This window comes from Indicator indicator, chromosome 4 (assembly GCF_027791375.1).
Source record: "Indicator indicator isolate 239-I01 chromosome 4, UM_Iind_1.1, whole genome shotgun sequence".
Lineage (NCBI taxonomy): Eukaryota > Metazoa > Chordata > Aves > Piciformes > Indicatoridae > Indicator > Indicator indicator.
Window position 1 is genome coordinate 33,491,218 of NC_072013.1, and position 130,412 is coordinate 33,621,629.

Below are 130,412 nucleotides of genomic sequence, written 5' to 3' on the forward strand. Positions count from 1 at the left end.
TTTTAATTGCTGTAAGGTCTGTGTGTTTCTCCTGACTTAAAGTTGCACTAGTATTTGCTAATTCTCGCCTGAATTAGGCAGGTTATAGCTCTGTAATAATAGGAATTGCTTTATTTAGGGGGATGACTCATGAACAAACTTGTCATGCTAAAGTATCTACATCTTATCTATGCTTATCACACTCCACAGCTTTTTCCCACACTGGTATGTATGAAGTGGACAAAACTCACCTTAAGATTGATTTGGACATGTAATGGCATGTGGAATGGTAATTCTTGAAATTCTGATTAAATGCATTAGGACAGCTTTGGACAAACAGAGTTTATTCCCCATTCATGGTTTGGATTGGAAGGGACCTTAAAGATCATCTAGTTCCAACCCTTCTGCCATAGGCAAGGATACTTTTCGTTAGATCAGGTTGCTCAAGGCTCCATCCAACCTGGCCTTGAACAATTTGAGGCTTGGAGCCTCTACAGCTTCTGTGGGCAACCTGTTCCAGTGCCTCACCACCCTCATGGAGAAGAATTTCTTTCTGTTGTCTCATCTAAATTGAGCTTCTTCCAGTTTGAAGCCATAACCTCTTGTCCTGTCACTCCAAGCCTTTGTACAAAGTCCCTTTCCAGCTCTCCTGTAGCCCCTTTCAAATACTGGAAAGCTGCTCTTCCCAGAGCCTTCTCTTTTCCAGGCTGAACAACCCTAACTCTCTCAGCCTGTCATCATAACAGAGGTACTCCAGGCCTCTGATCATTTTCATGGCCCTCCTCTGGGCTCTAACAGACCAGTCTTAAGTTCTGGGAAGAGTACAGCATATTGTATATTTTTTTAAAATATTGAAAAAAAATTACAAGAGTCATGGCTCACTGAATGGCTGCTCCTGGGCAAATGAGCTTCTTTAGGATACTTCACAGTGTCCAGTCACCACTGCCCCATCTTGAAGCGGTTCAGGCTGTCTGGAGAACAGAGGAATGGCCCATCCTGAAGAGCAAGGGCATGGGGATAAAGTGTTAGGTGAGGGGCTCACTCAACCTGGGACATCTGCTTCCATAGAATCACAGGATAGTTTGGGTTGGAAGGGACCTTTAAAGGTCATCTAGTACAACCACTGCAGGCAGCAGGGACATCAGCAACTAGAGCAGGTTGCTCAGAGTCCCTAACAACCTGACCTGGAATGGTTCCAGGGATGGGGCATCTACCACCTCTGGGCAACCTGCGACAGTGTTTTACCACTGTCAGTGCAAAAAATGTCTTCCTGCTATCTAGTCTAAATCTCACCTCTTTTAGTTTAACCTCATGACCCCTTGTCCTGTCACAACAGGCCCTGCTCAAAAGTCTGTTCCCAGCTTTGTTAGATGCCCCTTTAAGTACTGGAAGACCACCAGAAGTTCTACCCAGAGCCTCCTCTGGCATCCTGGCTGTTCGAATTCCAGACTTGTGGATTTCAACAGAGTTATGCTGAACTTGCACACAGGATTACCTTCTTTTTGCTTATGGTTTGAGCTTGATGAACAAGTGTCTTCTCACAGAAATAAATATTTTGTTGGAAACCTATAATGCCACTATGAGATGGTTACAAGGTTAAGAACATCGAGCAAAAGGAGCTGTCACTGCCTCTGCAAGCGCCTGGGAAATCTGTTATAACAAGAGATCACACTCTTGCTGGCAGAAAGGCACTCTTCCCCTGATTTAATTTATCCATTCCTCTTGTTGACAATTCTTAGAGGGGGGGATAGGGGCTGAGACTTGACTACACCACCATCGGAATAAAAACGAGTGAAAGTTTGGCTTCAGTGGTGGTTCCGGGAGTTCAGGGAACTGACAGCGTTCTCAGGGGTAGGAAGGAAAACAGCTACCTCGGAACTCGGCGTCGTAGCGTGATTCCAAATTCCAGCTAATTAAGTAACCTCGGCCGTGCCGGGTGCTGGGCCGCAACTTTCCCTGAGGGTCCGGCAGCAGCAGCTCTTCCCTGAAGGGTGCGAAGAGACAGCTTTCCTTGAGGGCCGGACAACAGCAGCTCTCCCCTGAGGGTGGGGCAGTGGCAGCTTTCCCTGAGGGGTGGGCAGCGGCAGATCTCCCCTGAGGATCGGGCAGTGTTAGCTTTCCCTGAAGGGGATAGCGGCAGCACCTTCACCTGCCCGTCGGGGCAGCCGCTGGACGCTGCGTAGGCTCTTCCCGCCGTGAGAGCCCGGCAGCGGCGCAGCCGATAGGGGGCGCCACAATAATGGGCGGAGGAGGGCAGAATGGTGGCAGCCGCGCATGCGCGCCGAGGGGCGGCGGCAGCAGTAGCGGGGCCGCAGCGAGCGGGGCCGAGGGTGCCTCACCCCGCCGCCCCGTCAGCGCACGGCGAGCGGCCCGGAGCCCGGCCCCTCCCGCGCCGGATGTGATGGCCGCCCGGGCGGGGGGGTGAGGACAGAGCTAGCGGTGGCCGAGAGCCGTAACGAGGCCCGGCCCGGCCCTGACGAACGCCGGTGGCGGCTTCTCCTTTTCCCTCAGCGCCCACCCCTGTCCCTTCTTCTCCCCCCTCCTATGCCCCGGGCGCCGTAGCTACCGGGGAGCGGCGAGGCGGGCGGCCCCGATGCGGAGGAGCCGCCGGCAGGCGCCATGCAGCCGCCGCCGCAGCCGTACGAGTTCTTCGGCGAGGAGAACGGCCCGAAATGGCGGGGGCTCTTCGTGCCCGCCCTGCGCAAGGTCAGTCCGGCCGCGGTGGCAGCAGTGGTAGCGGCCCGGGGTACGGGGAACGGGCGGCACCTGCGCCTCAAACCCGCCTTGCGGCCCCTGGGACGCTCCCTTCTCCGCCTGCCCCTCTGCCTGAGCTGCCCGGGCCGCTGCAGGTGCCTGTCCCGCTGCAGGGGCAGCGGCCGGGCTTCGCCTTCTGCTGTCTCGCACCGCTGCGAACCCAGTAGGGTCGGATGGTGCCCGTTCCCTTGACAGTCTTACATGACTGAGCCCGGGTCCACCCTTTCGCTTTCGCGGTGCCCCTGGCTCTGCCCGATTCCTTCGGGACTTCTCCCGTCCTGTCCCTTCACCCCCCCCGGCAGCTCCGTCCGGCAGTTGCAGAGGTTGGAAGGGGCCTCAGGAGGTCCTCTTGCCAACCCCCTGCTCAGGGAGGGTCACCCGCAGCAGGCTGCCCGGGCCCAGGTCCAAACGATGCCCGTGTGCCTTGCCTTGCTTTGCCTTCGGTGCTTCTTTGTGTGAAGATGCTGCCAGGTGACGGTGTGTGCCTGGCAGGCTCTCTTCCTCCTGTCAGAGGCTGCCTCTCCTTCACCCCTTCACCAGCACTTGCTCAAAGTCCCTAATCGGGCTGCTGGGTTTGAGCCTGCTTGGTAAGTGTTTCACTTCCGAGATGGGCAGTGGAAGGACAGCCTTCCATCCCTTCCCCCAGACAGCTCCTTCAGGCCCCTTCCCAATTCAGACTCCCTTGCTGGCCACACCGTTGAGGTCCTTCTGATACGCTGCCCAGTGTAACACTAAGTTGTCTGTGCCACAGGGTAAAGTCAGCCTGTGTTCTCTTAAGAAACAATTGCATGCTGCATGGAGATGAACTATGTGGAAAACTCATTACCCTGCCATGGAGAGGAATGTTATGATGTGTTTTGTATAGCATGATAGCCCCGAGCCTGTCACTCTTAGGTGGGACAACCCAAAAGCAGGAGTGGGCTAAATTGAGGTTCATAGGGCATGAAGGAGGGAGTGATGCTGTTCTGCTATATGTCATTTGCCTGTTACTGTTGCAAAGGCTGAGGACCATTAGATAGTTCTTAATATAATGGCCTGCTGATCTGGATCTCTCTCTGGTGCTGGGTAGCACTGTGATCCAAGTAATGTAGACACTCAGTGGTGTTTTGTCTTTTTTCCCAAGAATAAAATTAGTTATGGTATGCAGTAATGATTCTCTCTCGCCTTCATTTGTTTTGGGTCTGCATGTCACTTGTATTAAAAGCCACTGAAGGCAGCTAAGTAGTCTTGTGGCTGGCATAAAACCCACTAATCGCCTTTCTGCAGAATCCTGGATTTTCTGCTATTTATTCGTGAATCTCCTCCTTCTTCACTGCTGTTCAGCGTGTCTGGGGAGGCCTTAAGAATGCCATGTTGCTCTTTTCCTGATCCCTGGAGGGTGACATAAAACCACACCTTGACACCAAACAGCATCCACCTAAATGTGAGCTAGGGCTATATGAGTTTGATCAAAAGGATTTCTTTAAAACTTTAAAGAAAAAAAACTTTAAAACATTCTAAAATACAAATAGAGTATTCAGACGTTGGAATAGGTTGCCCAGGGAGGTGGTGGAGTCACCATCCCTGGAGACGTTCAAGAAACGTGTGGACATGGCACTTAGGGACATGGTTTAATGGTCTTAGACTGGCAGTTGGGCTCAAGTATCTTAGAGGTCTTTCCAACCAAAACAATTCCATGATTCTATCATTCTGAAAGTTGGCAGATTAATGCTGCTCTTACCAATTCTTGCTGTCTCTCTACTTTCAGTACTGATGAAACATAACAGAGCAGGAACTCAGACAACCAGAGGAAATAAAGTCTTGATACCAGTGTCTGCTTGCAGAAGAAAAATCATAGTTGCTTATAGACAGTTTGTTTTTTTTTCTTTCCTGGAAAAGTTCCTTGTCTGCAGTACCCACCCTTTAGCATGAAGCAATCACAGTGTAATGTGCATTTCTTTTATGAACACACATTATCAGTGAGTCAAACTGAAATTGTATCATTGTTCAAGTTGTTGCAGTCAGGGAGATGCTGTCAGTTTTAATAGATTCTTTAAATGATCTAATGTTCAGATACGAATGCTGGAGATGCTTAAGCCAGAACCTTTCAGAGGATTTATGGGTTGTTTTGTTTACATCTTGCATTTCACTTTGATAAAGAGATGAGAGCATTTCCGTTCTTCATTGGAGAGCTCAAAAGTGTGGCACTGAATCCAAAGTGTCCACCAAAGCATAAGATTTTGTGTGGTTTCAGGAATTATTAAATGTACGCCACAGTTTTATGATAATTCCCCCAGTATTAGCACTGGTGATGCCACACCTCTAATACAGGGTTCAGTTTTGGGCCCTTCACTCCAAGAAGGACATTGAGGTGCTGGAGCATGTCCAGAGAAAGGCAATAAAGCTGGTGAAGGGTCTGGAGAACAGGTCTGATAAGGAGCAGCTAAGGGAACTGGTGTTGTTGATCCTGGAGAAAAGGCGGCTGACGGAAGGCCTTATGGCGCTCTACAACTCCCTGAAAGGAGGTTGGATCCAGCTGGGGATTGCTCTTTTCTCCCAGGTAATAAGTGACAGGACAGGAGGAGGATGGCCTCAAGTTGCAGCAGGAGAGGTTTAAGTTGGATATTAGCAAATGTTTCTTCCCCGAAAGAGTTGTCAAGCCCTGGAACAGAATTCCCAGGGAGGTGGTTGAATCCTCATCCACAGAGGTGTTTAAAAGACATAGAGATGCGGTGCTGAGGGACATGTTAGCACCAGCCTTGGTAGAGTTAGATAGTGTTTGGACTCAATGTTCTTAAAGGTCTTCTCCAACCAAAACAATTCTATGATTTTTATGATTCTGAAGGGGCTTAAAAGTTCATTTGTCAGTCAGTTTAGATAAGACCTTTCCAAGCAGGCTGCTTTTGTGATGCAAACTTTGAAGAGCTTGAGAGGTTGGGGTTTTTTTGTTAAATGCCTGGAACAGAGTTGTTTTGGTGTTTTGTTTTGGTTTTTTTTTTTTTACTTTGGGTTTTCCTCACAGTAGCCTGTGCTCCAAGTACAGACATAGGATTCTATTTCCTGCTCTTGAAAGCTTTTCCCTTCAGTAGAGGCTTCATAAAGAAGCAGCAGAAAATGGGGAAAGGTTTTGCCTTTCTTTGTGTGTGTTAAGGTGTGAGAACTCTTCATTCTAAAGTGTAGAAAGATGTGCAGCAGGATAACATGCCAATACAGTTCACTGACAACAGATAGGATTTCCTTGCTGCTTGAATTTGAAGTCCATGACATGCTTTGAAGAGCTCCACTCTCCTTAATTATGCATTCAGCAAGTTAAGGTCACTTTTTATCAAATCACTTTTAAACCCTTGCATTTAAGTGAATTCTCTGCAGTTGACATTTACCATATCATGAGTAGAGAGAAAAAAAAGGTAAAATACATCAGTTCTTGCTTTGATATGTGGGAAAGAGAGGAGGATCTCTCTTTTGACCAGTGTTCTGTATGCATTTAAGTGGTCATACATCTTTAAGATGAGTAGAGTGCTAAATTTTACCTACTAATGTGAGGAAAGTCTTAGAAAAGTCTTAGTCTTAGGAAAAAAACTTTATGTCAAGGCCTTAAACTAGATTTTTAAGCAAATTTTTTATATGTATGTGTGTGTGTATATATATCTCAGCATATTCTTAGCACTGACACCTTGGAATTTACTAAGTTGAAGATTTTGAAGTAGTTTCATGTCTTGCCCCTTTTCCAGCTGGGAGATTGACAAGCACATCCTTACTCTAAAGCATTTTACCTACTTCTGTTGCTGTTCTGGGAAGCTAAGTAGGAAGTGAGTGTAATGAAACCTGTATAAAAATCCTGTCAGAAGAAAGGAATTGGAAGAAAACCACATTTTTATCTGGTTATTTAGGTTATATTGATCATCTTGCTGGGCCCAAGGATTGGCAGTGAATGGAGTTAAATCCTGTTGGTGGCCAGTCACCAGTGGTGTTCCCTCTGGGGCTCAGTACTGGGGCCAGTTCTCTTTAATATCTTTATCAATGATCTGAACAAGGTTTGAGGCACCCTCAGTGAGTTTGCAGGTGACATTAAGCTGGGAGGGAGTGTTGACCTGCTTGAGGGCAGGGAGGCTCTACAAAGGGACCTGGACAGGCTGGATCAATGGGCTGAGGCCAGTGGGATGAGGTTCAACAAGACCCAGTGTTGGGTCCTGCACTTGGGTCACAGCAATCCCATGAATATTCCAGGCTTTGGGCAGAGTGGCTGGAAACTGCCCGGTGGAAAAGGACCTGGGGTTGTTGGTTGACACCTGGCTGAAGATGAGCCGGTGTGTGCCCAGATGGCCAAGAATGCCAACAGCATCCTGGCCTGGATCAGGAATAGTATGGCCAGCAGGACCAGGGCAGTGATTGCCCCCTGTACTGGGCACTGGTGAGGCCACACCGTGAATACTGTGCTCAGTTTTGGGCCCGTTACTACAAGACTTGGAAGTCCTGGAGCTTGTCCAGAGAAGTGCAGCAAAGCTGGTGAAGGGTCTGGAGAACAGGTCTGGTGAGGACTGGCTGAGGGAACTGGGGTTGTTCAGCCTAGAGAAAAGGAGGCTCAAAGGAGGCCTTCTGGCTGTCTCAACTCCCTGAAAGGAGGATGCAGCAAGGTGGGGGTTGGTCCCTTCTCCCAAATAACAAGCAATAGGACAAGAAGAAAGGGCCTCAAGTTGCACCAGGGAAGGTTTAGGTTAGACATGAGAAGAAACTTCTTCACTGAAGGGGTTTTCAAACCCTGGAACAGGCTGCCTAGGTTGAATCCCCATCCCTGGAGGTATTTAAAAGAGGCAGAGATGTGCTGAGGGATGTGGTTTAGCACCAGCCTTAGTAGACTTAGATAATGGTTGGACTCTTAAAGGTTTTTATCAACAAAAGCAATTCTGTGATGTTATAGTTAGTTGAACTGCTGTTGGTAGCAAATAAATCACTTCAGGTAGTTCTGTGGTCTAAGCTTTATGAACACTTTTAATCTGGAAGCTGACTTCATTTCTTAAAGGGACTGATTTTACTTCTTAAAGGATCACAATGTCTCTTTGAATAATTCTCAAAGCCCACCAACAGCTGTTGCAGCAGAAATTAGAGAGCTTTCAAACCCCTGCTGGTGGGGTTTCTTGGGTTTGAATCCTTGGGATGTTGATACTGGCAGCATCCTTGAAGCTTGTGTTCAATGGGGCAGGACTACTGTGGAGGGGCTTTTCTGCTTCCCTCTCTCCAAAGCTGGCAAGATCTTTCTCTGATGAAACCAAGACCCTCTGGAGGGGGTGGGGGTGGGATTTTATCTCCTGAGTTTGCTCTCTCCGCCTTTTCATGTCTCTAAGTGCTTGTTGTTTGGGTTTGTTTTGATTTGTTGTTTTAGCTTTTCCTGGCCTGATGGCTTTTGTGGGGAAAGATGGTAGATTATGAAACTTGTTTCTAAAACTGGCATTTGAATTTTGTAACTGGGTTTCCTAGCCCAGATCCTGTGCCAAAGCTTGTTCTTGTTGACTGTCAACTTTCTTCCAGATGAAACTTTGCAGAACCAAATTGATTTTTACAGGTTGATAGCAATGCTTTGATGTCATATCTGTTGATCTTAGAGAGGAGCCTAGAAAAAACATGTATGAATCTTGCTGGTAGCACCCGAGTGTGTATCTCCCACCAGGAGTTAAAGGAAGTCCCAGTTTTAACGTACTGGAAATTCATTGTATAAGAACCTTTTAATATTTGTCATTAAAAACATCATTAATATCAAACATCTTCCAGTGGTACCTGGAATGAACCTTTATCCCAGGTTTTCAAAATCAAATGGGTGATTCCATGGAACTAGTTTGATGTTGGACATACATGGATGTGCTCCAAAATAGTAATCATAGAACCATAGAATGGTTTGGGTCAGAAGGGACCTTAAAGATCCTTTAGTTCCAACCCCCCTGCCATGGGTAGGGACTCTTCCTACTAGTCCAGGTTGCTGAAGGCCCCATCCAACCTGGCCTTGAACAATTCCAGGTGCGGAGCCTCCACAACTTCTCTGGGCAACCTGTTCCGGTGCCTCCTCAGCCTCATGGGGAAGAATTTGTTCCTAATGTCTGATCTAAATCCATCTCCTTCCAGTTTCAAGCCATTGCCCTTCATCCTGTTACTCCATGCCTTTGTAAAAAGTCCCTCTCCAGCTCTCCTGTAGCCACCTTCAAATACTGAAAAAACACAAGGTCCCCTTGGAGCTTTCTCCAGGCTGAACAACCCAAACTCTCTTATCCTAGCCTCAGAGCAGCGATGCTCCAGCCCTCTGGTCATCTTCATGGCCCTCCTCTGGCCCTGCTCTGACGGTTCCATGACTTTCTTATGTTGGGGACTCTAGAGCTTGACCCAGTGCTGCAGGTGGCGTCTCACCAGAGGGGAGCAAAGAGGCAGAATCCCCTCCCTTGACCTGCTGCCCACACAGGCCATATTATTGTGTGTTCCTAGTGTGCATTATCACTCGTGCATGCTCCCACAGATCCTCTGGCAAATTAAACACATAATTCTGTAAACAAGAGCTGTGTATTTGTTTCCTTTCTCCTCTGATTTCTCTAAATCAAATTCACAAGTATCTCAGAGGTGTTATTGGTTCAATTTTCTCTGTTACCTACTAGACCATCCAACAATGAATCCTCACATTTCTGCAGGCACTCACTGCTTGTCGGTGTAAGCAGGGCTCTGTACACTATTTGCATTCTCCAAAACAATTCCACTATTGCTCTGGACCACACATCAGATTTCTAGAGCATGACTAAAGGGTTTATTCTTAGCAAATGTTGCAGACAGAAATATAAAAGACCATTTTTGAGGATGTTTCTGAAGTTTACAGTCATTCAGTGCTTCTCTATATTCTCAACCATGGGAGTTAATGTATAATGGCCCAGTTCTTATACCATTTTCTTCACTTGTCTGCCTCATTTTGTTCCCTGCTCTGTCAGGGCTGGTAACCAACATGTTTTCTGTTGAAGAATCAGACCCCCTTGGGTTAGAATTATTTAATGTGTTATGGAGTCATTAGAATGGATTATAATTTAATGCGTTCTAAATTCATTAGCATGAATTATTATTTAATGCATTCTAATTTCAACTGTAGAGCTGCTTGTTGTGATGTTTTAAAACAAGTTATATTTAGTTTGGAAATCTGTGAGGTCATTTGGCTTTTAATAAATACAATTATTTGAATTCTGAACCTAGACCTTTGCAGGTCTCCAGTTACTGCAGACATGAATGCCTCAGACCGGGAGAAGGGCAAATAAGGGAAGTGCTGGTGAGACTTCATTGCCTGTCGAATTACTTAGACTCATACAAGCTTGGAGCAGGATTAAGTGCACCCTCAGCAAGTTTGCAGATGACACTAAGATGAATGGTGTGGTTGGCACATTGAGGGATGAGATTGCACCTGGATGGACCTGGACAAAGTGGACAAGTGGGCTCATGTGACCCTCATGAGGTTCAACAAGGCCAAGTACAAGGTTCTGCACCTGGGTTGGGGCAAGCCCTGTTATCGGTACAGGCTGGAAATGATGGGATGGAGAGCAGCCCTGTGGAGAAGGACTTGGTAGTTTTGGTGGATGAAAAGCTGGAGATGAGCTGGCACTGTCTGCCTACAGCCCAGACCCAGCTGTGTCCTGGGCTGATCCATGGGCAGCAGGTGGAGGGAGGGGATTCTGCCCCTCTGCTTTGCTCTGCTCAAACCCCACCTGCAGTGCTGGGGCCAGCCCTGAAGTTCTCAGCACAGCAGAGGCGTGGACCTGTTGAAGTAGGGCCAGAGAAGGCCACAACAATGATGGGAGGGCTGGAAACCCTCTGCTGTGAGGCCAGACTGAGAGAGTTGGGGCTGTTCAGCCTGGAGAAGAGAAGGCTCCAGGGAGACCTGTTGGTGACCTTTCAGTACTTAGAGGGGCTGATCAGAAAGCTGGACACAGACTTTTGAGCAGGGCCTATTGTGACAGGACAAGGGGTGATGGTTTAAACTGAAAGAGGGAGATTCAGGCTGGAGAGAAGGAAGGCATTTTTTACCCTGAGCATGGTGAGACCCTGTCACAGGTTTCCCAGGGAGGTGATAGATGCCCCATCCCTGGAACCATTCCAGGTCAGGTTTGATGGGGCTCTGCTTAGTTGGAGATGTCCCTGCTGCCTGCAGGGGGTTGGACTAGATGAACTTTAAAGGTTTCTTGCAACCCAAAGCATTCCATGACTTTATCAAGCACGGATGCAGTTGTTGCCTCTTAACAGCATGTTCACAATGGAAAGGTGGCTATAGCTGTAGAAAGGAACATCAAGTCCCTGTGATGGGTACTCTACCAAGTCTTCTGTAAACAATAGGCCAATTCCTACAGACCTTTTTTTATTCCCAGTAGCAGTTTGGTTTAGTCCCTGACAAGTAAGGAGACTGGCTTTTTTTGTCTTGCATAAATATTCACTATCATCAATAAAATTTAGAACCAAATGGGACTGGTCCTTTTACTTAAATCCTATTTTTGTAATGTGTTTTTTATGTCACTGTTTTATTACACAGCTTAAATAGTCTCACTGGAGTCTGCAGCTGGTAATGGTAACAGGAGAATTTTGTTTGCCACTGGCATGAAATGAAGGTAGTTTTCAGATCCCATGTGTTTAAAAGTAGTAGGAATGGTGTAATTTCATTTGGCAGCAGTAGCAAAAGAAACACTTCCTACTTGGGTTGTTAAAATGGAACATGGAAATGAGCCTTTGCGTCGGCTTGAGGACTTGCCAGGCTAACTAGTGACATGAAGAAAATCCAAACTGAAGGGTTGACTGCCACCATTCCCTCAATTTTGTGCTTCTACTCCTTCATGCGTGGTCATCTGGCCTCTCTGTGTGCCATCTAAGTGAGGCACTGGGAGAAGCTGGGCAATGTTTGTGCTTCTCTCATCATCTCATCCCATGGAATCATAGAACGATGTTGGCTGGAAAAGACCTCTAAGATCACCAACTCCAACCATTGACCTAAGACCACTGTGGCCATTAAAGCATGTCCCAAAGTGCCATGTGCACACATTTCATGAACACATCCAGGGATGGTGACTTCACCACCTCCCTGGGCAGCCTGTTCCAATCCCTGACCACTCTTTCAGCAAAGAAATTTTTCCTAATATCCAACCTGAACCTCCTCTGGCCCAATTTCAGACCATTTCCTCTTGTTCTGTCACCTGATACTAGGTAGAAGATACCAACCCCCACCTCACTACAACCTCCTTTCAGGGAGTTGCAAAGGGCAATGAGGTCTCCCCTCAGCCTCCTCTTCTCCAGGCTAAGTGGAGATGTTGTGAAAAACAAAATATGAAACATAGACGAGAGTAGATATAGCAGAAGTGAGCCATGGTAGGGAAGTGGCCAGTAGGAGAAACCAGCAGTGGGCAGGTCTTCTGGGAAATGCATCTGTGTGGAAATTAGCAGAAGCCTGAAACTGGGTCTGTTGTGCTCATCGTGATCCACCAGTTCCTTCTGTGAGCCAGCAATGGGCCCTCATGGCCAACAAGGCCAGTGGGATCCTGTGCTGCATTAAGGGTTCTCCTGCCCCTCTACCGTAGTGAGGCTACACCTGGACTATTGTGTCCAGTTTTGGGCTCTCCAGTTCAAAAGAGTTAGGAAACTCCTGGAGACAGTCCAGTGGAGGCTATGAAGATGCTGAGGGGCCAGGAGCATCTCTGTGACGAGGAGAGGTTGAGAAACCTGGGGCTGTTTAGCCTGGAGAAGAACATCCTGAAAGGGGATCTTCTCAATGCTCAGCAAGAGCTGAAGGGTGGGGGGCAAGTGGATGTGGCAGACTCTTTTCTGTGGTGCCCTGCAACAGGACACGGGCAGTGGGCACAAACTGAAGCCCATGAGGTTCCAAGTGAATGTGAGGAAAAACTTTGCCATGAGGATGCTGGAGCCCTGGAGCAGGCTGCCCAGAGAGGTTATGGAGCTGTCTTCTTTGGAGAGATTCCAAACCCACTTGGACATTGTGCTGCTGAGCAAGCTGCTGTGGGTGACCCAGAAGTCCCTTTCAACCCCCACCAGTCTGTGATTCCAACACCTGCTGTCAAGATGTATTACATCCTGCAGCTTATTGCAGAAAAAGATGGGGAAGATGGTGATCTGCATGTGATTTGAAGTTTATCAATCAGCCATGCATCATCACTTTCTTCCTTCTGTCTAGTTTAAATATCCTAGTTTTAGTTTAAACCCATCACCCCTTGTCCTGTTACCACAGGCACCATGAGATGCTTTTCACAGCTCAATTGCTGTGTTAAAAGAGATTTTGCTAACAGTGCATCAAATGTTTAGAACTGCAATGAAAAAGCTAAGATTGCTGCACATAGCTGAATTACTGAGTTCTGGTTTGCTTAAGAGACCACTTCCTCCTGTTCCTCTATGGGCATTTATTTAATTTAAGGAAGATGGGCCATCTAGAAATTGCAGTACTGGAAATCAAGTTAGAAATCAGTGTCGTTATTTTTGAAGTTGACAGAGCATTTTTAATTGGGAGATCTCTTCAAGTGTTTAAATCTTCGTGGTTCTTTCTGATGAATTATGCTGTAATTATGTTTGAAATTTTGGACTATCAGTGCTGTCACTGAGTAAGAGCATCACTACATCTGGTTCTCTTCTTTGTCTGGAGCATCATCCACATGAGGGATGAAAAATGCCTTTGGAACAGATGTTTTATGTTTCTGATGGGCAGTGTTAACTTTAGGGAAGAAAAGAAGGAATAAAACTCCAACCTAAACCCAGATATTTTCACCGGGAGTACTGAGTCCAGTACTGGTGCCCCCAGCACAAGAGGCACATGGAACTGTTGGAGTGAGTCCAGAGGAGGCCGTGAAGATGATCAGAGGGCTGGAGCACCTTCCCTATGGGGACAGGCTGCGAGAGTTGGGGCTATTCAGCTTGGAGAAGAGAAGGCTCCACGGAGACCTTATAGCAACTTTCCAGTACCTGAAGGGGGCTACAAGAAAGCTGGGGAGGGACTTTCCACAAGGACTTGTAGCAACAAGATGAGAGGGAATGGATTGAAGCTAAAGGAGTGGAGATTTAGACTGGATGTTAGGAAGAAATTCTTTACAGTGAGGATGGTGAGATGCTGGAACAGGTTGCCCAGAAAGGTTGAAGATGCCCCCTCCCTGGAGGTGTTCAAGGCCAGGTTGCATGAGGCCTTGAACAGTCTGGTTTAATTGAAGGTGTCCTTGCCCATGGCAGAAGGTTGGAACTAGATGATCTTGAAGGTCCCTTCCAACCCTAACCATTCTATGATTTGTCGGATACATTTTTGGCTTCTCCTTGGCTTTCAGCATCCTGGTACAGGACAAGCCTGCTTTTGTTGTCAGTGATAATTTCATCACCTTGAACACCCAATATGGAAATACTGACAAGTGTTGGCAAGATCTTAACCAACCTGTGATAGTAAATATTTAACTTTTATCTTCTGATTATTTTTCTCCCTCCCAAATTTATGCACTTCGTTCCTCCAGTAAACAAACAGCCTTGCAAAGTTTTACTTGTCCACCAATCTAGTATAACTGTGTGAAGTAACAAGTGAAATAGAAATAATTTCTAAGTTGAAATCAATCTCTGGGAAAAGGGGAATGAGAAGTTTCTGTTACTTCCAAAATACGTGGAAAGATCCTTTTAGGCACTCCAAACAAACTACTGCTTTGTCTCTTTGGTACAAGCTAGAAAAGTTAGCTGCACTTTTGACTCCAGTATGTTTTTTTCCTCAGCTTTTTGTTGTGTCAGATAGAATCACAGAATCAGTCAGGGTTGGAAGGGACCACAAGGATCATCCAGTTCCAACCCCCCTGCCATGGGCAGGGACACCTCACACTACGTCAGGCTGGCCAGAGCCTCATCCAGCCTGGCCTTAAACACCTCCAGGGATGGGGCCTCAACCACCTCCCTGGACAACCCATTCCAGGCTCTCACCACTCTCATGGGGAAGAACTTCTTCCTCACCTCCAGCCTAAATCTCCCCACTTCCAGCTATATTCCATTCCCCCTAGTCCTGTCACTACCTGATATCCTAAAAAGTCCCTCCCCAGCTTTCTTGTAGCCCCCTTCAGATACTGGAAGGCCACAAGAAGGTCACCTCAGAGCCTTCTCTTCTCCAGACTGAACAGCCCCAACTCTTTCAATCTGTCAACCCTTTGAACATTGCTTTTAAACTCAGGACTTCTGAAGTTCCCCAAGTCTAGGCAATATCAATATTGAGACTTCATGACAGATCTCCTGTGGTTCAAAATCAAGCTTGCCATGTATTAGCTCTGAAAAATAAGGTCATAGAATCATGCAATGATAAAAAGACCTCTAAGATCATCAAGTCCAATCATTGACCTAACACTGCTAAGTCCACCACTAAATTATGTCCCTCGGTACCACAACTACACATCTTTTAAAGCCCTACAGAGATGAGGGCTCCACCACTTCTCTGGACAGCCTGTTTCAGGGCTTGACAACCCTTTCATTGAGGAAATTGTTTCTTGTGTCTGACTTAAACCTCCCCTGGTGCAACTTGAGGATGTTTCCTCTTGTCATAGAATCATAGAATGGCTTAAGTTGGAAGGGACCTCAGAGATCATCTACTACAACCCTCCTGCCATGGGCAGGGATGCCTCTCAGGTAGACTTGGTTGCCCAAGGCCTCATCTGACCTGGCCTTAAACACCTCCAGGGAGGGGGCAGCCACAACCACTCTGGGCAACATATTCCAGAGTCTCACCACCTCATACTGAAGAACTTTGGTCCTATCGCTTGCTCCTTGGGAGAAGAGATGGACCCCCACCTGGCTTCAGCCTCCTTTCAGGGAGTGGTAGAGAGTGAGAAGGTCTCCCCTTAGCCTCCTCTTGGCCAGGCTGAACAACCCCAGTTCCCTCAACTGCTCCTCAGCAGACCTGTTCTCCAGACCCTTCAGCGTCTTAATTCCCCATCTCTAGACACACTCCAGCACCTCGGTGTCCTTGTAGTGATAGGCCCAAACCTGAACCCAGTATCTGAGTGGTGGCCTCACCAGTGCCAACTACAGAAGAGCAATCATCAGTTTTTTTCTAGTCCTAACACTTGATGTCCCTGAAATGTTTTCATTCTAATCTTTTCTTAACAGACTTTTTCCCAGGAGCCTGTAAGGACTATTAACATCTCACTGAGAAGGAATTTTGAGTTTGACTCTGTCTTTGCAGCTGCTTGTTTTCTCTAGATGCTTTTGTGGCACAGTGCAGGACCTGCCTCTCAGAACGGACCAAGGGGAACATCTCAAGTTTATCTTGAAGGGGGTTTTCAGTTTTGAGCTTGTACAGATGCAGGGCTCTCAGAGAGCTATAGCAAGGAGGGGCCTCTCTGAAGCCACCCCTGGGTTATCATCAAATACCCATGTGCTGTAAGAGTGGAAAAGTAGGGAGAGGTAAAAATGAGGAGCAAAGGAAGAAGTTCAAGAGGTCCCATCTAAAATAAAAGCTTGTTCAGAAAGGCTTTCAGGCCATGTTTAAATGCTACGCTTATGGGATGCAGACCTCTGATTTCATTTCTACTCCTTGTAATGGCTCACGAAGGAATAATCCTCAGAGTCCTGCTACTTTTAATCTCCCTCTTTAATGACTTCAAGCACTCCACTTGGGTGGTTTCAGAGATAGTACAGGTAAAAGAACCTGGTTTCTCTGTTATCTTCTGCTTGGAGTTCTTGCAGCAGAGCTCTCACCTCATGGCTTTTAGTATTTTAACCCTTAAAGGAAGCAGTTAAAGTCAGTTCAAAACTGAGCCCTATGTGAGCTCTGGTGATGACTCCATGCCAATGGAATCTGCTCAGATATTTCGGTCTGAACCTGAAATCACTGAATGTACCTTCCATAAGGGACATATCCTCAGTAATTCCTCCTGCCTTTTTTTTTTCCCATACACTGGGTGTTTTCTCAGTCTCTCTTTGCTTTTCCAGCCCTTTCAGTCAGGGTTTAGGGGAACAAAGAATAAACATTCTCCTTTATAGAGCAGCATCTGATTTTATCAGCTGGTGCACAGCTTTTAGAACTGTCTTCTTGTGTTGTTATGAAAAACAGTCTCTTGCTATGAAATTGTTTTTTCTCAGTAACAGCACTTATGTCAAAATAACTTCTCTTAAAGCCAGAGAGTGCACAGGCACCTCTGGGACCTCTCTGTGTGATGCTGCAAGCAGAATCATTTCAAATGTAAACTGATTCCCTAATCCTCAGGGAAGAGTTGTCTCAACCAAGAAATGTTGGGCTTTGTTGTTGGTTTTTCTCCTCTCAAAGCAAAATTGACTGCAGTGCTTCTGTTTGTGTTCATGGTATGAAGCTGAGATTCTCTGCCAGTGTTTGAAGAGGGCTGAGAGCTCCTCTGATTGTCCTCAATGCTATTAGAGATCTACATGCTTCTGAGAAAGCTGAGGAGAGCATGGCATGAGCTGTTTAGGCCTGAGAACAGAAGTTAACTACAAGTGAAGTCACTTTCTTTGTGGCAGTGATGTCTGTTTTTAAAATAGGCAGTCCTTATGAGAGGAGGAGAATGGCTGCGATCAGATAAGGTCTTAAGGGGAGCACAGCTTCCCATTCTCATCTTACCATGGAATCACAGACTGGTTTGGATTGGAAGGGACCTTTCAAGGTCATCTGGTACACCTCCTCTGCACTGAGCAGGGGCATCTGCAACTAGAGCAGGTTGCTTAGAATTCCAAACAACCTGACCTGGAATGGTTCCATAGGCGTCTACCACCTCTCTGGGCAACCTGAGCCAGGGTCTTACCACCTTCAGTGTCAAAAGACTCTTCCTTCTCTCTAGTCCGAATCTCCCTCTTTTAGTTTAAACCATTGTGCCTCATCCTGTCACAGCACAAAAGACTGTCCCCAGTTTTCTTATCAGCCCCTTCAAGCACTGAAAGGCCACCAGAAGGTCTCCCTTGAGCCTTCTCTTCTCCAGGGTGAACAACTCCAACTCTCAGCTTGGTCTCACAGCAGAGCGCTTCCAGCCGTCCCATCATTTTTGTGGTCCTGTTCTTTTCATTTCTGTGGAGCATCATTAAGGGTTCATTGTGGGGGAAACACAACTTCATCTCATTTCCTAGTTCCTCAGCCAGTGCTTTTGCTGTAGTAGTGCTTGTGCAAGAGATACGTGGCAGGACTCTAACTCGACACTTCCTGGTTTTCCATTGTTTTGTGAATTAAACTCTCATGTTCAGGAAGAACACGAAGTCCACTGACTATTGTTGAAAACCTGCAGTCTGAAGTAAGTGTTTTCAAGGAGTGGGTCAGGTTTTTGTGTGAGGTGGGTTTTGTTTCCTTCAGCAGTACATGGTCTACACACGTCAGCTGTGCAACAGTGAGATGAGGCACAGAGATGCTCACATTGGAGGTGCAGAAAACTAAGTTGTGCTTACAGGTCTGTACAAAGTTTATACCCAAACTCAACAGCTGGGTTAGAAGCAGGTTGTGTATTGCTTCTTCCTTAGTGCACAGCAGCTTTCCTAATGGGTTCTTCACCTGTGCTTTGTGAGGAAGGATGCCAGTGTAGAATTAAGCACTAGAAATGTACTCATTAGGAGTACATGAGTCCTTCCCATGTGGAAGTGTAGGGGCAAAGCACAGTCCTGTTCCCCCAACTCTTTCAGGCCATAGCGTGACAGGAGATGGGGCAGCCATTCCTTGTCATGTCTCTTGTTGCTGGGCAGCTCTGCTCACTTTCCTCTGTGGCCAGCAGGGAAGGAAAACAGCCAGCCACTTAATGTCCTTCTTGGACTTGGTTTTACACAACTTTGAAGAGCCTTCAGGGCTACAAATGCACTGCCTCCAAGACACTGCTATGAAATTATTAGTTAATCTGCAGGGAGTCCTCAGAGGGAGTCCTACCAGTGCTTGTGGCCTCCCCCATTATGTTCAGAGGGAGAAGCTCCTGTGTTTCAGAACTGGCCCAGAGGTGTTAGTGCCTTCCCCTGAAAACCTGCTGATCTGTTTGTCTCGTGCTTGATACCACGTACACAATGCTGATGTAAGTATGGAAGGTTACTTTTTTGAAGTGATTAACATAGAATTTGTGTGGGGAGAGTAGGGAATTTCCCTGGATTGTATTGCTTGGGAATCTTTTTGGCTATAGTTTAAGATTTAGTTCATACTTTCCTGACTGAGAGGCTGCCAGGGAAAATGAGTATATAATAGACTAGCTTTTGAGTGCCTTTTTTCGTTTCTAAGGTGGGGTTGTAGTTTGGGTTTGGAGGAGTTTTAGTAGGAAAATAGCCATGTTGGACCAAGGCAAGTTAGTTGTGGCCCTTTAGCTTGTGTGGGCACATGCTGAATTTGCCTGTTCCACATTGTCTACACTAGCTTAGCCTTGGAAAATCTTAATCACAAAAGCTGTGATTAATCTCTGTGAAGTGAGATAAAAGGCATTATCCTGCCTTGCATTAGAGGGAGGTGGAAATCAAGCTTTACTCACAGCACATTTCCTGGTTTTGACACTCCTGACATGCTTTCCCTTAGGTCTATCTCTATTCTGTTTCACATCTCTCCTATACCTCAGACAATGTTTCATGTTGGGCCCAAGAAGAACATTTTGGTGCTGGAGTGTGTCCAGAGAAGGGCAACAAAGCTGGTGAAGTGTCTGGAGAACAGATCTTGAAGGAAGCAGCTGATGGAACTGGCACTGTTTAGTCTGGAGAAGAAGAGGCTGAGGGGAGACCTTCTGCCTTTCTACAGCTGTCTGGAGTGAGGTGGAGGGTTGGTCTCTTCTCCCTAGTATCAGATGATAGAACAAAAAGAAATTGCCTGAAATTGTGCCAGGGGATGTTTAGGTCGGATATTGGGAACCATTTCTTTGCTGAAGGAGTGGTCAGGGATTGGAACAGGCTGCCCAGGGAGGTGGTGAAGTCACCATCCCTGGAGGTGTTCAAGAAACTTGGGAACATAGTTTGATGGCCATTAGTGGTCTTAGGTTGACAGTTGGACTTGATCTTGGAGATCTTTTCCAACCAAAACAATTCTATGATTCTGTGTTCTAGTTAATTTCCTGGTTCTGGAGCATCTCAGAGAGTTGTTTCTGCCCTTCTCTGGTGTCATGCTTGTGTGATTCTTATTGTGACAGATTTTGACAACACATTAATACAATTAATGCCCTGCCAGACTGGTTAGTTCTCTTATCCTGGTGTCCTTGCTTATTAGGTCTTTTCCTTTGGTAAATCTATGCTGCTTCTCTGCCCACAGTCACCCAGTACTCATGAGTAGGGTTAGTAACATAACTGTTACTCATTCTGTGAATGAATAACCGCAGGGTTACCCAGAGTGGTTGTTTTCGCTGCATTGTTGGCAGAAATCTGCCTTGACTTGAAATCTCTTCCCCACCATAAAAGCTAAACACAGAGTTTTTAATTGAATAGAGATGCCAACTTTGCAGGAATAGGAATTGTCATCTTGGCTGCATAGGAAAACTTGTGGGAAATCACTGGAATTGTAACAATTTGCAGCACTGTGGTACAGAGAAGCTCTGCTTTTCTCCAATTCTTCCTTTTATACAGCCTTAAATGAGAAAAAAAATCCTAATTCTTCAAAATTTTTTGGACAGGTTCAACAACAGGTTCACCCAAACCTTTCAGCAAAAGAAGATTCCCTCTATTACATTGAAGAGTTGATACTTCAGCTGCTAAACAAACTATGCATTGCTCAGCCACGGACTGTCCAAGATGTAGAGGTAAGACTAAATGCTGGAAAACCAAGTTCTTGCTTCCAGAGTGGCTGAGGTAAACTAAGCTGGTGTGAGCAGTGGAGGTTGAAGTGAAAACAAGGTGAATCTGGAAAGCAGAGCTTGTTAATGCTCAAAGATTATAAAGTAAATGCAGAGTCCTGCATCTGGGAAGGAATAACACCCTGCACAATAGACTGTGGATTGTCCTGCTGGAAAGCAGTTCTATGGAAAAAGACTTTGGAGTCCTAGTGGACAGGAAGTTCTCCATAGGACAGCAATGTGCCCTTGTAGCCAAGAAGGCCAATGGTATCCTGGGGCACATCAAGAAAAATGTGTCCAGCAAATCTAGGGAGGTTCTCCTCTCCCTCTGCTCTGCCCTGGTGAGGCCACACCTGGAATACTGTTTCCAGTTTGGGCCTCACCAATTCAAGAGTGACAGGGTTCTGCTGGACACAGTCCAATGGAGAGCACTGAGGATGTTTGGGGGACTTGAACCTCTCTCCTGTGAGGAAAGACTGAGAGTCCTGGGGATGTTTAGTCTTGAGAAGAGAAGGCTGAGAGGGGTTCTTATCAGGGTCTATAAATATCTGAGGGGTGAGTGTCAAGGTGAAGGTGCCAGGTCTTTTTGTTGATGTCCTGTGATAGGACAAGGAACAACAGGTATAAGCTGGAACACAGGAGGTTCCACCTCAACATGAGGAGAAAGTGAGGGTACTGGAGCCCTGGTGCAGGCTGCCCAGAGAGGTTGTGGAGTCTCCTTGTCTGGAGACTTTCAAGACCCATCTGGATGTTGCTGTGTGGCCTTTCCTAGGTGATCCTGCTTTGGTAAGGGGGTGGACTTGATGATCTCTGAATTTCCCTTCCGACCCCTAATGTTCTGTGATTCAGATTTCACAACTCAAGTTTGATTGCAGACTAATTTTCCTAGACAGGGCTTCAGAATAGAAATAGAATCATAGCAGGAGATTTTTCTCTCGACATTGCTTTTATAAACGCAGAATAGTTTGAAGGATTTTCTGCTGCTCAAACACACTTAAACTTAAGGATGTTGCAAGTTTTCCTATTCTTTGACATAAATATGGGTGGGGGGGGAAGTAAATATTAGAATGAAAGGTTGCTGTTGTTAGGCCTGGATTGTGCAGCTGAGGCAATAGAGTTGTATGTTCCTGGAACTTTATTGAACTCACTGAGGCTCTTGTGTTATTGCAGCTGTCTGGTTTTGTGTCATCAGCTACAAAATGAGGGCTTTAATGGAGTGTGCTTGAGTATATAGTTCAGAGGGAGAGAGTGCTTTCATGTAGCTGTGACCCATTAGAGCTTTGTAGAGTATTAACTGGACATCAATTTATATGTCTAGGCTTTTCAGCCAAAACCAAAATGAAGTTCTCCTCTACCAGTCTGTAGCTAACATTCAAGGTTGTACCTCAAATCCTGCATTCATTTTTGGGCCCCTAGCTACAAGAAGGACGTTGAGGTGCTGGAGTGTGTCCAGAGAAGGGCAGCAGAGACTGTGAAGGGTTTAGACAGTAAGTCTTATGAGAAGCAGCGGAGGGAACTGGAGTTGTTCAGCATGGAGAAAAGGAGGCTGAGGGAACACCTTCTGGCTCTTTACAGCTGGCTGAAAGGAGCTTGGAGCCAGGTGCTAATTCTCCCAAGCAGCAACTGACAGTATGAGAACATACGGCCTCAAGTTGTGCCAGAGGAGGTTGAGGTTGGACGTTAGGAAAACCTCATTCGCTGAAAGGGTTGTCAAGGCCTGGAAGAGGCTGCCCAGGGAAGTGTTGGAGTCACCATCTCTGGAAGGATTTAAAAGCAGTGCAGATATGATGCTGAGGGACATGGCTTAGGGGCAGACTTGGTAGTTCTGGGTTAATGGCTGGACTAAGTGATCTTAAAGGTCTTTTCCACCCTAAACAATTCTGTGTGTCATGGAAATAAACAAAAAAAGAAATTACATATATTTACAAAATAATTGCCTGAGGGGTTTTAGATTCTTATTACATGCAGCAGTTGCCTTTTATTCAACATGAAGTTAATTCATTAGTTATTAATTTTGGTTTATGATTAATATATTTTGTAATACTGATGCATAAAGATTATGACTAAATAAAAGCAAAACTTAATAGTCCCTTGACAGCTCTTGGGATTATTACTACCTTGAGTCTGGATTTAAACTTTAGACATGGAGCTGAGAAAGTCTGTGTTCTTTCTCCAGTTCCCATCTGGAACAATCTGAGAAGAGTTTGATCCCTTCAGCACACAGGGCAGTTTAAGATGGCACTGATTTCTCCAGCTCCATCGTTTTCTGCTTCTGAGTCATGAGATGATAAAATTATCTAATGTATGTAGGAATTAATAATTTTCATTTGAGGAGGGCAGGTTTAGACTGGGTATTATGAAGAAATTCTTTACAGTGAGGGTGGTGAGACACTGAACAGTTTGACCAGGGAGGTCATGGATCTTCCCTCCCTGGAGATGCTCAAGGCCATGTTGGATGGGGCCTTGAGCAACCTGGTCTAGTGGAAGGTGTCCCTGCATATGGCAGTGGGGCTGGAAGTAGATGATCTTAAAGGTCCCTTCCAACCTAAACCATTCTATGAATCTATAAATCTATGAATTAATAATTTTCATTGGCTGTGTGTATGCTCCACAAATTACCATGTGCTACAGACAGCCTTCTGAGACAGCTGGCAACTCTTTGATTTCTTGGTTACAAAATATCACAGCAGACACTAAATCTTGTGTATTGTACTTTTAATATACTTGGCATTTTAAGGCTGTGAGTAATAAAACATTGTTGTGCTTGGCAATGTAAAACCCATTTAATTTAAAAACACAGAGTGGTAACAGGTTCCCCAAAATATTGTTCTTCTGTACGTCAATAAGTTCAGGTTCTTCCTGAACAGAGAAAGGAAAATTGAGTTTTGTGTTATGGGATGTTGTTGAGGTGTGTTGCCAGCAAGCATCCGAGATCCACAAGTGAAGGCTTTTGGCTCTGCTCCTCAGCTGTTTTTACTTGTTAAGAGAAAACATGAGCACTGTGATCTCTCAAGTTTATTATGCTGGTATTTACATAACAGCCTCGAGTTAGTGGAACTCTTTGTGCACATTATTACACTTCAGTATTTGCAAGATCAAGGTCTAAAATCTCACATGATAAAGGTTTTGTAAGTAAAAAAAAAGCCCTTCAAATTGCTCCCAAGAAAACATCGAGAATCAGTGAAGTCTGAACACAAAAGGCTGGCATTAGTCATGAGTTGAAGGACAGCTGAATGCCATGTTATGTCCACTTTATGGGCCATCTCCTGTTAGAATCTCAAGGAAAGTTCATTTCAGTTAATCAGCCCTCAGCTGTCAGCTGCTGTTCAGGAGGAAAGGTCACAAATTGCTTACCTGGCACTGACAGCTGACACAGAAAGCTGAGCCTGTAATGGCCACGTGCAAATACTTCAAAGCTGCCTCTAGGAAGACCTCAGGCCTCCTTTCACGTTTCAGAGTGTATCAAAAGGGACTTGTAGAAGTCCTCATTTTCTCAGCTCATCTGTAAAAATCTCTCCTGTAAAAGTTGCCACCCATGCAGGCTGCATTGTGGCCCAGGTTGTGGATAAGGGCATGGTAATGGGCTGTGGTATAGTAGGAGGTGATCACTACTCTCCCCCCACCTGCCCACCTTAAAAAACCTGTTTTGCCAAAGTCCCTTGAGCAGCCATCAGAGTTCAGTTTGGACTTGTTCTTTCAGCATTTAATTCCCCAGCTCACAGAGGCTGCAGCAGGAAGCCTGTTCAGCCTGGAGAGGAGAACGCTCCAGAGAGACCTTCTTGTGACCTCTCAGTACTTAAAGGGGCCAAGAAGAAAGCTGTGTACAGACTTTTTAAGCAAGGCCTGTTGTGACAGGACAAGGGGTGATGGGTTTAAACTAAAAGAGGGAGATCTACACTAGAGAAAAGGGAGAAATTAATGATCATCTAGTTCCAGCTCTCCTCCCATGGGCAGGGACAACTTCCACTAAACCAGGTTGCTCAAAGCCTCATCCAACCTGACCTTGAACACCTCTACAATCTCCCTGAGCAACGTGTTCCAGTGTCCCACCACCCACACTGTAAGGAATTTCTTTCCAGTATCCAGTCTAACTTTCCCCTCCTCCAGCTTCAATCCATTTCCATTGTCCTATCACTACAACCTCTTGTGAAAAGTCACTCCCCAGCTTTCTTGTAGCCCCCTTCAAGTGCTGGAAGGTCACTATAAGGTTTCCCCAGAGCCTTCTCTTCTCCAGGCTCAACAGCCCCAACTCACACAGCCTGTCCCTATAGGGGAGGTGCTTCAGCCCTCTGATCATCTTCGTGCCCTCCTCTGGACCTATTCCAACAGTTCCACATCCTGTTTGTGCTGGGGGCACCAGAGCTGGGGGCACCAGAGCTGGATGCAGTGTTCTGGGTAGGGTCTCATAAGAGCAGAGCACTTCCCCCATCCTGCTGGTAACACTTTTTTTAATGCAGCCCTGCACTTGTTTTTCATGTCTGCCGTAAACTTGATTTGAAGTCAGACAAGTTACACTTTTTTCTGAAACAGGAACAATGTCAACCTGGGTTTTTTTCATTTAGACTGTAAACTGTTCAGAACTTCCTGATGTTGTTTATGTTTTGGGCTCCTGGCCTCAGTGGAGGTTTCTTGCTGCTCCTGTGACGTAAGGATCATAGAGCAGGAGTTGTTTTAGGAGATTTGAAGGAGTTCTTCATGCTTAGGGGAGGGAGGTTGTTTGGGGTTACTGAAAAACAGTGAGGCTGAGTTGGATAAGGTGGAGAGAACAGTTAGGAGAATGTGTTGCAAACACTGAGGAGGAGGAGGATAATTATACTACAAGGGAAGTAATTTGCTGCTTGTTTTTTTAGAACTTCTTTTTGATTGCTGTGGTTAATGTCAGTGCACTCTCTCTGTTTGGACAGGAGCGCGTTCAAAAGACATTTCCTCATCCCATAGACAAGTGGGCGATTGCTGATGCACAGTCTGCTATAGAGAAAAGAAAAAGAAGAAACCCTCTCCTGCTTCCTGTGGACAAAATCCATCCTTTATTAAAGGTACTTAAACCAACAACCTGCTGATTCTACCTACCACACACCCCCAGCTGTATTATTTCTCTCCAGCATAATTGTAAACTATTTCTGTAATTTGTGTGAGGTCAGGGGAAGTTTCTCATCTTGACTGAAAGAATAAAAGGCTCACCGTAGAACAGGATGAATATACTGGCATAAATTTGCGGAATCCCAGACTGGTGGAAGCTGGAAGAGATCTCTGGAGATCAGTCCAGTCCAATCCCCTTGCTAAAGCAGAGGCACCCACAGCAGCTTGCCCAGGATTGCAATGTCCAAGTGGGTTTGGAATCTCTCCAAAGAGAAGACTCCACAACCCCTCTGGGCAGGCTGCTCCACGGCTCCAGCACACCAAACAATTTTCTCCTCGTGTTCAGAGGGAACCTCCAGTTTGTGCCCACTGCCCCTTGTTCTGTCACTGGGCACCAGTGAAAAGATTGTGGCCCCATCCTCTTCCCCAGCCTTTAGCTCTTGCTGATCATTGAGAAGATCTGCTTTCATGCTGCTCTTCTCCACGCTTAACAGCCCCAAGTCTCTTAGCCTTTCTTCTTCTCAGAGGTTCTCCACTCCCCTCAGCATCTTCGTAGCCTCTGTTGGATTCTCTACAGTAGTTCCCTGTCTCTCTTGAACTGGGAAACCCAGAATTTGACCCAGTCTTCTAGATGTGGCCTCACTAGGGCAGAGTAAAGGGGAAGAACCTCCCTTTACCTGCTGGCCACACTCTTCTGAATGCTCCCATTTCATCATGTTCTAGACAATAGTGTGTTAATTAATTTCTCTGTTTTGAAATAAGACTAGTTTGTTTTTAACATAAGTAAACCCCAAACACTTTACTTACTTCAGCAGCACAGTTTTGACACCTTTATTTGTTTCAAAATGCTGCAGAAGGCAAAAGAGAAGAAGAGGGAACAGGTAGATCCTGTTCCTTTGTATACTGTCAACTAAGATGTGTATCAGTGTCCTTTCAGTGCTGCTGAATGTCACTGGTGCCATGGTTTAAAAGGGATGTGACAAAAGACCAGATAGAGAGTTTATTGTTGAGGAGAGGGGACATCTCAGTTCTTAGGTGTCATGTTGCTAATAGCAGATGTGCAGCTCCTTACTTCTAGTCAGAATTTCTATCACACAGTAAGCATGGATTCATACTTTGGCCCTCTAGAGTTTTGGGGTGTTTAATGATCAAACAGTACTCTGAATTTTAGATCAGTGTTTAATCACCTTCAGATCAATGATTAATCAATAGGTTGAGGCTGATCCAAATGCTGCTCTTTTTGGGGTATTTCTTTTTTTATTTCAATTTTGCTTTTCGTTCAAAGCTTAAATACTTTTTTCCACTGGTGGCATTGTTGCACCAGAGTTTCCAGCTGCTTTAAGAAAACATTATTTTAGCATAAGCAGAAATTAAAGCATCTTTCAGGTGTACTTACTGTTGTGTACACTGTCTTGGTTTGTGATGGCTAATGAGAGGGGAAGAGATGTTAGGAAAGAAAACATCATTAAGTAAGATCTTCCTAGAAAACGTTGGCTTTGTTTTATGAAGCCTGGTATGGAAGTGTGTGGATATAGGCACGGAATCTGATTTTTAGAAGATACAGGACATTGAGGTGCTGGAGTGTGTCCAGAGAAGCACAGCAAAGCTGGTGAAGGGTCTGGAGAAAAGGTCTGGTGAGGAGCAGCTGAGGGAGCTGGGGTTGTTTAGTCTGGAGAAAATGAGGCTGAGGGGCTCTCTACAACTCCCTGAACGGAGGTTGGAGTGAGGTGGGGGTTGGTCTTTACTCTGTAGTATCAGGTGATAAAATGAGAGAGAGTGGCCTGAAATTGTGCTGGGGAAGGTTTAGGTTGGATATTAGGAAACGTTTCTTTCCTGAAAGAATGATCAAGCATTTGAAAAGGCTGCCCAGGGAGGTTGTAGAACACCTGGAGGTGTTCAAGAAACATGTTGATGTGGTTTAGTGGACGTGGCAGTGTTGGGTTGACGGTCGGACTTGATGACCTTGGAGGTCTTTTCCAACCCAAACAAGAGAGACTGTTAGGGGGCTGGAAGGGACCTCTGCAGATCATCCAGTCCAGTGCTCCTACTAAAGCAGGGTCACCCACAGCAGGTTGCCCAGGATCACAATGTCCAGGTAGGTTTGGAATCTCTTCAGAGAAGGAGACTCCACAAATTCTCTGAGTGGCCTGCTCCAGGGCTCCATAAAATAAAGAGTCTATAACACAGTTTGTAGTTTCATGAAAGAAACCTTCTTCCATCAAGAACAACTCTGAATGAAGCATGTGTTTTTGTGAGGAGTCCAGATTAGAGTTAGAGTCCTGCAATAAGCATAGATCAAGACTGTAATTTAAGTAGAAGGATCATAGAATGTTTTGAAGTGACCTCAAAAATCGTCTAGTTCAATCCCACTGCCAATGGGCAGGGACACCTTCTACTAGACCAGGTTGCTCAAAGCACCATCCAACCTGACCTTAAATATTTCTAGGGAGAGGACATCCACAACTTCTCTGGGCAGCCTGTACCAGTGTCTCACTACCCTTACAGTGAAGAATTTCTTCCTTATAGCGAAGTCCCTTCCTTGAAGCAGTCCTATTTTCAGGTTTGTCATTTTTAGAGGAAGGATCACTGAAAGTTGTCACCTGTCAGTGTGACACATGTATCTGTCAAATGGTGAAACTGCACAAGGAAGTATTTACAAACATTCCCTTTTAGGAGGCTGATCAAAGTTCCTTTTGTTGTCCTTTGCCCCAGCCATTACATCACTGTAACTTATCAACACAAACAAGATGGATTTCATGAGAGAGTTCAATGTGTGAATTGTCATTCTGAGTGGATTTCTGGATTAAATAACACTACTTTTTGTTGTCTTTTCAATTTGCAGGAGGTCCTGGGTTACAAGGTAGATTACCATGTCTCTCTGTATATTGTGGCTGTCTTGGAATACATCTCAGCTGATATTTTAAAGCTGGCTGGAAACTATGTCTTCAATATACGACACTTTGAGATCTCTCAGCAGGACATTAAAGTGTCCATGTGTGCTGATAAGGTGAGGAGTTGGTGTTAAAGCAGCTGATACCAGGGGTGGTTTTGGTTTTGTTTCTTTTTTAAGAAGACACATCCGAAGCAGAATAGGAGGGAGAGACTCAACCATGAGTTGTGGGCATCTTATCCCTGATAATGTTGAAGACCAGGTTGGATGAGGCTTTGAGCAACCTGATCTAGTGGAAAATGTCCCTGACCATAGCAGAGGTGTTGGAACTAGATGATTTTTAAGGTCCATTCCAACTCAAACCACTCTGTGATTCTATGATTAATCATAGAAGAGCCATTGAAGGTTGGACTTGATGATCTTGGAGGTCTTTTCCAACCAAAATAGTTCTATGATTCTATGGTTCTGTGAAGTGCAGAAGCTTCTCCTTATACAGAACTACCACAGTAAAGACTTAAGCCTGTGAAGTTTTGGAATAGGAGCAATTCCTACAAAATAGGAGGACATAAAATTATATTGCCCTTTATTTCACGTGGAATTAGACAGATTGCATTAGGTTGGAAAGGACCCTCAAAGGTCATGTTGCCCAAACCCCCTGCAGTGACAAGTCCAATTAGATGCCCAGGGCCACATCAAGTCTGATCTTGAATGTCTCCAGGGCTTCAACTATGTCTCTGGGCAACCTGTGTTACTGTCCTCCTGATGTCACTTTGTCATGACAGCTTTTTCCTTCTTTATAATCCAGAACAAGACTTACAGTTTTCATCCTCAGAGAACTGAGAAAGATTTTTATTGCATTTTATCTCTATCAGGAGGCTTTTGTCAAAAGCTTATTCAAGATGCCTTGTTTTGAAAGTTGGTTCTGGGTGAATTGTAGTTTGTTTTCTAGGTCATACTAACTTATAAAGGGGGAAAATGGCTTTGGCAATGAAACCAGCCTTCTGCTGCCAAAGTTTAAATATTACTCCCTTGTGCAAGTGATCACAGAAAGTACTGTATTAAAAACTCAAAGGATTTTTCTGAACACACTGAAATAGCTGAGCTTGAGCCAAGTGTGCAGATCAGGCTTGCGTGTAATGCTTTAAATTTTCTTTGCTAGGTTTTGATGGATATGTTTGATCAGGATGACATTGGTTTGGTTTCTCTCTGTGAAGATGAGCCCTCTTCTTCTGGGGAACTCAACTACTATGACCTAGTGAGAAATGAAATTGCAGAAGAAAGGCAATACCTGCGGGAGCTGAATCTGATCATCAAAGTATTTCGGGAAGCGTTCCTATCAAACAGAAAATTGTTCACACCTAATGTAAGTCCTTTAATAGGTTATTGATGTGTAACGCCAGTTGGTTCCATTAGCAGCCATAACATAGCAGTTGGACATTAACTCTGCTGGAGGTAAAATTAAATTTGATTTATGAGGGTTGGCTGCATGCGAAATAATAAAATGGAGGAATTGCCATTATCAGGCTGAAGAGTGCTGCTCTCAGAGTGAAGCTTAATGGACATGATTCCCTGTCTGGTGCCAGCAATAGCTGGAGTCCTTGGGTCATGTAGCTAACAGTTCCACTTCTGCTTAACACAAAAATTAGCAGTTACTTTCCTGCATGGACAGTGAATGTGGGTGAACACTTGAACTGACGTTTGAAGGGTACCCCAGGGCTTCCTGATCTGCAGGAATTAAAAGTAAAATAGCCCTGGACTCTGGATTCTCTCTGACTGTGAAGGGAATCTTCACTGGAAAAGGGCATATTTAGACTGGATATTAGGAAGAAATGCTTTACAGTGAGGGTGGTGAGACACTGGAACAGGTTGCCCAGGGAGGTAGTGAGTGCTCCCTCCCTGGAGGTGTTCAAGGCCAGGCTGGATAAGGCCTTGAGAAACCTGATGTAGTGGAAGGTGTCCCTGCCCATGGCAGGGGAGTTGGAACCAGATGATCTTGAAGGTCCCTTTCAACAGAAACCATTTCATGATTCTGTGATCTCAGTTTGATACATGATTGAAATACTCGATTGAGTGTCTGTGTGTGGCACATTCTGTTTGCAGCAGGCAGGAGTCTAAAAAGGAAGCACATCTCTTGTAAGAGAAGAAGTAATAATGAGAGATTAGTGAATGTTTCCTGTGGGAGGAAGGAGAAAGGGGACCAGGCCAGCAGAACCTGAACTGGGATTTTTAGGTGATGCCAGCAAGTTAAAAAGAGAGTCAGCAGGAGACATTCCCATTACAGCTGGGTGTGGAGGTTCCTTAGTAGCTGATGGGATATCAGAGAATTGTGCAAATGTGAGGAAAGAATTCAGACGAAGATGATGGGAGGAGAAGGGAGCAATATTCTGGAGATGAGAAATGTTCTTCTGTTACAGGGGAATGAGAAATTTCAAGGTGGCTTGTTCCCACAAAGACGTTGCCATAGTCTTGGTGGTGGCAGGAGGTCAGGGAAGTTCTACAGTGTTAGGTTGGGGGTGGGCAGAGAAGGCTTCTGATGAGTGTGTTTTGTAGGGGTCAGAAGAAGAATATAGGTCACTGGAAGGGACTTCCGATTAGGGTGTGTTTGTGGTGTGGGGATTTGAAACATCTAAAAGTAGGATACGGAAAAGGAAGCTGCTGATTCCTTCTCTGTGCCCAGGTAGTGTTCTGCTAAAGCAGCCAAGCAGCTGCTTTAGTTTTACCTGTGGTTTAAAGGGTCTGACCTTGGAGCCGCTTTAAATTGCCTCCTTCCTATGGTGTTCTGAAAGACAAGAATCAGGGATGGGGAAAAGGAACTGCTGTGAAGTGGGTCTGAAAAGGCCAGGCATTCGTGTCCAGGGCACCCACAGCCTGTACTGGAACTGCTGTTCTCCAGCCTGGGAAGGATGGTGTGTTTTCTTTTGCTGGGATGAGAGTTGTGCAAGGTTGGATGTGCCCAGGCAAGCCTGCAAGGCTGGCAAGACCACGTAATTTAACTTGCTTCCTAGCTTTTTGTTGGCTCCTCTCCATTTACCTCTTGGATCAGACTTCAGGAATAATGCTCCAATATTTACATAAGCCAAATAAATCATTCTGAGCACTACTGAGATAACGTTTTATGTTTGCAGGATATCGATGTGATATTTAGCAACATTTCAGATATCCATGAGCTGACAGTGAAGCTTTTAGGATTGATTGAGGATACTGTTGAGATGACTGATGAAAGTAGTCCTCATCCTCTTGCTGGCAGCTGCTTTGAGGATCTTGCAGAGGTATGGTATTTTGTTGTTTGGGTTTTTGCTTTTTTTTTTTTAAACCATTGATTGTTTTATTTTCTTAGTAAACCGTTGGTCATGATTCTGATATCCCATAAATTTGCAACTGTGAGTTAAGCTCTGAATGGAGATCTTCCCTACCCATGCTTCAGTAGGTAAGCTCTAAAGTGTTTTTTTTACTTGTCACAGAAATAATAACAAGCAGGTAAGCACAAAACTTAAGATCTTATTTCAATGTGGAAATGAATTGCTATATTCCTGTAGGGAAGTGGATTTGAACAGTAACTACCTGGGATTGCTCACTGGTGCTTCCATTTTTATAGGCACTGGTGTCAAGCCCAGGGCTACTCAGAAATCATAGCAGCTGGGTATACATCTGCAGAATAAGGGTCTTGCATGACTCTGGACAGTGAGCTGACTCAAGATGTGTTCTTAATTCAGCCATTGTTAGACATTTGGAATGGGAATGTCTCTGCAAAGAAAGACTCTGGGAAGGAATGAGGTGTCAAAACAAACAGTGCATTTGAGCAGAAGCTTAGTGTTCAGCGAATGAGGAGGGGCCTGGAGCATCTCTGTGAGGAGGAAAGACTCAGCCACCTAGGGCTGTTTAGACTGGAGAAAAGCAGCCTGAGAGGGGATCTGATCAGTGCTCAGCAGGAGCTAAAGGCTGGTGGGGAAAAGGATGGGGCCACACTCTTCTCAGTGGTGCCCACTGACAGGACAAGGGGCAACAAGTACAAACTAGAACCCAGGAGGTCCCATCTGAACAGGAAGAGAAACTTGTTTGGTGTGAGGGTGCTGGAGCCCTGGAGCAGGCTGCCCAAAGAGGTTGTGGAGTCACTTTCTCTGGAGAGATTCCAAACCTGCCTCAACATTGTGATCTAGGCAACCTGCTGTGGGCTGGTGACCCTGCTTTAGCAGGGGTGTTGGACTGGATGATCTGCAGAGGTCCCTTACAACCCTCACCATTAGAATACAAAACAACTGGACATTGGAAGAAACTTCACTGAAAAGGTTCTCAAACACTGGAAGAGGCTCGAATCCCCATCCCTTGAAGTGTTTAAAAGACACAGAGATGTGGTGCTGAGGGACCCGGTTTAGTACCAGCCTTGGCAGAGTTAGATAATGGTTGAACTTGATGATCTTAAAGGTCTTTTCCAATCCAGACAATTCTCTGACTCTGGAATTCATCAGAGAGGCACATGGCAAAAAGGTGAGGTCTGAAAGGCAGGGGGACAGTTCAGCTTAGAAATACAGCACACCTTTTTAACTATCTGGGGATCTAACACTTGGATGAAATTGCCAAGGTAGATGTGGAGGTTTGGGCATAGTTGAATGGAATCTACTCTTTTTTTGAGATATATTGAGCTTGCTTTTTTGAACCAAAATATCAGGGTAATCATGTAAAGCACATCACCTGTATTACAGAGGAACTCAAATAAGGTGTTCTGGCCTGAGGGAGAGAGAATATCTCAATGAACCACACAGTTAATGTGAAATTTGTGGGGTTTATCTGAAAATTATGATGCTTATAATGAAAATGACAACCAATAATGTTTCCATTTCACTTTTATGTGTGTTTTAAAATCTGAGGATGGAACGAACACACCCCAGTACTATTTGGGAAGTGAGTACATTTGCGTGGGTGTGAAGAGAATGCGTCCTGCAGCTCATGTGCCACTCACAAATATGCCATAAAAGCTTTCCTGGTCTTACTTCAATAATTCACTCATGTGACTTATGAGTAGGAAAGTCCAGTTGCCTAGGTCATAGTTCTTAAGTTGTTAATGCATAGTTACCTGTATAAGAGAAGCATTTGAACAATTACAGAAGCATAGAATGCATTAGGTTGGAAGAGATCTTTAAAGGTCATCTAGTTCAATGCAGTCAGCAGGGACATCTGCAACCAGAGCAGGTTGCTTAGAGCCCCAAATAACCTGACCTGGAATGGTTCTTCTACCATCACTCTGAGCCATTTGTGCCAATGTTTCACCAACCACATTATAAAAAAAATTCTTCCTTATCTGGTCTGAATCTTACCTCTTGAAAATCATCACCTCTTGTCATGTCATTACAGACCCTGCTGAAAAGAAACAATGAAATAAAGTAGCTATTATAGTAAGATTGAAAAAGGACTTAAATTTGAAGTAATAGAGCACTACCTGGGAAAGCATACCTTAGTTTATAGCAAAAGCTCCCCTTGAGCATCCTGTTCTTTAAGGGAAGCAAATCCTTTACCATGAGTAAAAATCTCACCTGATTTTCATGAACTGGAAAACTTAAATAGGAAATGGAAAGCAGCTGCTTCTTCAAACCTTTTTATGCAGGTAGTAAGTTTGAATTGAATACTTCAGTTAATGTAGAGCATGAGCTACTTAATAAGTAGGCAGCTCGTTTGATCATCTGGCATGCTGAGATCTTCTTTCTGTATTTGCAGAAGGGATCATTAAAGAGAGATAGGAAAGGGAAGTGTTTATTTGCTCTGCCTATCTTACTGCTGGGCTTGTTCACTTAGTGTTTCCATTATGAAGGTCCTTCAACTTGTTTGGAAGGCTAATTAAAACCAAACAACCTTTGCAAGCTGGAATTCCCTCCTTTGGCTGTTTTTCTGCATCAGTTCTCTGCAAGGTTTAAACATAAATATCGGAGTGGCCTTCAGATAAGAAAGTACGGAGAAAATGAAATCTTTTTTTCCTGGTGTGGAAGAAAAACAGACTTGATGCCTGACTTGAGTGGGAGATGGAGATTTGTTTATAAGCTGGTAGAAAAGTATTTATTCAGGGTAACTTTTACAATTATATTGCTACGATGTGTTTAGTGGTTGCCTGAGATCATTTCTTTGGTGATGTTTAGCTAGTGGTGGGAGAGTCTCTGAAGGAGTGGATGTGCTGCTGAGGTGCATGGTTTAATGCTCACCTGGTGGTGCTGGGTTAATAGTTCACAGAATCACAGTTGTGGGGTTGAAAGGGACCCACCCCAAAGATTCAATCTTTGTAGGTAATAATGAAGTTTAAATGAGATGGGCCCAGCACCCAGCCGAACTCGATGATCTTAAAGGTCTTTTCTAACCAGACTGATTTCATGAACCAAGGGCAGAGTGTCTCTGTGCCTGCAGCTGTGCAGCTAGCAAAGCAAGGTTATCAATAGATTGTAAATTTGTTCTGCTGATATTCATGTTTCCAAAGGAGAACTTTTTGGGATCCACAATGCAAAGACAGATGGAAAACAACACACTACAGATACTTTTCCACACTGCAAGTGTAAAACCTCCTCTTTTTTATTGATCTCTTGGGGAAGACATCTAATGCAGTTTTGGGTTGGTTTGATTTTTTTTTTTTTCAGTCTTGTGTTCAAAACCAAAACCTTGAAACACTTGATGAAATCCTGAGCTTATGTGCAGTGTTACTGTCCCCTGCCTTTAATTGGGATGTTGCAAAATGAGACCCCCACATTTCTTGCAGGTAGTGGGCAGGTCTGAAGTAAACCACCAAAAAAAACCCCAAAAACCTGAGGTTGGAAACTGAATTCAGATTATTCAGAGAATGTCTAATCATTTCTCCTCAGCTGCTGATGTGCCAAACCCTTCTCCCTTCCATTCCCCCTTCCCAGATACAATCTAATGTGAATGGACAGCGATGATTAGAACTTGATGAGGAGAGCTGAGTGTGATGATTACGATTTGCATGTGAAAAGAGAGTGCATTCTCTGCCTTTCCTCCCCACAAAGAGTTTGATTTTAGCTGCCCTGTGTGTAAGGTGGGAAATCACCTCCACTTTCTGCAAATGGAAGACTTAAGACATTACCTGAATGTAGAAAAGAGCGTTTGGTGGTGGTGTTTGGTACTCCCAAATGCTGCAGAGCCTGGGCTCTGGAGCACTGCTGCAGTTAGGTGAAATCTAGAGCTATGTGCTCATTCTGGGCATCCTGCCATCAGCACCGGATAACTCTCTGATTCATGAGTGATTCAGCCCAATGAATCTGCAGACTGGAGAAGCCTGGCAGACTTTGGAGCAGGTGAGCTATGAGCAGTCATAAATTATTCCTGCAGAGATTCATGTACAGTCAGGTTTCCATCCCACCCTGCTGGAGTCGATATTACAGAATCACAGCCAGATACTCCATTCAGAGTCATAATTTTTACATCTGAAACTCCTGGTTTCATCAGAGGACTTTCCTCTGAGATTCTTTCAGGTGAGATAATTTCTCAGCCTTCCAACACAGAATCATAGAAAGGCCTTTAAAGGTTGGAAAAGACCTCCAAGATCAAGTTCAGATGTTAATCCAACACTTCCATGTCGCCACTAAACCATGTCCTTTGGCACCACATCTACACGGGGTTGTTTTAATGCTTCCAGGGACAATGACTCCACCACTTCCCTGGGCAGCTTCTTCCAGGGCTTAACCACTCTTTCAGTGAAGAAGTTTTTTCTAATACCCAGCCTAAACCTCTGAAGCAATGAAAGATTCTTGTCCTATTGCTTGTTACTTGAGAGAAAAGCCTGACACCCACCTCTTTTCAGAGAGCAATGAAGTTTCCCTTCAGTCTCCTTTTCTCCAGGCTGAGCAGCTGTCAGCTGCTCCTCACAAGACCTGTTCTCCAGACCCTCCACCACCTTCGCTGCATTTTTCTGGACATGTTGCAATACATCAACATTTCGTAGTAAGGGACCCAAAACTGAACCAATATTTGAGGTGTGGCCTCACCTGTGCCCAATACAGGGGAACAATCCCTGCCGTGGTGCTGCTGGCCACCTTATTCCTAATCCAGGCCAGGATTCTGGTGGCCTTTTTGGCCACCTGGACACACACTATCTCATGTTCAATCTGCTGCTGACCAGCACCCTCAGGACCTTTTCTGCTGGACAATTTCAAGCCACTCTGCCCCAATCTCAGAGCATTCTTGGGGTTGTTGTGACCCAAGTGCAGGACCTGACACTTCACCTCTTTGAACCTTGTCCCATTGGCCTTGGCCAATCAATCCAGCCTGTCCACGTCCCTCTGTAGAGCTTCCCTACCCTCAGACAGATCAACACTTTCACCCAAATTGTTGCTGTCCACAAACTGACATCCCTGCATCCCCTCATCCAGATCATTGATAAAGGTATTAAGGAAAACAGGCCCCAACACTAAGCCCTGGGGAATCCCACTGGTGCCTGGTCACCAACTAGATGTAACTGCGTTCACCACCACTCTGTGGGCATGGCCATACACCCAGCAAACATGGCCAGAGAATTGTGCACAAGTCCAGTGCTTATGACTGGCCATGCGTAGCTGATGTGCCCTGAAATAGCAGTGATACAATGATGCCTCCTTGTGACAGGCTCCAAAGTTCATCTTTACCTGCACTTTCCCAAGGATCTTTCTTTAGTGACAGAGAAGGAAGTAAATTGACAGAGAAGGAAGTAAATTGACAGAGACAGAAGTAAATCACCATTTTATGTGAAATGTGGGTGGGCTGAAAGCAAGAACTTCACAGAAACACAGAATGGTGGAAGTTGGAAGGGACCTCTGGAGATCATGTTTGAAGCAGGGTCACTCACAGCAGGTCACTAAGGATCACAATGCCCAGGTGGGTTTGGAATCTCTCCAGATAAGGAGACTCCACAGCCTCTCTGGGCAGCCTGATCCAGGGCTCTGCCACCCTCTCAACAAAGCAGGTCCATCCTTATGTTTAGATGGAACCTCCTGGGTTCCAGTTTGTGCCTGTTGCCCCTTGTTCTATCACTGGGCACCACTGAAAAGAGTCTGTCCCCATCCTCTTTCCTCCCCACCCTTCAGCTCTTACTGAGTGTTGAGAAGATTGCCTCTCAAGTTTGTGTTACTGATAAGAATGGTGAGGTTGAGGAGTGCTGCCAAAATGTTGTGCACATTTAAAATTTGGAAGTGAAAAAAGGTTTGTGGTTTTCTGAATATTTGTTTTGCAAAATCAATATTTTCTTGCAAAGTTCCACTTGTGTATCAGTTTATTAAAGGAATTAATTGTACCACCTGGCATAGAAAGTGCTTACATCTTCCATCTATGAATAAAATTCTCTGTTTTTATTTAGGAGCAAGCCTTTGATCCATATGAAACCTTGTCCCAGGATATTCTCTCTCCACAATTTCATGAGCATTTTAATAACTTAATGGCAAAACCTGCTGTTGCTCTCCACTTCCAGGTGAGTGCAAGCAAGAAGTACTGAATTGCTTTAGCTCTCAGATTTCAAAGGTTTGAATTTTGTCAGTAATTTTTTACTTTCAATTGAGGAAGAAATAATCCAGATTATTACCTTCTTCAGTATAAGGTATTTCAACTCTGTCACTTCTTATAAAAACTGCACTTAGCTCTGAGTGTTTTTCATTTATTTTTTTCTCATACCAGACTCTTGCTTGAGAAAAGAGGGTGACTTCTGATCCCTGACACTTCTGTTTCTGTTTCGCCTTTTAATGCCAAACACAGGCACCCATACACAGTATTTTCATTTTCCTCCATCCCAGTCCTCCGCATCCATCACTGAAGCTGGGACTAGTAGTTCTTGAATAATTTCTTTAGGAGGACTCTCCAGCAAGATAATTTATGGTGGTTTTTAATTTTTATTACTTCCTTCTGCCAACGATCTGCTAAAACCTCCTGTTCAGAAGACTGAACTTGGGTTCAGAAATGCACTTAGAGAAGCTGCTGAGCAAGTGTTTGGTCAGTGGTGCTCACAGCTAAAGTCATTATAGAAACACTTGGTACAGTTCACTGGGGCCCACATCTCTGCAAGCTGAGATTTCTCTGAGCCATTCCTTCAGGTGAGTGTTCCTTCTTCAGCTCCAAGCACTCGGAAAGCTGCACCATCTCACTCATCTCACGCCTTTGCACTTGGGTGAATGAAGTGAGACATTTTACCTATCTCCCTAGCAAGTTTAAACCCCAAAGTCCTAGTCCAGACGTGGTATGTGGCCACGTCTCCAGCCTATTCAGGTCCCTCTGGATGACACCCCTTCCCTCCAGCGTGTTGTCCACACCACACAGCTTGGTGTCGTCAGCAGACATGCTGAGGGTGCCTCCATCCCACTGTCCATGTCACCAACAAAGATGTTAAACAGAACTGGTTCCAGTTACAAGGATGTTTACAAGATCTGCTTGCTTGATGCCAGAGCAATTATGTGTCTCTGAGTCTTAGGAAGAGAAACACCAATGTTTTTGCAAACTTTATTGTTGTCATTACTGCTGGATGTAAGCATGGAGTACTGTAGGTCAGAGGGCATACTCTAGATGTTTGTAGCACAACCATCCTGCTCAGAGCACTGCTAACTTCAGGGCCTTGTCCTGAGTATTTCAGTGTCAGTAATCCTCTTTGCTTTTCCTTTCCAGTCCACTGCTGAAGGGTTTAAAGAAGCTGTACGATATGTTCTGCCACGACTCATGCTTATCCCTGTCTATCACTGTTTGCACTACTTTGAGTTACTACAGGTAAATGAAGCCACACTCTTGTTTCCTCCTAAAAACGCTTATTATTGTGGAGAATCTGAGCTTTTGCATGGGTGATTAGATTTGACTTACTGTCCCCAGTTCAGGAGGCACAGGGTTGTACTAAAGTGTCCAATGGAGGCTACAAGGATGATGGAGGGATTAGAACATCTGATGAGGAAAGGCTAAGAGACCTGGGGCTGTTTAGTCTGCAGAATAGAAGATTGAGAGGGGATCTTACTAATATTTATAAATATCTGAAAGGTGGGTGTCAAGAAGAAGGGGCCAGTCTCTTTTAAATTGTGTCTTATGATAGGCAAGGGGCAGTGGATACAAACTGGAACACAGGAAGTTCCACCTCAACTGGGGAAAAACTTTTTACTGTAAGGGTGACAGAGGCCTGGAGGAGGCTTCCCAGAGAGGTTGTGTTGTCTCCGTCTCTGGAGACTTTCAAGATCCATCTGGATGTGTTCCTGTGTGACCTGCCTTACGTGATCCTGCCTTGGCAGGGGAGTTGGACCTGATGATCTTTATGATTCTTTGATTCTGAATATTGAAAGATAGGAAAACATTAATTTGACATCATTTAGTATATGTTTGAAAAGTAAAATAATTTAAAACCAAAATAATCTTCAAAAGTAATTGTTGCTCTGATATGAATATTTGTCTTATTAAACAGATCTTTATGAAACTTGATTTCTCATATAGGTATAAATTTAATGTGCAAATCAGTTTCTTCTTTCTTGAGGGATGAATTTTTTTGCCTGTTCAGAATAAGCTAAACTAGTTCAGTGTGGGGATTGAAGAACAGTTCAGATCAATAGCCTCGAGTCGCTCTCCAGTTGCAGCTCAGCTGATACTATTATGGGGACTGGGGAGACATGTCCCATCAGCAGAGTCAGAATAATCTATTCTTAACATTCCACCATTTGTCCTAAATGGAAAAGTTGCAGCAAAAACTACCATTTTTTCATACCGTAGCACGCCGCCTCCATTTTGAGAGGACATGGAATGAAGTACTATTATTTTATTATTTTCTATCTTCTAAGAAATGACATTGATGAAATGCTGGGGTTTAGGGAGTTCTGATTCAGATGATGTAAAGTTATTCCTGCAGGACAGATTTTACCATGCAAGTTGTTTAGGTTGGCATCTAGTCCATATTTGTGAGCAATTCTGCCTGTTGAGGCTTTCCTTAGTTTGGAACAGCCACTCTTCGTTTGACCACAGATCACTTGCACATATTTTATCCTGAAGTGTGCTAGCAAGGTGGTTCCCATCAGTAGATATTTCCCTTGAGTATAATAGCTAAAAGCCAAAAAGTAACTAAGCATTAGCAGATTTTTGCTTACAAGCAAATGTTTCTGCTGTGAATTATGAGACAAGAGGCCAGCAGTCAGCAGAAATTTAGCATTTGAGATCTGCAGTACTTATTATTGAAAAAGATAAAGTAGCTTTGCTGTAGAAAATAGAATTTCCTTTAAAATACTTAGAGTGTTTATTCAGTAGATGAGGTTCAACAAGGCCACATGCTTGGTCCTCCACTTGGATCACAACCACCCCTTGCAACACTCAAGTTTGGAGAAGAGTGGCTGGAAATTGCCTGGTAGAAAAGGAGATGGGAGTGTTGTTTGACAGCCAGCTGAACATGAACCAATGTGTGCCCAGGCGGCCAAGAAGGCCACCAGCATTCTGGCTTTGATCAGCAATAGTGTGGCCAGCAGGACCAGGGCAGGGATTGTCTCCCTGTACTCAGCACTAGTAAGATCAGACCTAGAGTACTGGGTTCAGTTTTGGGCCTGTCGTGCCAAGAAGGACATTGAGGTGCTGGAGCAGCACCAGAGAAGGGCAACAAATCTGATGAAGGGTGTGGAGAACAGGTCTGGTGAGGAGCAGCTGAGGGAACTGGGGGTGTTCAGCCTGGAAGCTGGAGGGGAAACCTTCTACCTGAAAGGAGTTTGTAGTAAGGTGGGGGTTGGTCTCTTCTCCTAGGTAACAAGTGATGGGTCAAGAGGAAATGGCCTCAAGTTGTACCAGGCAAGGTTTAGGTTGGACATTAGAAGAAACTTCTTCACTGAAAAGGTTCTCAAACACTGGAACAGACTTTTGAGGATGATGGTTGAATTCCCATCCCTGGAGCTCTTTTAAAGCAGAGATGTGGTGCTGAGGGACATGGTTTAGCACCAGCCTTGGTAGAGTTAGAAAATGGTTTGACTCAATGATTTTAAAGGTCTTTTCTAATGAAAACCCTTCTATGATGTGAAGAAAGCTTCTGTTTGCCCGTTCTGTTGGGAAAGTTTGTAGTGCTGAAAAGGGTAAGTGAATTATTAACTCACTGGGATATACTTCAACAAGTGCAGTATCCCATGGCTGTAGCTGACATTTTGAAATAGCAACAGAAATTACACTTCTAAGTTCTCAGTAAACCGTGATCTTAGCAGTGCTGTACAGCTGTGTTACATGATCTCAGGGAAGCTGTGGATGTCCCCTCCCTGGTGGACCTTGAGCAATCTGGTCTAGTGGAAGGTGTCCCTGACCATGGTGGGGAAGGTTGGAACTAGATGGTCTTGAAGGTCCCTTCCAACCCAAACCATTCTATGATCTTCCTTCATATTTCAAGGGATTTACTTGCATGAGGGAAAAAAGGAAACTTTGCAGCATAGAATTTACATGTATTACAATATAAAATGTTCTCCAAACAATCACAGGCAAAAAAATGGCAGTTGTTAAGACCAGGTGTGTAGTTAATATCTAACACATACATTCCTTTTATTCTTTTTACTTTTTTCTTTCAGTCTTGATTTCATTATATCTACAACGATTATTTTGCATGTCCTGACTTAGATAAGTAAATACAAGGATGATGTATTTTGATTCGTGAACCACACATCTGCAGTGTCTGGGCTACCAATATTGAATAATTTAGTTATACTTTAATAATGTATTATAATAATTTAATAATAAAGGTTTAAATCCAAGTGGTTTCAATACATTTTAAGTCTTAAGCACTTCTGTTGGTTGTCATGCTAGAAAAAAGTTAACAAAGCTTTTAAAAAACCAAAAGCAACCCAAATGGTCAGTGGATTTCTAGAAAATTAGATTTCTAGAAAAAGTGAATTTCTAGAAAATAGAATTTCTAGGAAAGGGTTGTTTCTGGTGATCTAGAAAGATCACTGCACTGTCTCTGCTGAGAAGACTGAGGGGGGATCTCATCCATGCTTACAAATACTTCAAGGGTGGGTGTCAGAAGGATGGGACCAGTCTTTTTTCAGGTGGTGCCCAGTGACAGGACAAAGGGTAACCGGCACAAACTTGAGGAGGAACTTCTGTAATTTAAGGCTGACAGAGCACTGGAACAGGCTGCCCAGAGAGGTGGTGGAGTCTCCATCTCTGGAGACATTCTAAACCTGCCTGGATGTGTTCCTGTGCGACCTTCTTTAGGTGAACCTGCCTTGGCAGGGGAATCGGACTCAAAGATCTTCAGAGGTCCTTCCAACCCCTGTCATTCTGTGAAGTTTTACATTATCATAGTTTTAATATTTGCCTTCATAAAGCTTATGTTTCTGTAAGGAGCTGTTCCAAAAGAAATTAAAATGATCAAAGAACTAAAAGATGACAGGAGAAGCATGGCACAGTTCTGCCAACCTTGCTTTGAAGTGAGCACTGACAGCTTTCTAGATACATCTCTTTCCCGAAATTAGTGTGACTTCCCTTCCCATAAGGGTCAGCTGTGTATGGTAATTCTCTGGAACTTGTCAAAATGTTCTTCTTTCACCTTTAAAAGACATAATTGGATGAGTGACCTGTATTATGCTGAAGGTCAGGCTAATTAATGACCCATTGTGTCTTACATCTGGGAAGTGGAGTGCATCAGTGTGATACTAAGGGGTGAAATCACATGCCACAGCTTTGGGAGAATCCAAACATTTTAAGTGATTTTACAAGCTGTGTAGCCTTTATCTGCCTTTTAGGGAAGCATTGACACAAATATTTTATTGATCAGAGTTTTCTGTGGCTTTAAAACTTAAGATTAAATGTTTTGCATGCAAGCTGGTTAGCTTTTTCTTCAGTGACAGGAAAGGGTGGTCACTATTGATGTTCTAAACCATGGCACAGAGAAGAAAGTTTGGTTTTGAGAGCCTGCCTGAAATATGTAATGCTGCAAAAATGTTCTGTCTCCAGGGGACTCTCTGTGCTCATAACTTGTGTTAATGTTGATAGGATCAGGTTATACAGGCACATTCTTAAACTTCTTCATAACAACCTTCCAGTGCTCTAAGGGGCCTACAAGAAAGCTGGGGAAGGACTTTTTACAAGGGCTTGTAGTGATAGGATGAGGGGCAGTGGATTGAAGGTTGATGAGGACAGATTGAGACTGGATATGAGGAAGAAATTCTTTACAGTGAGGGTGGTGAGACCTCCCTGGGAGGTGGTGGATGCTCCCTCCCTGGAGGTGTTCGAAGTCAAGTTGGATGAGGCCTTGAGCAACCTGGTCTAGGTAAAGGTGTCCCTTTCTACTTGCAGATGTCCCTGCTGACTTGCAGGAATTTTGGACTAGATGACCTTTAAAGGTCCCTTCCCACCCAAACCATTCTGTGTTTGTATGGCTAATATATTACAAACTCTTGGTATGGTTTCTCTGTCACCATTGTATTTGTCTCTAGGAATTGTGTTTGAAAAAGACCTAGCAAAAATTGCAGCATAAAAGCAACAGAGTATTCACATTTTCAAGGCTTCAGTAGGGACAGAAGATAAGATTGTTACTTCTGAAGAATTACCAAAAAGTTCTGGTGAATGGGGACATAAATGAAGTAATGAACAATTTACAGAAGCACAGGGGCTAATGTTTTGGCAAAATACCAAAAGTAAAGTGAATGAAATTGAAGTATGAAAAGCTTAAAAATTCTTTCAAGCTGGAGAACTTTTCTCCTTGATGTTGAAACCTGTTTGTGTTCTGGTGTCCCTGTCTTAAGAAGGACATTGAACTGTTTGAGCTAGTCCAGAAGAGGGCCACAAAGATGATCCAAGGGCTGAAGCACCTCTGCTATGAGGATAGGATGAAGGAACTGGGCTTGTTCAGCCTAGAGAAGAGAAGACTCTAAGGGGACCTTGTATCTGCTTTCAGGTGGCTGAAGGGATCCTACAGAAAAGCTGGAGAGGGACTTTTCATAAGGGTGTCTAGCAACAGGAATAGGGGGAATGGTTTTAAGCAGGGTTAGTCTGGATCTTAGGAAGAAGTTCTTCACTATGAGTGTGGTGAGACTCTGCCCAGAGAGTTGTGGATGCTCCCTCCCTGGAGGTGTTCGAGGCCTTGAGCAACCAAGTTCAACTGAGAGGCAAGTACAGGAGGACAATCACTTGTGTGGTCCTGCTGGTCACACTGCTGCTAAGCCAACCCAGGATTCTGTTGGCCTTCTTGGCCACCTGGGTGGGCACACACTGACCCATGTTCAGACAACTGTTGATCAACACCCTCAGGTCCTTTTCCACTGGGCAGTTTCCAGCCACTCTGCCCCAAGCCTGGAGCATTCTTGGGGTTGTTGTGACTCAAATGCAGGACCCAGCACGGGGCCTTGTTGAACCTCAGCCCACTGATCCACTGGCTCTTGGTAAAGAGATAAAGGATTATATGTCTGAACTCTCTCCTGCTCTCCCCTATTGAGTGTCTAATGACTTCTGCTGAACATCTGACATGGGTTTTAGTTACGTACCTAGCTAGTTTTGAGTGTGCTTCTAGTAATAACTCTCTCCTTGACTTGAAGTCACCAATTTCACCCAATACTATAGATAACTCTGTGTAAGGATGTTTTTTTTCAGCCTCCCTACTACCCTTCTATAAATTAACCTGAAAGAAAGCTGTTTGTTCCACCACAGCAATTGCAGGAGTGCAGTGAAGATGAGGAGGATCGGGAGTGTTTAAAACAAGCCATTACAGCTCTCCTGAACCTGCAGTGCAGCATGGAGCGCATTTACAGCAAGCATTCCCCACGACGGCGGCCTGGGTAAGAATCCACAAAGCTCTTCTGCTTTCCCAAAGCTGGCAGGAGATAAATGATGTGGAAGGAATTGTTTTGGGTTTTTTTTTTTTCCCTTGTTAGATAACTGTGTATTTTCCTTTTCAAAACATAGCAGTTTTCATTCTAAATGGAGTAGAAGCCCAAAACCTTCAGAGTCCACCTTTATGAATGATGTCAGTATCTTGTTCCTTCTTTAGCCAAGGCAGTGCATGGGACTTCTTTGGAACAGTAACCTTGATCAGGACTACCTCTATAGATGAGATAAAGCAGTGGATGTTGCCTACCTTGACCTCAGTAAGGCTTTTGATACTGTCTTCCACAACATCCTCAAAGGCAGTCTTGAAAAGTGTGGGTTAGATGAGTGGACAGTGAGGTGAGTTGAGAACTGGCTGAAGGACAAAGTTCAGCGGGTTGTGATCAGTGGGGCAGAGTCTACTTGGAAGCCTGTAGATAGTGGTGTTCCCCAGGGGTCAGTACTGGGTCCAGTCTTGTTCAACATCATCATCAGTGGTCTGGGTAGAAGGGATGGAATGAACCCTCAGGCAGTTTGCTGACAGTACAGAGCTGGGAGGAGTTGCTGACACCCCATCAGGCTGTATTGCCATTCAGTGAGACCTGGACAGGATAAAAAGTTGTGTGGAGGGGAACCTCATGAAGTTCAACAAAGGCAAGTGTAGGGTCCTGTACCTGGGGAGGAATAACCACCTGCAACAGTACAGGTGGGAGTTTGACCTGCTGGAAAGCAGTTCCATGGAGTGTTGGGAGTACAGGTAAACAAGTTCACCATAAGCCAGCAACATGCTTCTGTGGCCAAGAAGGTCAGCGGTCTCCTGGGGTACAATCAGAAGAGTGTGGCCAGCAGGTCAAGTGAGGTTCTCCTTCTCCTCTACTATGTCCTAGTGAGGTCACAACTGGAGTACTGGATCCAGTTCTGGGCTCCCAAGTTCAAGAGAGACAGGGAACTACTAGAGAGAGTGCGGTGGAAGCTACAAAGATGCTGAGGGACCTGGAGCATCTCTGTGAGGACGAAAGGCTGAGAGACCTGGGGATGTTTAGCCTGGAGGAGAGCAGCCTGAGAAGGGATCTGATCAATGCTCATCAAGAGCTGAAGGGTGTGGGGCAAGAGAATGGGGCCAGACTCTTTTCAGTGGTGCCTAGCAACAGGACAAGGGGCAATGGGAACAAACTGGAATCCAGGAGGTTCCATCTGAGCATGAGGAGAAACTTGTTTGGTGTGAGTGCTGAATCCCTGGAGCATTCTGCCCAGAGATGTTGTGGAGTCTCCTTCTCTCAAGAGATTCCAAACCCTTGTGGACATTGTGATCCAGAGGAGGGCCATGAAAATGATCAGGGGATTGGAACACCATTGTAATCCTGGGCAAGCTGCTGTGGGTGACCCTGTGGGAGGGGCTCAATTATCCCCAGAAGACCCTCCCAAACCCCACTGTGCTGGGATTCTGTGATATTTAGGGCAAAGAAATAATGATATGAACAATTAATTCAGCTAATTCCAATGTGGAATATGCCCATCATCATGACTCATTTTCTTGTATTCATTCAAGGGAGCCTGTCTGTCGCTTCTATAACCGACAAATAAGAAGCAAGCACCTGGCCATCAAGAAAATGAATGAAATCCAGAAAAATATTGATGGGTGGGAAGGCAAAGACATTGGGCAGTGCTGCAACGAGTTCATCATGGAAGGTGGCTTGACGAAAATAGGAGCCAAACATGAACGCCACATCTTTCTCTTTGATGGTTTAATGATCAGCTGCAAAACCAACCACGGACAGTCGCGGCTGCCTGGCTACAGCAACGCTGAGTACAGGCTGAAGGAAAAATTCATCATGAGGAAAATACAGATTATTGATAAAGATGACACAGCAGAGTATAAACATGCTTTTGAGCTGGTGTCTAAAGATGAAAACAGCATCCTGTTTGCTGCCAAGTCTGCTGAAGAGAAGAGCAATTGGATGGCAGCTCTGATTTCCCTCCAGTATCGCAGTACTCTGGATAGGATGCTGGATTCAGTCTTATTGCAAGAAGAAAATGAACAGCCCCTGAGGTTGCCCAGCCCAAATGTCTATCGTTTTGTAGTGGAGGACTCTGAAGATAACATTGTTTTTGAGGACAACCTGCAGAGCAGGAATGGCATTCCTATCATCAAAGGAGGAACAGTTGTGAAATTAATCGAGAGGTTGACATACCACATGTATGCAGGTATCCTCTACCTTCATTACAGAGATGTTTTTTCAGGTCATGCTTGGGTGACAGATGACTCCTTTTATCTTTTTGAGTTGGTTGTGTTTTTTTTTATAGAATCACAGAATTGTTTTAGTTGGAAGAGTCCTTTAAGATCATTGAGTCCAACCTTCAACCTAAGATCACCATGGCCATTTAAGAGTCCTTTAAGATCATTGAGTCCAACCTTCAACCTAAGATCACCATGGCCATTTAAGCATGTCCCAAAGTCCCATGTCCACACATTTCATGAACACCTCCAGGGATGGTGACTTCACCACCTCCCTGGGCAGCCTGTTCCAATCCCTGACCACTCTTTCAGCAAAGAAATTTTTCCTAATATCCAACCTGAACCTCCTCTGGCACAATTTTAGACCTTTTTCCCTTGTTCAATTGCCTCCCTAAGAGAGGAGTTGTAGAGAGGAGTGAGGTCTCCCCCTTGGGCTTTTTCTGCCCATATTTAAATGTAAAACAAGATTTGCAGAAGAAGAACCCTGAACAGTATGTGTTACCAAATCAGATGGCTTTGCTGGCAAAGTGGTAGGAAGATTTTGGATATGCAAGTCCTCCCCCTGAGAAAAAAAAGCATCAGGGGTGTAAAAGGAGGCACTGGTGTTTCCTGAGACATCATAGCTAAAGCAGTGCTGGTACAGGTTGTGTGACTGTGGAGGAAGAAAAATATTGGAGGTTTTATCAATTATACCACCTGGTCCAGTGGAAGGTGTCCCTGCCCATGACATTAGGCTTGGAACTAGATGATCTTAAATGTCCCTTCCAACCCAAAGTATTCTATAATTTAGCCTGCTGGTTTGTGAAGTCCCATGGTAGAAAAGGTTGCAAATCACAATCACCATTCTTCAGAGTTTCCTGTGGAATGCTATCATAAAACCACAGAAACTAAACCTTGAAGTAGTTACATGAAGTACTGATGTTGATGCAGATGTGAGATCTTGGGTCTGGGGTGAAAGGGGACACAGGGAAGCTGAGAAAAGGCTGCTGGTGGAACCATCGTGTGCAAGTTCTCCTTTGTGCTTTTTACAAAATTGCCTGACTTCTAAGTGGGTCTTTTTTAGAATCGGAGAGATTAGAAAAGACCTCCAAGATTGAGTCCAACCATTAAACCAGTACTGCCAAGTCCACCACTAAACCATGTCCCTCAGCACCACATCTACATGGTTTTTGAACACTTCTAGGGATAGTGACTCCTTCACTTCCCTGGGCAGCCTGTTACAGTGCTTAAGAAACAATTAATTGAAGAAGCTTTTCCTAAAGCCCAGCCTAAACCTTCCCTGGTACAGCCTGAGGCTGTTGGTATGCAAGTCATCCATAATTGTGGTGTCCATGAGTCCCAAGTCATCCATACCTGAAATGTGGTGGATTTCATTGGCTTGTAGACTTAGTTCTTCTCCTACATGAACTGGTGTGTCTGAGTTTGCTAGAATATCCAACTTCTATAGCACAAGAACTTGGCCACTTTAGTCTTGGGAGTCTTCAATGGAAGCATTGCCTCTTGGCTTTATGTATGATTTTTCTAAACAGTGTTTAGAGCCAAGACTACTAAAATCCTCTCTCTCAGCCCCAACAAGGGCACTTTCTTAGAATCACAGAATTGTTTCAGTTGGAAAACACCTCTAAGATCACAGAGTCCAACCATCCACCCAACAGCACCACGGCCATTAAACCATGTCCCAGCGTGCCATGTCCGCACGTTTCTTGAACACCTCTGGGGACGATGACTCTGCCACCTCCCTGGTCAACCTGTTCCAATGCCTGAATACTCTTTCTGTTTTTTGATGACCATCAGCATGTAGAGGGACTAATCAGTTTATTGTAGGTTGGAGTTAGCACATAGGCTCTGCATTCATACAGTCACATTAGAGAAGACCCCAGTCTATACCAGGATACCATCAGAGGTAGTAGATGAAGAGTTAATAAACTCCTGAATTTCAATCAGGAGCCACCATTAGTAGAATCATAAAATCATAGAATGCTAGGGGTTTGGAAGAGACCTCCAGAGATCATTGAGTTGAAGGCCCTGCAAAGCAGGATCACTAAAGACAGGTCACACAGGAATGTGTCCAGGCAGGTTTTGAAGATTTCTAGAGAAGGAGACTCCACAACCTTCTGGGAAGCTTGCTGCAGTAGAACATTGTTTGTATTTCGTGTTTTATTGGGAATGTCATTTGCAGAAATAAATGTCAAAAATAATACAAAGGAACCTGCACAGGTCAGAGAGCGGAGTGGCAGCCTTCATTTTAATGACAAAAAGACAGCACGGTGGGGGTTGGAAGGCACCTCTGAGAAGTTAAAAAATCAGCTAAATTAATTTCTTATATCATTATTTCTTTGTCCTAAATATCACCAAATCCCAGCACTGTAGGGGTTGGAAGGGACATCTGGAGATCACCTAGTCCTACCTCCATGCTAAAGCTGAGTCACCCACAGCAGCTTGCCCAGGATCACAATGTCTAACTGGGTTTGGAATCTCTGCAGAGCAGGAGACTCCACAACCTCTCTGGGCAGCCTCCTCCAGAGCTCCAGCACCCTCACATCAAAGAAGTTTTTCCTTATGAGGAAAATGCTTAATTTTATCCTTAAGAGGATTACAGATCTTGTCTGCAGAGCAGAGATACAACCTACCTGTTCAATGGTGAGAAGAAGATTGACTTTTAAAACATCACAAATAGTGCTGAAGAGTGAGTGCAGACGTGAGGTGAAAGCAGAACAGGCCAGCCCAGGACTGGGGTGCAAACTCAGCAGCATTACCACAGAATGAGAGCACCACTACTTTGAGCTTGCAAACACGTTCCTATATATGGATGCTTTAAAAATGTTGAGCAGTGTTCTGCAGGGAATTTAAACCTTCTTAAAAGCAGTGTTTGTCTTAATCTTTGGTGGGTTTATTAGAAGAGATTCGCTGCCTACATCTTGATGGCTGCTGATAGCATCTTATAGAAGATTCAAGACTACTTACAGAGCTGCAAGAAAAAAGAACCTCCCGTGTGACTGAATCTCCCAAACATCTTTGAGAGGGAGGTGGTGGAGTCACTGTCTCTGGAGGTGTTCAAGAAATGCTTGGACATGGCATTTCAGGACATGGTTTAATGGCCGTGGTGGTCATTGAAGGTTGGTCTTGATGATCTTGGAGGTCTTTTCCAGCTGAAGCGATTCTATGATTCTAACAACCCAAAATTCACAGTTCTGAGTGAGCACCCACACTTCTCTAGGTCTAGTGTTCTGGGATTTCAGGCTTAGTTTGCTCCCAGGCAGCTCTGGAAGCATTGTCTGGCATCCTGACACAGGAGCAGCTTCTGGCCACTGCTACTGTTGTGAGAGGGTAAGCTTCAGGGATCATAGAACCACAGACTGATTTGGGTAGGAAGGGACCTTTCAAGGTCTTCTATTCCAGTTCCCCCTGCAGTCAGCAGGGACATCTGCAGGTTGCTCAGAGCCCCAAACAAACTTACCTGGAAAGATTCCAGGGATGGGGCATCACTACCTCTCTGGGCAACCTTGGCCAGAGTCCTGCCACCCGCAGCATCAAAAATTTGATCCTTGTATCCAACGTGAGTCTACTCACTTCGAGGTGACTCATCACCCTTTGTCATGTTATAACAGTTCCCAGTTCATCTGCTTCTTTCCTACTGGCCCCCTTAAGACCACCAGAAGGTCTCCCTGGAGCCTTCTCTTCTCCAGGCTGAACAACCCTAGTTTTCTCAGCCTGGCCTCACAGCAGGGGGCTTCCAGCCCTCCCATCATTGCTGTGACCTCCTCTGGCCCCACTCCAACAGGTCCATGTCTCTGCTGTGCTGAAGACTCCAGAGCTGGCCCTAGCACTGCAGGTGGGGTCTTAGCAGAGCAGACCAGAGGGGCAGAATCCCCTCCCTGCACCTGCTGGCCACACTGCTGGGCATCAGCCCTGGACATGGCTAGCCCTGTGCTGTCAGCTCACGGTGCTGGCTCATGTCCAGCTTTTCACCCGTCAGCACCCCCAAGTTCTTCTCTTCAAGGCTAATTCTCAGTGTTAAGATTAGGACCAGCCTTGGTGGCTCACAACAAAGAGATTTGTTTATTGGGCTGCTTCTTCACACTCTTAAGAAACTCTGTACAAGAGGGTGGAATTAAAAGAGATTAAGGGAACAATATTTTTCCTTGAATACATCAGAGGAGGCCCAATGAAATGCTGGTAGCTTGCAGATAGGCACATCTCATGGTAGCACACCTACCACAGCAGTGAGAAACAGCAGGATGAAGGTGTGATGCCATGTGAAGATGCAACCTCTTGAAGTGCTGCATTTTGTGAGATCTCTCTGCTTGTCATGTTTCCCATCTGGCTGCTCAGCAGAGGGTAGTTGTGTGCTGCAGTGGTGTGGCTAGGGCAGGGGTGCAGTCTCCACTGCTCGAGACCTTTTAAGAAAGGTAAGACAAATGTCTTGTTGAGTTGGTAAAGGTTTTTTAGATGTCCAGAGAGTAAGGCTACTTGGTTCTACCATGTCTGCTTTGTCTTTATGAAAGCATGGAATAGTGGGGGTTCAGGGAGTGTGAACTATTCCTTGTGCCAAGAGTGAGAGAGTTTTTGAGAGAACATAGTATGTGTGGTGAATCATTTCACAGGGAAATTGCATCAAAGAACCAAAAATTTCACAAGCTGTATGATTTCTGGTATTTTTCAAAATACAGTGCTTGACTTAGTACCTTCGTGTATTTTCTGCACTCGAAGCTTTATCTGTGAGTATTTTATACCTGGCATTTTAAAAATCCACTCCATTCTATTATTCTGTCTTCACAGATCCTAATTTTGTACGTACTTTCCTTACCACCTACCGCTCCTTCTGCAAGCCCCAGGAACTTCTGAGTTTACTGATTGAAAGGTAAGTGGTGGTCATCCTTTCTGAAGACACTGAACCTGCTCCTTTTGTGCTTGGATCCTCAGTGTCATATGGGACATGTTGTATTCAAGTTCATGAACCAGTAACTTCTAACACAGGATACAGTGGTGCAAGCTTTTAACGCAAGTGTCCTTCTCCCAGCTACTTTTAGTACCTGAAGGGGCCTACAAGAAAGCTGGGGAGGGACTTTTTACAAGACCTTGTAGTAATAGGATGAGAGGGAATGGATTTAAGCTGGAAGAGGGCAGATTTAGAGTGGATATTAGGAAGAAATTCTTTACAGTGAGGAAGGTGAGACACTGGAACAGGTTGCCCAGGAAGGTTGTGGATACCCCCTTCCAAGGCCAAGTTGGATGAGGCCTTGAGCAACCTGGTCTAGTGGAAGGTTTCCTTGCCCATGGCAGAGGGCTTGGAACTAGATGATCTTGAAGGTCTCTTCCAACCAAAACCATCCTGTGAATTCTATGACTACAAATTAGCATCCACTTACACTGGAAATAAATGTCTCCAGTTGCTCCAATAACTCCAGTTCTCTTTCAAAGTCATAAAAATGATGCTCTACCCAGTGAAGAAAAACATTTAATGTCCTGAAGAAGGAGAGAAAAAAACCCCAAATGTTACGGTTTGTTAAGGATTTCTGAGGCTCATCCCAAGTAATCACTCAATGACACTACCAAAACCGAATTACAGATCCGTGTGGTTGACAACAATCAAAATACAGAGGGGCAGAACAAAGACCAAACATGGCATCGATGACCACGGAAGTCCTCAAGTATTTAAAAACTAGTTTTTCACTGTTAACATATATGGTATAGTGGTTTAAATCTTATATACAGAATGTTTTTTTACAAGCATACAGTTGTGGAGTCACTGAACCTGGTGGTGTTCAAGAAACGTGTGACCATGGCACTTCGGGACATGGTTAATGGCCATGGTGGTGTTGGGTTGATTGTTGGACTCGATGATCTCAGAGGTCTTTTCCAACCCAAACTGTTACATGATTCTGTAGTTCCAGTTTTGAGGTGGTTTCAGAAAACACCAAAAATCAGATAAAATTGCTCATAGCAGGGGGGGTTGGAACTAGATGATCTTTAAGGTCCTTTCCAACCCAAACCATTCTATGAATCTATGAACTAGTTACCTGAGTTGTTTTTAGCTAGAGCACTTGGTGTGCCTCACCTATGGGGTGGCAATGTTTTGAACTGCTCAACTGGATCATGAGAGTCTAAGAATAGATGCAAATAAGGACAGAAATGTTCTAAGCAGTTTGTTTGAAAAACAACAGACTCTGAAGTAAACACCATTTGAACACAGTATGATAAAGCCGCTCTTAAGCTCTCTTCTAATCTTCACTTAATCAAGCTAGCAGGTAGTTAAAAACCTTCTATCCCAGTCTAGACATCTTGTGATGACCAGAGAGCTGGTGAATTTTCAGGGTGAGACCTGGGTGTGTTAATGCATAGCCAGGGGAAGAGGCAATTCCAGGCAAACCGGATATGGGATGAGTGCTTCAGTTTCACTGTGCTGACTAGTTTTTATAAATGAAGCTGCTCTTCATGTCCTACATAAAAGGGCTGTGTTTTTATCTTAATTGCCATCAGTTTTTTGGTGCTTTTTTTTTCTTCATAGGTTTGAAATCCCTGAGCCTGAGCCTACTGAAGCAGACAAGCTGGCCATTGAGAAAGGGGAGCAGCCCATCAGCGCAGACCTGAAGCGATTTCGCAAGGAATACGTCCAGCCAGTCCAGCTCAGGTTTATTTGCTTTGAAATCTGTTCTCTTCAAGCCAGCTTCTAGTTTGCTGATTATATGGTGATCCCAGAGGCAGTAATCTCTTTTGGAGATTGCTGTGCTGTCAGTCAGGGACTTATCACTGTCTGCAACTAGCCTAATATCCCATAACATGTTCTGATTAGTCAGACTGACTGCTGTTGTTGTTGCAATTCCACTTTGCTTCTCACCACCCACAAGAATACTGGATGGCTGCTATGTAAAGTGGCTGTGGGTGAGAGATGTACAACTTCAAAGTGTTTCTGACTGCCTTTTGAATGGATTCCTTGTTGACAGGCCTTGTGAAGATAGTTTCTCTGTTTCCATCTTTTTCCCCAGTCCTGCTGGTATTTTACTCCCTTTCCCAGCCCTGTAAATGTATTTGCACACAGACAGGGAGACTCTTGTCTGTGCTGCACATTGCAACAGGCTCTAGTGAATCTTCAAGGTCTTGCTTACCAAGCTAACTTGGGGAATAATTAAGTGTTTCTGGCATGAATGAGGCTAATTGTTTCCCTGATGAGGGATCAAGCTAGGAGGAGACACAGATCACAACCAATATTTGCTAGAACAACTTCTATTCATTAAAGTGTTTTTAATAGTAACATCAAGATGTTACTATTAATGGCAGGTAATTCTACCCACAGTACCCTCACTTATTGCCTTGTCACACGCAATCACAGAATCACAGACTGCTGGGGGTTGGAAGGGATCTCTGGAGATCATCCAGTCCAACCCCCCCTGCTAAAGCAGGGTCACCCACAGCAGCTTGCCCAGAATCACAATGTCCAGGTGGGTTTGCAATCTCTCTGGAGAAGGAAACTCCACAACATCTCTGGGCAGCCTACTCCAGGGCTTCAGCACCCTCAAAGTAAAGAATATTTTTCCTTATCTTCAGATGGAACTTCCTGAGTTCCAGTTTGTGCCTCTTGCTTCTTGTCCTGTCAGTCGGCACCACTGAGAAGAGTCTGACCCCATCCTCTTGCCCTTCCTAACCCCACCTCCCTGTTAGCTCTTGCTGAGCATTGAGGAGATCCCTTCTCAGGCTGCTCTTCTCCAGGCTGAACAGCCCCAGGTCTCTCAGCCTTTGCTCCTCATAGAGCTGCTTCAGGCCTCTCATCTCTGTAGCTTCTACTGAACTCTCTCCAGTAGTTCCTTGTCTTGATTTGGGAGCCCTGAACTAGATGAGTACTCCAGCTGTGGCCTCACTAGGGCAGAGCAGAGGGGCAGGAGAATCTCCCTCAACCTCCTGGGCACGCTTTTTTTAACGCACCCCAGGAGACCACTGGCCTATTGGCCACAGGAGCACATTGCTGGCTCATGGTGACCTTGTTGTCCACCAGCACTCCTGGTTGCTTCTCCACAGGTCAGCTCCTCACCTGCACCTGGTGCTGGGGGTTATTCCTCCCCACATACAGGACCCTACATGCATGGTCATTCATAGCCACCTGTTTGGAGCAAGAGCAGTTTGAGTACTCAAAGTGAAGGGTCATACTGACATGCCAGTACCTTCAAGGTAGCTGTTCAGAAAGTTGCTGTTTTCATCAGACACTTCTGTGCACATCTAAGTATCTATGTGCCACTGTAATCTTTGTCAGTACACAGACACCACCACCTTCCTGGATGTGATCCAAGTTATACAGCCTCGATGTAACCTTGATACTGGTGTGGCCTTGTACAGATTTATCAGGCCCTTGGTATTCCCAGTTTATCAGCTCCTGTGGGTTCAGCAGGAATAGCCTCCAGAGTTATCAGTTCCTGGAAAAGCTTCACACGCTGCCTCTCAGCATATGTTTCCCCTGATTTCAACTTACTGTTTTCTGGTAACTGTTTCTGCATCCATCCAGAGGTGCCTTTAGATCCTCTTCCTAGAAACTCACACAGAATGGGCATCTGTGACAGAATTGGTTCAAGACTTTAAACGTTGATGGGGTTTTTTTTGGTTGCTATTTTCTATTGCCTCCTCTGCTAGCTAGGTTGGAGGTTGCATCTTCCTATAGCACTGCTGAGTGCCACAGCTGAGCAGGACAAGTGCTTACCAACAACTGGGACCTGTAAAAAAGCTTGAGGCAGCAATTTACCATGTTTCTTACTGTTAGTTTTCAAATCAGTTTAGCACTTTTGCCTTCATATGTTATCTTTGAGCTATGCTTGAAACCCATGTCCCATTCCAAAGTTTCCAGCCTCTCTGGTTGTGGTTTCTTTCCTTGGTTGAGAGGTTAGGATACCTTTCTTCATGACAGCTACACTTTGATGTCTGATTTCACAGAATCATTTCGTTTGAAAAAGACCTTCAAGATCAAGTCCAACCATTACCTAACTCGGTTACCAAGGCTGGTGCTAAGCCGTGTCCCTCAGCACCACATCTCTGCATCTTTTAAACACCTCCAGGGATGAGAATCCCTGGGCAGCCTGTTCCAGTGTTTGAGAAACTTTTCAGTGAAGAAGTTTCTTTTAATATCCAACCTAAACTTTCCCTGGGTTGTTTTTTCATGCTGTGGTTGGTTTGCTCAGTCCCTTACTGACACCTGACTGATAAAACATATGGTTTAAAGCTGCTGTTTAACACAAACTCTTTGGCTTATTGAATTTAGGAGATACTAGATTTATCTAGTAGCTTGAAAAATAAGGCCCTCAATTTGAGCTGTTGGTTTGATATGTCCAGCACTTTCTAAATTCCAATGTTTCTAACAAGTTCAGAGAGAGCTGAGATCTGGGAAGAAGGTGGAAAATGTGAAGATGCTCATCCCTCCTTCCTTTCTTTCCCTCCTCACCTCACAGAAAATGCTGTGGACATGCTGTGCAGTGCACAGGCCTGGAAATGTTAACATCTTCAACTAACTAAATGCATGTGAGGTCATGAGAAAGAGGAGGTGCTAAGCTGGAAATGCAGTCAGCAGAAGCAGACAATCTTTCTTGCTCTTTCAATATGACTGCCATGGTATCTCAAAGGCAAAGACTGATTAGATAAGATCCCATATTCCTGTTGTTGGGAACTTGTTTCAAAACATCACTCCATTTGACGATGAGAAGCTGTCATTAATTTCCACCTCAAATGGTTTGTTTGAGTAGCCATTCTTTCATGTATTCTTCAACTTAGACACTGGGAAGAGAGTTATTTAATTCTCCCTGTATTCACATAGAGACTCAGCTAAACCAGCCAGCTTCTCTAGTGCTCTGACTCTCAGTAGACTGGTAGATGACCATCAGTAGTCATGCCCTGTCCCTCTCAAATGTTGTTTCCCCAACTCTACAAGGATGAAGCCACCGCAACCAGTAGTCTGAAACAGAGTTATCACTGGTTTACCTTAATATCCTGAGCTGCAAAGTATGGGGGAGTTCAGCAGCACTCTGCACTCTACTGGGCCACTTCTGCAAAGGTGGTGGTGCTGGACTAACCATGTCTTGCTGTAACCATCTTCTCCTCTGAGTTTGAGGCCATGGGCTTCTCCTTTAACCCCATCATCCTGTCCTGCCTCTCAAATTGGCACAGAGAAAATCTCTTGTATTAGTTGACTTTTATTAGTGGACTTTTATTAGACTCTTGTATTAGTGACTTTTGCTCACTCTTCAGTTAAGGTCCTGTGGTGCTCCCCAATAAATCAAAGTTTTGAGGTACTGGCTCAACTTGTTTACCTGAAGAATAGGCAAACCAGATTTTTATTGTGGTATGCTCAAAGAGGAGAAGGCATAAGAGCAGCTGTAATTCGCTTTTAGAGGTTTGTTTGTTAATTGTTTGTTTAAGAAAGCTCAGAGAAAAATGAAGATAAATTTTAGTGTTATCCTTAAAAGGAATCACTGGGTCTGGTACAGCCTTTTCTGTAATTAGAAGCTTGTAAAAGTAGGGCAGTAGATTAGCAACAACATCTAAGCTGAAATTCGTGCATAAGAAAGAACTACAAACGTGTTTCTTAGCAAATGGAAGATCCTAATTAGCTTCTTTGTAACATTTTTGTTTTCCCTCTCCTTCCTCAGGATATTAAATGTTTTTCGTCACTGGGTAGAGCACCATTTTTATGACTTTGAAAGAGATCTGGAGTTACTGGAGCGACTGGAGACGTTTATTTCCAGCGTAAGAGGTATGCTAATTGGTGATCATAAAATTCACAGGATGGTTTTGGTTGGAAGGGTCCTTCAAGATCATCTAGCTCCAAGCCCCCTGCCATGTGCAAGGAAACCTTCCACTAGACCAGGTTGCTCAAGGCCTCATCCAACTTGGCCTCGAACACCTCCAGGAAGGGGGCATCCATGACCTCCTGGGCAACCTGTTCCAGTGTCTCACCACCCTCACTGTAAAGAATTTCTTCCTAATATCCACTCTAAATCTGCCCTCCTCAAACTTCAGTCCTGTTCTTCCACCACTGGGTACAACCTGGTCTCATCCTGACATGATTGAGGCATGAGGATGTCTTTACAAAATGAGTAATGTTAATGTCTTTAATTGAGCTGTTTATGAGACTCCTTTTCATAATCAAGCTTTGGCCTGGAGCCTAAACAGCTACCAAAACATTACTTCAAGCATTATGATATTTATCTTTGGTAGATTTACTTCTGGACAGTTCATCCGTGCCTTACTCCATAATTTATATTGTCATCTTCCTCCTTGTGTTGTGTTGGTAGAGGATTCCTTCCCTTGGTTATTGAGACTCATGACTTTCCATCTTGTTTATTCCCATTTATTGAAAGTTCCAGCTGAAAATCATTACCTTTAGGAGAGGATAATTGACCCATTGGATATTGCTTCCTCTGGAGCAGTCCCTTACATGCAGAAACAGAATCTTAGTGTGGTGGTATTTGGAAGGGACCTCTGGAGATATCCAGTCCAATCACACTGCTAAAGCAGGGTCACTCGCAGCAGCTTGCCCAGGACCACAGTGTCCAGGTGGCTTTGGAACCTCTGGAGAAGACTTCACAGCTGGGCAGCCTCCTCCAGCACCCTCACAGCACAGAAGCTTCTTCTCCTGTTCAGATGGAACTACCTGGGTTCCACTTTGTGCGATAGGACTATCAGTGGACACCACTGAAAAGAGCCTGGCCCTATCCTCTTGGCTCCCACCCCTTAGGTTTCTGAGCATTGAGAAGATCCCCTCTCAGGCTGCTTTTCTCCAGGCTAAACAGCCACAGAGATGTTCCAGTGCCCTCAGCATCTTCAGAGCCTCCACTGGACTCTCCCTGGTAATTCCCTGTCTCTCTTGAACTGGGGGGCCCAGAACTGGACCCAGTCTTCCAGCTGTGGCCTCACTAGGGCAGAGGGGGATGAGAACCTCCCTCAACCTGCTGGCCACACTCTTCTGAATGTACCCATGCTACAGATGAGCAGATACTTTTGACAGTCTGTGAGGAAAGGAACAATGTTACAGAGTCACTGGATCACAGGTTGGAAGAGACCACCTGTCCTTCTAGAGCAGGACCACCTAGAGCAGGTCGCACAATAGCACACCCAGGTGGGTTTTGAATGTCTCCAGAGTAGGAGACTCCACAACCTCTCTGGGCAGCCTGTTCCAGGGCTCTGTCACCCTCACCTTGAAAAAGTTTTCCTTTATGTTCACATGGAACCTCCTATGCTTCAGCTTGCACTCTTTGCTCCTTGTCCTATTATTGGACGTCACTGAGAAGAGCCTGACTGTCCTCCTGACACTCACCCTTCACATATTTATAAATATTAATGAAGTCACCCTTCAGTCTCCTCTTCTCCAGCTCCCTCAGCCTTTCCTCAGAAGGGAGATGTTCCACTCCCTTCAGCATCTGTGTGGCTCTGCGCTGGACTCTTTCATGCAGTTCCCTGTCTCTGAACTGAGGGGCCTAGAACTAAAGGGTGTTGGTTAATCAGTTTTAATTATTCTGGCAATTCTAGATTTTATTTTCCAGGTTGGCCAGCCCATTGGGCACTATAATTCTGAGACAAACTCAGAGAAAGACAGCTTATCTTTTGCAGAGGTCTCCATGCTAACCATTGCTAACCAGAAAGGAATAATTCCATTTTAGTTAGTCTCCTAAAAGCTATTTATCTTGAACTGCTAAAGGTACTTCCCATCTTGTCCACTAGAAATGTTGCACTGACACTGTAAATGTGTATTTTGCTAATCATAGAATCATTGAGGTTGGAAAAGACCTCTTAAGCCCACTAAGTCCAACCTTCTACCCAACATCTGCAGTGCACTAGGACAGCATGTTGCAAAGATGTCACTTGAAGCTTGTTATTTTTAGTTTTAAGCAGATGAAGCTAGAAGTCAAAGTGGAGATGGTTGCAGACTGAGGGGGAAAAGTAAAATACAATGTATACAGAGTCACTTTTTTCCACTGAAAACTGACAGTGGAAGTGCTTAAAGGCAGCTGGGCACCCAGAAATTCATGTACATGTGTATTTCCCCAGGGATACATGTGCAAGAACCCATCTGAGGAAAAACAGGGAACTTACAAATGTACTTAATTTGCTTGCAGGATTTTGAGGGCATGTACAGTTCTGGGAGGATTCAGTAAATTACTGAAAATAGTTTAAGTTGGTATTAAAAAAAAGAGGGGGGGTATGGTTTCTGTTTTGCAGGGAAATCCATGAAGAAGTGGGTGGAATCAATTGCTAAAATCATCAAGAGGAAAAAAGCTCAAGCCAATGGAATTAGTCACAACATCACCTTTGAGAGCCCACCTCCCCCCATCGAGTGGCACATTTGGCGTGTTGGGCACAGCGAGACCTTGGACCTCATGACTCTGCACCCCATAGAAATTGCACGGCAGCTGACACTGCTGGAGTCTGACCTCTATAGGTAGGGATGGAACTAATCCAGGGCTTTTTTGGAACTAATACACATTTTTTTATTTTTTTTCTTTTTTCTTTTTTCTTTTTTCTTTTTCTTTTTTTCTTTTTCTTTTTCTTTTTTTTTTTTCTTTTTTTTCTTTTTCTTTTTCTTTTTCTTTTTCTTTTTCTTTTTCTTTTTCTTTTTCTTTTTCTTTTTCTTTTTCTTTTTCTTTTTCTTTTTCTTTTTCTTTTTCTTTTTCTTTTTCTTTTTCTTCTTTTTCTTTCTCTTTTCTCTTTTTCTTTTTTCTTTTTCTTTTTTCTTTTTCTTTTTTCTTTTTTTTCTTTTTTTTCTTTTTCTTTTTCTTTTTCTTTTTCTTTTTCTTTTTCTTTTTCTTTTTCTTTTTCTTTTTCTTTTTCTTTTTATTTTTCTTTTTCTTTTTCTTTTTCTTTTTCTTTTTCTTTTTCTTTTTCTTTTTTCTTTTTCTTTTTCTTTTTCTTCTTCTTTTTCTTTCTCTTTTCTCTTTTTCTTTTTTCTTTTTCTTTTTTTCTTCTTCTTTTTCTTTTTTCTTTTTTTTTTCTTTTTTTTTCTTTTTTCTTTTTCTTTTTCTTTTTCTTTTTCTTTTTCTTTTTCTTTTTTCTTTTTCTTTTTCTTTTTCTTTTTCTTTTTCTTTTTCTTTTTCTTCTTCTTTTTCTTTTTCTTTTTTCTTTTTCTTTTTTCTTTTTCTTTTTCTTTTTTTCTCTTTTTCCTTTTCCTTTTCCTTTTCCTTTTCCTTTTCCTTTTTCCTTTTCCTTTTCCTTTTTTTTTTTCCTCTTTGTGAGTATTTGAACAGGAAAGAGTTTTAATTCATAGAATCAGTCAAAAGCAAGTCGCCTTGACTTCCAGAGTTTATGGAAAGAGGTTTTCTTGACCTCTGATTGATCACAAAATATGCAAGGGGGGAAAAAAAAGGTTGTTTTATCTCCATCTCAGACTTCTGACGAGAGAAGCGCAGGAAGGATACTAAAATACTATGAGCAGATAATTGTCTACTTCTTAAAATGAACTTAGTGTTACAGTAATAAAAAAATTTCTCTTGCATCACACAGCACACAAAATTATCTCCCTTCCTTTATAGCTGTGTAGCAAAAGCTCTTCTCTTAATGTTCTTTGCATATAACCATAGCACTGCTCTCTCTGTCAAGGTCCTCTCATCTAATTGTGAAGAGGTTTTTTTGGTCTTGTACCATAGGTACTCTGCTGTTTCCCAGCTCTCTTGTTACCTGTGATAAATAGAGCTGATCTCGATACGAGAGCTAGTGTGTTGCTGGGTAGAAACTCCCTAAGGCCTTACAAAACTCCTTTTGTGCTTCGGTGGCAGCAGGTTTTTTTGTCTTGAAACGGTCCATTTTTTTAGCAGGTTGCTCAAAGTACTTCAACTTCCTATTATAACTGTCTTTAAGATGCTTTCTTACGCTTTCAGGAAATTAAACTTACTCCTTTGTCATTTTCTTATCTGAAAAAGCTTATTAAAAAATGCCAGTTTCAGTTAAGATAAAAAATGTATTTCCTTCTATAGTCAAACACTCGACAAAAAGATATTTTAGGTAACTTTTGCAGTAGATTGGGTTGGATGTGTGAAATATCAAGTTGTGATTAAGGGAAGAAATAATCTTTTAATGCAAACAGAGAGCATACTGTTATTATTCATCCTGAGCATTCTTCTGCACCTTACTTTGTCATTATCAGGGCAGTGCAGCCTTCTGAACTCGTCGGGAGTGTGTGGACTAAAGAAGATAAGGAAATTAACTCTCCAAATCTCCTGAAAATGATTCGTCATACCACAAATCTCACTCTTTGGTTTGAAAAGTAAGTACAGGTGGTGACGGTGCAGTGGCATTAACTCCTGCTGAGGTGCAGAGAGAAGTGTGTTCCTGTTGCTTCAGTTCTGTTGACTCCAATCTTGAGGTGGCTGCAGGGTATTACAGGAATTTCAGTTCTTGGATGAAGGATGCATGCTCTGCCTATCATATATGCTCCCTCTTCTACAAGAAGGACATTGAAGTGCTGGAGCAGGTCCAGAGAAGGGCGAAAAAGCTGGTGAGGGGTCTGGAGAACAGGTCTGGTGAAGAGTAGCTGCGGGGACTGGGGTTGTTCAGCCTGGAGAAAAGGAAGCTTCTAGTTCTCTACAATATACCCTGAAAGGAGGTTGGAGTGAGGTTGGGATCAGTCTCTTCTCCCAAGAGACAAGTGACAGGGCAAGAGGAAGTGGCCTGAAGTTGTACCAGGGGAGGTTTGGGTTGGATACTGGAAGAAACTTCTTCCCTGCAAGGGTTCTCCAAGACAGGAACAGGCTGCCCAGGGAGGTGCTTGAATCCCCATCCCTGGAGGTGTTTAAAAGATGCAGAGATGTGGTGCTGAGGGATGTGGTTTGGCATCAGACTTGGTAGAGTTAGAGAATAGTTGGACTCAATGATCTTAAAGGTCTTTTCCAGCCTAAACAGTTCTATGATTCCTGAGACAAGATTTATTTCTAGTTATGTCCACTTGGTCAGCACTAGTCCTACTTAGATTTCTACAGTGATGAAAGTACCAGATTCTGTCCCCTTGTCTTAGTCTTTCTCACTTCTTTGAGATAATGAAGTACTTCTGAGGACGTGGCAAGGTTCAGAATGCTGCTGTAGGTACATTGGCATGATGAGAGTCATCCTTCCTGGATCTTGCTTTGGGTTTGCTTGATTATTTTACAGGATATGCCAACACCTCTCTTGGCTTTCCAACTTGAACATATGTAAGCTGTGATTACATCAATTTCTACTTGAGATTCTTGAGAGAGAGCCAAAATGTGCACACTGGATGTACTGCACAGTTTTTGCTTGAAAAAAATAGCTTTAGTAGCTGGCAAAATGCAAGGTTTTATTTCTCGGTCTTTTTCAAATCAACATCTTGTTTGATTAGGTGCATCGTGGAAACTGAGAACTTTGAAGAGAGAGTGGCTGTGCTGAGCAGGATTATAGAAGTCCTGCAGGTTTTCCAAGATCTGAATAATTTCAATGGTGTCTTGGAGATTGTCAGTGCAATGAACTCTGTGTCAGTGTACAGACTAGATCACACGTTTGAGGTAAGCTTGGGGCATTGCTCTTGGGAAAAAAATGAGAAGAAAACCCCAGAAATGCATCACACACTTCTGAAGTGAAAACCATACTGTCCATATCACACACATTTCTGAAGGGAAATCCATAGTGTCCATATCACACACATTTCTGAAAGGAAATGCATGGTGTCCATATCACACACACTTCTGAAGGGAAATGCATGGTGTCCATATCACACACACTTCTGAAGGGAAATGCATGGTGTCCATATCACACACACTTCTGAAGGGAAATGCATGGTGTCCATATCACACTTCTGAAGGGAAATCCATGGTGTCCATATCACACACACTCCTGAAGGGAAATGCATGGTGTCCATATCACACACACTTCTGAAGGGAAATGCATGGTGTCCATATCACACACACTCCTGAAGGGAAATCCATGGTGTCCATATCACACACACTTCTGAAGGGAAAACCATGGTGTCCATATCACACACACTTCTGAAGGGAAATCCATGGTGTCCATATCACACACACTTCTGAAGGGAAATCCATGGTGTCCATATCACACACACTTCTGAAGGGAAATGCATGGTGTCCATATCACACTTCTGAAGGGAAATCCATGGTGTCCATATCACACACACTTCTGAAGGGAAATCCATGGTGTCCATATCACACACACTTCTGAAGGGAAATCCATGGTGTCCATATCACACACACTTCTGAAGGGAAATCCATGGTGTGCATATCACACTTCTGAAGGGAAATCCGTGGTGTCCATATCACACACACTTCTGAAGGGAAAACCATGGTGTCCATATCACACACACTTCTGAAGGGAAATCCATAGTGTCCATATCACACACACTTCTGAAGGGAAATCCATGGTGTCCATATCACACTTAACACCATGGAAGAAAAGAATTGGGTTATTTATGAGAAAAGATAGGAGGTGGACTGGGTGTCTCAAAGGGTTTGTGATGGGAAGTGGAGCTTCTCAGCAGGTATTTTTCTTCAGCCCAAAACACCATGGCCATTTGACTGTTGTTCCTTAACCTGTCTGAAATGAGCCCTTTACTTCAGTGTAACATTTTATGAGTATGGAAGAGATGGATGCCAGAGCTGATAACTGTGGACTGGGATCTTTACAGGGAGGGTGGTGAGACACTAGAACAGGTTGCCCAGGGAGGCTGTGGATGCCCGCTCTCTGGAGGTGTTGAAGACCAGGTTGGATGAGGCCTTGAGTAGTCTGGTTTAGTGGAAGGTGTCCCCACCAATGGCAGGGGTGTTGGAACTAGATGATCTTGAAGGTCCCTTCTGACCCAAACCATTTTCTGAATCTATGAATATTGTAACAGCAGCATTTCCTACCTATCAAAAAATGTGAGGGTAGAAGGGCATGGGGTGGGGATAGCTAAAACTCAATTCCAGCTGATAATAAGTTTTCTTGGATGAGAGAGTCTCAAAAAGTTCAGATTATCTGAGGCAGAAACAAATAACCTGCTGAAACCAGCAAGATGGACAGTAGGAAGAGAGGCTACTCCACAAGTAGTGACTGTTTTTTTGCTTGCCAAGGAAAAGAAATGCCTAGGATTTGGCAGCAGAGCCTCCCTCTACTAAAATAGAAGCAGCAGCATGAATAAAATGTTTAGAGATTTGTATACTTTTGAAAGAAGACAATACCAGGCCTTTAAGTTAAATTCAAAATTAAATGTTTTGTGTTTGTTAAGCTTAAAGGCCAGGATTATGCTTGTAGGCTTGACAGACAAAATAATAGCCTGTTTGCATAGCCTCCTAATTCACAGGGCTAAACTGTTGGACTGATAGTGCTGCAGTCCAGAGCAAACCGTTTACAAAAGGGATTTTTTTAAATCTGAATTTCAGTTCCTAAGGTTTGCTGAGAGCAGGGAAATTGCCTTGATTTTTCTGACCATTCTACTGAGATTTGCATCCCTGTTTTTTTTTTTTTTTTTCCCTTTAAACAATTTAGGCACTACAGGAAAGAAAAAAGAGAGTTTTGGATGAAGCAGTAGAATTAAGCCAAGACCATTTTAAAAAATACCTAGCTAAGCTCAAGTCAATCAACCCACCCTGTGTGCCTTTCTTTGGTAAGTAACAGCAGGGCAGGCTAACACTGTCTGAATTGTCCATCTTGAATTTGATGCAGATGTGTTGAAATGTTTAGGCCTCTGTTTAATTTCATTTCTTTTGAATATCATATGTCCTGGTGGGACAACAAGGTCACCATGAGCCAGCAATGTGTTCCTGTGGCCAAGAAGGCCCAATGGTCTCCTGGGGTGCTTTCAGAAGAGTGTGGCCGGGAGGCCAAGGAGATTTGTCCTCCTCTACTCTGCACTAGTGAGGCCACATCTGGAGTACTGTGTCCAATTCTGTGTTTCCCAGTTCAAGAGACACAAGGAACTACTGGAGAGAGTCCACTGGAGGCTACAAAGATGCTGAGGGGCCTGGAGCATCTCTGTGAGGAGGAGAGGCTGAGAGACCTGGGGCTGTTTAGTCTGGGGAAGAGCAGCCTGAGAGGGGATCTGATCAATGCAGAGCAAGAGCTAAAGGGTGGGGGGCAGGAGAATGAAGCCAGACTCTTTTCAGTGGTGCCCAGTGGCAGCACAAGGAGCAGTGGGCACAAACAGGAATCCAGGAGGTTTCATCTGAACTGGAGGAGAAAAATCCTTGCTGTGAGGTTGCTGGAGCCCTGGAGCAGGCTGCCCAGAGGGGTTGTGGAGTCTCCTTCTCTAGAGAGATTTCAAAGCCACCTGGACATTGTGATCCTAGGCAAGCTGCTGTTTGCTTTAGCAGGGGGGTTGGACTGGATGATCTCCAGAGGTCCCTTCCAACCCCCATCTTGCTGGGATTCTGTGTGTTGTGACTGACTTCCTAGGCTTGTGATGTTTTTAGACTTCAGTGCCTTCTATATGCATTTATTTTTCTAATTTAGTATACAGCTTACTGGTATTACAGTGGTTTGAATACTGCCTTGGTTTAACACTGCCTGCATGTTGGTGATCTAATTGTGGTGATTACCTGCAGCTCAGGATCTCATGTTAAGGGATTAAAACATTTTCTTTGTATAAGAAACAGAATGAAATGGAACTTCAGAAAACACTTCCTTTTTTTTCCAGGAATATACCTAACAAATATTTTGAAGACAGAAGAAGGGAATCCTGACTTTCTTAAAAGACAAGGGAAAGAGTTAATTAACTTCAGTAAGAGGAGAAAAGTGGCTGAAATTACAGGAGAAATTCAGCAGTATCAAAACCAGCCTTACTGTTTACGGATAGAGCCAGAAATTCGGGTAAACAAACATTCAATATCTCTTTGGGGAATATGAGAGAGAAAAGAATGTACAGAGCAAAAAAATTGTCAGATAATCTTCTAGTATTAGACCTAATCTTGAATGAGCAGTGCCCATCAGAAGAGGGGGGAACAGTGGCTTGTAGAGAACAAAGCATCACCACTCAGGACTTTGTAGAAGTGGAGACTTAATTGCCTGGACTCCATATTCTGAGTCTTGTTCATCCCCTTACTGTTCTGCAGCCTTGTATCAGTGAGATTTTAGCAACAAACCAGAATGAAGAATAGATACTGACTGAAAACCAGAGCTTTTTAAGAGAAGAATCAGTTGCCCTTAACCTAAAGTGCTCTGTACATGACTGGTCTGTCTAGCTCTGTCATTCTGTACTGACACTTCTGACCAAAATCTCATGACCCAGCTAATGGTGTGTGGACAGGTCTCAATCTCAGCTAATCAACAGCAGCAGGCAGGAAGCAACACAACTGGTTACCTGAGGAATTAATTGAGCAGTAGTACTGCTGTTTAGAATGTGAGTTGCATTGTGTGTTTAATGGCTGTGCACATAGTTGCAAAGAGTTTAGGAGATGGACAGTAGTCCTAGGCCAAGAAGTACGTTAAGTTCAAGGTTATGGCAGTATTTGTGCTGAAAAAAAACAAATGCAAAACATTGCAGGTCACCCCTCAGAGATTCTGACTGCAGCCAGACCAGGACTATCAAGCCTTCGGGGAGCTTTGTCCCGTCCCATGCCCTTGGTGCCAATCTTGTTGTAGCCATGCCTTCCCTCTGGCCCTTGTGCAGCAGCACCAGACTCCAACTCCGTCCCTACCTCTGGCCTTCCTGCTTTCATCCTTTATCCCCTCCTGTTCTTCCTAGTTACTGATCACATCCAAAACACCTCTGAGAAGTGCCACTGGAATAACCTTTGCTTCCACTACTATATCATCTGTATTCTGCTGCTTCCCAGGTCTGGGATGTTCAGGATGCTCTTAACATGGCCTTTAACACCACTGTGCTGTGCGTGACTCAGTGGTCAAAATATTAGCAAGCAGTGTACGCAAGAGTCTTAATTTACCATGTCTGGTTATTTGACACAAGGTCATTCTTTCATGTCAGGAAACATCCTGTGAATGTGATTATTTCTTAAATTGGATTGTTTTGTATTTGTGTCAGGGAGTGTTTTACTCTGTTTCTCTGGAAATAAGCTAGTGAAAGGTAGTGAAAAACTTAATCGTAGATTTAATCACAGATTTTTAATGTTAATTATGAGCATTTCATTAAAATTCATTGTATCTACTTACTGCTTAAATATTCTTGATGCTTGTTTCATGTAGAAATTCTTTGAAAATCTCAATCCCATGGGGAAGATACCAGAAAAAGAGTTTACAGATTATCTGTTCAACAAGTCATTAGAAATTGAACCTCGGAACTGCAAGCAACCACCTAGATTTGTAAGTCAATTTAAACAGCTAAAATCCACCAGCCACTATGAGAAAGAATGCTTAGTTAGCTCAATAAGCCATCTGGATTTCCTTCACAATTCTGTTGAGATTTTTCCAGCAAAACTTGGTTTAAAAATACTTTCATTTCAGATGTTTGTCACTACTGAAAACCTTTGGCTCCTTTTAGAATGAACATTTTTCAGCCTGAAATCCTGCTGCTGAAATTTGAGGTTTTTACCATATAGTCATTTGTTAGCATATGTAATAACATTTCTCACTTCCCAATACCAAGAAATCTTCTAAATGTGTTAAGTTTTCTTTAATGGGAAATCATCTTCTGTTTTTATTTCGTCTAAATATTTTTTGTCTTGTTGCAAAAACTGAAGGATTGACAAGGTGCAACCATCTTGCTGAACAAAATTTAGCTCATTTCAAAGGAAGAGAAATTTTGTCTCTTAAAAAAAATAGCTGCTGGAGCTTGGGCTGCTTTGCTTCTTTTTTTAAGCAGAAAATCACTTTCGAGAATGCTTGTGTTTTATACATTTTAATTGTACTTCTGAGTAGTTGTAGACAGCTCTGATTTTGGGGAGAGCTATAAATCATTTGGCAATCTCTTGTCAGAAGAATGAGTAAGATGCTACAAATACGGCAAGAAAATGACAACAAGCTGCTCCTCAGTGTCCATACTGCCAGTCCCATCTTTACAGTTCATGATTTCCAACTAGTCATTCTTCTTGGGATTTCAGGAAAGTCCATTTCTGGGCACTGCAATGTGGTGGAGTTGCGCATACCACCATAGAATGGGAACGTAATTCACCTTTAATTGATTGGACTTTGATGTGTGCTGTGTTATACTTGAGCCTAATGAGGCTTGTCCCATTCACACCAGTGACCTGTATTTCAGAATTGTGTCCTGACTATCCCAGAGGATGTAGACAACATGCATCTGAGTGTGGCCTTGATCTTGGCCATGTGTAGGGACCTGGTGACCTGCTGTGGTAGAAGCATGCCTTATGGTACTGTTGTGAGGCTCTTCTGCAGGCCTGTGCTGGAACTTACAGAATCATAGAATTGTTTGGGTTGGAAAAGACCTCTAAGATCTTCAAGTCCAACCATCAACCTAACACCATCATGGCTATTAAACCATGTCCCCAGGTGCTATGTCCACATGTTTCTTAACACCTCCAGGGATGGTAACTCCACCACCTCCCCGGGCAACCCGTTCAAGTGCCTGACCACTTTTGCAGGAAAGAAATTTTTCCTAATATCCAATTCAAACCTCTTCTGGTGCAATTTCAGGCCATTTCCTCTTTCCTTATCACCTGATTCTAGGGAGAAAAGACAGACCCCAAACTTGAAATAAATCTCTCTCTCTCCCACGTTTGTGACTTACTCCTCCTTGTGTTTTGTCCTGATCTGAAACTTGACTCTTTGTTCTTCATTGCTTTGAAGAAAAAAAAATTAAAAATTGTTAACCTGGGAAAGAAACCTTTATTAAGCTGCCTCCATAACTATCCAGTAAACTCCTGCTGTATATAGAACACTGTACCTCAAGTGGGTTTTAGAAAGGCTGTGCCACTTCTCAAGGTGTATTTGCTAAGTACTGATTAAGATATCTCACAGAGACTTGGCAGCTCTGCGATCTGAAATGTCAGCAGCACTAACCAGCTGTACTTCCTCCAGCCTAGAAAAACAACCTACCCCCTGAAATCTCCCGGGATAAGGCCCAACACCGGCAGACACGGCTCCACTTCTGGCACCTTGAGAAGTCATCCGCTGCCACTCGAAAAGGAACCCAGCAAGATAAGTTTCAGTAGAATCACTGAGGCAGAGCATGAAACAACAGCATCAGCACCAACTTCTCCAAACACGCCGTCTACGCCGCCGGTGTCAGCTTCTTCAGAGTTCAGCGTGTTCTTAGACATCGACCTCAACAGCTCCTATGGTAAACATGCAAGATGTTCTAACAACCCTTGTCACTGTCCCTCAGCCTTCCAAATTTGTTGATGTGCAAGCCAGCCTTTTGGGAAAAAATGCTGCAAAATTTAGTTGTGGACTATGAAGTTTGTAGAATCATGGAATTGTTTGGGTTGGAAAAGACCTTTTAAGATCATGAAGTCCAGCGATCAGCCCAACACCATCATGGCCACTAAACCATATCCCAGAGTGCCATGTCCACACATTTCTTGAATAGCTCCAGGGATGGTGACTCCACCACCTCCCTGGGCAGTCTGTTCCAATGCCTGACCACTCTCGCAGGAAGAAATTTTTCCTAATATCCAATCTAAAACTCCCCTGGCACAATTTCAGGCCTGACAATAGGAAGAAGAGGCCGATCCCCACCTCACTCCAACCTCCTTTGAGGGAGTTGTTGAGAGCAGTGATGTCTCCCCTTAGCCTCCTCTTCTCCAGGCTAAACAATCAAGTTCTTATGTCAGTGGTCTGGAAATCCCTGCTGTAAGGAGGTAACTGACAAGTGCCATTTCCAGTCATTTTGCCTACTGGAGCTGAGACAGTATGTTACAGGAGGTGTCCCCATGAGGCATTGCTGTGCAGGGGCTCTGCTGCATAGAGAGAAAAGGTGCTGAGGACCTGATATCCACACTAGTGTGTGTTTTTGGATTGGTCCTATGAATGTGATTCTAGTTTGATTTCCTTTGAAGGGAATCCAGGCTGTGTGTTTGAAGTGTGAACTGAAGCATCAGCAGTTGGGATGGTCAGGGCACTCACCCCCAAACACAGTCTTGATTAAAAAAAGGACATTATTAGTTCCTAAGTGACACTATCAGATGCACTGATAATGCTCACAAGCTTTGCTTGTAGCTGTGAGTACCTCCTTAGTCTTGAAAGCAGCATGTGACAGGTCTCAGCTCTGCTCTGAGGAGGCTGTGGAGTTGGCAGGTGGGGTAAGTCTGGTGCAGGGGACAAAAGTGATAAATACTGAGGGTGTTTGGGCTGCAAGGGACGTGAACAACAGTGTGGTCATGTCAGAACAGTGTAGGATAATCACAAACCGGTAAGAGTGGGAAAGGACCTCTGGAGATCATCCAGTCCAACCCCCCTGCTAAAGCAGGGTCACCCACAGCAGCTTGCTCAGCATCACAATGTCCAGGTGGCTTTGGAATCTCTCCAGAGAAGGAAACTCCACAACCTCTCTGGGCAGCTTGCTCCAGGGCTCCAGCACCCTCACAGCAAAGAAGTTTTTCCTTATCAAGTTTATAATGAATTCCCAGCATAACTTCCAATCTCTAGTTCAGCAGTATTTTACACAGGAAAGCGTAGTTCACATGAGCAGTAGATAAGCTTGGAGGTCATGGTGATCTTTGAGGTCATTCACAAGCAGGCATCACGTGCTGTTGTGTGGTTGTTCTGTCAGGCAGGATGTTAATGGATTCTTCTTTTAACAGGTAACAACAGCATCTTCGCTCCCGTCAGCTTGCCCCAGTCAAGTGAGTACAGTAACCATGTTAAATGTTTCATTTCACTCTGCTTTTCCTGCTTTTAGGAATTGGAATTAAAATCTGAAATGAAAATTTGGGCTGCATTTGTTAGGGCTCTGAGGGGAATTTTTGTGCAGGTTTCCGATCACATGTCCAGTAGGGAATGTAAAGTTTCAAAACTGCTCTGGTTTAGTTCTGGTTTGGTGTTTTTCTCCCAGGCTCTAGCCTGATTCCGCTTGTACTTTAAACGTCCTTGATTGTTTTCTTTGACCAATGCTGCAAAGGAACTAACATGATAAATCCATGTTACTACTTAGTGTTCTGGTTTTGGGGAAGAGGAGGTACTTTTTATACCACAGCTGGGAGGAATATCCTGTATTCATCCGTGTTGCCAACTTCTCTTTTTACTCCCTTTACTCCAGGCACTTACACTTCTTCACAATTATTCAATTACTATTTCAAACTGGAGAGCACAGGTTCCTATCATATTGATCCAGAGCTCTGTGCACTTCTGAGGGACAAAGCAAAGATGTGACAAAAGTCACAAACACAGCTTGAAGGGTTGTGTTGTTTCTTAACTTCCAAGGATTTCCCCCCTCCCCTGTATAAAGGAAAGACTAGAAATGTCCTAAAATGCTCTAAGAGTTAATACCACCAGTCCAGGGTATAATCCTCCTGCTTTAAAAGTGTCACAGACCTGTTAATGAAGTCCCTAAATGCCTGGATTTGAAGGTGGACCCATGTGGCAGAGAGAACAAACCTCCACTCCAGTGTAACTGAGGCACGTGGGCAAACTGTGGCAACAGGGGGTAAACTCTGCCACACAAGAGGGATTGCAGAGAAGGTTATTTAAGTGCACACTAGGAGTTAACTTCTTTATTTTTCTACCCTCCAAACAGTTGATGCATATCTTTGGTACTGGAAACAGGAGACCACTTTGGGAGGTGTATATCTGATTAAAGAAACAATTTCATACAGCTGAAGTTAACGGTTCATGTGGCTGTTGAGCACAAAGATCTGCTCATTTGAGTTTGGCTTCTAGTTTGGCTTAATATTCTAGAATATGTTCCTCAGATATTGCACAAGCAGTGAAATAATCTGCTTTTCTCGTTCCAGAGACTTTCTTCAGCTCGTGGGGTAGCTTTCCTAAACTAAGTGATGAGCCTCAAAACCCTCCTCCACTTCCTCCAAGAAAAAAAATGGATCAGGATGCTTCTAATGCTAAGGTATTTCTGTCCCATATTAAATAACCTGATAATAAATAATGGAACATCTAGAATCCTAGAATTGTAGAGTCGTTTAGCTTGGAAAAGACCTTCAAGATCATCAAGTCTAACCATATAGCAGGACTAAATATTTCCAAATACAGTGCACCAGTTCCTTCTTTCTGAGTTTCAGGATCCCAATGTCCAAACTCTGCTAGCCACTTTAGGAACAGGGCGGTTGTATTCAGATCAGTTGACATCAAGCTGAGGGATGAGATGGCATCCAGAGGGACCTGGACAGGTTTAGGTAGTGAGCCCATGTGAACCTCACAAGGTTCAACAAGGCCAAGTGTAAGGTCCTGCACCTGGGTCAGGACAGTCCCTGGTATCATTACAGGCTGGGGTTGAAGAGATGGAGAGTAGCCCTGAGGAGAAGGGTTTGGCATGAGCTGACACTGTGCGCTGCCAGCCCAGACTCAGCTGTGTCCTGGGCTGATCCCCAGCAGCGTGGGCAGCAGGTGGAGGGTGGACATTCTGCCCCTTTGTTCTGCTCTGCTGAGACTCTACCTGCAGTGCTGGGGCCAGCCCTGGAGTCCTCAGTAGAGATGTGGTCCTGTTGGAGCAGGACCAGAGGAGGTCACAAAAAAAACGATCCAAGGGCCCTTTGCTGTGAGGCCAGGCTGAGAGAGCTGGGGTTGTTCAGCCTGGTGAAGATAAGATGACATTACTGTAGCCTTTCAGTTCTTACAGGGACCAGTCAGAAAGCTGAAGACAGACATTTTAGCAGGGCCTGTTGTGACAGGACAAAGGGTGAAGGTTTAAACTGAGAGGGGAGATTTAGACTGGAGAGGAGGAAGAAACAGACATTTAAATGTTCCTTCCAACCCAAAGCATGCTATGATCAAAGATATGGCCATGCCAGTAGCAAAGGTTGAAAGAATTGTGCATCTGTTGGCAGGTCTGCTCTTCACCTAAACATCTGCATTTCTTACCACCTTGTCTTCTCTGTGACGTTGTAGGGAAGTTCAAAGTTGGACGATGATCCTCCAGCAATTCCACCTCGGCAGCCGCCACCTCCAAAGATCCAGCCTCGTGCTCCTGCTTACACTAACCCCCTTGAGCAGCCACTGCACAGCCCTCCTCCTCCACCCCCCCGGGACCCTCTTCCTGATACTCCACCACCGGTACCTCTCCGGCCACCCGAACACTTTATCAACTGCCCTCTGAACCTCCAGCCACCGCCGGTCGGACGCTTGCACCGAGATCCTGACCGGTTCAGGGAGGCAAGCACAGGTCCCAGCTCTCCTGGCACTCCTCCCAGCACTCCCTCACCCAGGGTTCTGCGTCGCTGCTGCGTGCTCAGCACCAGTCACAACAACCTGGTCAACCCACCTGCACCCCCAGTCCCACCCCGGCACAATTCAAGCCCTCAGTTACCAAAACTGCCACCAAAGACTTACAAAAGGGAGCTCTCCCACCCTCCTTTGCACAGACTGTCTTTGCTAGAAAATGCAGAAACTCCTCAATGACCTTGGCCATAGTAGTCTTGACACTGGAATAGTATTTGTAAAGTTCCTTTTTTTTTTTTTTATTTATTCCAGGAAAAGAAAAAAGGGCAGTGTATTTTAGTACTTTCACAAATTATGCTCTTAAAGTGCTGCTGATCATTTAAAAACAGGTTTAAATTAGAAAAAGAAGCCTACACACACTCTAGCCTGTGGCTGTTGGACAGTATGACCCTCAGGTGATCAGCAGCATTGCCTTGTCTCACCTCCTCAGTGCCGACAGTTTATGCCAGTATACAAAAAAAAACACCTTTGTTTTGTTTTGCACTGTAAATGACACTAAATGAATAGAAACTGACATCCTTTAATTGCACTGAGCCAAAAAAAAAACAAATTAAAAAGGTGCATCTGTGGAATTTTTTTTGTTCAGATTTAAGCACTAGTGGCCTTCGTGTTAAAACAAAGAGCAACAGGGACAATGCCACAAGAGGAGGATATTGAAGTGTTAGCCATTTTAAACCTCTGGCCACTGACCTCCTAACATCACCTCAGCACACAGAGGTGCCTGAGTGATGGCTCCTGTTCTCCACTCTTCTAATGCTGTGTCTTAATCGCCATTGATTTGCTGCTGAAGACAAAAAAGTAGATTGAAATCTAAATACCAAAATACTCATTTGGCCTTGATTCTGTTGAGAAAAGGGATGAACAAGGACTTGGGTGCTGGAAAAGGATCCCTAGTACTTAGCATGTGTCTTGTTCAGATGTGCCTTTTTGTTTTGGTAGGGGAAGGTGGCTTGAAGCTAAGGAGCTGTCTTCTGGAGAAGGAAGCTACCCGCCATGTCTGTACATTGTGTATATTGTATAGTTACAGAAAATGCTCATAACCTGTATAAATTTAAGTGACTTGAGGCCTAGCATACAGTCTGCTACTCTTGCAACCTTACACAGTCAGAAGTGTTTTCTTCTGGCTTAGGAACAGTCTTGCCTCCCAAACTTAACAACTTCCCTTAGATCTCACTTAATCAGCAATCCGTTTGGGAAATTGGTAGCATTTAAACCAGCAAAAAAAAAAAAAAAAAAAAAACCAACAAAACAACAACAAAACCCCCAACCAAACGAAGCAAAAGCTTTATTAAACTTTTTAAGCTGATAAATGAATGGAACTTTTTCTTTGCCAGTTGGACTATTTGTTTGAACTGGTGTCAGAGTGAGTCTGTTTTACTGGTAGTACTGTAGCAGCATTTATAAAGTGGCTGGAAGCCACATTTTATTTACTGGTCTGTGGCCTTTTACTGTGCTTTGTATCAGAGTTCTTAACAAGATTAATAAATCACCCCAGTCTTAATTTGTAAGAGCTTGAGCAGTGCGTCTTCCTTGCCAGGATAAGGGTGGGAATTCCGTTTCATAAGCCTTTAGCAATACAAAATGTCCCAGTTTTGTGGTTCTCGGCTTTGGTTGTCCTTTGATCTGCAGCTGGGCCCATCCTGTGCTGTGAGCAAAGCCTCAAGGTATCTCCAGATCTTCAAGGAACCCAATATGTGACAGCTACCTGGAAGTTTAACCTTCCCCTCCACCTACTAACCCCTCAGGTGCCTCAGCCCCTCAAGTTCTTTACAATGAGAGTGATAAAATTCTGGAACAGAGTGCCCAGGGATGTGGTTGAGGCCCCATCCCTGGAGACATTAAATATCAGACGATGCGGCCCTGTGTGGCCACATCTCCACAGCCCTGAGAAGCCTGATCTAGTTGGAGGTGTCCCTGCTCACATTATGGGGGGCTAGACAAGATGATCTTTGAGGCCCCCTTCCAACTCTCTGCAACTTGGGAACCTGTAGATGGAAAAGTGGTTCCCATTTTCAGTGGCTGCTGGCTGGAGGAAGAGCGCTGTGGTGGGATTTTTGCAGCAGCTCAGGCTTCCAATTCCTGCTTTGGCTTGTCATCAGCCTCCCTGTGTGGCTCCCACCATGTCAGGGGTTCCTTCTGGGAAAGGAGAGGTGATATACCTGGGTAGGGGTGCTCATTTTCTTCTGGAAGATGCCTCTTGGACAGTCTTCTCCTACAATGCCTTGATTATGGCTTTCTCTCTGCAGTAAAACCACAGCTCATACTCTTCTCTAAGTTTGGGAATAACTCTTCTGCTGGTGCTTGGTGGTGAAATACAGCTGAGGGAAGTACTCCCCTAACACTCTCTACACAGAAAAGGCAGGCTGTCAGCTGTCATCATTCCAGTGATCTGCAGAATAAGCTCCACAACTGAAATTCTTTATCTAGTTCTTTTATTAACTCTTTTGATGTCCTCACCAGCAGCCGTTGCTAAAAGATGAGTCAGATTTGTTCAGACTTTCCCATTTGGTGTGTCACTGTGGGGAGAACTCTCTCAGATTTTAGCATACACAGATGTCAGCCAGAAGCATTTTCAATATCCCTCATTAAAATACATCACAGCATTGTATTTTGGTCCTGACTCAGAAAAGCCCTTACCCAGATCATTTTAAGTTGAGCTGATTCGTAAGAACTTCCGTACACTCTGTCAAGACCTGTATAAGGTTCTGGTTTGTGATGGACTTTGAGGACAGTTTAAACTTGTGGAAGCAGGAGTGTACATTTATTAGTTAACCTTGAAATGATAGCTGACAGAGGTGCTGCTCTCAGAACAGCCTTTTCTAGGTGCCAGCTTACATTTTATGTTGACAGCCTACAAAAAATGTGAAATACTTTCTCCTTTTAACTTCAGGTTTAACTTAAACCTGATTGTGAATGAGTGAGTTTGGGCAGCAGTTCTAAATTCCACAGCTGAAACCAGAGAAAAATGTGTAACTTGCAGTGGGGCCCAGTATGATTTGAAGGGTAGTGGCTTCAAACTGGAAGAAGCTCAGTTTAGGTGGGATGTTAGGAAGAAATTCTTCCCCATGAGGATGGTGAGGCACTAGAACAGGCTGCCTGGAGAAGCTGTGGAGGCTTCAAGCCTGGAAGTGTTCAAAACCAGGTTGGATGGGGTCTTGACCAGCCTGATCTAATAGGAGGTGTCCCTGCCTTGAACTAGATGATCTTTAAGGTCCCATCCAACCCAAACCATTCTGTGATTAGGAAAAAAAATGGTGCAGTAGTCTGAAGCCTTGGCCATCGTTCTCCCATTCCTACAAGAGTTTCTTACTGCCATCTGAGGATGCCAGCTATGTGTGGTTGCACTGTGAATTGGACATGGAGAAAGAATTATCACCCACAACTGAACAAGAGCAGTGCCCAGGCAGTAAAGCTCCAGGAGTGTAAGGTGGGAGCAGTAACCTCTTATATTAGATGTCTCAATAAGGGCAGTAACTTGAAAACACAAAATACTTGTGCTAGAAGGCAGCATCTAAAGTTTCCTAGCTGCATTCTCCATGCGTGTAACATGACTCTTACCTCTACAGAGCCAGTTCTGGAGTTAACCCCAAATACATAAATCACAGCATGGTTCAGAAAAGGGGCCTTGCTCCTGGAGAACTTGCCACACATTTAATCTGTCCTCCAAGCATAACAGGAGCTGGAAAATTCAAAAAACCATTCCAAGGCAGGGTGACAGCAGCGATGCTGGCGGCATGAAGTACTGGGGGGACAGCAACACATTCCCAAAGTAACTGTTGGGAAGTGGTTGAAGGCAGTCAGATACCCACCAATGTGGTCCAAGGGAATGCCAAGATAGCAATAAATTAGCATTTCAGTCTCTTCCTAATTAGGGGGATAGATAGGGACAAAAAGAAAAAAAATGCTAGAAGAGGGAAAAACGTGAAATTGCTGGGCTTGAAATTGGCTTGTGTGGGAAAAGGCAGTTCCCTCAGAAAAGTGCTGATAAACAGATGGAACGTGAAGGCAGTTCATAGCAAAAGAAACATCTTTTTTGTTGTTTTCATGATCCTGTTTTGAGCCACTGAGTTTGAGCATTTCTTCCTGCTCTGGAGCTGGAAGAACTTCTTTGAGTGCTATGATTCCACTACAGCAGACAAAATTCAAGAAGGGACAAAAGGAACCATCTTTTGCTGCTTTTATTTTTTCCTCTAGATTTGCTCCAGTTTTCAGAAATCCACCACAAAGTCTGAATAGACCATTTGGAATCCCTAGCAAATGCAGTAACTCTGCCCTGGGGATGGAGGAAGTGTTAGCAAGCAACACTAAGAAATCACAGAATCAGTACTATAAAGTAATTTTTAAAAAGTAATAAAAAATGTCTTCCACATGTCCATGAAAAAAAATAGCTTTTGTGTTTAATGTTGATGCACTGTCAAGTCAGCTGCTTTTTAAAAGCCTTTTTTGTAAGTTTAAATGTTGGATGAGGGTCCACAACACCCATGGTTGCAGCAATCATCTGGCTCTGGCAAGACTACATGCCCACAGTGCTTACACCCGGCTCTGAAGAACTTGTGAAGCAGATTTTTGATTCACCATGTGTTAATTTTCATCCAGCTCACATGTGGAAAATATTCTTCACAGCTGTCTTTTCTCTGGCTGGTGTTTAAGGTCTGTTTTAGTCTAGCAGGCTGAATCAGGAAGGTCTGACTGCCTGCCAGGTGAGCTCCTGCATGTGGCCTCCAAATGGAGGTTTCCCACCTCTGAGGGAAGTCTGACTTTGTGGCCCATGTGCACAAGGCTGAGCTGTGGCTGCTGCTGTCTTGCCTGGAACAACCAGGCCACCTAATGGGTGGCTTTACGTTAACTCCTGCACTGCCAGCAAGCACTTGAGTAAAGAGTATATTTTACTGTCAAGCAAGGGTAGCCCAAAATTTTATATAATTCATAGAATCACAGGTTCTTAGGGTTTTGATTGAAAAGATTCTTAACGATCATCTAGTTCCAAGTCCTTGCCATGGGCAGGGACACCTTGCACTAGACCAGGTAGCTCAAAGCCTCATCTAACCTGGCCTTGAACACCTCCAGGGAGCATCCACAACCTCCCTGGGCAACCTATTCCAGTGTCTGCCTACCCTCACTGTGAAGAATTTCTTTCTAATATCCAGTCTAAAACATGTAGACTAAAATTGCAGTCTAAACTAGAACTAAATATATAGTCTAAATATCTTGTTTAGAATTCACAGTCATAAAATTGTTTTGGTTAGAAAAGACTTTAAGATGATCAAGTTCAACCATTAACCCGCCACTGGCAGGTCACCACTAAACCATGTCCCTCAAGGGAAAACCCTTTGGAGGAAGGAATTTCTCCTCATGTCCGACTTAAACCTCCCCTGGTGCAACTTCAGGCCGTTTCCTCTTGTCCTATCACTTGATACTTGGGACAGTCAAGAGGAGTTCATGAGGAGGGGTTAGAGAGAACAGCTTCCTAAGGGGTTCGTGCAACCGCAGGGGAACGCCCGAACCTAAGGAGCGGGTGGAGGAACAGCAACATCGGTACAGAACCGACACCTTCTGGGGCACAGCCCCGCCGCCATTTTCTTTCGGCGCGGCAGGGGGCGGCCCCGGGAGGAGGAGCTGGGGCCGGCCCCGCCTCAGTGGCGCGGCCATGGCGGCGGGTTTCGTGTGGGAGCTGGAGCGGCGCGCCGGGCCGGCGCTGCGGCTGGAGCAGCGGGCAGCGGGCGGCGTGGGCTGCGTCGTGTGGGACGCCGCCTTAGTGCTCGCCAAGTTCCTGGAGACCGGCGCTTGTCCCCTCGCCCGTCGCCACGTCCTTGAGCTGGGTGCCGGTACCGGCACTGTCGGCATCATGGCGGCCACGCTGGGGTGAGCAGAGGAGCCGGCCAGGGGCGGCTGGGTCAGCGCTGGCTGCCAGCATGGGGCAGCTCCTCGCTGCCTGTTTCTCCGCCCTTTATCCCACTTGTACTGTCTTTGAAATCTTTTAAATTCTGGCCAAACTGCGTATTTGTGTGTGTTTGAGCGCTGTGGCGTGGGGCCTAACCCCGTGTGTGTTCCAGGGCAAACGTGACGGTCACTGACCTTGAGGAGCTGCAGGAGCTGTTGATGGTTAATATAGAGAACAACAAACATCTGGTGACAGGGTCAGTCCGAGCCAAGGTACTGAAATGGTTTGTATGATCCTTTAATGTCTCTGTTAACGGGGCTGTGTTCAGTTGCCAAATGTGCTTCAAAACGCTGCTGTAAAGGGGAAACTCAATATGGCAGTGTAGTAACTCACATCATGCTCCACCCTTTAGTAGTATGTCTTGTATTGTCATTGTCACCGGTTTGTTTGGTTTTTTTCTTGTTTCTAGGGGTGAAGATGTGACAGAATTTCAGCCTCCCCCTGATTACATACTAATGGCTGATTGCATTTACTATGAGGAGGTAAATGAGGACTTGACAAAACCCCTGCAAAGAGCTTCCTTGGGAAGGGCGTGGGTTCAGTCTGAGAAGAGCTCAAACAACTGTGCTTGCATCTTATGCCTGTGTTTTGGAGGAATACATAGAAAAGACACTTAAAGCTGATTCTAGGCTGTTCTACATTCAACCAGTTTAAAACCCCCTCAAACTTAGTATTTGTGCTTCCTCCCCCTTTTATTTTTACATTAGGAATGAAGTGTGAAGCAGATCATTGTGACTGATAGTTGCGAACTGCTTCATGCACTGGTAAATGGAATTTCATAGTGCCATACTGCATTGCTTCTCCTCACATTTCCATTGGGAAGGCAAAAGGAGAAATCATGCTCCAGCAGAGTAGTTGCTGTAGTCTGCCCCATCTCCTCAGCTGGAGCTCTGCAGGATGTGCATCACAAATTGCAAGAAAGGGAAAAGACCTGATGAAACCCATGTCCCAGTGTCCTTTGTTAGTCTTACCAGCCCCTGCCTGTTGATCTTACTTCTTTACACATTGGTCTGGATCTGAGCTGCTGTGTTCCAAGAATGACTGGTAAAACTCCCTTTTGAAGCATGTCATTGTTGTGTGCCTCAAGGAAATGCCCACTCAGCAGTGTGGGACATTTTTGGCTTTGATGCTAGTTGGGTTTTCTTGGTCAGTCTGTGAAACTCCTCTGCAGTCCCCCTTTCTCCTCTGCTTTTCAGCTTATCCCTCTGTTCTTTTTGTCCCAGTTAAAGTACTAAAAATAACTCCCTGAACAGCAAAACTGGAAAGCTCTCTCTTGGGTGAAGACTCTCGCTAGCTAGAGGGTATCATGCTAGTAAAATGAACTTGAAATCTAAGTGGGAAATATTAACCTCTTTTGGGCAGTCCTTGGAACCATTACTGAAGACACTGAAGGACCTTACTGGCCCTGATACATGCATCTTGTGCTGCTATGAACAGAGGACTATGGGAAAGAATCCTGAAATTGAGAGAAAGTACTTTGAGGTAAGTGTTTTCAATGTGTGCTTTTTGAATAGTAGGAGAATATCTTGGCTATAAGGAGGACTTTGGATCAGCTGAACATTGAAGTTGCTGCACATACAGATTCAGTTGACTGCAAAAAGTAGAGTTTATAGCAGGAGAAGCATATTTGTCTTTAGGTGAGGCTCTTGAAGTTACTGCCCAACTTAGTAGCAGAGACTTACTGGATACTTGCTAAGCTTCTCTTAGAAGGTCAAACTAACCTTACTAATTTTAACTGCTTTGATGCTTTTGATCCAGGCAGAGGTTGCTAAAAGTCTTTCCAGCTCATGCTGCCTTCCAGATTTCCAACGGGGCTACCACACATGAGGCAATACCTGACAAGACAGTAATTTTTTTTAGAAGCAAGTGAATTAGCAGTTGGCTTCTGTGGTGATTGTCTTTGATATTCCCAGAGTTACTGGGAGGATTAAAAATTAATCTGGTGAAAGATAAATTTCTTTTATATTGTACCATTGAAGCAGAGGGAAAATGCAAGTAAAGTTTTCCAGAGTGAGTCAAGAACTCAAGACTCTGCTAAGTGATAGAGCTGCTTTTGCAAACATTTTCCCCCTCTGCTGAGAGAGGTGATATAATTAAATGTAATTAAACAGTCCAGCTGTATGTTCTGTGCAGGTAAAGAAAAGGAAGACAGATAACAACTGAATTGTTCCTCAGGCTGTGGGGATGACTTTCGCTACAGGATTTAACTCTACACTTATGAAAAACAGCCCTTGTGCAGGACTACTTGATTATATTTAATATAAACCCTACAAAAAAGGGAAGAATTCTGGGGTGATTTGTGCATGTTAATAGAAGCACCTCTTTGATAGTTAGCTGTGCCTCAAACTCTTGTGGGTACCTGGGTGTGAGGAGGGTTGATGTAATGGAGATCTGTTCTGATGAGCTGCCTCTCCCACAATAAACACAATCAGTGTAGGTGTTTCTGGGTGATTCCTGCTTTCTTGTAATTTATTTCCTTCCTTAGCATGCCAGGGTTCAGCCAGTTTCATCGTCTGAGCACACTGCAGAGTCAACTTTGAATTGCTATTTTTTTTAAAGCTTTTTAAGCTTTTTTTCCTTCCTCCTCCAGTCGATCAGGTTGCAGACAGAGGAAGGCCCTTTGGAAGAAGCAAAATGTCTTATCTCAAGCTTCTTAGGTTTATACTTCATAGAATCATTAAGGTTGGAAAATACCTGTAAGACCACAGAGTCCAACTGTCAACCCAACACCACCATGCCCACCAAACCAGGTCCCAGAGTGTCTACACGTTTTTTGAATACTTGAATGTGGCAAGGTGTCTTTATCTTTGAATTGGCAGCAGAGTGGTTGAAAGCAGGGTAGATGCTGCATGGGGATAAAATTGGCCTCTATGCTTGTAGAGTCCTTCAGTGGAATGGTCTGAGCGTGGTGGTTCCAGCATCCTACCTTGTTTTGCCCCTGTGCAGTGTCTTGTGGCACCTTTTCAAGTGAACCTGCTCGGTTCAAAGGGGCAGTGGGTGTCGTTTGAACTGTTTTGTGTGTTCTCTGATAACAGCTGCTTCAGGTGGACTTTGAGCTGGAAAGAATTCCCCTGGATAAGCACGACGAGGAGTATCGCAGTGAAGACATTCATATCATGAACATCCACAGGAAACAAGTGGTAGGTTAACTGAACTGGTGCAGCAGTGCTGCCAGCAGCTCATGGAGCTGCTGATTGCTTGGCTTGTTCCAGGGCTGAAGCTCTAGACTCTGAAATACCATTGGAGTCATAGAGTCAGACTGGTTTGGGTTGGCAGAGACCTTTCAAGGTCATCTAGTCCAACCACCCTGCGGTCAGCAGGGTTGTCTGCAGCTAGGGCAGGTTCCTCAGAGCCCCAAACAATCTGACCTGGAATGGTTCCAGGGATGGGACATCTACCACCTCTGGGCAACCTGGGCCAGTGTTTCACCACCCTCAGCATCAAAAATGGCTTCCTTTTCTTTCGTCTGAATGTTCCTGTTGTTTAACCCCATCACCCCTTGTCCTGTCATAGCAGGCCCTCCTCAAAAGTCTGTCCCCAGCTTTCTGATTGTCCCCTTTAGGCACTGAAAAGTCACCAGGTCTCCCTGGAACCTTCTCTTCTCCAGGCTGAACAACCCCAACTCTCTCAGCCTGGCCTTACAGCAGAGGGGTTCCAGCCTTCCCATCATTGCTATGGCCTACTCTGGCCCTGCTCCTACAGGCCCATGTCTCTCCTGTGCTGGGAACTCCAGAACTGGACTCAGCACTGCAAAGGGGGTCTCAACAGAGTGGAACAGAGGGGCAGGTCCTTCAGCAGGACCGTCCTTGAGCTGTACGCTGGCTTTCGCTTCTACTTCCACATTCTGTAGTGCAGTGACATCTCAAACCGGTGTTTTGAGGCACCAAAATAATGACCCAAGTGCTGCTTTTAGTCCTGTGTGCTCTGCTATACAGCCCTCTTCTCAAAAACAATGTGTTGAGGTGGTACTTAGCACCTGTTGGGGTTGGTTAGGTCCTTTTTTTGGTTAATTGATGGAAAAGACAGTTATGCATGAAGAAGATATTTTGCATGTTGAGCTGACACAGTGTGGCTCCAGTTCTTAAAAAGGGGCCGCTTAAAAATCCATGCTTTGTTTTTTTTCTCTCTTCACAGAATTTTCCATCATGAGATCTTTGACCACAGGATCTATCCTCTGTCAGATGGTAGAGCTGTGTAGAAGAGGGAGTGGGTATAGAATAACACCACAAAGGGACTGTCTCCAGTGTGGTTTGTGACTCATCTACAGAACGCGGCTTCTCAATGGCGGACTTGGCATGAGGCAACAGAAGTGGGTTCCTCGTTAGACCAGATCCACTGATAGCACCTTCCAGGAGGACAGATGTGAGCTGCTGATGTCTGCAGGCTGAGGAAGGCCAAAAATGGAACCAGAGCTTCCCTCAGAGTAATTCTGGTTGCATGTTCTGGTTACCTCTTACGAGAGCAGTGGGCAGCTTGCGAGTGCTCATAGAGCAGACCTTAGGCCACCCCCCAAAAGGCTCTGTGAGGAGAAAATTCTTGTGAGCAGGCTCAATCCCAGAGCCTCAGAGAGCCACTCAATAAAAGCTTTCCTGTTGAGGTGGGTCTTGGATGGTGGGCTGTGTCCTGTGTCATTCCTGCATGGCCAAAGTCCTGGCAGTGTCATTCCAGGAGCAGGGGAATGTCATGGTAGTGGACACTGCACAGATACAACATGCAGATGGTGTCTGCACCTGCATGAAATTGTTCTTTTTGATGTCACCTACACTTCTGTGCTGTAAGGATTCTGTAACAGTGTGAGAGCTGAAATCCCCCCTACCGACAATAACCAGCCTAGCTCAGTCTGGAAGCAAATGAGCTGCTTCCAGATTCTAGAGCTTCAGCCCTGGAACAAGCCAAGCAATCAGCAGCTCTTTTTGTAAAGAAAAATAAAAAAGGCAGTCTTCAACACTGTGAATCTGTGATGGTTTTAAAGTTTGATACCTTCAAACGATGTTGAGCTGCTGGTTGCTGCTGCTGTTCCTCACCAAGCTGTCTCTTGTCTTTGTGCAGTGATGGCTTTGAGATGTCATTTCAAAGGAAATCTCACTTCTGTTCCTCAGTGGGAGTGGCTGTGGCTGCGGCTGCCTGTGCCACCCTGCATCTCTGACTGTGGGCTGCAAAGATGGTTGAGGGCTACAGGGCTGATCAGATGCTGAGGAGCCTTTAGCAGCTCTGTGAGGAGGAAAAGTTCAGGGACCTGGTGCTGTTTAGCCTGGAGAAGAGCAGCCTGAGAAGGGATCTGATGAATGCTCAGCAAGAGCTACAGAGTGGGGGCCAAGAGGATGGGACCAGACTCTTTAGTGTTGCCCAGAGACAGGATGAGGGGCAATGAGCACAAATTAATCCAGAAGGTTCCATCTGAACAGGAGGAGAAACTTCTTTGCTGTGAGGATGCTGGAGCAGACTGCCTAGAGAGGTTGTGGAGTGTCCTCTGGAGAGATTCCAAACCCAGCTGCACGTTGTGATCCTGGGCAAGCTGCTGTGGGTAATATTGCTGTAGCAGGGGGTCAGAGTGGATGATCTCCAGAGGTCCCTTCCAACGCCTACCAGTCTGAGATTCTTGCTGCGCTTTGCAAAAGTAGGTTTGCTCCAGTAGGAGCATTCCTTGTGAACTTCACACTCCATAAAGCACCACCTTGGTATGGTGGCACAGCAGCAGTGGTTGGTGAATGTGTGGCAAAGCCAGAGTGCAATTAGAGGTAAGCACCTGTGTTATTTGTTAACTCATTATGAAAAGAGCTCCTTAATTACCTGGTGGCCTGCAGGAAGGTGTTCACTGACCTATTATGCCAACATGGCTTCCCTGGTGGAAACTCTTGTTCCAGAAGAGCTATCCAAAGCATCTCCCCACTGAGTGCAGAGCCCTGAGAGAGTGGCAGTGATTCATAGAATCACAGAATGGTTTGTGTTGAAAGGAACCTTAAAGATAATCTAGTTTCAACATCCCTGCCATGGGCAGGGACACCTCCCACTCCAGACATCATCCAGCCTGGCCTTGAATCCCTCCAGGGAAGGTGCATCCTTGACCTCCCTGGGCAACCCATTCCGGTGTCTCTCTACCCTCACTGTGTTCCAAAAGAGCTGTCCAAAGGATGTGCTGGTAGCATCTCCCCACTGACTGCAGACCCGTGGGAGGGTGGGGGGTGATGTTTCCTCAGGGCTTGGTGCTGACATGGTTGTGCTTTGTCCATGGCTGTGTGATTTCAGCACTTCCTGTTAGACGGGAGCTCAGGTCTCCTGTTCAGAAGAAAAAAGGAAGTTGGGCTTTTTGTCTTCCCCTCAGTGTCCTCAACTTCAGTGCTGAAGTTGCCAGGCCAGCAGGACCTTGAGGGGAGGGAAATGTCTCACATCACCCCCACCCCCAACACCATTACCAGCTGCATCTGCTGCAGCAGTTGGGGGGGAGGGAGCGAGGACATGGAACCCAACCGCTGTGAAGAGGAAACCACCACTGAGCAGGGGAAGTGGGGTGACGTGTGACAGCTGCTGCCTCTCTGCATCTTGTCCCTGGAACCGCCAGAAGAAACTGCTGCTTTTTTTTGGGGGGAAAGGGCTTTAAGGAAGGGTGTTGAGCTCTGGGGTGGCTGTGGTGCTGGCTGCCAGGGCATAGGGATTGCTGCTCTTAGCAGTGAGTGGGCATGGGCCCCTCATGGGAAATGGGATGTGAGGGTGATGCTGATCCTGCTTCTTGCCAGCTGCTCCCTCATCTGCCTCTGGAAATGTTTCAGACCAGGCTGCATGAGGCTTTGAGCAACCTGGTCTAGTGGGAGGTGTCCCTGCCCATAGCAGGGAGTTTGGAACTAGATGATCTTTAAGGTCCCTTCCAATCCAAACCATTCTACAACTACCTGAAACTGTCCTCATCTGCTTTTTGTCCCAGCACTGTCCCCTTGAGGGCAGGTGTAAGCTCCACTCCCATAAACAGGGACTCCTCCACAAGGTTTGCCTGCGGCAAGGTGCCTGGCAGTGCCCACGTGCCACTTTGCTGGTGCAGGGCACTCCTAAGAACACTTCCCATCCCTGCCAACACTGGCCCCAGTCTAGCCCAGTGCACTCACACAGGGGAGCTCATCCCTGCATTGGTTCCAGTGGGCACATAGGTGCCTCCAAGCTGGCTGCCACAGGAGCTGCAGTATCTGAGCTGGGCACCCATCCTCTGCATCATCTCACCAAAATTTGATGACACCCTCACAAGAGAGAGCAGCAACCCACAGTGGTGGGTGTCACTGGTCACGGTGGAGACATTTGGGAGTACAAGGTGTTTGACACACTTAGCTATGGGTAATTTTCTGGGATAATTTCAACAGCAGCTGGTATGGTGGAAAACACAATGCGTGGGTTGTGGGCGTGGAGGTCATGGGTGATTTCCATGGGAGACCCATGATGTGCTGGGGTGGCATCACCTCATGCTCGGGTCAGGCCACAGCCTCAGCTGGTGGCTTACTCCTGCCTCTGGTGATCTGATCCCTCTGGTGACACTGATGCTGGTACCGTTGTCATATGGTCTCCCTGGGGCTTTGCTGGGCTGCTCACTCTTTGCTGTCACAGCTGTTAACAGTTCTTTGCTTCCACTTATATCGATGTTGAGGGCAGCTGGCTGTGGTCAGGGATGGAGCACAATGTTTAATGACAGCGCAGCACCAGCCACAGTAAGCACTGGTTGATTCTTATCTGATGGACAGGCTGGAGAGTCCTGCATCTGGGGGGGAATAACAGCAGGCACCAGTACAGACTAAGGATCATCCTGCTGGAAAGCAGCTCCATGGAGAAAGACCTTGGAGTCCTAGTGGACAGGAAGTTATCTGTGGGACGCCAATGTGCCCTCGTGGCCAAGAGGGCCAACATCATCTTGGACAAATGGATTTTCCTCTTAGGAAATGATCCTCCTTGCCCATGGAATCTCTTCCTGCTCCCACTACCTGCAAGTGGGTCCTCATCAAATGGGCAAACGGCCCAGTTCAGCTGTGCCTCTGGTTCCTTCAGTGGGAGCAAATGTTCCTGAGCCTGTGGCTCATTGCTGCTTTTGGGCCATTTTCTGAGTTCAGCTCAGGAGCTGCTCCAGGTAAGCTTCATTGCCCTTCTCTGAACTTGCTCTAGCATCTCAATGTCCTTTTTGGAGTGAGGGGCCCAAAACTGAATCCTATATCTGAGGTGCAACCTTGATCCATTCTGATGTCCAAGTTTAGTGCCCTCTTTTGATGTCCTCCTCCTCCTAGCTCCTGTCCCATGGGACAGGGAAGGAAGATGCTCATGAACAGAGAAAGCAGCAGCTGAAGTTCTGGCAAACGTTTCTTGGCCTTCAGAGACCTTTCTGCAGAATGCTTCCTGCTGCCCCTGGGGATAGGTGGCTGAGCCCAGCACAGGTTTGCCATGGGAGGTTTCTCCTGTTCTCCTGTTGCTGCAAGCTGTGAAACCTTGTGCTTGCAAGCAGTACCTCCATCTTAATTCCTGTTAATTAGCATGTGCTAATTATCTCTGCCCTCACGAGCTCCCGCATGGAATTGGGGGAGAGCTGAGGGCTTATTGAGGTGACTGGGCATGGGTGGTGAAAACAGGAGCTTTGACTGGGTTGGGTTTTTATTCCTCTTCCACTTCTGGCTTGGGTTTTGGGGTTTTTTGGGGTATTTTTGTTTTCTGCAGGGAGAAGCCAGCAGTGGGCGGGAGGGAGGTGGGGACACCCTGGGGAAGCAGCCAGGCTGGAGACAGCTCTTGCCAAGCTGGGATGTGGTCCCTGGTCCCCTGCCAGCACTGGCTGGGAAGTACAGGCAGCCCCACGCTGGTGGCCGGAGTGGTTGCTGGCAGGCCTGGGAGGACGCGTGGCATGGCCCTCTCCATGTGTGCCCCCATGACTTCCTCTCACTGTGGCCAGGAGGGTAAACCCCACGTTTCTTCTCACTTCTTCTGCGCCCTGCCCCAGAGGAGGTTTTGCTCACCGTGGTGCAGCCCTCTGTGGCCTTAAGGCCCTGTCTTGGCACGTTCCCCATCCCAGCACGTCCCCATCCCTGCTGAGCCCGCGCTTCCCATTGTGCCCAAAACCTCTGACTCATCCAGCTCATGGCCAGCGGCCGGGGCTGGGCTGCTCCACTCCAGTACAGCCCTGGAGTGTGGCAGGGACAGCTGCCACCTCCCTGGCTCATCCGTGTTTCTGTTCCTCTCAGTGAGCCACTTCCCGCTCTGACCAGCCCCTGAAGCCCAGATCCCAGCTTCAGCAGAATCCTGGCCCCAGGGCACTGGTTTGAGGGATTCATTGGCTGCTGGTGAGGACCTGTGCTGCCCCAAGGGTGAAAGAAGTGTAGTTTTGTCCCTGATGGAGATGACCCGAGGTCACAATAAATGCTCCAAAACATATGGAGCATCTCTGTGAGGAGGAAAGGCAGAGAGACCTGGGGCTGTTTAGCCTGGAGAGGAGAAGGCTGAGAAGGGATCTGGTCAATGGTTAGCAAGAGCTAAAGCCAGGGAGAGGTGAGGAGAGGAGGGGAAAGAGAATGGGGCCAGACTCTTGTCAGTGGTGCTCAGTGACAGGATCAAGGGCAGAGAGCACAAACTGGAACCCAGGATGTTCCATCTGAACTGGAGGAGAAACTTAGTTGCTGTGAGGGTCCTGGAGCCCTGGAGCAGGCTGCCCAGAGAGGTTGTGGAATCTCTTCTGGAAAGATTCCACAGCCACCTGGACATTGTGATTCTGGGCAAACTGCTGTGGGTGACCCTGCTTTAGCAGGGAGATTGGACTAGATGATCCCTAGAGATTCCTTCCAATCTCCACCATGCTGGGATTCCGTGATCATTTGGGGGGGGGGAGTGCACCATCTTTGTGAGAGCAGTGTGGTTTCAGGGGTTGCTTCCCCCCCTTGGCTTTCACCCTTTTCCACTGCATGTAGGACCTGGAGACCCCCAAGTGTTGCAGCACAAGAGCAATCTAAGTGGGATGGGACAAGTGCATGCTGTGGGCCTTGAAGGAGCCAAGCGAGCCCCGTTGGAGCTTGGAGGTCCCCATGGGAGCCAGAGGGTACTCACAGGAGCTCAGAGAGCCCTGTTGCCCCAGCCCCGCTGCCCAAGCTGTGGTTGAACCACTCCTGCACGTTCAGTTCTTCCTGCCCTTGCACACGCAGGATCTCCCCAGGGTGATTTCATATCCACCACCTTGTTTCCTCATCCCATCCAATTCAGGTGCCCAATTTCCTTTTGATTTAAATGCAAAGAAAGAGTTAAGGAGCTCCAGGCTCCTGTGGATTTGGGCCAGATATTTAAAGCTCCATGGCTGGGAAAGGAAAAGGGGAGGTGTGATGCTCTCCAAACGCTCTCCGCAAACACCTCGGAGGCTTCCACTGCCGACGTCGTCCCCGCGCTGCCGGCAGTGGCTGGTGGGGGAGAGGCAGACGATGCCTTTCTCCTATTTTTAGCTCTTTGGTGGTGTCATTAGAATAATCTGGGATTGGAAAATGTTGCTCTGCAAAAATTAAAAATGCAGGTCTGGGATGCTGCAGGATAAAGGTGATGGGGATGGGGAGGAGACACGTGGCTCTGGTCAAACGAGAGCTGCCCAGAGTGTGCAGGTGGTGGTGTGGACAAACTGTGAGGATGTGACACAGAGCAGTTTAATAGACATGTCCTTATTAACATCCCTGGAGAGGAGGGGTTTAAATAGAGAGGAGGTGCCTCCCAGGGAGGGTTATCCAGGCTAGTGGGTCATGCCCAGCTCCTTGCCAGCACTGGGAATACTTCTGAAGTCTTGTCAGTGGTGCCACCAGGCACCTCATCCCATCCCCTTAGGGCTGCCCTTGCAAACGCCCCTCTGGAGCCTACCGTGCTGCAGATGAAATACATTAGGAAAGGCTGAGCCTTAGATGAAGAGCTGAACTAAACATGGGAGCTCAGCAAGGCCCTGACACCAAATGTCCTCCTGCTGAACTGGGACTAACTGGTAGAAATTACACCCAGAAATCACTCCCCTCAAAGCTGGAACTCATGCAGGAGCCCTGACCATGGGGAACTGGGTCCGACTCGCAGCTACCCTACACCCAGCTTGGATTTCCTGTCCTCAGCCTCCTTTGTCCCTTGGACAACTTGGCAAAGTCCAAAGCTAAACATTAGCTCAGGTTTTGGAGCAGCTGCTGATGGCAGACATGCTGCCCTCAGTCCTCCCTGGCTAGGTCAAACCTCATCCCCTTGGACTCGGCTTCCACTTACATGCATTTCATCACTACTGCAGAATCTCAGGGCCAACCACCTTTGGCACCTTTGCCTTCAGTCTCTGCCCAGAAAGGTAGCATCTCCCTGGTGACACATCCCTGGTGGTCCCACCAAACCCTCTTTCCAGTACCATGCTGCCTTTCTGTCCTCTGGTTCCTTTTGCACCACTTCTCCTTTCCATCCCACAAGCTTCAGACATCCCCAAATGATCTGGTTTCACATCCCAAACCTGCAGCTAAACCTCATTCACATCACTGCCCCTGCAAAGGCTGAAGGCACAAAGACTTGGGCTGTATACTTGGCTGCATCCTGCTTCTAGTGGAGGTTTTTAGGGGCTGTGTTGGATATGTGGTGCCTCTATCATGAGCCTTTTATTTTGCAAAACAGATCATGGGAAAAGTGAGCAATAGCCTTGGGAGCAAGACCGGGTCAGAGAGCATCCTTCCTGTCTCCAGCTGTCACCCCTGCTGGGTTGGAGGAGGACCAGAGCATCTTCCTTTGGAAGTGGATATGTGGAACAGAGCTGGGAGATTTGTTGGAAACCCTGTCAAATGCATATTGAGCCTTGGAGGCTGAATTGGACCCATGTGAGTGTGATGGCTGTCACACTGCTGCCATTTGGGGTGACACCTTGGAAGCTGGGGTCATGGCTGGATCATAGAATCATTTTGGTTGGAAGAGACCTTTCAGATCATCAAGTCCACCCATTATCTAACTCTACCAAGTGTCTTGTGCTAAACCATGTCCCTCAGCACCACATCTCTGCATCTTTTAAATATCTTCAGGGATGGAAATTCAATCACCTCCCTGGGGAGCCTCTTCCAGTGTTTGAGAACTCTTTTGTGGAAGAAGTTTCTTCTAATGTCCACCGTAAACCTTGAGAGCATTTCCTCTTGTCCTATCGCTAGAGAGAAGAGAATGACCCCACCTGGCTCCAACCTCCTTTCAGAGAGCTGTAGAGAGCCAGAAGGTCTCCCCTCAGCCTCCTTTACTCCAGTACAAACAACCCCAGTTCCCTCAGCTTGCTCCTCACAAGACCTGTTCTCCATTCAACTAGGAAATGGGAAAGAAGACTCATCTCAAGCAGAGCAAAGACCACCAGTCCCAGATCACCTCCCCTCCCTCACACCAGGGGCTACAACTTGCCTGGATGCATCTCTTGGCTATCAGAAGGTCTTTTTTGAGTGAATAAACCTCATTAAAGGGCAGGACTGTTGCTCTCCAGCCTCAGTGGGGGGTGCTGAGGGACCTCAGGGCGGGTCCCCACGTGCCCACCAGCTGCCAGCTGTGTTCGAGGGCGTGCCGTGGCTGGCGGGTGGAGCGCGCTCCTTGCACGGTTAATTGGATTTGGCTGCTGCGCCAGAAGGGCTGGGGATTAGGGAGCAGCAGAGGAATTACTGGTGGGGGTGGGAGCTGCCTTCGGGGTCTTTTGTCCCAGGGGACAGGGCCTGATGTCATGTTCAGAATGGTTGATGCAATCGCTTGTCGCAGTGCCGCGGGAGGCCCTCAGGGGTGGAGGGTCCACAGGGTTCACTCCTCCATAGACAAAACCTCTGGGCTCTGTTTGGAGATGAAGGATGCTCCAAACACCTTTGCATGAAGAAGACTTCTCCATCTGTCCCTGAGCAATGCGAAGTGGATGTGTCCACCACCACAGAATCACAGAATGTGTCCTGCAGCCAGACACATTGTCCAAGCAGCCCCCTCTGAGCCTGATTAGCTCCTGGTGTTGACCATTCTCCACAGGGTCAGATTCTGTCCACCTTGGGCCTAAAATGGGGACCTTGAGACAGGACAGAAGGAAGGAGTTATGCTTTTTGCTCCCATTTCTTGCTGACAGAGAGCAGCTCAGAGCTTCCCAAAATGGAGAAACACCCAAAAAAACCCATAAAGGGGTTGTGAGCATACCAGCTCCAGGCCAGGACAGGGAAAAGAGTATCACAGGGGCCTCCTCCAACACTCCTCTCCCATCATGTGGCTCCTGCTCTACTAGAGTGGCTGAAATGCCTCATTTCCATGGAAATAAGGGGAAAATGATCTCCCCATATTACCTGGACATTGGCTGTCTGGCTGCTGAGCTTGCAGGGCAAAAACCATCACGGCAACCCAACCTGGAGGGGGCATGGTGTCCCCTGGACATTTGCCCATGGTGGCACACATGAACGTCTGACTAGTGCTAGAATAGCCCCAAAATCCCTGAACCAAACAGCTTTTGACACCTGGCATGGATAAGCCCCCACAAAGACCAAAGGGCCTGGAGCAAGGTTGGGGGTTTGTTCCATGCCCAGTGTTGGACAAGTAAACCTTCCTGAGGAAAGCAAATTACTTGATCCGTGGTGTGAGGGGCCTGAGACCCTTTTGATGGAGATGATGGACAAGCACTTGTCCCACTAGGCAGGACACGTCCTACTAGCCAGGGCTCATCCCTCAGCAGGAACATGGTGGTGCCAGCACTGGGGATTTTGGGCAATGCCAGGCTCAGGGATGATACCAACTGTGCTCTGGGTCAGCCAGAGGCTGATAAACCAGTTCCTCTGGAAAACCAGGAGAAGCTGGCAGAGCAAAGTCAGTGATGCAGTGTGGGAGCTGGAAGTCACCAAGGCACCTCCCTGCTGAGATGCTGTCTGGGGCCACCTAGGGTATGCCCTGAAATGAAGCATCAGGCAAAGTCAGTTCCTTCCCAGGGGCAAATCACAGAGACTTGGAGGTTCTGCAGGAGCCAGGTCAGACCGTGTCACCAGTCACTCCTTATAGAGCCATAGAACTGTTGAGGTTGGAAGAGACCTTTAAGATCAAGTTCAACTGCTTGCCCAAAGCTCACAATCCCACCACTACTGCTAAGCCACTAACACATCCATGTCTTTGAGATCTCTCCAGGGATGGTGACTCCACCACCTCCTTGGGACAGCCTGTTCCAGGCCTTGACAACCCTTTCAGTGAAGAAATTTTTCCTAATATCCAACCTGAACTTCCCCTGGAAACACTTGGGGCTGTTTCCTCTTGTTCTTTCACTCACTCACCTCACTCCAACCTCCTTTGAGGCATCTGTAGAGGGTGATGAAGTCTCCCCTCAGCCTCCTCTTCTGAAGAGTAAACAACCCCAGTTCCCTCAGCCATTCCTCTCAGGACTTGTGTTCAAGGCCCTTTACCAATTTCGTTGCTCTTTGTTGGACAAGCTCCAGCACATCAATATCCTTCTCAGAGTGAGGGACCCAAAACTGAACTCAGTACTTGAGGTGTGGCCTCATCAGTGCCGACTAGAGGGGGGAAATCTCCATGGGCACTGCCATCCTCTCCCACCAGGGAGATGCTCCCCTATTTATTTTAGAAGACTGGGGAGAAAACACAGCTCATTCTTGCTGCCACTGTCCCAGTGCTGCTGGCAGGAGAATTCATCATGGGTGCCTGGGCAAGCTGCCTGGGACAGCCCAAGCTATGCAGCACAAGTTCCAGCAGTCCAGGAACAGGTAATACCTGCTGCACCTCACGGCAGGGCTCCCGGGCGGAGCTGCCGGGGCATGAGCAGCACGGAATGGGTGAAACCCTGCGGCCCAGCCTGCGCCACGCTCCCGGCGGCTTCAGCTGTGACAAAAGGAGGACAAGCAGCAGGGAGGGGCAGGGGAAAGCAGAGGTGGCCTTTGTACCTGCTGCTGGTTTGCTCTGGCAAAGGGAATGCCATGGCACAGCACTGCTCTGTGGCTGGCATACGCCTGAAACACAGCAGACATCAGCATGGCCGGGAAGCTTCAAGGAATCTTTTTCTAGACCCAAATCCCCAATTCATAGCCAAATCCCAGCATGGGAGATGGAGGGTCCTCTCTGTGGAGAAGAACCTGGGACTGCTGGCGGAAAACAAGTTTACCATGAGCCATCAATGTGCCATCATGGCCAAGAAGGACAATGATCTCAGGTGCACCAGGAAGAGTGTGGCCAGCAGGTCAAGCGAGATTCTCCTGTCCCTTGTCTCTGCCCTAGTGAGGCCACATCTGGAGTACTTGGTTCAGTTCTGGGCTCCCCAGTTCCAAACAGACAAGGAACTACCGGAGAGAGTCCAGGGAAGCATACAAAGATGATGAGGGGTTGGAGCATCTCTGTGAGGAGGAGAGGCTGAGAGACCTGGGGCTGGAGAAGAGCAGCCCCAGAGGGGATCTGATCAATACTCAGCAAGAGCTAAAGTGTACAGACAAGAGGGTGGAACCAGACTCTTGTCACTGATGTCCAGTGACAGGACAAGGGGTAATGAGCACAAGCTGGAACCCAGGAGGTTCCATCTAAACAGGAGGAAAAACTTGTTTAGTGTGGGTATGCTGGAGCCCCGGAGCAGGCTGCCTGGTGAGGTTGTGCAGTCTCCTTCTCTGGAAAGATTCCAAACCCTCATGGACATTGTGATCCTGGGCAAGCTGCTGTGGGTGACTCTGCTTTAGCAGGGGGGGTTGGACTGGATGATCTCCAGAGGCCCCTTCCAACCCCTGCTGTTCCGTGACCCTGTGATTAACTTTGTCCCTGATGCCACACTCCTGCCCTGGCCAGGGTGGGGACACCACAGTTTTGCTTCAGGGCTAACGCTCCCAAACACAGCTGTAGGAGGGTTTCACTTCACAGCAAACCAGAGGCATGCCAGTTCTTCCCTGATGTTCTCCCCAGCTGCTGGGCTCCGGAGGGAAGTCATGCCGGGTGCTTTCCTCATCAGCCACCGTCACATTTTCCAGACAGAGCCTTGGCATGCAGTGCTGCACAGCAGAGATCTTCTCCTTTCTCAGCTGAGATTGCTCAAGGAGCTTTGATTTAATGGGGTGTCATCAAGCCATCAAGAAGGCTCCAGGGAAACCATATAGAAGCCTTCCAGTACCTGAAGGGGGCTACAAGAAAGCTGGGGCAGACTTTTTACAAGGGCTTGTAGTGTAGCAGGAAGATTTGCCATACTGGCAGCTCCACAAACTCCTCAAACCTGGGGCAAGCTTTGGTGGAGGAGCAGGAAGATGCTTAGCCCAATAGTAAACCCCACTTTTGGCACAAGGATCAGCAGAAGGTGCTGAGGGTTTCTCCAGCCCGGGTGTGTGCACAAAGGCAGGAGATGATTTGCATCGTCAGATCACAAGTTGCTTTGAAAGGATGTGACCTAATTAAGTCTCAGCTCTTTTCAATATGATTTTCATACTCACATGGCTGTTTGTGACCTGTGGAACCAGCTGTCCCAGCCTTGGAAGTGGAAGAGGAGAAAATATCTACATTTCTCCTGGGAGTAGCTGCGGAGGCGAAATGCGAGGTCTCTCCAAAGCTCCAATCTGCTCCCAAATTTCACTTCCTTGCATGAATCCAATGACCTCATGGAGCTCTCCCTATTCCTGCAAAAGAGGAAGGGTTATCCAAATGATCATCCAGAGATGATGAGGACTCCAAGGGCTGGCAGCAAGAACTATTCTTCCCCAAACCAAATTTGCTTCACAACAGATTTTTTTTAAGTTAATCCTCCACTATTTTTGGTGCTTAGGGCCAAAAAAGTGGAAGGGTCCTTTCCACCTTGTGCTCCCTCCTCATCCCAATTTTCTCCATCAGCACAATGATCGGCTTGGTCCAAAGCTGGTCAACCAGAGGCTGTGAGAGTTGCAAAAAGAAATCACTTTGATGGATGTGACAGTGTGCAATGGATTGGAAACCGGAACAAGAGTTTTGCATTCCAGATTCAGTGGCTCGTGGTGCAGAGGGGGACGTGGTTCACCCACCCTTCTTCTTGATGCGCTCTAAACTTGGCCATCTGGCCAATATTAGGGCACATCAGAAAGCAGGGTGGGAGAATATGGGGTGAAAACAGGTGATAATGTTACATGAGATGCCTCCAATCCAGATAGGTCTCATCAGACACCATTAACCCATCAGAACTCCTAAGCACCAGGTGAAACCAACCATGCCTCACAACCAGATCTTCCCAGGAGTCTTTTAAATCCCCATACATATGGATTTGAGTCTTAATTTTCCCCACAGGGAGGTCCTGGAAGGGTTCATTCAGCAATATGGGTAATGCAGGTCCCCAGGGAGGGCATCCTGGGTGTTTTCTTGGCTGGATGACATCCTGCGCTTCTCCGTTGCTATGGCAAGGGTGAGAGCTGGGATTGTGGGGCACGGGTTGGTAAATCCAGTTGGTTCTGCATGGTTGATTTGCCCTGCAATTAAGAGCACTCTTCACTTCCCCTTGCAATTAGCATAAAGAAAACCAATTAACTCCTGAGTGGTGGAAGCTGAGCGCCGCTTTCCACAGTGCAAGAACCTCATCACTCTCCCATGTTTTGGTAGAGTCAGAATCCTGTGGAAGAAAGACATTTGTCAGGCTGAAAGCAGGCCCTGCAGTGATGTCTGGTGTGACACCATGGCCACATATTCTAGCCTGGTCCATACAGGAACATCTGCTTTTGGACCCAGTGAATTACAGAATCTCTGCGTGGTGGGGGTTGAAAGGGACCTCTGGAGATCATCCAGTCCAACCCCCCTGCTAAAGCAGGGTCACCCACAGCAGCTTGCCCAGGATCACAATGTCCAGGTGGCTGTGGAATCTCTCCAAAGAAGGAGATCCCACAGCCTCTCTGGGCAGCCTGCTCCAGGGCTCCAGCACCCTACAGCAACTAAGTTTCTCCTCCTGTTCAGATGGAACCTCCTGGATTCCAGTTTGTGCCCTCTGCCCCTTGTCCTGTCACTGGGCATCAGTGACAAAAGTCTGGCTCCATCCTCTTGCCTGCACCCTTTAGCGCTTGCTGAGCATTTATCAAGCCCCCTCTGAGGCTGCTATTCTCCAGGCTAAACAGCCCCAGGTCTCTCAACCTTTCCTCCTCACAGAGATGCTCCAGGCCCCTCAGCATCTTTGAAGCCTCTACTGGACTCTCCCCAGTAGTTCCCTGTCTCTCTTGAACTGGGGAGCCCAGGTCTGCATCCAGGACTCCTGACATGGCCTCACTAGGACAGAGCAGAGGAGCAGGAACACCTCCCTCAGCTTGTTAGCCACACTCTTTTTGCTGTATCCCACAAGACCATTGCTGCCTCATGGTGAACTTCTTGTCCACCAGCACTCCCAGGTCCTTCTCCACAGAGCTCCTTTCCAGCAGGTCACTCCTCACCTGTACTGGTGCAGGGGTTATTCCTTCCCAAGTACAGGGCCCTAACCTGCCCTACTTCATGAGGTTCCTCTCTGCCCAGCTCTCCAGCCTGTGCAGGTCTCACTGAATGACAGCACAGCCTGGGGGGGTGTCAGCCATCAGGTTGGTGCCATCATTCCTACCAGAGCTTTCCCAAGGAGGCAAACAGGCACCATCAGCCTCACAAGCTCAGGGTGTGGGGCAATACTGACTCTCTTTAATCCATGCAACTGCAGGCGCCCACATTCCCTCTCCAGGTTTGCAACGCTGAGATTTGCCTCTCCCCAACAGCTCCATGCCAAGGCTGGTCCACCCATCACAGCACCTTTCTTCCAGGGGAAAACCTGATATTTATACCCAATGTGACATCCAGGACTTGTACATGTGCCAGGTGCAAAACCACAGGGAAAACTTACTGCTGCCATTCCCACAGGACCTCCTTAGGCTCTCTCAGCATTCCCCCATATCTCTTGCAACCTCCAGGATCAAACAACTCTCCACTTCCAGCTTTGCAACCTCTGGAAAACAAAAAGGAAACCTTCTCCCAACCCCACCAGCAGCTTTCCCTCCAGCTACCTGTGATCCAGCCTCCTGCAGTCCCACTTCTGCTGTGTCAGGTGTTTGCAGCTGTCCACACGCCTTGAGGTCTGGGTTTGGGAGGAGAAAGCAGGGTTACAGCTACACTGCTTGGCAACAGATTTCCTTCCAAAAAAAACCCAACTCCAACCCCAAACCCACACGTTATACAGAATTCAGTGGAAAGGCCTCCAGGCAACACCCTGTGAATGCTGTCAGGGCAGTCTGAGCTGTGAGAGCTTGGTGGGGAAGACAGGGTATGCTGCTAGCAAGACAAGGCTACTGAGATGAGGGTGGTTGCTCCCAAGGCCTCACACACATAAAGAAAGGGCAGAAGAGCCCAGATGCAGTCCCTGAGTCTCTCACAAACCAAGTGAGGCTGGTGTGTCTGCCCCAGGGACCACCAGGAGCCACATCAGAGACCTTTCTCCTTGCCATGACCCTTGCCCCAGAGCCATCTGGCCAAAAAGGGGCTTTAGCTTAAGCAAAAAAGGAGGTGAACGTGAAGGTTTTGCCCTAGAATAAAACACCTGGCCCAAACAGGTGTCACCAGCCTCATGGTTTGGGAAGCCCATGCAGGACCAGATTGGGCTCTACAGACCTGGCTTATGAACACCCCCATCTCCTCCAGGGTTTGAGCTAGGACCAGCTTCCTGCAGATTAAACATCCCAAGGAGGAGATGGTTTTAGCTGGGTATCCATCACACATCAAGATAGACAAACCTTTGCAATCATTTGTAGCTCTGCAAACCTTTGTAGTTTAAGCCAGCAGCAGTCACTGGGGTTGCTTTTGTTCACTCACAGCATGCAGAGACAGAAAGGTGGGGGGTTGATCTCTTCTCCAGGCAACAAATGATAGGAAGAGAGGCCTCAGGGAGATTTAAGTTAGACATTAGACGAAACTTCTTCACTGAGAGGGTTCTCAAACAGTGGAACAGTCTCCCCAGGGAGGTGGTTGAATGCCTCTCCCAGGAGGTGTTTAAAAGCCACAGAGATGTGGTGCTGAGGGACATGGTAGAATTAGAGAATGGTTGAGCGTGATAGAGTCCATGACACGCCTCAGAACACCCACTGCGGCTGGAGAGCAACAGTCCTGCTGAGGTTTGTTCACCCAAAAAAGGACCTTCTGATAGCCAAGAGGTGCATCCCAGCAAGCTGTAGCCCCTCGTGTGAGGGAGGGGGGTGGCCTGGGACTTGTGGTCTTTGCCTGGTTGGAGATTAGAAGAAACTTCTTCACTCAAAGTGTTCTCAAACACTGCCAGTGTGATGGTAGGTTGGGAGGCGTGAATCATAGAACTGTTTGAGGTTGGAAGAGACCTTTGAAATCATCAAGACCAACCACTCACCTAGAGCTCACAATCCCACCACTACTGCTAAGCTACTACTGCTAAACTACATCCCTCAGCACCACATCCACATGTGTTTTAAATCCCTTCAGGGATGGTAACTCCACCACCTCCTTGGGCAGCCTGTTCCAGAGCCTGAGAACTCTTTCTGTGAAGAATGTTCTCCAAATATCCAACCCCAGAAAGAAGCTCATGGGCAAGAGTGGGTGCAAGAATGGTCCCCCACAGTCACCATGTCCCTGCCTGGTTGCCCTCCCTTTGCTTTTCCCAGGTGCTCTCCTTCTGTTTCAACACCACAGGGACTGGGCTGAGGATGAATGGAGACCCTCTAAGGTGTTTATTTGGTAAAGGCAATGCTGGTGCTGCTGTGCTGAGTTCTAGTGGCATCCCCAGCAGCATGAGGTTTCACTGATGGTGGTGTGGAGCAGTAGGTGGGTGAGCTTGCCCTCAGCATACAGAATTGATGTTAGATCTAATTTAGATCCACATTTCAAGGCATTTTGCATCCAGTGCCTGACCACAGCCCCATGCACGGACCGCAGCCAAGCTGAGCGTGTTAGATGTTGGCTCTGCTGCAGTAACATCATCCTGCTCTTTTTTAATCCAACAGCTCCAAGCTGACAAAGCAGCTGGCGTGGAAAGATGCTCAGGGAGCTCATGCTGCTGCACTAGGTCACCCAGCTCTGGCAGCAGGGAAGAGCTGCTGGTCCTGCCTCCTGCTCTTCCATCACAGCTGGCATTTTCCAGCCACATTTTGGTGGGAAGAATGAGCAGCACTGATCCCACCAAAGCTGATGGAGAGCTTTGGGCCTTGCTGGGAGATGTGAAGTCCCTCAACCTTGTGGTTTTGCTGGAATATGGACCAGGAGCCTGCAAATGAACACACCACATGCAACCCCCCTGCTCCTGGCTTCCAACAGGGCAGCATACAACACTAGCACAGCTGTAGGCAAAGAGTCACAGAATGGTTTTGATTGGAAGGGACCTTCAAGATCATCTAGTTTCAACTCCCTGCCATGGGCAGGGACACCTTCCACTAGACCAGGTTTCTCAACACGCCCCCCCCGCCATCCAACCTGCCTTTGAGTATTTCCAGCTTGGAGCTTCCACAACTTCCTGGGCAACCCATTCCAGTGCCTCACCACCCTCACCACCCTGGGGAAGAACTTCTTTCTAATAGCTAATTGCAGTTGAAGCCATCGCTCCTTGTCCTGTCACTCAACACCTTTGTGAAAAGTCCCTCACCGGCTCTCCTGTAGCCCACTTCAGATACTGGAAGGCTACTCTAAGGTCTCTCCAGAGCCTTCTCTACTCCAGGCTGAACAGCCCCAACTCTCTCAGCCTGTCTTCACAGCAGTGGTGCTCCAGCCCTCTGATAATCTTCATAGTCCTCCTCTGGACCTGCTCTGACAGTTCCACATCTTTCTTGTGGCGAATATGCCAGAGCTGGACCCAGCGCTGCTGGTGAGGTCTGAGCAGAGCATGGTAGAAGGGGAGAGGTCCAGAGTGGTCTGGATTTCCTTGTGTCTTGGGGAGGCAGCTTCCCATATCACATTAATCACTTTCTTAATTAGTGCTGTCAGCCTCCGCGCCCTTCCGCGGTGCCTCAGGGGGAGCGCTGGGTGACAGCCCTGTTTGCCACGCTGCACCACCCGGGGCTTGTTCTTTCCAACCCCGTTTATTTATTAGCCAGCATTGCCTTCCACACCAACCAGGTTTCATTTTTTTGTTCCAGTTGGCAAAGATTTTATTGAGCGTGGAGAGGCAGAAATTGCGGAAGAATCACAGATTTGTTTCACTTGGAAAAGACTTCTAAGACCATTGAGGCCAGCTGTCAACCCAACTACCATGGCCATTATACCAGGTCTCAAAGTGCCATGTCCACATGCTTCTTGAACACCTTCAGAGAGGGTGACTCCACCATCTCCCTGGGCAGCCTGTTTCAATGCCTGACCATACTTGCAGGAAAGAAATTACTCGTAATATCCAACCTAAACCTCCCCTGGCATAACTTGAGGCCATTTCCTCTCATCCCATCACCTGATACTATGGAAAAGAGACCAACCCTAATTTGGATCTAACCACCTTTGAGGGACTCGTGGAGAGACAGGTCCCCCCTCAGCCTCCTCTTCTGCAGACTAAACCACCCCAGCTCCCTCAGCTGCTCCTCTCAAGACTTGTTCTCCAGATCCTTCACCAGCTTTGTTGCCCTTCTCTGGCTGTGCTCCAGCACCTCAATGTCCTTCTTGGAGTGAGGGGCACAAAACTGAACCCAGTACTCAAGGTATGGCCTCACCATTTCCGAGTACTGATTACATTCCTGGTCCTGCTGGCCACACTGTTGCTGATCCAGGCCAGGATGCTGTTGGCCTTCTTGGCCACCTGGGCACGCATTGACTCATATCCTGCTAGCTGTCAAACAGCACCCCCAGGTCCTCTTTTGATGGGCAACTTTCCAGCCACTCTACCCCAAGTCTGTGGCACTGCATGGGTTGGGACAGAGCAGCCCATCACCTGCTGGATTGACAGCCCAAAACCAAAAGGGAAATGAGGAAGCAGCAGCTTGAGCATCCTTTTCCCTCTGTGCTGCTCTCAGAAGCGTTGCTGTAACTTACTCCAGACACACACTGGTTGTGCACAGACATTCCTTGGCCATGTGATTAGACAGGAAAAGATGCCTTCAGCCCAAGAACCGCAGCAGGAGGGAAGGAGGCTGGGGAGAAGCTGTGCCTCAGCTGCTGCCAGAATGCTGCAGCCTCCAGAAAAAGCTGCACTCAACACTTTTTTTCCTTTTCTTTTCTTTTCGTTAGGAGACTTGGTGCTAAAAGAGGAACTGCTGAGGGATGCACAATTGGAAAGGCCTAGATGGGCGTGTGGGGAAACTGCTTTTATTTTGGCAATAAGCCTCCTCCTCCTTCTTGCAAATCTCTCTGCAGAAGGACTTTATGCACCGTGAGGACCTGCCTTTGCATCATAGAATCATGGACTCACAGCGTGGTTTGGGTTGGAAAGGACCTTAAATATCATCTAGTTCCAACCTCCCTGCTGTTGCCAGGGACATCTCCCACTAGACCAAGTTGCTCAAAGCCTCATCCAAACTGGTCTTGAACACTCCAGCCCCTCCCAGGATCTTCCCAGGATCAGGATCCAGGATGCCATCAAGACAGTTTCTCCCATGACCTTACACCTTATTGTCACCTCTCCCATCACTGACCATCGCAGCTGAGGTGCAAAGCACCAGTGTAGCTTCAGTACCACCAAGCCCTTCACCCAGCCAGGGCCTTCTCCCTCCTGGGACCAGGTCAGGTGGGTGTTGGTCTCTTCTCCCAAGTAGCTAGTCATAGGACAAGAGGAAAAGGACTCAAGTTGCATCAGGAGTGGTTTAGGTTGGACGTGAGGAAGGATTTTTTCACTGAAAAGGTTATCAGGTAGTGGAACAGGCTGCCCAGGGAGATGGAGGAGTCACCATCCCTGGAGGTGTTTAAAAGCTGTGTGGACATGCTGCCTGGGGATATGGCTTAATGGTGGACTTGTTAGGGTAGGGTTGGACTCGATGATCTTGGAGGTCAGTACCAGACCAAATGATTCTATGATTCTAACCTCAGCCACTCCATGTCTCAACACAGTCCCAAGAATACCACAGCTTTTGGCAACAACAGGGAGGCCAAACAATACACAGAGTCACAAAAATATTCAGCTTGGAAAAGACCCTCAGGATCACCAAGTTCAACCCAGAACCCAGCTCTGCAAGGTTCACTTCTAAACCATATCCCTAAGCATCACATACAAACAACCTTTAAACACATCCAGTGTTGGTGACTCAACCACCTCCCTGGGCAGCACATTCCAATCCCTGACCACTCTTTCCCTGAAAATAATTTTCCTACTGTCCGGTCTAAACCTACCCAGTTGCAGCTTGAGGCCATCCCCTCTTGTTCTGTCACTAATTACCTGGGAGAAGAGACCAGCAGCAGCCTCTCCACAATGTCCTTTCAGGTAGCTGTAGACAGCAATGAGGTCTCCCCTCAGCCTCCTCTTTTCCAAACTAAACAGCCCCAGCTCCTTCAGTCACTCTTCCTAAGGTTTCTTCTCCAGCCCTTCCCCAGCTTCCTTGCCCTCCTCTGCACTCCCTCCAGCACCTCCACATCTCTCTTGTATTGAGGTGCCCAAAACTGGACACAATGGTGTGTCCTCACCAGAGACGAGGACAAGGAGACAATCACCTCCCTCCTGCTGGACACAGCATTTCTGATACAAGCCAGGATGCCTTTGGCTTTCTTGGCCACCTGGGCACACTGCTTGCTCATATTCAGTTGCTTGTTGATTAGAACCCCCAGGTCCCTTTCTGCCAGACAGCTTTCCAGCCACACTTCCCCAAGCCTGGAGCATTCCTTGGGGTGGTTGTGACCCAAGTGCAGGACCTGGCATTTGGCCTTGTTGAAACTCATCCTGTTAATGTTGGCCCATGAGGATAGAAGACAGTGTCACTGCACCAAGCATTTGGCACGGATGAGGGGAGCTCCATGCCTTTCTCCGAGCATCATCGGAGCAGGATCAGATGCTCAGTACAAGCACAGGTGGGACCAGAAGTGGAGCTGAGCCTCCAGCCTCCCCCTGGTTTGGACCAGGAGTGGGGCTGAGCCCCCAACCTCCCCCTACCTGGCACATGGCTTTGGTGCTGGCAGCTTCAGGCTGGAGCGGTGCTGTGCCAGGGTGCTGAGCCCATCAGTCACTCCTGGTGCCACACCAGCATTTGCATAATTTCAATTATGCCTCCAAAACAGGGAGCAGGCTTTGACAACAGCTCTGCAGTACCCTGAAACATCAAGAGAAGATGGAGAAAGTGAGGCAGTCCAGGGTTTTGACACTGAAACCAATGGAAATAAACATTTGAGGAACAAAGACCCCCCCTCCATGCACTGCCTTGTCTCTCTGCCCTATACCTGTCACCCTCCTGTGCCCACCACCCTCCCCACAGACCCCATTGTCTCCCTCAGCCCCCAGGAACATCCCAGCTACAACAGCTTCTGCCTTTTGGTATTTTCTCCTACATTCATAGAATCACAGGGCAGTTTGGGTCGAAAGTGACCTCTAACAGTCATCTAGACTAACCCACCTGCAGTCAGCAGGGACATCCCCAACTAGATCAGGTTGCTCAGAGCCCCATCAAGCCTGACCTTGAACGTCTCTAGGGACAGGGGCTTCCACCACCTCCTTGGTCAACCCATTCCAGTTTTCCACCATCCTCGTAGTAAAGAACTTTTCCCTTAATGTCCACATTGAGAGGCAAAAATTAAACTAGGGCTTATGGAGCCAACTCTACCCCCCCCCCCAGTCCCCATCCCAACCCCCTCCCCATATCTGCCATCGGGGTGTTGAGACATCACTGCCTACGAGGAGGGTGCAACAGGGATATTTGCTCTCCATTAGTCACCTCACCCTCCCTATCTGTCATCTGCAAGTGATCTGGCTTGAACTGCAGGTTTGGGAGCAAGCCGGTTCATACCCACGCAGCTGTCCTGGAGTGTTCCTCAGTGCTGTGGTGCACATATTTGGAAACCTGGAGACATGGCAGAGGTTTAACACATCTGTGGATCCAATGCATTAAACAGCACTTGCTTTTGGAAGGCTGGTGGCCAGGTGGTGGGTTAGAGCCCAGGAGCAAAGCCTGCTCACAGCAACCAGCAGCAAAGTATTCCAGGTCTTGGCATTAAGCATTCCAAGAGAGGAGGAAGCTGTGAGCTTCTGATGAGACATGTCAATTCATACAACCCTCAAGTGCTGGGAAGCTCTGTTTTATTTTCTGCAGGCCCAAAAGCAGCCCAGCTGCTGAATAATGCATCAGGCTGCCGAGGAGCTAGCACACTGCGGGCGGAACGAGTTAATCCACAGATCCTGCATGCTCAGATGCCAGCACTCCTTCAGCGGCAACGTGACTAACCAGTTTCACTACTTGCAGCGTTTCCGGGAGGGCTGGGAGCTGCTGGAGTATGTGAAAGAGGGGAAGGATAAGCTGTGGAGCTCCTTCTTCCCCATGGCATAGCGTTGGAGCAAGGGGCTTTCAGGATATGACTTGGAAACACATGTACATCTTCAAACAAGGTGAAAAGCTGTAGATCATCTTCTCGGGGAGATGCAGCCCTCCTCCTTCTCTCTAGTATCTAGTGACAGAACAAGAGGAAATGGCTTCATAATTGTGCCAGGGGAGGTTTAGGTTGGAAATGAGGAACAATTTCTTTCCTGCAAGAGTGGTCAGGCATTGGAACAGGCTGCCCAGGGAGGTGATGGAGTCACTGTCCCTGGAGATGGTCAAGGAGTGTATGCAATTTGGGACATGGTTTAATGACCATGGTGGTGTTAGGTTGATGGTTGGGTTGATGATCTTAGGGGTCTTTTCCAACCCAAACAATTCTATGATTCATAAATCATTAATAAGATCCATGGAAATAAAATCTGGGAAGCTTTAGTGCTGTGTTTGAGTGTAGCCTCCTACCAAGAAGAAAATGCAGAAGATCATTTCTTAGGTATCAACCAAACAGGTAAGGCAGGAGCTGAGATCCTGAGATTGCAGCTGCAGTGCTGCAGGCAGCATGACTTAAGGGAGAGCATGTACTACCCCTGATCCAAAATGTTCCCATCCCTCTCCTAGGAGCACCAGAAACCTGCAGCACACTGGCCAGAAGCAGGCCTGAGGCAAAAAACAAAGGTGCCTTTGAAGCTGCAGAAGCAGCCTAGGAGCATCACCAGTGTCCAGGCAGCAGCATCCCAGCCCAGCTGATGGTGACCCTGGCTTGCACATACCACATACTCCAGATGCTTGAAGGCAAGGGCTGGAGGACTTTGAATTCATTAACTAGTCCAAGGTTGTAAGATGAGCCAGCCAGAGCGAGACCCAGGGACAGCTTATTGGCAGCCATTCAACGTCTTCCACAATGCAGTGCCCAATGCCAACAACTTTGGGTTTTTGCTGCCTTGCTGAACTTGGCTCCTCTTCCAGCTTGGCCAGGTGCTAGGGAGCTTTGTCCTAAAGCTTCATATTAGGCAGCAAGAAGAAATGGAGCAAACCAACAGAGCCTGGCCTGCTGCTGCCCCTCATCTCCTCCTGAAACGCTTTTATTTTCAGTGCTGACATGAAAACCAGCCCACTGCAGGTCAGAGCAGCCAAAACAACTCTTTAGAAGGAGAAGACAAGTATCCTGGGCTGCATTAAGAGCAGCATGGCCAGCAGGTCAAGGGAGATTCTCCTCCCTCTCTACTCTGTCCTGGTGAGATCACATCTGGAGTACTGTGTCCACTTCTGGGGGCCCCAGTTCAAGAGGGACAGGGATATACTGGAGAGTGTCCAACAGAGGCTACAAAGACATTGAGAAGACTGGAGCAGCTGTCTGATGAGGAAAGGCTGAGAAACCTGGGGCTGTCTAGTCTGGAGAAGAGAAGACTGAGAGGAGATCTTATTAGTATTTATAAACATCTGAAGGGTGAGTGTCAAGAAGAAGGTGCCAGTCTCTTTTCAGTGGTGCTCAGTGACAGGACAAGAGGCAATGGGCACAAACTGGAACCCAGGAGGTTCCATCTGAACATGAGGAAAAACTTATTTGGTGTGAGGGTGCTGGAGCCAGCTGCCCAAAAAGGTTGTGGAGCCTCCTTCTCCAGAGACTTTCAAAACCTGCCTGGATGCATTCCCACACAGCCTGCCCTTGGTTATCCTGCTTTGGCAGGGGTTTGGACTCAATGATCTCCAGAGGTTCCTTCCAGCCCCTCCCATTCTATGATGTAGGATGCAATCTGAACACTCAAACATGATGCAGTTTGAACACTTAAACAGCCAGCCTTGCTCTGGCAGGAAAGGCAGAGCCAAATCACTGCTGTGCTTGCAAGAGCTCCTGCTCTCCGGTGAGAGCTGGGCGCCGGGTTGGGTTACTGTTAGGGCAGCAGATTGAAAGCCACAAGTACGTGATAGGAAAAGCTTCCTGGAGAGCTGGGACAGTTCCAGACTAATCCAGCCCCTGTGGGGAAAGGGCCTTCTGGCAGATGCTAAGCTAATGGGATCACTGCAGGAGTACACCTCGCTCCACTGGAAGTTAACAACCATGGGGTTCATGCCCGCTCCCCAACACTTCTGTCTTCAAAAGGAAAATGCGGAGAGCTCCTCAGGGCAAAACCAGCAAATATTAACAGCACAAGGACTATGTGTCCGTGTCCCCACGTTCCACGAGCTCAAAGTGCAAAGTCTGCTCCTGAGAACATGTGCCAAGCAAATGTGACTTCCGAGTCTGAAGCTGTCAGCACCGGGTGTTGGGTTCAGTGTCAGAGATTCATATAATGGCCTAGGTTGGAAGGGACCTTAGAGATCATCTAGCCCAACACCCCTGCCATGGGCAGGGATGCCTCTCAACTAGACTTGATTGCTCAAGGTCTCATCCAACCCGGTCTTGAATACCTCCAGGGAGGAGGCATCCACAACCTCTCTGGGCAACATATTCCAGAGTGTCACCACCCTTGTACTGAAGAACTTCTTCCTAAGATCCAGTCTAAACCTACTCTCCCTCAGCTTAAAACCATTCCTCTTGTTCTGTTGCCAGACACCCTTATGAAAAGTCCCTCTCCAGCTTTCCTGTAGGCTCTCTTCAGGTAAGGCAGCTATAAGGTCTCCCCAGAGTCTTCTCTTTTCCAGACTGAGATTCATAGAATGGTTTGGGTTGGAAAGGACCTTAAAGATCATCTAGTTCCAACCCCGTTGCCATAGACAGGGATACCTCCCACTTAGACCAGATTGCCCCACCCTGCAGCGTTACCCTAGTGCTGCAAACCCATACAGCTCCCACTCTTCATCTAACCAGTTTGTTCTTCAAGTACCAGCTTCAAATGAACACCAGAGGTATTTCAGAGCTGTCAGCCAGCCCTAGATGCCTTCCTCCTCTCCATCCCAAGTAGCTGGAGGCAGACCACCTGCTGCTTTCCCCATGATGTACCTTCCTCTGATGGACCCTCATAGGCTTGGGGACAAGCATTGCTGCAGCTTAAACACACAAAGAGCAACAGAGTCTCCTCAAATAGTCCTTGTTAAAATGCTTCTCTGTGCTAGTCGCCTGCCAGGCAGCCCACCCCACGCTCTCCTGTAAGTGCAGAGATTGAGGGATGGTGTGGGACAGCTGAGCACAGTGTGAGCTGTCTCAGGGTCTTTCTTTTCCCTCCCAAAACATGAATTCAGAGAGCACTCCCATAAAACAGCCAACCTGTTGGCACGCAGTACAGCACTTTGCACAAGTTTTCATCTCCTGTAATGATGAGAGAGAAAAGCCTCCCCTCCTTTCCTGCTCCACCAGAAAGGAACCTCAGGGGGAAGCCAGCACCTGGCCCAGGCAGCATCACCCTCATTCTGTTTCAAACAAGGAATCCATTCTAGGCACAGACACAGAAACAAGTTCAGGAGTTCAGCCTGTTATCGACACCTTGGCTTCCTCCCTCCCCTCTACTCAACCAGTGAAGGAGGTTTTAATCAACTCTGAAGGGCAGCTGGGGCACTAACTCATCCCATCCTAAAAGATACAGCTACAGAAATCAGCAACAGAGGAGCAAAGTGCATTTTCAGGGAGGCAAAATGTTTCTCTGCAGGCAAAGCAAGGGCCTTGAGCCTGTTAAACCATGGTGAGGCTCTGAGGCTGGAGAAGTCAGCAGATGACTCACATCTTTACCAGATGCTTTTTTTTTTAAACCCTCCTTTTTTTATTTTTTTTTTTTTTAAGGAGGCCAGAGATACCTGTTCTTGGGCAAGAGAAGAAAAACTTCCTGGGTAAGACACCACATACCCAGCTCACTGCCTGTAAAAAGCCACTGCTCACACGAGCTCCCAGTGTGTTTTGGGGACGCTGCCCTGGCTGCTGAGCACCACGGGGCTCTGACTCACCTGCTTCACCCCTTCAGAACTAAAGATGACGCTGCTCTTCCTCATCCTCCTGCTTTTGAAAGCCAGACAGATCATGGTGCTCAAGTCATCCACCTTGGCCTCAAGTCTTGAGAGTATAATTCTAAAACACAGACTTGAGCAGCCTTGGTGCTCCAGTTGTCCTCAGGACATCAGAATAGAGACAGAAGTAGCGTGTTGAGATGCCGTCAACTCACCAAGGATGATGCTGCCCCCAGTCAAGGCAAAGGCAAAGCTTTTATTTTCCAGAAAGCACCAACGCTGAGGGGATTTCAGATTCCTGAGCCCATCAGGCTGGGCAGACGTTAGAAACAAATCCAAGATAAAAGGCACAACCATGTGTTAGTGGTTAGTGGACCATCTGAGTCATGGTGCCCAGAACAAGGCTACTTCCACACTCCCAGAGCAAGTTCTCCACTCCCAGCAGTTGCTTCTACTACTCCCAGCTCCCAAGGCAAGTTCTTTACTCCCAACAATGACTTCTCCCATTCCCAGAGTAAATTCTCCCCTCCCAGCAGTCACTTCTCCCATTCCCACTGATAAGGAAAACACCATCCAGGTGCAGCAGTGAAGCAAACTGCACAGTTTTGACAATGGAACCAATTGGTTTTTAACCAGGAGACATTCCTTTGGGGAAACTATGGCATTAAGCAGGGTTAATCTCCAATTAGGGACAGCAGGGACATTTTTCCCAACCTTATCCATGAGGGCCGTGGCCTTGTGACTGGGGAACAAAAAAAAAAAAAAAAAAAAAAAAAAAGAGCCCTGCTGAGGTGTGAGTCACAGGAAGGGTGCTCTGGGGAGTCATTCTAACTGTTGCTGTAACAAAGGTCTGATTGAAAATGAGGTGCTGACATTTGAAGACATGACTAAGTGCTCCAGTGAAAGAGACATGCATTTACTCTTCTGGAACCTTGTCTCCAAACTCCCAGGTCGTTTAATTAAGGCAGAGTTAAGTTCATTTACACAGCCACACCCTTAACTGACATTCAGGTAGACAAGAGCCCAATCTCAACACCCTGGAAGAGAAACTGCTTTGAGGACGATTGCAGTCACCCCAGCACCCAGGCTCAACAACGGTTCCCTGGCGATTCCCAAAAGCTTTTGCAACAAGGAAAAACAGACAGTTCCTCATCTCCTGGCCTCATACCTGCTTTTGTGAGTGCTGGGAGCCACCTCAAACCTCTGCTGGCTGCTCATCTGAGTGGCTGGTGGCAGTTTGAGGTGGCTCCCAGCCCAGCCCCACTGTCGGGACCCAAGTCCTTTCATCAGACTGGCTTGCCCTAGTCATCAGAGACCTCCCAACTTCACACCTGTCACTCCACAAGCACAGCCCTATTCACTCAGCTACCCTTTTCTCCAGCTTCATCTTCCCTTTCCAACCAAGTCCTTGCTCAGCCACGGTCCCTTCCTGTCCTCTCACCTCCCCTGGGCTATGTGGGGCTGACACTGAAGTTTGGCCAAAGAATCTGAACTGCAAATGGGAACATTAAAGCAGCACCACTGATAAAATCAGTAGTTAATCTACATCTGGGAGGAGATAGGCTTCTAAATCTTAAAACAGAACAGAGCCTTCTGTGTTGGCAGGACACTCTTACTCCAGCACCATAATGCCCCTCCCTGTTTCTCTCAGAATTAAACATAAGTAAGATACCAGGAGAGCTCTGCTGTATAATTGCTTTATTTTCTGCTTATTAGTTCTTTACCAACACTACAGCCATATTGAGAACACAAAAAAATTCCTGTTTACTTTTTAGTCAGGGAGATCACAGTCTACAAACTCATTCACTTATCAGACACGAGTTAACGCCATTCAGAACTTACTCCATAGATTCACATGAACACAAAAATTGATGCGCTTCAAAACCTCGAAATTAAAAGTTTCCAAATCATAGGATTTCTCACAGAATTTGCCACTTGATCCTACAGGCTCTGCTTGGCTGCCTGGTGACCACTATTTCATGGTGAGCTTCAGCTACAACCTAGAAAGGATGTGTTGAAAGTGAAACCTTGATCTGTGGTTCAGCGGCAATGGCCGTTTATTTTTGACATCTCCAACACGTTTCAGTAACTTTTTTTCTCCCCCCTTCCCAACTCCCCTCCCCCCAAAAAAGGTATTAAAAAAAAAATCAGAAGCATAAACCAGTTTCCTTTTACCTACAAAAATGGAATAACAAAGTCACTAAGGGAATACAAAACTGTGGATTCAACTTAATGTAAAGTCTAGAGAGAGAATTCTGCCCCAGCGCTTCAAAACATCATAAAACAACTTAGACACAAGAAAATATGAAGTTATTGAAGTTTCATGTTGACTGAGAATAGATTTAAGAAAGTTCAAAAACCATTAATAGAGCTTCAAGTTTTCCAGTTTAGGCATTTACTTTGTGCTTGGCTGCTTTATTTACGCTCCAGAAGAAAATAGTAACCAGATTCTTGTATTTTTAGTCTTTATACCACCACACTATTTGTTAAGTTACATCAACAGCAAAGAAAAAAAAACAAAACAAAACCAAAACCCCAAACACAACCAACTAGAAAACAGAGCAATGACATTCCAGTGGCAAAAAGCCTTGAATAAGAAAAAGAACCCCAAACATCTCCTCTGCTTTGGAGCTGAGGTTTAAATTCTACATTAAGCTGCTGCAGACACTCTAACATAAAGGCTTCTAGTCAATCAATGCTCTATCTTCTAGCATCCAGACCCCATTCAGTCCCCACGAGAGAAATCATTTGGAACCAGGTTCTGAAAAGAACTTTCAAGTGGTCCAAATCATTCCAGAAGCAAACTCAGTATTTTTTTTTTTTTTACCTTTCCATACATCTTTGGTAAGAGCTTCCATATACAATGTACTCAGCATGCGGAGTCAACACCGCAGAAATGTAGTGTAATGCCCCCCAGTTTCACGTAAAGATCCTTGAAAATAAACAACCAAAAAAGCAAAAAAAAATAGTAAAAATAAAAAAAAAAATCCATTTTCTTCTGGTTGTGTAGAATACATTCCTAGAATTCCCCAATGGAGTTTAACTCCTTGAGGAAATCTTAAGTTAATCCTTAAGGCTGAGTAAGAACCAGCTGCTTTTAACATTTTATGCACCCAGCATTAATACTTGATTTGAGTTTTCAGGCTAATACTTCTTCTGAGTGGGGTAGGGTGGTATTTTTTTCTTTGCCAGTCACATCTGCGAGCTGTGAAATGGCAAATGAGCTGCTTGCCCTTTAAGAACTAATTATGGAAGTTTACATTCATAGTCGTCTACTCCCTCACTCGCTGCTGTCTTTCCTCCTTCCCACTCTCATTAGGAGTTACTCAATGGGCTGCAGACATCCCAACATAGTTCTCTTCCTACAGGACCTACGGCAACAACTGGTGGATGGTGAATGCTGTGACTACCTGCAGAAGCTCAGTCGAGCCATGGAAAATTTAAATCCATGAGTGGTTTTTTTTTCCCCTCCCCTCAAAATGGCTATTTTTCAGATGGCAGGAGGTCTGAGCTCGGTTAGAGCTTAGCCCGGAAGTCTACAAAATGGAAAAGGAAATAAAGCTTCTTTCTCCAGGAGCACGTCAGAAAGAAATCTTTTTCTTTTTTAAAGATGTTTTCAACCGTCTTGAGATGAAAGTAATTTGACAGGCAAGTTGGTGCTGGTTTTTTGCCTTAAGGTCTGCCATTTCAAGTCAAATTTGTGACACTGCCACGTTATTGCTGCATTTTCTGGAAGGAACCCATCTTGCACTCAGAGACCGACACGAGTTGTAAAAAACCAAAAAACCAAAACAAACAAAAAAAAATGCAGCTAAACATTAAAGTTTGCAATGCAAGAGGCAAAACTCAAGAGTATCTACCCTGGAACTACAAGAGCCTTCATGTCTTATTGGCTATATGGTTGCTATGTGGTATGGGGAACTTCTTTCAGATCCCTCCTCATGCATGATGTATGGTTCAGAACTCCCCAGTTGACATTTCAAAGCAGTTCTTACGTTACCTGGCGAACACTAGGGCCTGATATGCACTTTGAACAGTGGTATCCATGCTATCTGCCCCTGCAGGCAAGGACTCGTTGCATTATGAGGCTGAGAGATGAAGACTGAGAGTCACTATTTAGTTACAGATTAACAGAAATTAAAAAAAAGTCCTCAATATAAAAAGACAGACTGCAGTTTGATTTTTTAAGCAGTAATTTTCAGTTTACTAGATGAAGCAGACCTAGCAACATATTTTTGGCGTGAAGGCAAAAATGTAGCAATCTACAGCAAGTGAGAGAAAGGAAAAATATCATCAAAAAAAAGGAAAAAAAAAAAAAAAACAAACAGAAAAAGCATACACTGAAAACAACCCCTCCCCAGCCATACCCCAAAATAATCAAACTTTCTTAAGGGCTATCAAGAAGAAAAATAATTAAAAAAAAAAGTTACTTAGCAAGTCTACAATGTGTCTTTCCCCTGTTTGCTGGAAGTCTGCCATAGCATCTAGTGCTTGTGTTCGTGTGTCACATTCGGAGGTTAGAGCATCCTAACGCCAAGCAAAGAGTTAAAACAGGAATCCAGTCAAGTGTGCAGAAGGAAAGGGTGGTAACTGGAGAAAGGTGATCATAATCCTATGGATGCTTTTACTTTTCAGTAGAGAATCATTCTTCCGGAAAGCCATGTGGGTTATTTGTTGTTTTGTTTTCTTTAATTCTTTGTAGACTAAATAGTTAAATTCTCTCATTAGGATTTATAATTGGACGTTAACCATGTCAGCCCTTCATAGAGTCCATCCCCTGTAGTAGCACAGGAGGGCTGCACGTACCAATTCCTATCCCTGATTCGGGTCAGGCCCAGTTTCTCCTGGATTTCATGGGGTTTCATGGCATCGGGCAGGTCCTGCTTGTTGGCGAAGATGAGGATGATGGCGTCCCGCATCTCCCTGTCGTTGATAATGCGGTGGAGCTCCTGGCGGGCCTCGTCGATGCGGTCTCGATCGGCGCAGTCCACCACAAAGATCAAGCCTTGCGTGCCCGTGTAGTAATGCCTCCAGAGGGGACGGATCTTGTCCTGGCCCCCCACATCCCACACGTTGAACTTGACGTTTTTGTACGTAACCGTCTCCACATTGAAGCCCACGGTAGGAATGGTGGTGACGGACTGGCCCAGCTTCAGTTTGTACAGGATGGTAGTTTTACCAGCCGCGTCCAGACCCAGCATCAGGATCCGCATCTCCTTGTTGCCGAAGATCTTGGACAGCACCTTGCCCATCTCGGCGGCATCCAAGGGGCCCGGCGCCTCCGGGGCAGGGGTTGGGGCGGGAGCGGAGGGCAAGCACCGACCCACCCGAGCAGCCCGCGCTGGGCGGGGGCCGAAGCGGAGCGGGGCCGGCCCGGCGGGGCGAAGGGGATAGGAGGGGGTGTCAGGGCAAGGGCAGGCGGGGCTCAACACCGGCCGCACATGGGGCGGCTGCGGAAGAAGCAGGGCGGGAGGAAAAGGGTGGGGGTGAGGGGAGGCCTCAGCGGTGCGGGAAGAGTGGCGGCGCCGCGCTCTGCTCCGCTCCGCTCCTCCGCCGGGCCTCAGGCGGCGGCGGCTCCGCCCGGCTCACTGCCTTGGCTCACACCCCGGCGCCTCTCAGCTCATGGATGCCGGCTCAGAGGGCGGCGGCTCGGCGTCCCAACCTGTAAAGGCACGGGAGAGAATGTGAGAAAGGGCGGCGGGCCGAGGCGGGCGAATGGCGCAAAAGAAAGCAGGAACCGGCGAGCAAGTTACCTGAGGACGGCCCAGCGGGGCTCGAGGCCGGCTCCGCTCCGCGCCGCTCCCTCAGCCAGCACCGCCGGAAAAGGCGCCTCACGAGCCCGCCTCACTTCCCCTCCTCCGCCGCCATCGCGCATGCGCGGCCCGCGCCCCGCCCGCCCCGCCCCGCAGCTCAACGGCGCCACCCTCCGCCGCAACCCGCCGCAGCGCATCTGCGCATGAGCCGCCGCCGGCTCGCGGGGTAGGCGGAGCCGGGCGCTCATTTTCCCGCCCCTTTCCGCCTCGGGGTGTCTTGCGCGCGCTACCCCGCTTCCCGCGCGGCCTCGGGCGGGGACTGCGCCTGTGCGGTGCGGCCGGAAGTACGGGGGCGAGGCTTCCGTGGGGAGAGGCGCCACGCGATCACACGTCAGCGGTAGTGGCCGCGGGGTGCATCTTAAAGGACCCGCCCGCCCCGCCCCGGCCTGCCCCGCCCGGCCCGGCCCCAGCAGGCGGGCGGCTCTGCCAGCGGGGGTCTGTGAGCTCCTGGGAAGAGAAAACTAGCTGGTCTGGCGGGGAGAACAACCTGTGCTCCCAGGGTTTGCAGAGCACTTCAGTGCTTGGGGGTGGGGAAGCGTCTGGGGTGTGGTGCTGGACTAAGGTGCGCTCCAGTCAGCGGGCTCCTGGAGTGCAACAGTTGGCACCTCATGGGATCATTACAGATTCATGGAATGGTGACCTGTAAAGGTCATCTAGTCCAACGCCTCTCTAATCAGCAGGGGCATCTGCAACTAGAGTAGTTTGCTCACAACCCCAAGATGATCTGGAATAGTTCCAGGGATGGAGTATCTACCACCTCTCAGGGGCACCTCGGCCAGTATCTTGCCACCCTCTGCAGAAAAACTTCTAGTCTAAATCGGTCTTTTAGTTTAATTCCATCACCACTTAACCTGTCACAACAGGCCTTGCTCAAGTCTGTCCCCAACTTTCTGATCAGTCCCTTTAAGCACTGAAAGGCCACCAGAAGGTCTCTCTGGAGCCTGCTGCAGGCTGAACAACCCCAACTCTCAGCCCGCCCTCACAGCAAATTATCTTTCTAGTCACCTTCTGGACTGCACAGCAGTTGGGATTGTGTGTGTTAAAATGACTTTACCCTTTCTGGAGATATTCAAGACCTGCCTGGATGAGTTCCTGTGTGACCTGGTATAGGTGATCCTGCTTTAGCAGGGGAGTTGGACCAGATGATCTCACAAGGTCCCTTCCAGCCCCTAACACTGTGATATCCTTCTACCCCTTCAAAAATACCAAATTTTTAGTTAATTTTTATGGCAGACATTATGTGGCATGCACACAAAACAATCCCCTGTGGAACAGCAAAAAGGAAATCAGTGTCAAAATCTAGAAGAATGGGAGATTTCCTAGACTGCAGGATTCCTAAGTGGATGACAATAAGAGTTTCCAAGGAAGCCTTACTCTTTCATGCAGTGAGAGCAAAGAGGGAGGACGCCAAGGAAAACATTCCATCTGTGGCCTCTCCTAATGAACGTGTGCAGGCTGCGCTGGGGGTATGCTCTGCTGACACCAGGGCTCACAAGTGTCCCCTACATGCGTCAGGCACTGCCAGAGTTCATGCTCTGGTGTTTAAAGCAGTGGATAATACTGCTAAGTACTGTCCTGGCGTGAGATTTACAGCAAGCCCTGGTGATCTTGCTGGATACAGCAAATTCAGCTTCTTCTTGCTGGCATGGGAAATTTATCTAAGTAGAGTTTACTGCACAGCAGGGCTAAAATTAACATCAGGATGTGGATGTTAGTGGGTTTCTACTTGGCTCTGCTCCCTGCACCGTTTCCCTGCTGGTAGTTGTGGTAGTTATTAAATCAGGCAGCAGTAGTACAACACTGTGGATCTTGACCAAAGTACTTGGGAATCATAGAATGGTTTGGGTTGGAAAGGACCTTCAAGATCATCTAGTTCCAACCCTAGGCCATTGGCAGGGACACCTTCCACTGGACCAGGTTGCTCAAAACCTCATCCAGCCTGGCCTTGAATACATCCAGGGAGGGAACATCCACAACCTCCCTGGGTAACCTGTTCCAGCGTCTCACCACCCTCACTGTAAAGAATTTCTTCCTAATATCCATTTTAAATCCTCCCCATTTCAGCTTCAGTCCATTCCCCCTCATCCTATCACTACAATCCCCTCTAAAACGTTCCTTCCCAGCTTTCTCATAGCCCCTTCAAATACTGGAAAAGAGATATCAGGAGCTGTAAAGTGCTGCTTTTGTCCCTCTGCAGGCATCAATTGCTCTACCTGCTGGCCTCCCAGCAGCATTTTCTGGTTTCAGGAAATGACTCTTTTCAGCGTTTTTGTTCTGACTGTCTAAAGCATTAAGGGGAGGGTGTGACCCAACAGGAGGTTTTTCTGCTTGTCTTTTTAATAGCTGAGAATTTGATGCTTTTTCCTGGGATCCACCAGTTGAGGGACGTGGATTTCAAACATTAAATATGTCAGTACCCAGCAGCCAGCACGGTCAATGAAACACCAAATGGTGGGTGTCTGGGATGCTTGTCACTCTGGTCGTGGGAGTTGGTCTTTTCTCCCCAGTGAGAGGATGAGAGGGAGTGGCCTCACGTTGCACCAGGGGACATTTAGGTTGGGTATTAGAAGAAACATCTTCACTGGAAGGGTTCTCAAACATTGCGAACAGGCTACCCAGGGAGGTGGTTGAATCACCACCCCTGGAGGTGTTTAAAAGCTGCAGAGATGTGGTGCTGAGGGACATGATTTAGGACCAGACTTGATAGAGTTAGATAATGGTTGGACTTCATGATCCTAAAGGGCTTTTCCAACCAACAAGATTATATGATTCTGGGCTGCATAAGATGGCTTTGTCACCCACTACCCGGTTCCATGAGGCACAAAGCAAAATGAGTCACTGCAAAGGGGGGAAATGCCTTTTCTATCACCCTCTGTTTTGGACCCAGGTGTGCTGTTTCCTATGTGTCTCCTCTTGAACCATGCCTTTTTTAAGGTTTTTTGGTGACTCTGCTGTTCCTCATCTTTGGGGACTGTCTGCAGATAGGGTTTGGCCAGTTTGGCTTTGCCCATTTCATCTGAGAAACAGCTGAGGTCTTGTTTTTCCTGAGCTCCTTCCCTCCTTTCCCACCTGGTAAACTGGAAGAAGTGAAACCTCTGAAATACTCTCTGAGGTGGGCAGTTGCTTTCAGAGAGACAGCAGCTACTCTTGCATGAGAGCTGTTGAGGAGCAGATCTCCATGCAGTGGGGCCTTCTGCTGACTAAGCAGCAGTGCTTCCTGAGCTGCTCCCCTCCCTGGAGAGTTCCTGCATGCCCAGGCTTGATATCAGCAATCGAGAGGGTGCTCCAATCTGTGTTATCCCTCTGCCAGCTTGGGCCCGCTCCTTTCCTGCTGCATGTCCTGGCCTGGGTGAGTATGTGACCAAGATGAGCTGTGCTACTCCAGGCTGTGGTTGGCAGCTTCTGCTCAGCTGCCTTTGACCCTTAAGTCCCTGAGCCTTTAGCAGCTGCATGTTCCTCAGCAGCTGGAATGGGGACAAGCTGGGCACCCCAATAGCTCCTTGAGCAATCCCACTGCTGCCACTGATGCTGCTCAGTTCTTGGACCACCTCGAGGTGGAGCATGGTGCTGTATTCTTCAGCTACCACTGTGTGACCTGCTGAGTGATAGACTCATAGTATGGTGGAGGTTGGAAGGGACCTCTGGAGACCATCTAGTCAAACCTACCTGCCAAAGCAGGATCACCTAGGGCAGGTCACACAAGAATATATCCAGATGGGTCTTGAAAGTCTCTAGGGAAGGAGACTCCACAACCTCTCTGGGCAGCCTGTTTCAGTGCTCCAGTGTGCAGCCTTACAGTAAAGGATTTTTTCTTCATATCGAGGTGGAACTTCATGTGTTCCGTTTGTGTCCAGAGTTAATCTTGCCACCATCCAGGTCTAAAAGCCCAAAAAGAAGAAGCAATGCACTGCAATTCTTCACACAGGGAGTCCAAAACTTAACTGAGGACATGGAGACACAGCTACCTGCCACAGAATAGAAGTATGTTTTTTTTTTTTTCACCTGCTCTGGGCTTTATTTGTGAGGATCCTCCCTGCTCTTCAGGAGACCTTTCTGTTCATGTAGTCTGTGCACCAGGAGAAGATTTGAGGTGGCTTGGCATGTGTTTTTAAAGTCATTATTACCACTCTTTAGGATAACATATAGTAGAAAAGACATTTGGGAACTCAGCACTTTCAATAGTTAAGATCTCAAATTAGTCACTAATAAACTCTGTGCATGTCAGTCCTTGTAGCTCACATTTCCCAGTCCCGCAGAGAAAGGGTGAGAAGCTGGTGAGACAGCACCACCTACTTTTGAAACATTTTTATGTAGAGACATATTAGTTTCCGTAAATGAACAGAAAAGTTGGTAAACAGGAAGCAGAATGTAAATGGCATAGCTTTGTAAAGCAAATAAAGGCTTTGTTGTCCAAAGAACTACACTGCTGAGTCCCTGGGTCATATCTTAGAGAGCCAGGAGATCACACAGCTTGTGCTACAAGCCTCTAAAATGTGTCTTTGTCCCAGTGTGAGATGTACTGTAATTCAGGTTCTTATTCTGAAGATAGTGACTCAGGTAGCTGTGGGATGGAAATGTGGCATCAAAGGTGAAGTGTGATGTTCTGAGGAAAAGAGATTCATCATCTCAGTGCTCAGCTTGTGGAAAGGTGATAGAAACCTACCCCCTAAAACTGCTCCTTGGAAAGAAGTCCACATTAGGCACTATATATAGAATCATAGAATCATTTTGGTTGGAAGAGACTCTTAAGATCATCAAGTCCAACCTTTAACCCAGCACTGCCAGGTCACCACTAAACCACGTCTCTCATTGCTAAATCTACACCTACATGTCTTTTAAATACCTTGAGGGATGGGGACTCTACTACTGTCCTGGGCAGCCTGATCCAGGGCTTGACAACCCTTCCAGGGAAGAAATTGTTCCTAATGTCCAACCTAAACCTCCCTTGGCAAAACTTGAGGCCATTTCCTCTCATCCTTTCACCATCTACTTGGGAAAAGAGACTGACCCCCACCAGTCTCCAACCTCCTCTCAGGGAGTTGTGTAGAGCCAGAGGGTCCCCCTCAATCTCCTTTTCTGCAGGCTGAACAAGCCAGGTTCCCTTGGCCACTGAGAATTACAGAATGCATCAGGTTGGAAGGGACCCTTGAAGGTCATCTTTTCCAACCCCCCCTCAGTTAGCAGGGACATCTCCAAATAGATCACGTTGCTCAAGGCCTCTTCAACTTTGATCTTGAATGTCTTCCTCAGAAGACTTGTTCTCTAGACTCTTCACTAGCTTCATTGTCCACTCCAGCACCTCAACGTCCTTCTTGTAGTGAGGGGCTGAAAACTGAACCCAGTATTTGAGGTGCAGTCTGTTTCATAGAGTATAGGTTCTTATGTTGCTGGTTGCTCCTCAAGGTCAAACACCCAACAAAAGCATTTACAATGGCAACCGTGTTCTAGATTACCTGAAAAATGTGACCTCTTGGAAGTGGCTCAGTTTCACATGCCTGCTTAAGAATTAAAAACCTTCTTGGGTCCTTGACAACACCCAGTCAGTAACTGAGCAGCCTGCACAAATTAAATATTTTAGAAGGAAGCACTGTCTGACAATGTGTAACTGAGCCAACTGCCCCTTGCATGCTGGCATGGCCTTACAGCCTGGAGAGCAACAAGCAGTTATGGTTACAAAGTGATTATGGGTTAAAGCCTGGGGGAAAAGATAGCAAATATCAGTAGGACCTATCTCATCTGGGCCTGGCTGCAGGGAAGCCTGTTCCTTATCTTCCAAACTTACAGGCGATGCAGGTACCGAGGGTTGCATCTATTGTTTCATGGCTTGTGAGGCTGTGTTTTCATGTCCTGCCCTTCCCTAAGTGCAGTCACAATAAAGAGATGAATGAAAATCATAGAATTATAGAATCATTTTGGTTGGAAAAGACCTTTAAGATCATCAAGTCCAATCTGGTCCATCACCATCTATCTCTACTGAGGCTGGTGCTACACCATGTCCTTCAGCACCACATCTCTGTGTCTTTTAAACACCTCCAGGGATGGAGATTCAACCTCTTCCCTGGGCAGCCTGTTCATGTGAGAATCCTTTCAGGGAAGAATATTCTTCTAATATCCAACCTAAACCTCCCATGGTGCAATTTCAGGCCATTTCCTCTTGTCCTATTACTTTTTACTTGGGAGAAGAGACTTACCTGCACCTGGCTGCAACCTCCTTTCAGGAAGCTGTAGAGTGAGAAGGGCTTCCCTCAGCCTCCTTTTCTCCAGGCTAGACAATCTGAGTTCCCTTAGCTGCTCCTCACCAGACCCTTCAGCAGCTTTGTTGCCCTTCTCTGGACCTGTTCCAGCCCCTCAGTTGTCCTCCTTGTAGTGAGGGGTCCAAAACAACCCAGCATTCAAGGTGTGCTGAGTACAGGGGGACAAAATTATACACCTTCATACTTTATGTGATAGCCATCACATCAGAATAAACAAACCTCAAGGAAATAGGTTCATAGCTGCTTGTTTTTTATCTCTCTGGATATAACTTCCCAATGAGTTTGGATTATTGGACCAAGGCTATTTTAATATGGTGCAGCTCATCTTGCTGACCTTCCTCTCCTCCTTTGGCAGCGGGAGATGGGAAAAGACTCTGGTGCACTGATGCTTCAAAGACCTTTGTGGCTTTGCAAGGAAGGAAGAGGGAATATAATAATGCTTTGGGTTTAGTATCTACATTAGATAAACACTTCGCTGTGAAAACAAATTACATCCTTACATTACAATTGCATTCCACTGGTAGATTTCTTATCATCGAGATATCTGATACAATAGGGCAAGTGTCCTTTGTAGGGGTGAGTCAGGCTAGAGAAGCACTTTCCTTGAGCGACTGGCTGTGGGCAGGGAGTGGTGGAGACGGTCCCCCGTGGGCGTCTCAGCCTTGCTTCCTGCGATTCTGTGACCTCTCTGTCTGTGCAGCCACAGCTGGGCTTGGCCAGGAAGCTAAACCTGCTGTCTCCGGTGGTGTGTGAGTGCTTTACTGCCAGCATGAGATCCTTGGGCCCTTCCCATAATGTCAGTGTAACAGCCCTAGGGAAGGAGCAGAGGTGTTGTGGTGGAAAGGAGGTGTTGTATTCTGAGCACAGCAAATTTCTGTTAGTGTGTGTCCTGAAATGGTGTAACGAGGACCCTGAAGAACCACTCAAAATTCCACATTTTCCCTGGTATAACTCCCTGAAAAGAGGTTGGAGCCAGGAGGGGGGTGGTCTCTTCTCTCTAGTATCAGGTGGTAGGATGAGAGGAAATGACCTGAAATTGTGCCAGAGGAGGTTTAAGTTGGATATTAGGAAAAAATTCTGTATTGAAAGAGTGGTCAGGCATTGGAACAGGCTGCCCAGGGAGGTGGTGGAGTCACCATCCCTGGAGGTGTTCAAGAAACATGTGGGTATGGCACTTTGGGACTTGATTTAATTGTCATGGTGGTGTTGGGATGATGATTAGAATTGATGATCTTAGAGGTCTTTTCTAACCAAAATAATTCTGTGATTCTATATTCCTCCAGTATCCTGTGGAAGAGCTCTTCTAAAGTGGCTTCCCAGCAGGAAAATCAGTTTGGCCTCCAGGTTGTTTAGGTTTGTTTTGTATCTTAAGTACATCAAAACTGGTTTGCAGTTATATTGGCAAACAAGCTGGCTTCTTTCACAGGTTATTTTCAGGAGCAGACAGAGGAAATGTAGGTAGGGGATAGTGCCCAACCGTATTTGTGTACTTCAAAATCCTGAATCACCACCACAACAATATCATCTGTAAAAGTTATGAAGCCTTAACAAGAGTAAAAATAATTTGTGAGGCTTTTCATTTTCACACCACCAGCAAAGCAGGAGATACAGAATGCTGGGGGTTGGAAGAGACCTCTGCAGACCATCTAGTCCAGGTCCCCTGCCAAAGCAGGGTCTGTCACAGCAGGTTGCCTAGGATTGCAATGTCCAAGTGGGTTTGGAATCTCTCCAGAGAATGAGACTCCACAATCTCTATGGGCAGCCTGCTTCAGGGCTCTGTCACCCTCAAAGTAAGTAAGTTTTACCTTATGTTTAGATTTAGATTTACACCAATGAACTCCAGGACTCAGCTGGATGCACTGGCTGACCCCCTGGAGACCTGCTTCCTGTGGTTTTTGCACGCCAAGCCAGGCCATTAGTGATGTCCTGATGTTCTGAGCCACCTCAGTGTCCTGCAAAACATGGCAGTGACACCAGGATGCCCAAGAAGCTCAGGGTGCTGGTACTTTCCAGTCAGTGCTGCAGGCTGGCAGGAATCTGCTGTATTCTGCATCCACACTTCGATGCGGAGGCAGCTTTGATGCCAGTTTCCAAGTTCTTTTTTCTTTTCTGGTTTGTCATTCAAAGGGTCTCTGGTTCCAGACACAGCAGGAGCATTGCCTGGCCTTCAGGGGGCGGGTTGAGATTTGGAGCTCAGTGGGATCCCCAAGCTGGTTCTTTGAGAGCTCATCTTACCCTTAAGGCTTTGCACAAAGCTGCAGCTCCTGCGTGTGGGGGATGCTCAGCAGGAGCCTGCAGCAGCTGCTCCTGCTGAGCAAGATGCAGTAACCAGCTGTCAGATGAGCACCACGGGGCAGAGCTCCCCCTGCGCTCAGAGCGGAGCAACCAAAGTGTCCCAGCTCTGAGTGGCCTCATTTTTTATTTCAAGTGCTGCTTTGGTGGTGAGGAGCTGCACAAAGGCACAGTGCTAGCGGGCCAGCACTGCTATCAGGACTCTATCTGCATCCTAGCTGTGCTTTGCTCCTCCTCATTCTGCCAAGCTCATTCCCATCAGATTTTCTCCCTGTTTGTGAATGTCCAGTCTTCATGCTCATGACCCCTAAATCATAATCTTAACGCCTTTAACCAAAACCCCAGCTGTTACTGACAGCTCTTCCTTAAGTAGATAATAGGAGCCCAGAACAAGATGTTTCTTGGGTCTCATCCAGCCCTGACACCCTTAAGGACTTCAGGCTCATGTAGCACTGGGGAGGACCTTTGTTTGTCTTTTCTGAGACTGTATTGCCACGTGTGTACTTTACCCCTGGACTTTGCTCCATTAATTTGGGTCAGGCAGTCTGGAAGAAATGCTTTGGTACCTCCAGAGTGCTGCTGGTGGGCTTGGCCTTGGGTAGGAGGTTTGCCTGTGCCTTGAGGAGGTGGAGATATGTCCATATCTGAAATGGAGGCATGTGTACTTGGGTAGCGGTATGCCCATGCCTTGACCTCTGCACTTAAGAAATGCAAAGCAAAGACACCATCGTTTAGTGTCTTTAGCACTTTGGTCAGGGCTAAGGTGGCTTCAGGCTGGCCTTGTGCTCAGGGTGGGGAGATCCTGGAGGGGACCTGTGGAGGTGGAGGCAGCAGCAGGAGGCTCTGGCTGGGCTGCTGCTGCTGTCTGCCAATGGCCACGTCTGGATTAGACCAAAGGCTGCCTCAGATATCTGAGCATGTTGGATCAAAGCTTTCCTTGCAGATACAGGTCTCTGTGAAGCCAGAAAGAGGTGAGGGACTTGCAGCATTCCCAGTCCTGGCCAGATGCACAGTTACCCACATTGAGATGCTTTGGGGAGGTCTCTTGGACAGGCCCTTCAAGACAGGCAAAACACAGCATGAAGATCTCCAGGACTCTGTGGAAGTATTTCTAGATAGCTGTCAATCATTGCCATCAATGTATAAATGCTCCTGCATTTTATTCCTTGCATCCCATTTTTGTTACTTTTGTGTCCTTTTCTGAGAATCAAAACACATCTTTACACCTGCAGATACTCACTGCAGCAAGTAGGTTGCCTCTTAGACTCTCTTCAGGAAATCCGCCTGAGCTCTCACTGGATGCAGCCTAGAGTAGGACCACAATGTGAAGTTTTTGGCCTACAAAAGATTAACTTGGCCTTTCTAGAGCAAAGTGTTGAATCTTCACTCGAAGAGCTGAATTTTGTTTAGAATCACGTAATCATTTTGGTAGAAAGACATCTTTAAAATCATCAAGTCCAACCGTTAGCCCAGCTCTGCCAAGTCACCACTAAACCATGTCCCTCAGCACCACATCTAACTGTGTTTTTTAATCCTTCCAGGGATGGGGACTTCACCATGTCTCTGTGCAGTCTGGTGCAGAGCTTCACTATTTCAGAGAAGAAATTTTTCTTAATGTCAAACCTCACCTTCTCCTGGTACATTTCCTCCTTTAGGCCATTTCCTCTTATCCTATAGTTTGTTACTTGAGACAAAAAAAAACACCTCTGCCGTATTACAATCTCTTTTCAGGTTGTTGTAGTGAGCCAGAAGGTCGCCCCTCAGCCTCCTTTTCTCCTGGCTCATCAACTCCAGTTCCCTCAGCTGCTCCTCACAAGCCCTGTTCTCGAGACCCTTCACCAAATTCATTGCCCTCCTCTGGACCTGCTCCAGCCCCACAATGTCCTTCTTGGAGTGAGGGCCCCAAAACTGAACCCAGTATTTGAGGTGTGGTCTCACCAGTGTTGAGTACAGGTAGACCATCTCTGCCCTGGTCCTGCTGGGCATACTATTTCCCCATGGAAGCTAGGGTTCCTGTATTTGATGCTCCTCTCCCCTTCATTCCCACTGCGTTGCTGAAGCATTCATGCATCCAGCTGATGTGTTACTCATAAGATGGATGATGTGCCAAGGAGTCCCCGAGCACTGAAGAGCAGAGGCAGCAGGAGCTGCAGCCAGCTGGGCACAGTGGCTTGTGCCTGTAATCCTAGCGTCGGGGAGGCTGAGGCTGGCGGACGGCTTGAGCCCGGGGGTTCTGGGCTGCAGTGAGCTGTGCTGAGTGGGCGTCCGTGCTAAGGCTGGCATCGATATGGTGGTCCTGGGGGAGCCGGGGGCCACCAGGTCGCCTAAGGAGGGGTGAACCGGCCCAGGCCGGAGACGGAGCAGGTCAAAGCTCCCGTGCCGGTCAGTAGCGGGATGGCGCCTGTGAACAGCCCCTGTAGAACAGCCTGGGTGAGAGAGCAGGACCCAGCCTCTTTTGGCATCTTTCCCCTGCACAACATTGTGCTTGTCAGCTGCCTGTGCCAGGGAGCAGTCACCAAAGGGTCCAGTATGCTGGCGAAAGGCAAAACATCTCCCACAGATGTTCAACCTGAAGATGCTGCCTTTGCCACCCTCTGCCTTCCTGGCTGACGTCAGCTGCCCAGGCTGAGCTTGTCACACTTCTCTGTCCTGGGCTGTGGGTAACCCGTGTCACTTCATGCTTTTGACACCATGCCAAGAGCAATCAGGTGTCTCCACAGTCACCCAGAGAGGTGGTAGATGCCCCATCCCTGGAACCATTCTAGATCAGGTTGTCTGGGGCTCTGAGCTACCTGCTCTAGTTGCAGATGTCCCTGCTGACCGCAGGGGGGTTGGACTAGATGACCTTCAAAGGTCCTTTCCAGCTGAAAGCAGCCTGTGATTCTGTGATTCAGGTGTGCTCATGTTTTGGTGATGTGCATTGTGATTTCTTGCAGCAGTGAAAGGCCACAGTCCAAGACCCAACCTGACCTTTGAGATCCCAATAGATATGACTTCTAAAATGGGAAATGTCAGGCAGCAGAACTTCCCATCATGTTTCTGACTCAGACACCCTGCACAACTGTGAGGCAGCAAGCATCTCCCAAACACCACCAGCTTAGGCAGCACACTCCGGAGCTCCCAGGGGTGTCTCATGAGTCTGCTCTGTCAGGTTTTTACTGTCACAGCTCATTTGTGCCCTCAGTTCTGAGCATTATATTCCTGGGAAACCACTGGTGAATCAAGAAGCCTTTCTCTATGAAAAGTATTTCAAAGCAGGGAGAGAGACATCTTGTATCTGCTCTTCATTAACCAAGGCCTACTGAGCTTTCATAGAATCATAGAATTGTTTCAGTTGGAAAAAAACTCTAAGATCATTGAGTCCAACCATCAACCCAACACCACCATGGCCATTAAACCATGTCCCAAAGTGCCATGTCCACATATTTCTTAAACACCTCCAGGGATGGTAGCTCTTCCACTTTCCTGGGCAACCTATTCCAATGGGTAGACAGACCTCCCTGATGCACCTCACTTGGCTTAAAATGAAACTAAAGCGTCTTCTGTCTCAAAACAATAAGTCTGGACTTTCCAGATGCTTAAACCTGCTTGTGCTCAGAAAGCTTTTGTATCTATCCATCCACACACTTTTAAACATAAAATAGAAGCAGCCCAAGAACATTCTCTCAGTTCCTCACTGCCACTGTGTGGTCAGGCAGAGCCCACACAAGATGGATGTCAAGAAATCTGCAAAACCCTGAAGAACAGCTGGGCGAGGTGGCTTGTGCCTGTAATCCAGGCACCAGGGAGGATCAGATTGGTGGATCGGCTCAAGCCTAGGGCTTCTGGCTGCAGTAGATGTCCATGCTGAAGCTGGCACCAATATGGTGGTCCTGGGGGAACCAGGGGCCATCAGATCAGCTAAGGAGGGGTGAACCGGCCCAGGCTGGAGATGGAGCAGGTCAACACTCCTGTGCTGATCAGTATTGGGATGGTACCTGTGAAATGTCCCTGTAGCAGAGCTCAAGTGGGAGAGCAGGACCCAATTTCCTTTGCATGGGAATGGAGCAGTGAAGTATTGGCATCTAAGTGCTGAAGCACACACAGAGCTGATACCTTGGGGCACCACAGCCAAGACAGTGGAGTGGGGACTACATCTCCTTGAGACTACATCTCCAAGAGGGAAAAATGTAGATGTTTCTAAATCATGAGGAACAGGGCCCAGAAACACTCTTTTAAAGACATTCCATCATCAAAGATTTGCCCCTGATCCTCTGCTGGCACCCAGCTAGAATCCACTATCAGATGCTGATGTCAAACTCTACCTCGTGTGAGAAACAGTGAATTGGGAGGTGTGCTGAGGAGGTGCCAGCTGCCCTGGAAGGGGCTCCCTTTCCTCCACCAGCTCAGAGCCTTGCTGCCTTCTCAGCAGGTAACAGTTTTGAGTAAGTGCTGAAGGGGCAAGAAGGGAATGAGAGTCACAGAATCCCAGACTGGTGGGAGGGTGGAAGGAACTTCTGGAGATCATCTAATCCAACTGCCCTGCTAAAGCAGGTGCACCCACAGCAGGTTGCCCATGATCACAATGTGTAGAGCAGCAGACTCCACAGCTCTCTGGGCAGCCTGCTCCAGGGCTCCAGAAGGTTCAGAGCAAAGACGTTTATCTGCATCTTCAGATGGAACCTCCTTGTCCTGTTGCTGCACACCACTGAGAGGAGTCTGGCTCCATCCTCTTGCCGTGCGTCCTGTCCCGTCCCGTCCCCCCCCCCCCCCCCCCCCCTTATTCCGCCGCCTTCAGCTCTTGGTGAGCATTGATCAGATGCCCTTTCAGGCTGTTCTCCAGGGTAAACAGCTGCAGGTTTGTCAGCCTTTCGTCCTCACAGAGATGCTCCAGCCCCCTCAGCATCAGGGGAAGACGGCAAAAGAAGGGGACCGAGACGAGGAAGAAAGGGACTAAAGGAAGGGAGAAAGGAAGCCGAACGGAGTTGGAGTGACGTCACGGCTGCGGCCGCACTAGAGGGCGGCAGCGGCAGCCGCTCAGCGCCGGGCGCGGTGGCGCACGCCTGTAGTCCCAGCTACTCGGGAGGCTGAGCACGCCGGATCGCTTGAGCCCAGGAGTTCTGGGCTGCAGTGCGCTATGCCGAGCGGGCGTCCGCGCTAAGGCCGGCATCAATATGGTGAGCCCCGGGGAGCTGGGGCACACCAGGTTGACTAAGGAGGGGTGAACCGGCCCAGGTCGGAGACGGAGCAGGTCAAAGCTCCCGTGCCGGTCAGTAGCGGGATCGCGCCTGTGAATAGCCACTGCAGCGTAGCCTGGGCAACACAGAGAGACGCGGGCTCCTTTTGCACATCCCA

General features: G+C 46.6%; 3 protein-coding genes across 4 annotated transcripts; 2 read left to right on the plus strand and 1 right to left on the minus strand.

The window, feature by feature from the left end:
* Positions 1–2,598: 2,598 nt before the first annotated feature.
* Positions 2,599–74,795, plus strand: SOS2 (SOS Ras/Rho guanine nucleotide exchange factor 2). 2 transcript variants are annotated; one of them, XM_054400036.1, is made up of 23 exons: positions 2,599–2,685; positions 20,289–20,414; positions 25,352–25,483; positions 28,369–28,533; positions 29,576–29,779; positions 31,542–31,685; positions 37,736–37,846; positions 39,028–39,126; positions 44,998–45,125; positions 46,703–47,358; positions 52,169–52,250; positions 53,898–54,020; positions 58,012–58,115; positions 60,581–60,800; positions 62,499–62,618; positions 63,708–63,870; positions 65,843–65,960; positions 66,990–67,162; positions 68,495–68,611; positions 70,286–70,547; positions 72,010–72,051; positions 73,159–73,268; positions 74,267–74,795. In XM_054400036.1, exons 1-23 carry the CDS (start codon positions 2,599–2,601, stop codon positions 74,774–74,776), a joined length of 3,996 nt encoding a protein of 1,331 aa, XP_054256011.1. In that variant the 3' UTR covers positions 74,777–74,795. The 2 variants fall into 2 exon arrangements, with proteins under 2 accessions (XP_054256011.1, XP_054256012.1); XM_054400037.1 differs by lacking the exon at positions 39,028–39,126.
* A 5,448-nt stretch (positions 74,796–80,243) lies between these two features.
* On the plus strand, positions 80,244–84,709 carry VCPKMT (valosin containing protein lysine methyltransferase). The gene is made up of 6 exons (XM_054400688.1): positions 80,244–80,458; positions 80,650–80,760; positions 80,947–81,019; positions 81,900–82,019; positions 83,573–83,677; positions 84,672–84,709. Exons 1-6 carry the CDS (start codon positions 80,244–80,246, stop codon positions 84,684–84,686), a joined length of 639 nt encoding a protein of 212 aa, XP_054256663.1. The 3' UTR covers positions 84,687–84,709.
* A 30,352-nt stretch (positions 84,710–115,061) lies between these two features.
* On the minus strand, positions 115,062–115,971 carry ARF6 (ADP ribosylation factor 6). The gene has a single exon (XM_054400035.1). The coding sequence runs from the start codon at positions 115,969–115,971 to the stop codon at positions 115,444–115,446; it is 528 nt and encodes a 175-aa protein (XP_054256010.1). The 3' UTR covers positions 115,062–115,443.
* Between the last annotated feature and the right edge of the window lie 14,441 nt (positions 115,972–130,412).

What these genes read in the sequence shown, in the direction of transcription:
- SOS2 (XM_054400036.1), top strand. Translation starts at nt 2,599, where the DNA reads ATGCAGCCGCCGCCGCAGCCGTACGAGTTCTTCGGCGAGGAGAACGGC. An exon ending in AAATCCATCCTTTATTAAAG is followed by an intron (nt 25,484 to 28,368) that starts GTACTTAAACCA and finishes TTCAATTTGCAG; the next exon opens with GAGGTCCTGGGTTACAAGGT. An exon ending in GACTAGATCACACGTTTGAG is followed by an intron (nt 63,871 to 65,842) that starts GTAAGCTTGGGG and finishes TAAACAATTTAG; the next exon opens with GCACTACAGGAAAGAAAAAA.
- VCPKMT (XM_054400688.1), top strand. Translation starts at nt 80,244, where the DNA reads ATGGCGGCGGGTTTCGTGTGGGAGCTGGAGCGGCGCGCCGGGCCGGCG. An exon ending in CGAGCCAAGGTACTGAAATG is followed by an intron (nt 80,761 to 80,946) that starts GTTTGTATGATC and finishes TCTTGTTTCTAG; the next exon opens with GGGTGAAGATGTGACAGAAT. An exon ending in ATTGCATTTACTATGAGGAG is followed by an intron (nt 81,020 to 81,899) that starts GTAAATGAGGAC and finishes TCTTTTGGGCAG; the next exon opens with TCCTTGGAACCATTACTGAA.
- ARF6 (XM_054400035.1), bottom strand. Translation starts at nt 115,971, where the DNA reads ATGGGCAAGGTGCTGTCCAAGATCTTCGGCAACAAGGAGATGCGGATC.